Source organism: Suncus etruscus, chromosome 6, assembly GCF_024139225.1.
Source record: "Suncus etruscus isolate mSunEtr1 chromosome 6, mSunEtr1.pri.cur, whole genome shotgun sequence".
Classification (NCBI taxonomy): domain Eukaryota; kingdom Metazoa; phylum Chordata; class Mammalia; order Eulipotyphla; family Soricidae; genus Suncus; species Suncus etruscus.
The window spans coordinates 2,879,280-3,001,243 of NC_064853.1; the positions used below are offsets into that span (position 1 = coordinate 2,879,280).

The 121,964-nt window shown below is 57.7% G+C and overlaps 4 protein-coding genes across 6 annotated transcripts; 2 read left to right on the top strand and 2 right to left on the bottom strand.

The window, feature by feature from the left end:
• Positions 1-2,558: 2,558 nt before the first annotated feature.
• KCNAB2 (potassium voltage-gated channel subfamily A regulatory beta subunit 2) lies at positions 2,559-42,626 on the top strand. Of its 3 annotated transcripts, XM_049775357.1 has the most exons (17): positions 2,559-2,680; positions 19,011-19,118; positions 19,846-19,887; positions 29,886-29,929; positions 30,511-30,548; positions 32,684-32,763; positions 33,871-33,915; positions 34,167-34,211; positions 34,747-34,790; positions 35,743-35,829; positions 36,408-36,452; positions 39,085-39,170; positions 39,310-39,430; positions 39,917-40,011; positions 40,510-40,630; positions 40,816-40,904; positions 41,657-42,626. In XM_049775357.1, exons 2-17 carry the CDS (start codon positions 19,042-19,044, stop codon positions 41,744-41,746), a joined length of 1,149 nt encoding a protein of 382 aa, XP_049631314.1. In that variant the 5' UTR covers positions 2,559-2,680; positions 19,011-19,041; the 3' UTR covers positions 41,747-42,626. The 3 variants fall into 3 exon arrangements, with proteins under 3 accessions (XP_049631314.1, XP_049631315.1, XP_049631316.1); XM_049775358.1 differs by lacking the exon at positions 36,408-36,452; XM_049775359.1 differs by lacking the exons at positions 2,559-2,680; positions 19,011-19,118; positions 19,846-19,887 and adding an exon at positions 25,012-25,288.
• Positions 42,627-45,883: 3,257 nt separating this feature from the next.
• On the bottom strand, positions 45,884-86,464 carry CHD5 (chromodomain helicase DNA binding protein 5). The gene is made up of 42 exons (XM_049775407.1): positions 86,305-86,464; positions 76,157-76,284; positions 71,220-71,399; positions 70,520-70,638; positions 70,054-70,292; positions 69,424-69,545; positions 68,245-68,368; positions 67,577-67,743; positions 67,232-67,453; positions 65,164-65,370; positions 64,748-64,959; positions 63,924-64,055; positions 63,360-63,468; positions 62,261-62,452; positions 61,949-62,149; positions 61,121-61,258; positions 60,904-61,025; positions 60,138-60,311; positions 59,893-60,034; positions 59,659-59,790; positions 57,445-57,562; positions 56,397-56,521; positions 55,499-55,730; positions 55,249-55,359; positions 54,753-54,925; positions 53,716-53,890; positions 53,350-53,442; positions 53,134-53,222; positions 52,806-52,939; positions 52,462-52,606; positions 52,122-52,278; positions 50,777-50,856; positions 50,451-50,580; positions 49,380-49,469; positions 48,938-49,075; positions 48,629-48,737; positions 47,793-47,925; positions 47,306-47,501; positions 46,864-47,027; positions 46,677-46,788; positions 46,548-46,598; positions 45,884-46,024 (listed from the first exon to the last, which is right to left on the bottom strand). The coding sequence occupies exons 1-41, from the start codon at positions 86,372-86,374 to the stop codon at positions 46,591-46,593; spliced, it is 5,844 nt and encodes a 1,947-aa protein (XP_049631364.1). The 5' UTR covers positions 86,375-86,464; the 3' UTR covers positions 45,884-46,024; positions 46,548-46,590.
• A 6,537-nt stretch (positions 86,465-93,001) lies between these two features.
• RPL22 (ribosomal protein L22) lies at positions 93,002-98,759 on the bottom strand. The gene is made up of 4 exons (XM_049775403.1): positions 98,726-98,759; positions 97,279-97,383; positions 95,658-95,782; positions 93,002-93,205 (listed from the first exon to the last, which is right to left on the bottom strand). The coding sequence occupies exons 1-4, from the start codon at positions 98,735-98,737 to the stop codon at positions 93,061-93,063; spliced, it is 387 nt and encodes a 128-aa protein (XP_049631360.1). The 5' UTR covers positions 98,738-98,759; the 3' UTR covers positions 93,002-93,060.
• Positions 98,760-107,068: 8,309 nt separating this feature from the next.
• Positions 107,069-120,199, top strand: RNF207 (ring finger protein 207). The gene is made up of 17 exons (XM_049775329.1): positions 107,069-107,259; positions 107,778-107,910; positions 110,997-111,141; positions 111,225-111,306; positions 111,381-111,456; positions 111,546-111,671; positions 112,008-112,054; positions 112,455-112,527; positions 112,598-112,666; positions 113,488-113,556; positions 113,632-113,729; positions 114,850-115,036; positions 115,142-115,327; positions 115,505-115,556; positions 116,628-116,745; positions 119,159-119,214; positions 120,084-120,199. Exons 1-17 carry the CDS (start codon positions 107,069-107,071, stop codon positions 120,197-120,199), a joined length of 1,824 nt encoding a protein of 607 aa, XP_049631286.1.
• Positions 120,200-121,964: the final 1,765 nt, after the last annotated feature.

A 121,964-nucleotide genomic window follows, 5' to 3' on the forward strand; every position in this document is an offset into this window, starting at 1 on the left:
AGGACCCCCAAGTACCCCTCCAAACACACACACACCACAGATACACAGATACACAGATACACTTGTTCCACTTGTTCAAAATATAGGGAGCAGGAAAGTGAAAGAGACATTATAGATACCAAGGCATTTGCAGCAGCTAACGCCAGCTTGATCCCCAGTACCACTAGCCATGGCCCAAACCCCACATCCAAACTTTTTTTGGGGGGGTCATACCTGGTGGTGCTCAGGGGTTCCTCCTGGCTCTGCGCTCAGGAATCACTACTGACGACGATCAGGGTCCCTATGCAATGCCAGTGATTGAACCCGGGTCAGCTGCATACAAGGCAAATGCCCTTCCCGCTGTGTTATCGCTCCAGTCCTAAAAAGAACACATTTTTACCTGAACACATAACAAGTCTGTTATTCTATCTTCTGGTATTGGGGTCACCCCTAGAAATGCTCCAGGGTAACCCCTACCTCTGCATTTAGAAGTCACTCCTGGTGGTGTTCTGGGGGAACCATATGGAGTTCCAGAGATCGAACTATGTCAGCTATGTGCAAGACAGGCACCCTCCCTACTGTACTGTCTGTCTCTCCAGCCCCTCTATTCTTTTCCAATAATTAATATCATTGAATTTTTAATATCATTGATATTTTTGTTTTCATTTCTCCTTGGATTAAACCATAGAAAGTTGTTCAAGGCCCACATTGTACAGGGATCTGCGCCATAATGATAGTCCTAATGGACTAGGCATTGAGCTTTGTGGGGCCAGAGGGCTAGGGCCCAACCAGCCCTGCTTGACCTGAGAGGCCTAGCACCCCACCCAGCTGCCAGTGGCAGGCAGGTGCCCAGGGAATCAGGCGCAGGCAGAGGCCTCACAATAGGGGCTTTGTGGGAGGGAAGTGATGGGCCTGAGGGAGCAGAGAAAATTAGAAGGTTCTGTGTATCAGTGGAAGCACAAGGAATGTTTCATCAAGCTCACTTGTAAATCAGGAACCCCCTACAAACACCTCTGGCTACTCCTGCAGACCTTTTTGTTTTGTTTTTGGGTCACACCTGTGGAATCCTCTGGGATGCCAGGGATCAAACCCAGGTCGCCCATGTGCAAAGCAAGAGCCCTCCACACTGTGCTATCACTCTGGCCCCTTGGGAGTAGCTTTTAAGGGAGTAGGAGCCCCTTCAGGAGATGGTAGAGATGTACCCGCCAGGTATCAGGCCCTGGAAACCTCCCTGAGCCAATAAATGAGCCCCATGCCCTCCCTCAATGGTCTACAGAGGGTGCGGCTGTTCAGCACCCTGCCTGGGCCTGAGTGGAGTCTGAGAGGCCCTTTGCAAGTCCACCTGGTGGGGATCAGTCTCCAGTCCTTAACTGGTCCTGAAATGTGTCATACGAGGGGTAAGGGAGACTGTAAGCCTGAACCCGGCCAGAGTGGTTTGCGCAGGGGCGCTGGGATAAAAGTACAGCAGGGAGTGGGTAGTGGGTGGGTGGGTGGGCCTCAAGGGTCAGAGGCTCTTGAGGTTGGTGCAGGTTGGAAAGTTGGCACAGCGGGAGGCAGGTAGGCACAGGATGCTCAGCAGGAACCACGGTCATAGGACCAAACAAAGAAAAGGAGAGAAAGACACCGCCTGGGCAGGTACCCGAAAAGGAAGAGCCCCTGGGGTAGGAAGGACAGGCAGAGGGGACAGCCAACTGGATGGGGCGATCAGACAGACAGGCCGCGCGGGCTCGACCCCCCAGCGAACGATGCGCATGGAGCCAGGAGCGGTGCCCAAGAGGGGGACGCCCTGGGCAAGTTGGCAAGGGCCGGCGGGCTGGGTCCCAGCCAACAGGAGTCAGTCGGCTGCGGCCAGCGCCCTTCTGGGTCCCAGCAAAGCCGTGGCTGGCCCCGCACGGGCCTTATTAAGCCGGGCGGGCTGCGCCGGGGCGCGGGATGCAGGCGCAGGGCGGGAAGCCGAGCCCGGGAGCCGGGGCGACGCGGGCCGCACCAAGTGCCCAAGTACCGGGAGGGGAGAGGCGGACACGAAGCAAGCCCCGCACCCTCTGATCCCGCCGGGTCCGGGCCATCTGCGTCTCCCGCAGCAGAACCCGGTTCCCGCACGAGGAGGTCCCGGAGCAGCCTGGCGCGCGGGGCCTCCCCGCGCACCCCAAAACCGAGCCGGGCGCCCCGGTTCCCCCGCAGCGCCGACCCGCGTGGCTGCGCCCGCCGCGGGCCACGTTACCTAGGAGACCGGCCAATCGCGGCCGTGGGCGCCCCACGAAAGTGCCCCCCCGAGACGGAGCCCGGAGCCAGGAGCCCGGAGCGCGGCGGGGCGCTGCAAACTCGGGGTACACGGCCCAGGGGGCCGCCCGGTCCGACACCCGCAGGAGAAACCTGGCAGCGACGCGGGCGTCAGACAGGCCGCAACGTCAGCGCCCAGTGACCAATCAGAGCGCGAGGCGAAGACCGCGCGAGCCAATCGGAGCGGCGCAAAGCCCTCTCTTTTGCATATCCGGCCACGCCCCTTCCCGTAACCAATAGGAAGTGGAGCTGGCTTGAAGGCCAGCCAATGAGGAGCCTCGGGGGGCGTGTCCGAGGGCATCCCACGAGGTGCGACACGGTGCGGGCGGAACCGAGCGGGAGTCGGGGGCGCTGGAGCCGCCGGAGCAGGGCGGGAAGGAAGATACGGAGCGGGGACGGGATCTGGAGCCGGCGCCCCCAGGTGAGTCCGGCTTGAGGGGGTCGCTGGGTTGGGATCTGGACCCCTCCAACCCCGGGGTGGCCGTGCTGTGAGCGGGCGTGCGTCCCGGGCGCCCCGGATCCCGCGGATTCTCTGTCCCCGCACCCGCCTCCGTCCTCAGCGCTGGCTCCTCTGCGTCTCCATCACCCCTGCAAAGCCTGCGCGCTGCCTGCCTGCACCCCGGCCTCTGCAATCTCAGCCCCCAACTGCATCCCCGCATTGCCCCCCAGCCCCTCGCCCTGCTCGCAGCCCAGCCTCCCCATGCCCATCACCTCCCAGCCAGCACCCCCCGCCAGCACCCTGCTACCCGCAGGGTCACCGGGCACCACCGGGTCCTCCAAGGTCTCCTCCCCTGCTGCAGGTTGGTGGTCCCCAACGCCGTCCTCCCTGCCCGAGCATCTCTCTCCCTCCCCGGGCCGTGCCCCCAGGGACCTTGAGGCTCCTTGACTGCACCCGCATCCCCACGCCCTGCCCCATGCAGGCCAGCTTTTTCCCCTCGGGTCCTCACCTCCCTCCCTGCATCCCTGCATCCCTCCCCGCCCTGGACCGTCTTTGTCCCCAGTGGGGTCTAAACCTCATCGTCTAAGGGCTGCTGTGATGAAGGGGGGGCCTCCAGAAGGGAACCGGTCAGACCCCTTCCCTGCCTGCTTCCCTGGCCACCCTCTCCCTCTGCACCCCGCACCCCCACTTCCCTGCTCTGCCTCACTTGGTGATTCAGCATTTTGGGGGGTTGGTAACTGCTTCCTAGCACGACCGGGCCGGAGCAAGGGGGTCTGGGCTCTGTGGTCCCCTGGGTGGCCTGAGGCTGCAGGGACGGAAAGGGCCCAAGGTGGGGAGCAGGGGAACTGCAGATGGGGAGTGGGTGCCTTTCCCTCCTTGTCCTTTGCTGCCCTGTGCTAAAACTACAGCCAGGGGGGTGCAGGAGAGGGTGACAGGAGTGTCTTAGCGCTAGGTGCGGGGGGGGGGGGGTGAAACTGGCTCTTAGCGCTTATGGAAATTAATGCATCACTGAGGGAACACTTAGTTCAGGCCACAGCTGTCCCCCTGCCTGTCATCCCAGCATTTCTCTCCCTGCACCTTCTCCTCCCCCTCAAAAACAACACCAGCCCCCTCCAATGTTAGGAAACTTGCTCGACTGCCAGCCCCATGCTGCAAGGCTGGGGGGGGGGGGGAACTGCTGCAGAGGGCAGAATCAGTCAGTGCGGGCTGGCCCCCCCAAAACACACGCACGCACACACATAGCTTCCACCCAGGCTCTGCCTGTGTCCTGGGGTGCCTTTTGGTCAGTACTGGGGCTGAGCAGGGTGGGGTGGGGGTCTCTGATGCTCATGCCCCTTTGGGGTCTGGGGGGCACTGGAGCAAGGGACCCCTAGGGGGTTGACAGCCCAGGGAGGGGGGTATTGCAGACAGCAGCAGGAGCCAGTCCTGTCTCCTCTGCGGCAGAGGAGGAAGCCAGGACTCTGGAGCAGTGCGTTGTGATTTGGCACTTTGGGGCTGGCAGGATGGGGACCCGTGAGACTTTCCTGTTTGTGGGTGCAGCCATGGAAATGGGGCGGGAACTGCTCGGGGAGCAGGGGACACTCAGGGACTGGCCCAGAGTCCCAGAGCCCTGGGAGCGCCAAGCTGGGGGACCCAGGAGGAGGGAGTAAGGCCCTCAGCAGGCATCCAGGCCAGGGACGCCCGCTACATTCTGGGCTCTCCAGCTGCAGGAAGCAGTCCGCCATATGTGCCTGTGGACCCCGACTCAGCTGTTGGACCAGTGTTGCTTTCAGGGGTGAGAGATACGCCCCACACAGAGAAACTCTGGGTCGTGGCCCCCTTGTAAGGACACGGAGGTCTCGGGGATGTGCCAACAGACAGAGGCAGTTAGAGGCCCAGGGCAGACTTAGAGTTGGGGATGCTGGGAGAGGACACAGACCCCTCCTCCACAGCACCACACAGATTCTCTTTCTGCACGATCCCCAGCTCCTTGGGCATGCTGGCTGGAATCACCCTCGCTCTGAGCATGTAGGACCCCCATTTATCGCAGAGAGGAACCCCTTTTATTCAGAGTGAGGACAGGGGATCTCCCCACACAGACCTTGTAGAGGAGAAAATGAACAAGGATTGGGGCCCAGAGAAGTGTGAGGGGGGCCCCTAGATACCCCTCACCCGCCCTACCCCAGACACGGAGGAGAGCGGCACCCCCCCCTCCCTCCAAGGCCAGCCTTCCTAGGAACCCAGCCTTGAAGGACGACCTCAGCTTGGTCATCCCTGACCATTTCCATGGTGATACCTCCTGACACCCCTGGGACTACCCCCTGCACAAATGCCCAAACAGCTGTGCCCAAGATAGGTAACAAGAGTCCCGGAAAGGCAGTCCATTACTGTCCAGATCCTGGAGCTCCTAGCAGACCTGGAATGGGGAGGGGGTCCCCTTGCCAGAAGTTGGTCTTGATCTCAGCAGAGACCCACCTCCCCCCAGCAGCCAGCGATTCAGAGTCTCTGTCCTGGGCCCTGTGGGGTTCAGGGTGCCCCCTTCTCTGGCAGGCAGTGCCACTGAGTGGCCTCCTGGGCACCATTCCCCCTATGTCTGCCATGTCCGCCATATCCACCTCCCTATGTACACTGATACCATCAGGAGACCAGACAAGACTAAGCCTGAGACATTCCTTCACCCCAGCAAGTTCCAGGCAGGGATAAGGACAAGGTGCGGCCCAATGGGGTATGTTCAAAGGAGCTCCTTGGGAGAGACCAATGACAGCATCCTAGAGGGAGAGCACAGTAGGGGTACCTGACCCTGCCCCAGCCAATAGTACCCAGGCCCTGGGCCTCAGCCGTGCCTACCCTCCACACTGAGGTTTTTGTATTTTGTTTTTATTTGGGGCCACATCTGGTGGTGCTCAAGGGTTACTCCCGGCTCTGTTATCAGAAATCACTCCTGGCAGGCACAGGGAGCCCTATGGGATGCCGGAGATTGAACCTGGTTTAAAGGTGTGCAAGGCAAACGACCTCCCTGCTGTGCTATTGCTCTGACCCCAACACACTGAGTTTAGAGGGTCCAATTTCCAGTGCAGCCCAGCACAGAGGAAGGTTCTAGAATGCTGCTACCCTGAGCTTCATGCTGGGCTGGGGGGTGGAACATGGGGCCTGACCACTGTGGGTGCTGCAGGAACATGTGTTGCTGTAGGAGGGGTACCCAGGACCCCTGACTCCAGCTCTCTGGCTGCTGGGCACACATGGTCCAGGCGCGAGTTGGGCCTGGGCATTGCCAAGGTGGGCAGGGCCCACATCCGGGTACAAGGTCCTCCTGATGAGAACCCTGAGCAAAATTTGAGGGGGCTATGGGAGGAAGTCAAGAGGAGGCAGAAAGGGCAGGACAGGCCAGAGGAGCAGTACAAGGTCCTCCTGATGAGGATCCTGAGCAAATTTTGAGGAGGAAGCCAAGAGGAGCCAGGAAGGGCAGGACAGGCAGAGAAACAGAGGTGGGGAGGAGGGACTGGAAACCCCTGGGGCTGAGCCCATCCCAAGTCAGCCACCTCATGCCCAGCTCAGCACCAGCTGCTGCGCCTGTAAGAACAATGGGGCTTGGGAGGAGCCAAACATCCCCCAAGTGGCTGGATCCAACCCTCCTCCCCTAGCCTATGGCCTGCCCTGCCACCTATGTGGAGGAAACACCCCTTTTCTGTCCTTCAAGTTCCCAGAAAGAGTTTCCCACCTAGGGGACCCTTCCCGGGGCCAGTGACCTCTGGGCTGGGCTCAGCTTTGCAGGCCTGTGTGTGGCGGGCTGGGGAACCCTTCACGGATAGTGGAGATCCCTCTTCAGTTGCCCTGTCCCAGGGTTCCATCTCAGCTGTCTCTGGACACTGCCCTCCACCTCTTTCTGGGTCCCCAATTCTGTTGTCGTGGGCCCACTGTCCACAGTATAAAGTCCTGTCAGGAGCACCCCCGAGATGCAGGGCCCAGCTGGGCTGTCCCTCGAGTAGATGAGGCCAGGAAGCTTAAGCCTCCTCAGGGAAGGGAAGGACATGACACCGGAACCAGAACAAACCCCAATGAACTGCCTCTACCTCTGGGACCTGAACCCACCTCAGGGAGGCCTGGACCCATCTCAGAAGAGTCAGAACCCACCTTAGCAGGGGCCACCACAACAAGAGTGACTGCAGTGGCCACACCTCTGCAGAAAGGAGCAGGTATCTGGACACCATCACCCCAACTGTGACTCCATCCTGAGCAGCCCTTCCCCAGAGCAGGAACAGGGCCCAGGACATTGGGTGGCACGCTCCCAACACTCCCTCTCCTGTGCTAGCTGCAAGGCCTGAGCTCAGGGCTCAAGTCACAGGTGAGGAGAGGCCAGGCATTACTGGGGTACCCATGAGAGACGAGGGGTGGTACTGGAGTGTCCATAGGGGACTAGGTCCAGTTTCGGAGCTCTCACAGTGAGATGTGGTGCCAGGCCTGACCCCGTGGCTAAGCTGGTTTCATAAATGCTTCCAAGTCTCAGTAGGGAATCCCATGGGGTGTAAGGATGGGGTTGGGGTGCAGGAGTCCTGGGCTTGCCCCCTACCTTGGAGAACAGGCTCTATTGCCCCCCTCAGACCTGCTCAGGGGCTCTTGGGCATGTCACACACTGTGGCCGGGGTCTATCCCACACCCCACAAAGGTACCTCCTACCGACCCTCAGAGAAGGGGTTGGGGAACTGCTCTGGGTCCCCATCTCACTCCAGCTATCCTCCGTACCCCCAAACACAGGACCCTTGTGCCCCCACCCCAACTGGGAAGGTTCCTAACAGCAGGAGGCCGGGGTGCAGCTGGGCCCTGTGGGGTGGCGTGTCCCCCTCCCACGACCGTAACCATGGTGATATGGAGCTGGAGCCGCCAACCTACCACCTGCTGGGCCTCGGGTGCCAAAGCCTGTGTGGGGACCCGGACAGCGGGAGGACCGGCACTGGGCCAGGCCCCCGGGAATGACTCCAAGCTTCAGGCCACACCCCAATGCGGGTTCTGAAGCTTTGGCTTAGCAGGGCTGGGTCTCCTCATCCAGTCTCCTCATCTGAGAGTGAAACTAAGGCTGGCAGAACTAGGGTGCAGCAGACCCTCAAGGCCCCATCCTGTGACCTGTCTGACCCTTTCTGTCCCACCTGGGCCTGGCACACAGTGCCATCCTGTGCCCGGCCAGGTAGTGCATGAGCCCTGCTCTAGACGGGAGGCTCTGCCCCTCATGGAGACCATCGGAGAGGGGGTTCTAGCAGTGTTATGCTGCTCCTCCGAGCCAGGGCTCCCCCTTTCCCAAAGCTGGACAGCCTAGCTCATGTTGGCCTTTCGGGGTGGGGGGGGGGGGCGGCACACCCGGCTGTCGGCCCATCTTTGTTGGTGATATTGGTGATGTGAGAAGCAGGGACCCCAGTTCAGGTCAGAGGGCAACACTGACTCTCTTGAGCCCACAGACTGAAGCTGAAATCCAGGAGTGAGGGCCCAAACCTCTACCTGGCCACCTCTGGGTCACTCTTGGGGGCCTGGGTCCCCTGTTCTGGCCTCTTGACAAGCATTTGGGTCCACACTTGAGGCTGGCCCATGCTGTCATCTCCCAAAGGCAGCCACTCCCCCTAGGGCCTTCCCCAGAGCATTTGCCCCAGGGCACAGTCTCACCACGACCCAAGCAACAAGAGGTACCCATGGGAGGGCCGGGCATCCTGCCCAGAGTTGCCCCAGCAGGAGTATGCCCTGCACCCAGACCAGCTGTGCCCGTACCAGAGGAGCTGCGGTGCTGTGGGCACACGTCCAGCTGCCTGGCACAGACAGAGCAGCCCCACACAGACCCCAACTGCCTGGCACCGACCCAGCTGCCTGCCCTGGGTGCAACCTCGCTCCCGTACCACCAGACCATGAGTGGTGTTGGTGCTGAGACACATCATAATGCAGAGATGGTTCCAAGACTGTCCCTTGCTCCACATGGCCTGTTCCTGAGTGCAGATCCCCAGGGGAGCTAAGGGCAGGCGTTAGGGGGTGGAAGCCTGTGCTTCGGTGTGGGGAGGGATTGTCCCTGTGTTTGGTGACAGTAAATGATGTGGAGGACACTGGGGTGGTGACAGATGGTATTGATGATGGTGTCACAATAATGACAGTGGTGACATTAATGATGTTAAAGGTGGCAATAGTGATGCTGGTGGTGGTATTGATAATGATGATGCTGGAGCTGATGGCGCTGCCCGTGGTCATGGTGGCAGTACAGGTGACCATGGTAAGGGAGAAGAGAGCAGCCGCCACCATCATGACCTCAGCAGCTACCATTTGTCCCATCAGCTCTAGCCACCCCTGCTCACGCCTGAGTGCTCCCCTGACCCCAGACCACGCCCGCCTGCCCCACAATGACACGGGATCTGACCCCTGCCCTTGGCACTGAGAAAACGTGTCCTGCACCCTGGACTCCCTCCGCCATGTGGGTGCTTGCTCCTACAGGGGCGCCCAGAAGCCAAGAGCAGAAGCAAAGGAGGCTCTGCCTACCCTCGTGGACCCCTGACTTCTGCTCTGTCTATTCCAGGGGATTCCATCTCCCGCTTTCCCACTAGGCTGTGGGAACAATGTACATGTCTGAGCCCCCCCCCCATTCTGCAGCCTTGAGGATGTGTTTCTGCTGGGGTGCTCGGAGAACCCCCAGAGACTGCATATCCCCCGCAGTAGCCCCACTGGCCACAAATATTTTCACTGGAAAATTTTTTCTGGGTGGCCCATGGGGCTCCCCAACTAACTGTGCTCTGCTCCCCACTTCGCTGGGCAGTGCCTACATGGCTGTGGGGGGCTCCTGTGTCCCACTCCGAGAATCAATTTGATGCTCTGCAGCCATCAGGGTCTTAACTTTATGCCTCCTGGACCTCTTCACTGATGCTCATGCAGGAAGAGCTGTAGAAGGGGGGGACATTGGGGCCCTGCGGGCACCCCTATCCTCTCTACCACGTCCCCCCCACCCCCACCCCCACTTCCTCACATGTGACTAGAGGGGCACAGGGCCAGGCAGGGACTTGCTGGCCCAGAGGCTGGTGCTAAAGCCATCACCCCCTCTGTCTCAGCCCCTAAGGCAGGACCCCAAGGTGGGTTGGGGGCCTCACAGCCACTTGGAGAGCTCTTCCAGACCTGCCTAGTGTGGACCGTCCTCCCTCTCCACCCCCTCCCCACACAGCTCCGTCTGTTGCATCTTGAAGGCCTGTTTCCAGCAGTAAGACCTGCTTCGGGTCTGACCTCAACATCACCCTGACCTCCACTGGGCCGGAGGACGGAGGACATCAGCTTTGCATGTTGTAGCCCCAGGGTTTCCCCTGAGTACCTCTGGGAGTAGCCCTCAAAATTAGGCCTTGGGTCAGAGAGATAATGGTGGGAATAAGGAGGTCCCTTGCACACAGCTGATCCTAGTTTGATCCTCAGCACTACATACAGTAAGAGCAGAGGCAAAAATCAGCCCTGAGGGGCCGGAGAGATAGCATGAAGGTAAAGCATTTGCCTTACATGCGGAAGGATGGTGGTTCGAATCCCGGCATCCCATATGGTCCCCCATGCCTGCCAGGGGCAATTTCTGAGTGTAGAGACATCCAAAAAACAAAAACAAAAATAAATCAGCCCTGAGTACCACTGGGTGTGGTCCCAAAACCAAAAAACCAGGACTAGGGTCCAGAACAATAGCACAGTGGTAGGCCATTTGCCTTGCACGTGGCTGACCCAGGACAGACCTGGGTTCAATCCCCAACACCCCATGTGGTCTCCCAAGCCAGGAGCGATTTCTGAGTGCAGAGTCAGGAGGGGCCCCTGAGCATTACCGGGTGTTGCCCAAAAGCAAAACAGGAATGGTTGATCCTGATCATGGTCACAGGCACTGGGGATTGGCTTTCACTTTTGGAGAGGCAATTTGACCTTCTGAGGTGAGCCAAATAACCTTTTTTTTTTATTTTAGTTTTTGGGCCACACCTGCAGCTCTCAGGGGTTACTCCTGGCTCTGTGCTCAGGAATCACTCTGCCAGTGGTGCTCAGGGGACCCGATGGCATGCTGAGGATCAAACCCGGGTCAGCCACATGCAAAGCAAATGCCCTCCCCATTGTGCTATTGCTCTGGCCCCTCGTCAAATAACTTATGTGTGTGTGTGTGTGTGTGTGTGTGTGTGTGTGTGTGTGTGTGTGTGTGTGTGTGTGTGTGGTTTTTGGGTCACACCCGGCAGTGCTCAGGGGTTATTCCTGGCTCCAGGCTCAGAAATTGCTCCTGGCAGGCACGGGGGACCATATGGGATGCCGGGATTTGAACCAATGACCTCCTGCATGAAAGGCAAATGCCTTACCTCCATGCTATCTCTCCGGCCCCAAATAACTTTTAACCCAAGATTTCCCCCATTTGTGCCCCTTCTGGAAGCTTCCATGTTCTCCCTCAGGTCTGATGACTTTTTTACCTTGTTGCTGACTTGAGCAGGCGCATGTTGAAGGCTGGACACGGGGCAGTAGGAACAGGCTTAGCTGGACGTGGGCCCAGAGCGAGTGGTTCATTCCAATTTGGGGCCACTTGGGAAGGAGGGACACCCCGTTTCTTGTCTGGCCTACAGGGAAGTTTGGGACCTGGAGGATACCAGGTGAGAGTGAATGGTCCTTGGGTCAGGTAGAAATGCCCCATGGTGCACCTGTGTATCTGGGACCAGGGCTATCTTTGGGGATCACTGTGAGTACCTCAGGGGTCCCACAGAAGAAAATGGGGGAGTTGTGGAGCCAAAGGGCTGGTTCCATCATAGCTGCTCCAGGTGGATACAAACCAGAGTCCCCCCAGTTCTCCCCGCCTGCCCACCCAACCCCTACCTCCACCTGGCATCCCAGCCCACATTCCCTCGGCCCCTCCCTGAACCCCTCTGCTGAGTCAGACTTTGCAGCTCTGGCTCCAGCGAGCTGTAAAGGCTCCTGGGCTCATGCCCTCCCCATCACTTGTCTCTGCTCCTCACTCTCCCCCCCCCCAGTGCTCCCCCAAGCTCATCCCTGCTGGCTTAGTTCCACATGGCAGCTACGAGAGGATCTCATGTCACGCCAGCCCCTCTCAGGTCACCCCCAAGATGGGCTCTGACACACCCCACCACACTCCCCCCACCTCAGTGTCACCGTCCTCCTCCTCCCAGTCTGCTCTGCGGCCTGTGTCCGGGACTGGCCACTCTGCCCAAGGCATTAACCCTCCCGCAGGAGGCCAGGCGCAAAGTTGTGCATATCCTTACAGCCGCCAAAAGGAATTGACGGGGTAGCAGGTGCAGTTGAGATGCTGCCTGGGCCCCTTTGAGCTGAAAATGAGTGGGGGGGGCAGGGGCATCGTTGCAGCCTTGGAGGAGGGAGAGCTTCCTCACTGGCATTGCTGGGAGGGGCCCTGGCCTGTGCCAGGTTCCCTACAGACTCGGAGGGTTAAAGGATGGTGCTAACTGTCTGCGCCCCAGAAGGAAGCACCTTGTGCCCAGTGGTGGCCCGGAACAGTCACCATCAGGGACAGAAGCTGGGAGTGAAGAGAGGGTGGAGACTACAGGGGGAGAAGCGGGGTCGGGCCCCACAGTCTCCTGAGAGTCCTCCGACAACCTCTATGACGGTCACCTCATCTCCCAAGGAGCCCCTTCTTCTCCCCTGGCCTAGTTGTGGCACCAGGCCCCCCTCCTTGAACACAGACACAGTCTGTAGGAATGTGCTCAGAGCACTGAGACCATCTCGGCCACCAGGGGGCCTGAGTATGCCCATTCCTCGCCCAGCCTGCACCCCACATGGGATCCCCAGTTCCCTTTCTTTCACATTCCCAGCAGGGCCTGAAACGGGGTCCTCCAGGAACTTGGGGAAACCCCTGGGCTCCCAGAATAGAGCTGGCACCAGGGCCCCACATATAGGGGACTCACGGCCTCTGAACCCCAACGTCTGCTCACTTACTTCCTGCCACTCCCTGAGGTGGGTGAAGAATGCCTGAGGACAGGGCACCCCACATGCTAAGTGGGAGCACACCCTGGAGACACTGGAACAGCTCTGGAGGGTCCCATAGCCTACCCTACCAGGAGCCTGTAGGCGACTGGAGAGGGTCTTAGTTGTCGACCAGGGCTGCCCAAAATCCAGACCCCACATCTTCCACTCAGCTCGGGGCCCCCAAGCCTTCTGCACCTACTAACTCATGCATCTGAGGAACAGGCAGCTCTTGGAAAATTCGGGTTCTCCTTTCCCTAACACCCCAATTCAGCCTTTTTCATGCCCTCCTTCCCTCTTCAAGGAGACACAGGGGAACACCCTGCTCTGAGCATCCTGTAGCCCTAAGGTCCTGCCCACTGGTCAGGGGACACCAGGGGCCGAGGAGGTAGGAGGTGTCAGGAGGGCCGGGACCCCAGGGTTTGGGGTGAGTTTTTGGAGACAGGAGACCTGAGCTCATCTGCACCCCCTCCCCATGCGGCAGCACCACTATGCGCGTTAAAAACACCCAAGACTTCCCCAGGGCCAGGCGCGAAGGGGCAAGAAGGGGCAAGAAGGCCTCTTCACAGTTAAGGCCCAAAATAACCAGGCAGGAAGACTCGCCCAAAATAGTGCAGCCTCCAGGGGGTGGTGGGCCCACCTGCTGTCCTGCACCCCAGAGCTTGGGGACACGGTGTAGGGCCACCACAGAGCCCCCCCCCAAAGCCTTTCGAGCCTATCAGACAGGGCTCTGTTATTGACGCAATGACCAGAAAGTGGGCACAGGAGGGTCTCTGCCCTCTCCCCCGCAGCCCCCTGCTAGACTGCGGGGCCAAGGACTCTGCATCTTTTTTAGGGGCGGGGGTCACAGCCATCAGCACTCAGGGGTTACTCCTAGCTCTATGCTCAGAAATAGCTCCTGGCAGGCTCGGGGGACCATATGGGATGCCGGGATTTGAACCACCGTCCTTCTGCATGCAAGGCAAACGCCCCACCTCTATGCTATCTCTCCAGCCCCGGCTCCACATCTTTAACCCTGGAGGGGCTGCCCTTCCTCCTTGATGTTGGGTGTTTTTCCTAATATTTATTATAGTGCTGTGATTTACCATGTTGTTCCAAATACAGTCGTTTCAGGCATTCATGTTCCAACACTGACCCCCCCCCATCGTGAGACCTTCCCTCCACCGGTGTCCCCAGTTCCCAACACCCACCACCTCAATCTGCTCCCTCACAGGCACAAACAAATTCACTTCATATTGTTGGTTATAACATAAAAGCTAGTAAAATGGTCAAAACTTAGATCAATAAAGGTCTGTTTCATTTATTTATTTATTTATTTTGGTTTTCGGGCCACACTCGGTGACACTCAGGGATTACTCCTGGCTATGTGCTCAGAAATCGCTCCTGGCTTGGGGGGACCATATGGAACACAGGAGGCTAGAACTGCTCTGTCCTAGGTCAGCTGTGTACAAGGCAGATGCCCTACCGCTGCACCATCACTCCAGCCCAAGGTCTGTTTTAGATGATTGTCTGTTTGTCTCTCCCTGGTGTTACCATAGTCAGTGTCTGAGGATTCCCTGGGCTGTGATTGGTGATGGTTGAATTTCTGTGTTACTCTTCAGGCTCCCTGAGCTTGGGAGATTCCCATGGAACTTTCCCATCAGATTTCCTGGGGTCCTGCTGGGCTGACAATACTATAAATATTGAGGTGTACGTTATTGCGTGGTCCAGGATTTATAGATCTGAAACAAATATGTTAACTTGGCAGTTTGATGAGGTTAAGTGGCAGGGCTGGGCCATTTCTGTCTGAGGGTCTAGGAGGTGGTGCTGGGCTGATTTGTTCATGCAGAAAAAGGGTCTGGCCCCGTTTTCTGAGAAGGCCACAGAGGGATCAACCCGAATTGGTCTACTCCGAAAGAGTCCTACACACAGGAGGATGCTGGATGGGCCTAGGGACCCTGAGTGCCACATGTCCCTGGAATTAAGGGTCCCTGTGATAAGAACTGAGGGTTTGTGAGACAGGAATGGAGGGTTCATGTAACAGGAACAGAGGTCACTGGCACAAACTGAGTCTGTGTGATGGAAGCTGAGACTGTCATTAGCTGAGGTCCCTGTAACAGAAACTGACAGTCCCTCTTTCAGGAGCTGAGAGTCCTATGCCAAATACTAAGCATCCCTGAGATTGAACTGAGGGTCCCTGTGACAGGAACTGAGGGTCCTTCTGACTGAGATGAGGGTGATTGTGACAGAAACTAATGATCCCTGTGACTAACCTGAGGTCCCTGTGCTGACTGACCTGAGGGTTCCTGTGATTGAGCTGAGGGTCCCTGTAAGCAGGATCTGAAGGTCTCTGTGACTAAAATAATGGTCCCTGTGACAGGAATTGAGGGTCTTGTGACAGGAACTGAGGAACCCTCTGAGCTGTGGATACTTGTGACTGAGCTGAGGATACCTGTGATTGAACTGAGGGTCCCTGTGATTGAACCAAGGGCCCCTGTGACTGAACTGAGGGTCCCTCTGACAGGAACCAAAGGTCCCTGTGGCTGAGCTGAGGGTCCCTGTAGCAGGATCTGAAGGTCTCTATGACTAAAATATGAGTCTCTGTGACAGAACTGAGGAGCCCTCTGAGCTGAGGGTCCCTGTGACTGAACCGAGGGTTCCTGTGACAAAACCTTAAGGTCCCTATGACAAAAACTGAGACTCTCAGGGACTGAGCTGAGGGTCCTTTTGACTGAACTGTGGTTCCCTGTGACTGAACTGAGCTGAGCATCCTTGTGGCAGGATCTCAAGGTCCCTGTGACGGAGCGGAGGGACCCTGTGACAGGAACTGAGGATTCCTGTTCCGGGTCATTTCCTGGTGGAGGTGGAGATGGAGAGTGCTGGGTCTTCCCACTTTCTTCCTCTGTCCTGCAGTCACCCACATTCTCCCACTGGCCCTCAGGCCCCAGCACCCCACACTGTTCTGTCTCCTCCCCTTGGGCTCTGTCACCCTGTGGGGACTCATCGCAGACACCTCATTCTTTGTATAATGTTTTCTTTGCACAGCTGCCCCCGGCACGGCCATTCCCTGAATCAAATGGGCCCAGAGTCAGAGAGGGCTGGAGACCTTAAGGGTATCCTGGGAATTTGTGGGGCAAAGGCTGGGGCATTCACAGGGTCTACAGGGGTCCAGTCCTGGCCCTGCCCTTAGCCCCCACATGGCTTTTCCAGCTGGTGCCCGTCAGGGCCCGGATGCAAGCAACAGACTCTGTCCCAAACCCCCACATTGCTTAGCAGGACCCATCGCCTTCGGAGTCACCCTAATTTGAATTCTCACACCAGGCTGAGCTTCCAGGGCCCTCTGCGCCTCTGGCACCCATCAAGGCATTTAAACCCTGCACTCTGCATGCGTCCTGGTCCCTGAGAAGGGCCCCACGGTCAAGCAGCTGAGCCGTGCCCCGCCCACACTCCCTGCCACCCCAACAGGAAGTTTGGGGCTGTCTGGGGCGGGGCGCCCTGAGTCCAGAGGCCACACCCTGCCCCTCCTCAATGACTGCTGACTTCAGTCCACCCGGCCTGGCCACCATCACCCCCTGACAAAATGGGCTTGTCCCAGGCACCCCGACTCAGCAAAAGGTACAGCAGCAGGTACGGGGATTTGGGGTGCATCTCCCTGCACATCTTGAGTTTTGAGGGGTGAACCCTGGCTCCCAGTTAATGGGGTTCTGCTCCACACACAGCGCCTCAGCCCTCTGGCATCACCTGCTTTCACCCAGATCTGACTTGGAAGATCAGGGGTTTAAGGGGACTCTCACTCCATCCTGCTGGGCAAGGTCAGCTATGCTCCTGGTCCCTGTGGCACAGGGGATCTTGGGGAGCCCCTCTGTGACCCAATACCTGAGTGCACGAAGGATGTGGGTGCAGAGGGTAACACCTGGGAAGAGACTCTGAGCCTACATCCTGAGCCTGGAAGCTTCTGTCTCTACCGGGTCACTCCAGGCCACACCCGTCTGCAAAGCTGGGGACCCCTCATGCCACATGCAGCCAAGCCGCAGACCCCACGGGAGTTTCCAGCCTTTGTTTCCCCTCAGGGAGGGAGAGCCGCAGCCCCCAGCATGTGGGATTTTGGGGTCAGACTCCAGCACATGCGGGGTCCTTGGAGCATGGAAGGCGTGCTGGTGGGGAGACTTGGGGCACTCTTTTTGTTTGTTTTCTTGTTTGTTTGTTTGGGGACCACACCCAGCAGTGCTCAATGATTACTCCTGGCAGTGCTCAGGGGACCCTATGGGATGCTGGGGATCAAACCCAGGTATATTGCGTGCAAAGCTAACGCCCTCCCCACTTAGCTATGGCTTCATTTGAGGTGTTCTTGATAGACCCATTTCCAGCTGTGGTTTTGGGGTGCTCTGATGGGGCCCAGGAGTCCCTGTGCCATGGTGGACTCCAGAGGTGTCTTGGGCATGTCTCTGCCCCATCCTCCACTTCTGTGCTGCACTCCACTCCAGGCTGGCTGCAGCTTGGAGAGTTCCGCCACCCCCTCAGGCCGCCCTTGTGCCTTCCCCCTGCGGCCTCTGAGCGGGAACCAGGCCCGTGCAGTGCTGAGAGACTGGGCTGCACCCTTGGCACCCAGCAGCACCCGCCCTGGACCCAGGACCATGCCGGCAGGCAGACTGGTGGGCGGGCGGACTGGGGGTTATGCAAGCGGCTTCCTGGCCGTGTGGTCGGGGCAGCTCCACCTCTTCCTGTTGCTTTGTGGGCGTAAGCCCACAGCCCCACAGCCCCACAGGAGGTGGTTTGTGCCATGGACTCTCATGTGTCGCTGGGGCACAAGGTCTGCCCTTGAGCCTGGGGGAATTCTGGGAGGTCCCTGTGCCTGCTGCCCCTTGGAGGGTCCCTGACCCCCAGAAGTGTTGATGGAGACATTTTCCTTTGGGGCTGAGCGGAACACTGCATGTAGAGTCTCCTCACAGCTGGAGGGAGCTATGTTCTTGTTCAAAGTAGACTTTCGGGTGCTCAGTGGTGGCTTCTAAGAAGAGGACCTGTAGGGGCTAGAATGAGGGCACAGTGAGGAGGGCATCTGCATTGCACACAGATGACCCGGGTTTGATCCCCAACATCCCATAGAGTCCCCGAGCCTGCCAGAAGTGATCCCTGAGCACAGAACCAGGAGGAACCCCTGAGTGCCGCCATGTGTGACCCAAAATAGGAGGGGTGCCATAAGTGTAGTGGGGTGCAGAGATGTAGGTGTTTGCACTGGCCTGAGTGCTCTGTCAGCTTCTAGAATTTTCCGGTAACAAACTGTGGTCTCAGGGACAGCCGGCTGACCCCACCCCTGTCATTGCCCTGAGTACCCCCCGCCCAGGAGCAGTCCCCAGAATAAATGGTCCATCCCCCCCCACCCCATCCTTGTCCCTGTGCAGACCCACAGGGGCGGGTCTGGGCCTAAGGCCAGACCATTTGCTCCTCACAGGCTGAATCCCAGTCATTCATTCATTCATTCATTCGTTTGTTCATGTAACCATCTTATTGTGCTCACAGCTGCAAATAAGCACTGTCTCCCTGCTCCCTGCAGCCATGTGGAATGGAGGGGGACAGATGGGTCAGGAGGACAAAGGGACATGGGTCCTGAGGTCACGGAAGATGGGCAGGGTGGGATTGGCAGCCTGAGGTAAGAAGATCCAAGAGAACTGACCCCCCTTTTCTGTTTGGTTTTGAGACCACTCCCTGCAGTGCTCAAGCTGACTCCTAGCTTCTGTGCTGAGGCAGGGGTCAGGGGGAGCGGGTGAAGCCTCATTCCCCTTCCCTTTCTCCTTGGGTAACTTGACCTTACCTGCAAGACCCTGCCCATTACTGGGAGGGGTCTTGGAAAAGGTAGATTAGGCCTTTGGCCTAGGGGATTGGGGCTCTCTCGCTTCTGGTCTTTGGCCAGCATGGAGGTCAAAGGGAAGACGGCTAAAAGGAGTTAAGAGGCAGGGCAAGCTAAGAATAGCAAATGCTTAATAGGTTATGATATAGGCCACACATGTGGTGGATAGGGATGAATAAAGTTGATGCTTCCTGATGCCTGTCTCTGGATGAGTCTGATTCCGCCGTTCACCTAAACCTGGGACCCGCCAGCTGAATGGGGGTTGCGGAGCCACGTGGCCTGGGATGGCAGAGAAAAATCCATCCTTCACCATCCACCACCATCATTAATTATTTAATACTACAAGCAGGCATGCCATATTGGGTTTATTGGGTTCGCCACATGAGAGGCAAGCACCCTCCCCGCTGTGTATTGCTTTGACCTTTGACCCTTGATCCCCCTTTTTTGTGTTGTGACTTCTCATCAGCACCTCATGCAGGCACTAACCTGTTTGCTGGGCTCCTGTCTGTCACTCGGTGGAGTTCCCCAACCCCTGCTAACCGCCCTCCTTCCACTCTGTTCTAGAACCTTCCTTCGCTGAGCGCCTGACGGCTCCATGTATCCCGAGTCCACCACCGGCTCCCCGGCTCGGCTGTCGCTGCGACAGACAGGCTCCCCCGGCATGATCTACAGGTGACCCCACGGGGCAGACAGAAGGCATACATGGGATATGGGGGGTCTGGATTAGCCTCCTGCCTGAACCTTCCAGAACAGAGACAGAGTGGCCCAACCTCTCTTTCTGCCCCCAGCGCCCCAACTCCTGGAACCCCCAGTTCCAGCCTTGGTGGCCTTCCCAGAACCCAGTTCCCAGGTCCCGGCAGGGTGGGGGCTTCCCGGGACCCCCAGGTGGGAGGGAGCCACTTTTAGACCCATTGAGAAACAGCCCTGAATCTGGGGCCTTTCTAGACCATCTGAGGGGCCTCCGGAGAAAGGGATGCTCCCTTCATCGAGGTCCCGGCACGGCAGAGACCTGGTGTGTGGCAGGCAGGGTCCCTCCCTGGGGGGGCTTCTGTGTCCCCCCTTCCTCTCCCTCTCTCTGGCTCTAAGCCCTAGACTCAGCCCTGCATGGGGGGACCCCAGGGAGGGCTCGGATGACTGCGCATTTCCCTCCTCGGCCACTGGGCGGTGCTGCTGCCCGACACCGGGTCTCAGTGGCTCCTGGGTTAAGGGAGGGCGGACTGGAGCCCACCTTGACCTTGACGCCAGTGTGGGTTCTCTCTCTCTCTCGCTCTCTCTCTCGCTCTCTCTCTCGCTCTCTCTCTCTCTCGCTCTCGCTCTCTCTCTCGCTCTTGCTCGCTCGCTCTCGCTCTCTCTCGCTCTCGCTCTCTCCCCCCTCTCTTCCTTCCAATGCTTGCCGCAGCACTCGGTATGGGAGCCCCAAAAGGCAGCTGCAGTTTTACAGGTAACCCCCTTCGATTCACCCCTGCACTCCCCAGCTCCTTGGGCCATGCCGGGAGCCAGTGTGGACACCACAGGGCTCCTGCCCCCACATCCTCCCTATCACCCCTTCAGTCTGCTTCCTTTCCCCTTCCTCTCTCCCAACCCTCACTCCCTTCCTCTCTCTCCCAATCACTCTTTCTGCTGTGTCAGGAATGCCACTTGCTGGTGCTGGACGTTGGCACAGGGGTCAGGGGTGGGGCTGGTCACAGGTGGGTTCTGGTCAGTGGTGGTGCTGCAATGCTGGGTGCTGGGGTCAGTGTTGGGTGCTGGGTCCTGAGTAGGTGCTGGTCAGTGCATCTGTATGAGATGCTGGTCATAGTTGCTGTGTTCATATCCGTGTCGCACTGGTGCTGGTTGGTGCCAGGTGCCACCTTGACACAGCCCTAGCCCCAGCCCTGTTCTCCGTGTCTCCATCATCTCCATGGCCCTGAACTACTCCTCCTGGTGCTTCTGAGGCCTCTTCCTGGCAGCTCTGAAACACCACCACCCCCATCCAGCTGCTCCATCAGGAAGTCTGAGCTCTGGCACCACCGATGGGGGCCCACCTGCACATGCGTGTGCATACGTGTGTGTCACATGGGTGTGTATATGGACACATGTTAGTGCCTACGTGCGTAGTATGGCCAGCACATAGCCGGAGTTGTGTGTGCAGACCTGGGAGCAGCTTTGTGGTGCCCCCCCCAATGTTTTTTTTTCTTTTGTTTTTAACTTTACTGATTGATTGGTTTTTGGGCCACACCCAGTGGCACTTAGGGGTCACTCCTGGCTGGCTCTGCACTCAGAAATCCCCCACTGCAGGCTGGGGGACCCTATGGGATGCCGGGAACCATATCAAACCGGGTTCCTCCTAGGTTGGCAGCGTACAAAGCAAATGTCCTACCGCTGTGCTATATCTCAACCCCTCCACCCCTCCATCCTCCCGGATGTTTCTGATTCGAGAGACAGTCTAGCACAGTGGTCCTCAAACTATGGCCCGCGGGCCACCTATTGGATTTGTATCTGTTTTGTTTCTTCATTGCAAAATAAGATATATGCAGTGTGCATCAGAATTCGTTCATGAGTTTTGTTTTTACTAGAGTCAGACCCTCCAATGGTCTGAGGGACAGTGAACTGGTCCCCTGTTTAAAAGTTTGAGGACCCCTGGTCTAGCATCTTCAGAACCAGGGAGGGGACCGACCCTTGAGGCACCAGGGCTTCCCGAAGGCCTCCTGGAGGAGGTTCACCCTGTGGGCAGCTTGCAGGAGTTGGAGCCTTCCAGGGAGCACCAGCCCACAGCCTGACCCTTGGGAGCTCCATGACAAACAACCTGTTTTCACATGCTGTGGAGGTCCTGAACCCCGTATCTTATACCTTATACCTATCAGCTGGCTCAGGGGTCTCTGCTGATCCTCAGCAGACAGGGGCTGCTCTCTGATGCCACTGACTTGCCCTCAGGAGATGGCCAGTCCCCACCTGAGCCCTTCTCTCCTCCAGGGCAGAGGCCACATCTGTCTATTGGCTGCCCATGTGGCAGACAGGGGCTCTGAGTCTATGGCTGTGCCTGAAGGTCCGGGAGCAGGAGCCCAGATGGGAAGTGAGGGCCAGTGGTGAAACAGGCTTCACAGCCTTGCATGGGGTAGGGGGAGCCTCTGCAGAGACGGGGTGCAGAGGATACCTGGTGGCTGCCCCTCTCCCTGCACCCTGAGCCCCTCCCCGAGCTTTGCCCTGGGGGCCCCATGTGCCCTGCGTGAGCTGCCCTGGCACCTCATAACATCAGGGTCTTGTCATCAGCCTACCACTGGCTCTGCGCAGCCCAAATCCGGAACCTTCCAGAACCTTCCGTTCATTTATAGAAGCGAGCAGAATAATGCAGAGCCGTGGGGGAGGCACTTCCTGTGGAGAGGTCCAGGCGTCCTGTGGCACAGGGAAGAGTGGGGACTCGCATGGTCTGTGGTCCGTGGACTGCTGCCCCTCACCTATGGACTGGGATGGGTGGCCTGAGCACTGGAGGATGAGCCGGGGACTTGGCAAGGGGGACCAGCAGGACCCCAGGGGGCTGGAACCAGAGCTAGCCTGCCGCTTGTAGGACCAAGCTGCCCGCCCCTGCCCTCCCTGGCTGGCTTTTAGGCTCGTGAATAATTCAGCCCCTTGCGTGGAGCCGAGGCGCCTAATAGGGCTAAAGCAGCCTTTGCCAGCAGGCGGGACCCGCGTGTGTGCCTGTGGTGCGGGACCTGCCTCGCTCTCCTCTGGCTCTCTGGCTCTCTCGCTCAAGCCTCTCACGCCTGCTCGCTCAGCTCGCTCGCTGCCTCTCTAATAGAGCGGCGAGCAGCGGTGCAGGAAGGTAGGTGGCCATCTGGGATCAGTCCCAGTCTGGGGGGTGGGTGCTGCTTGAGGGGCAAGCATCCAGGGGATGGGGACACGGAGTTCAGGATGCACTTTGCTGATGGGAAATAAGACCCTCGAGATGGCTTCAAAGCAGGAAAAAACAATATCCTTCCGCTTTCCCCAAATGCTGCCTGCCTGCACCCCGCCAGGCAGAGGGTTCCGTAGGTGGACCCCCAGTCCGGAGTCCACCAGGACAGTGGGAGGATGGGTGTGTGTGTGTGAGAGAGATAGGGGAGGGGGAGAGGGAGAGAGAAAGAGAGAGAGAGAGAGAGAGAGAGAGAGAGAGAGAGAGAGAGAGAGCTGGCATGGGGGTTGGAAGTGCTGCTTGGCGGGGCCTTGGCTGGATGTCGAATGTTCTGGAAGCTGGCTCTGACCTGGCCTCAGCCGTGTGCTCCCCGGAACGGCCCTGACCCTGGCTGCCCATTCCTTGGCTGTTCCCCGAGCCCGCTCGCTTGTCATCTCCGAGAGAGACAGTCCAGGGTGTCCACAGCCATCGCCAAAACGGCCACCCACTCAGAAACTCAGGGACAGCACTATGGCTGCCTACGGCTTAATGAGGTCAGTGTCTTCCTCCGCCTTCTTGGGTCCCTGAGCCGGGTGTCCCCAGGGCCCGTCCACCAGAATAGATTGGCCAAAGGCAGGCCGGGTGCTGAAAGGAAAGATTTGGGAGACGCTGTCTTCTAGCTCGTCCCCTCGCTCCCTTGGGTTAGGGCTGCCCGGGGAAGGGGCCCTGAGGGAGAGCCTGACTCCCCTTATCCCACCCCAAAGCATAGGGCTGAGGACCCAGACACCGAAATCAGAGTGTCTGCTCGGGGCCACCCAGGGGCTGGGCTCCGCATCCTGCAGTTTCTGTCCTGGACAGTCCGGTCCCTTGTCACCGCCATCCAGGAACCCAGAGGTCTCAGTGCTTTTATCCTGGCCAGAGCATGGCAACCTCGAGGACCTGGGCCATGTTTCCCATTACCCCACGTCCCGCACAGGTCCCTCAGGCCACAAATTTCCCAGTGGCCATCCCAGGGGACACCCCAGATCTGGCCTGATTCATATCACCCGGGCCAAGAATGGTATCTCCTATGCCAGGCTCTCAGTCCTGCCCCTGCCCTGCCTGGCACTAGACACACACTGCCTGGTGGGGGAGGTACAAATAGGCCCCCCAGTTTTCCTGTGCCGACCCTATATGGGCCTGGGGGCAGGTGGGGCTACCTGGGCGAGGCGAGGCGGGTCCCGTCCGGCCCAAAACTGGGCCATCTCTGCTCGGCCATCTCTGACCTGGCCCGGGGTCCACTCGCTCATGCTGTCCCTGGGCACCGCCCCACCGTGGCTGCATGTTTCTCGCCAGCAGTGTCTTGAAAGCTAATGGTTATTGATCTGCGCCTGGCTGGGGACCTTCCTGAGCGTCCGAGGGGGGCTGGGCTATTCGGGGAAGAGGTTCCGCAGCCACAGCCTGCTGGCCCAGCCCCAGGGAGGCCCAAGGGATCCGCTCTCACCCAGGCTAGGCTGGCAGCCAGGGTGCTAGGATGGGACCACTGCCCGGCCCATGGGCACAGAGGGGAGGCGGGAGGGTGCAAGGGGAAGATGGCAAGATGCAGAGGAGAAGCAGAGGGTGAAGGTGAAAATCCCCTAGGTGAGGGCTGGAGAGATAGCACAGCAGTGCAAGATATTTGCCTTGCACGCAGTAGACCCAGGACAGACAGTGGTTCAAATCCCTGCATCCCATAGGGTCCCCTGACCCTGCCAGGAGTGATTTCTGAGCAGATCCACGAGTAAGCCCTGAGCATTGCCAGGTGTAACCCAAAAACAACAACAAAAAAAAAGAAAGAAAGAAGTAAGGAAGGAGAGAAGGGAGGCAGGGAGGGAGGGAGGGAGGGAGGGAGGGAGGGAGGGAGAGAGAGAGAGAGAGCGAGAAAGAAAGAAAGAAAGAAAGAAGGAAGGAAGGAAGGAAGGAAGGAAGGAAGGAAGGAAGGAAGGAAGGAAGGAAGGAAGGAAGGAAGGAAGGAAGGAAGGAAGGAAGGAAGGAAGGAAGGAAGGAAGGAAGGAAGGAAAATCCCGAGGTGGGCACAGCAGAGTCCAGCTGCTGGGTTTGTCCCCTCGAACCCTGCACCCTGACCACACTTTCCGTCACAGCGCCTGTGGAGGCCATGGAAGAACCAGACCAAGGGCAAATGGGCAGGGGGTCCCTCTTCTGTCTCTCTCCCACCACTTCTGGGGGACCTTGCGGGCGACTTCTGCCCTGTCCAGCCTGGACCCCGCCTGTCCTTCGTCCCCCTCGCACACCTGGGGCTCTCCCCTCTGCAAATCCCTGCTCTCTCTTCCTGCAGCAACTCCAGGGTCCCAGACATGGAGCTGTGGGTGTCTCAGAGGGTCCCACCCAGCATGGCCCACTCGGGGATGGGGTCCCTGGAGGGGCTGGGACAGGAGGGGGCGTCGCACTGTGGTAATAAGAGTAGCTCAGGCACCTGCTGCCTTGTGGCCTGCAGGGAAGGAAGGTATCATCTGGTTTTATCTGGAACCGAACCTTCCACAGCACCCCAACCGTGCGGCATCCCAGGGGCTACATGCATGTTCATGGCACCCACCACATCCCCAAGGCCGCCTGCCATGTGCCTGGAATGCAGCTTCGCTGGGTGCTCAAGCCAGGGCAGAACAGGGGCCATCCTGAGCCTCTGTCACCGTGGTCCAAGACAGGCGTGCAGCTGGAGCTGAGGTGGGCAGCGGACTCTCCACCTAGGGTCCCTCAGTGCTCCCCAGCTGAACGTGGCAGCCCCCAGGCCAGGCAGGGCCATGCTGTCCATGACATACAGTGAGAGTCTACGGAGCGTGAGCAGCCGCTGCCCCTCGGACTGGGCAGTGCCCGCCGTGCGCCAGGCGGACGCACTGGAGCTGCGGCGGCTGCGGGAGGTGCGGGCGGCTGCCCAGGCCAAGAACATGGAGAGTTTCCTGCGCACGCACGGCCTCTCCCTGGACAGCTGCACCGCCCAGCGCACGGGCATGAAGTACCGGTAAGGGCCAGCGCCTGGGGAGGCCGTGGGGGTCAGGGGCAGGCAGCTGGGCTGTGGGCCGACTGTGGATGAACAGCTCTCCCGGCCCAGGATGAAAACTATCAGAGGCTCAGTCCTTCAGCACAAACCCCAAGATGGAGACTAAGTGCAAAAAAGGCCAAACTGCCTTTTCCTGACACAGGTCCGGACCAGGCAGGTCAGGTAGCTCAGCAGTCGGGGCACCTAGCCCCGAGCCCAAACTTGGTGCCTCACTGCCCGCCCAGCTGTGGCCCGAAGGGTCCAACAGTGTGACACTGGAATGTTTTAGGGCTCAAGCTTGACCATTCCAGTGCTCGTGTGACTTCTGCCCTTTGACCTCTGCCCTGTGGGCTTGGCCTGGCTCTGGAGGGGAAGCTTGGACCTCAGGATTCACCAGACACACCCCCAACTCGGCCTGGCAGTGCTCTTGAAGGCTTTTCATGGGTGTAGGGGTGCCCCAGGTGCTGTGGGGTATCTGGAACCAGGGAAGGCCCCAGGGCTGTGTTCCTCACTACTAACCTGGCACAGACTGGGCAATTGGGGGACCCCTCAGAAGAGCAGCACCCCTGCCATTGTTTCCTGTTTCTTGGGGGGTGGACTCTGGTGACACCCAGCCTTTGAGAGCATAGCCAGCCAGATTGGGGTGTTGAGGTGTTGGGGTGCAGGGACCCAGCTGTTATGTGAACCCACTTCAGGGAGGCCTGACCATGTCCCAGCCTTTCCAGGGAATGTCCTGTCCCTTGGGGTGCCTGGATTTGTCTCCTGACCACGGCACCCGGAGGACTCGGCAGAATCCCAAGGGTCCCTGAGGTGGAAGGAGAGGGACAGGATGGCCCAAGGACACAGCAGCCAGATGGTCAGGCCAGGGAAGGCGCTGAGCTCACAGTGGCCCTAGAACCAACTAGTGGTTCTGTCAGGCCCAGGGGTCCCTCTGAGGGTCTAGGGTGGAGGAGAGGGGGAGCCCCCGGAGCAGGACTCAGGCACCACCTCCCAAAACTGTCTGGATGAGGGGCCCTGCGTGCCCTTGGGAGGTCTGAGAGCTGCTGGGCATGCAGGGCCAAGGTTGGGGGCCTGAGAGTGAGGGCAGGGCTAGGGGGACCTCTTCCTCCCTCTCCCCCTCTATCCTCTCTCTTTCCCTTTCTCCCCCCCCCCCACCCCCCATGGCTCTTACCATTGAGCAGCTCAGCCAATAGTCCTGTGTGGTCCTTTGTGACCAGTTTTGGGGTGTGTTGTGGCTCTGAGATGTGGGGTTATGGGGTGGGGAATTCACTCATGTGGGGCTTCGAGGCTCTCACTGTACTTGGAGGAGGAGGAGGAGGAGGGACTGGCTGGGACTCACCTGATGCATGTGTGTGTGTTCATGTGTGCTCCTGATTACATGCCTGCACACGTGTGTGGGGAGGCATGATGATGAAGAGCCCCAGTGGGGTCCAATGGTGCGACACTAGAATGTGGGAGGCTCAAGCTAGACCAATCCAGTGCTGGCATGACCTCTGCTCTTTGACCTCTGCTCTGTGGGCTTAGCCTGGCTCTGGAGGGAAGGTTGGACCTCAGGATTCACCAGACACAGCCCTGAGCACCCCCAATTTGCCCTTTGGTCAGCAGATGCCTGAAACGGCAGGACAGACGATCCCCACACCCGGGAGCACCTGACGAGGCAGCCACAGAGCCAGGCTGGACACTGCTGCCCATGGGCAAGCGGCATCTCTCAAAATAGCTGGCACGGGGAACATGCCGACTCTATCGGGGGTCCCTGTGCTCTCTCCTTCCTCTGATCCATCCGTGATGTGCCCTGGGTCAGGTCTGGAGGCTCCTCCATGGGCTGAGCTAGCTGCCATCTGAGTGCTGCATCCGGGGTTCTGCCTGCCACGTGCCCACCCAGTGCCCTCTGCTCCATGAATATTTGCCGCCACCACTTCTGCACGGCTGTGTGGAGCCCGAGTCAGACTTCTGGTCTCCCCTCCAGATCCTCAGGGAGCTGCAGTTGAACCCCAGAACCCAGGGAGTTTCTGCCCTATTGGTGCCCAAGAGAGACACAGGCAGTGCGGCCCTCAAGACCAGGATAGGAGACCCAGCAAAGCTGGGGGTGGGGGGAGCTGTCAGCAGCCCTCCCCATCAACTGGTCCCAGGACATCTAATCTCCCCCAGGCAGCATTGGCTCCTCCTGGGTTGTTAGAAGCCCCAGCCCCAAGTGGCCAGCATGAAGGTGTCCCTCCTGTGCTCTGAGCACAGCCTCTAGGTCCAGGCACCTGGCACCAGCAGCCCCAGCCTGTCTCGAGTGTTCGTGGCCACTTGCTCACATTGGCCCTAGCAGCCTGGAGCCTGGGGCAGCAGTGGGCATGGGCCCCCAGTACTGGCCAGCAAGAAGCTGGCCAGGATGAGGCTTAGGTAGAAGACAGAGTGGAGTGGCAGGCACTGTGGATCTGGGGGACAGAGGGGGTGGACGCTGAACTCCCTCAGGATAGTTAGAGGGTACAGGATGGGAATGAAATTCAGGCTTCAGGGTCTGCCTCAAAGTGTCTTCAAGTGTGGAGGGGATTGACTAAGGGGTGAAAGCTTCTTATTTCCTAGAGGGGGCTGGGATTCAGACAAGCCCCCAGGGAACCCCCAGAGCCCAGCCTCAGCCCCAGCAGCTCCCGTGGCTCAATCTTAGCCATTGCACTGGGAAATGGGGGTCTCAGCTTTTGTTCCCCCTAGTGACTCGCTGTGTATACCCATCTCTAGGGGGCCACTCCTGCCCTGACCAGAGGAGTCCTAAGGTCACAGCTGCCCCCAGGGACAGTCCTGCCACCACAGCCTGACACTGGGGCCAGCTCTGATCTGGTGGCACTCAGCTGAGAATGGGGGTTCTGTCTTTATAGAAGACTTTATGGAACCATTTTGGGAATCTGATTTTATGGGGGGTCTGGAGCCGTACTAGGGGTTTGCCTGCTGCTGGGACGGGGGCCATCTTGGGAGTCTGACTCATTAGTTGTGCTACGGATGCTCAGGGGACCACACTGGGCTGCGGGGACCCCAAACCAAAGCATCGGAGGTGGGATGCACCAGGACTCAGATCACGACCCAGGTCTCAGCCTCTGAGCTTCATCCCAAGGACACCCTGAGTTCTGCTCTTTTGAAGTTGGGGGCTCTAAAACAGCGCTCAGTGATCTACTCTTGGATCAGTGCTCAGGGGGGCCTTGTGTTACAGGCAACTATGCCCAGTGTGTGCTCCCGCTCGCTGAGCCTTTCTTGAGTCCTGAATTCTGAATTTCACGAGGGTCTGTGACTGCCAGATTCGGAGGTGCACTGTTCCATGCCGCTGACCAAGGCTTTGTCCAAAGTCCTCCTTAGCTACTCGGTTGACCTCAGGCAAGACGGGCCAGTGAGGGAAACCAAGGTTGGAGCCTGAGATCTCACCAACTGCTTTATTGTTCGACTCAGAGGAGAAAATGGGGACCAGACCAGTTTCCTTTTTTTTTTTTTTTTTTTTGGGGGGGGTTTTTTGGGCCACACCCGGTAACGCTCAGGGGTTACTTCTGGCTATGTACTCAGAAGTTGCTCCTGGCTTGGGGGACCATATGGGACACCGGGGGATCGAACCGCGGTCTGTCCAAGGCTAGCGCAGGCAAGGCAGGCACCTTACCTTCAGCGCCACCGCCCGGCCCCCGAGACCAGTTTCCTAAGGGGGTGTCCCCATGAGCTGTGGACCCTCCCCACCTCCAAGCCTTCTTGCTTCCATCTGGAGGCTCTAAAGAACATTTCAGGGTCTCTGAGAGAGAGTATAGCAGGAAGGGTGTGCACATGGCCAACCTGGTTTGATCCCCAGGATCCATAGGATCCCCTGAGCTGCCAGGAATGATCCCTGAGCACAGAGCCAGGGATTACCGGAGCACTGCCAGATGTGCCCCCCTCAAAAAAAAAAAGCATTCTAGTCTGCCTCACGGAGCCTCTTAAGAGGGGTGTGCCCAGGTTTGGGGACCCCCAAGCACATCAGTAGCCTCTGACTCATCTCCAGACGAGCTAGGCCAGTGGTGCCACATAACGCAGATGCGGGAGGAATTGAGGGATCAGGTGTGACGTCACGGGTGCCCTGAAGGCAGGGGTGTTGGTGCAGAGCTGGCCTCAGGGGCTGGGGCTAAGGGACTGGACAGAGGCTGGGCTCAAGGGCTGGACTGAGGCTGGGCTCAGGGACTTGGACAGTGAGTTGCAGGGTCCCTGCGGTGGCCCCAGTGGTTCATGTCAGCAACAGGACGTCCTGGAACAGGAGGCGTCTCCTCGGGGCCCTTGTCTGTCCCAGCCTCTGCTTTGAGGCTTAGGTATTGGGGAGCAGAGACAGTCTGGGAAGGACGAGGCAGCACCAAGCACCTAGCACTGAGCACCGAGCACCTGGCCAGCGGGCCAAGTGTCTCAGAGTGGCTGAGCACTGAGGCCCCGAAAGCAAGTGGCAGACAAATAGGAGGGTAGCTGGGCTAAACACGGGCCATGGCACAGCCAGGGTGTTCTACAGGGCCCAGCCCAGGGCAGGGGCACCCCAAGGGGTGAGCTCAGCCCCCAGGGCCCCGCCTGGCACTGGAAATTCACTCAGTCTTTTTTCCAGGAACCTGGGAAAGTCTGGCCTGCGGGTCTCCTGTCTGGGACTCGGTGAGTGCTACCAGGGATGGGCGGTGTGGGGTGCTCCCCGGGGGTGGGGTGGGTGTTCCCCTGCAGAAGTGGGGGCCCAATGACCATAGCAGCCAGGAAGGCTTGGAGCAGCAGAGCTTTACAGCCTTGGGAGGACGAGAAAACTACCAGGATCCCTGGTACGCACACACATAACAGCACTTTATATCCATACGTAGCACACACACAACACACAAACCCACACACATACATGCATATATGGGATCCCCACATGTACACAGCGCATGTACACACAAAAACGGCACACATTTATCTGCACACACATGTACTGTGCTCACATGACCACACATAAGGCCTGAGTGATAGCGCAGTGAGAAGGGCACAGCGCTTACCTTGCACGCCAGCCAACCTGGGTTCCATCTCTGGCCCCAAAGGTAGCCTCCAAGTCCCACCAGGTGTGGCCCCAAAACAACAACAACAACAACAACAAATATATATACCACAATAATCACTACACACACACATATGTGTGTGCGCTTGGGCCCTGGGGTGAGGGCGGGTATCCTTGCTATGGCCCTGACAAGCCTGCATGTCCCTTGCAGGAACATGGGTCACCTTCGGCGGCCAGGTCACGGACGAGGTAAGAGGAGCCACTTCCTACCCCATTCTCAACAGAGAAGGTCCAGAGCAGGCCCCAATGGGCACCAGAACTGAGCTGGCCCTGGGGTCTCCAGGAGCTCCAAGAGACCCAGGGACTCCTGTCCCTTCACTGCCCGGTCCTCGCGGGTCAGGAACAGGCAGGGTCAGGCAACCTATGTGCCCAGACACTCACTGGGTGCCAGTCCAGAGAGATGCCCCAGCCGTGCCCTGCTGGCCCTGAGCCAGGCTGCCCCTGCCCTCTGGCCATCCTGAGGGCTGCATCCACGCAGTGGGGTGCGAGAGCCTTTGCTGAAGGGACTGTGACCCGGAAGTGTGGGGTCTGCCTGAAAAATCCCCATAAAAATTTCTGAGCACATCTGCCTAAGATCACGCCACTCACCTGCAGGAGACCCTACAGCCTCTGAGTCTAGATGACACCCTTCATTGGTTTTTTCTCTATTTGGGGGGGCAGGAAAAGGAACCACACTTACACTATCCGAACATTACTCCCAGTGACACTGGGGGGCGCTGCGGTGCCGGGTACCAGCCTGGGCCTTCATCAAGCACACTTGCAGTGATCCTCAAACTATGGCCCGCGGGCCACATATTGTATTTGTATCTGTTTTGTTTCTTCATTGCAAAATAAGATACGTGCAGTGTGCATAAGAATTCGTTCATAAGTTTTGTTTTTACTAGAGTCAGACCCTCCAATGGTCTGAGGGACAGTGAACTGGCCCCCTGTTTAAAAAGTTTGAGGACCCCTGAAGCACAGCCTGGCTAGGTATTTGCTGGCCTGTCCCCAGCTGCTGACACCGGAGGGGGGGGGCGGGGAGCAAGCTCTCTGCCTGGCCATCTGCGGGGCGAGGTCGGGAGTTTTCAAGTCTATAGACATTTTCTTTCCTTTGGTTTTTGGGCCACACCCAGCGGCATTCAAGGGTTACTCCTGACTCTAAGGTTAGGAATCTTTCCTGGCTCTCCTTAAGGGCCCTCTAGGATGCAGGGGATCAAACCCCAGTCGACTGCAAGATAAGTGTCCTCCACAGTGTGCTATCGCTTCTGCCCTGGGGACTTGTTTTTTGTTTTTGTTTTTTTTTTTGTTTTTTTTGTTTTTGTGCACACCCGGCGGTGCTCAGGGGTTACTCCTGACTGTCTGCTCAGAAATAGCTCCTGGCAGGCACGGAGGATGGACCATATGGGACACCGGGATTCAAACCATTCACCTTAGGTCCTGGATCGGCTGCTTGCAAGGCAAACGCCGCTGTGCTATTTGTTTTTTTTTTTTTTTTTTTTTTTTTTTTTGTGGTTTTTGGGTCACACCCAGCAGTGCTCAGGAGTTATTCCTGGCTCCATGCTCAGAAATTGCTCCTGGCAGGCACGGGGGACCATATGGGACGCTGGGATTCGAACCGATGACCTTCTGCATGAAAGGCAAATGCCTTACCTCCATGCTATCTCTCCAGCCCCTGTGCTATTTGTTTTGAGGGCAGCAATCTGCAGGTACTGGGGCTCAGAATCACCCCCAGTGGTGTGAGAAAGATCTGTGCTCCCAACTGCACACAAGCCCCTTAAATCCATTTCCCTGGTTCCCAAACAGGCCCCTTGAACCATTTTTATTGTGCCTCAAATAAGAACTTGAATAGCATTGGTTGTGTGACCCATTTTTGAGGGGTCCCCAAACAGTGCTTAGGGACCCCCAAGGCCTCCCAGCAACACTCGGGTCCCTAGGCAAACAGTTCAGTGCTCAGACCTAAGTGCTCTGGTGTCAGTATAGCTAGCCCTGAAGTTTGGAGATGGGACTCGAACTTTTCCCCATGCTGGCATTGCTCCAGCCCTCTCCTTCGCATCCCCACCGAAGCCACCATCTTGAGCAACCCTATGGCCAAGTGTCTACTCGCCACACCCACAATTCACTTGCCAGCCGCTGGACCCCTCACCCACCTCACCCCGGTGTCTCACCCAGTGCACACCTTGCATACATGGAGGCTCCCTGTGTGAATTGGGGACCCCACCCAGTGTCTGCTAAGCCTCTTTCTTGGGATCCAACTCCAATGCTCCTCCCTCTTTCCCACCGCTCCATCTCTGAGTTCCCCAGGAGTTGGGGGTCCCACATGGTGCACCCCACTTGCCTCCCTCCAGATGGCAGAGCAGCTGATGACCTTGGCCTATGACAATGGCATCAACCTCTTTGACACGGCGGAGGTGTATGCGGCCGGCAAGTGAGTGTCTTTCGGTGGGGGGTGGCAGTGTCTGCCCCCTCACCCCCCTCGCTCTTGTGGGTGCCCAGAAGCACCGCCCAGTGGGTGGGAGAAGCTGTGAAATCTGCCTGTTCCCAGCCCCTGAGCAGCCAGAGCAGAAGGAGCCTGTGGTTTGGGGGGAGGCTCGCCACTCCATCCACAGTGCTCCTCAGCTCATGTGGGGGCAAGAGGAACATTTTTGCTCCCAAAGGAGTTTTGGGTGAATCCAGAGCTGCAGAGCCAGGCGAGGTCCGGGGACAGGGAGGGAGACAATGGCCCACTTGGCACATACCCCGCTGTTTTAGAAGCAAGAAGCAGGGTGCATATACATTTATGTCGAGACATAAACGCATGTGCTGTGTGGGCACATGCATGTGCCATGTATGTAAACATGACATCACGTATGTGTGTGGACTGAGTGTGTGGACACATGCCTAACATACATGTGAACATGTCTGCCACACAAGTACACTGATACTTGAATACATGCCTGTAGCATGTGTGAACATGACATCACATGGGTGTGTTGCTATGTGACCGCATGCTTGTAATATATGCGAGCCTGTCATTGCAAGGGTGTGCTGATACATGAAGGTGCATGTGAGCGTGTCTGTCACATGTGAGTGTGTTGGTACTTGAGCATACCTACCTTAACATACATGTGAAAATGCATGTGCTATCATACACATACACACACTGATATGAGAACACACCTTCACACAGTTTCCCAGGCGAAGAGTCATGTACGTCACGCATGTCTGTAGGTACACGCGTGATGCCGTGTGCCTGTGGAGCTCGCACATGTTCCCCTAGACATGGGAAAGTCTGTAAACGGGCCACCCTTGACCCTGCACCATCCCTGCGGTGACCCTGTCTGGAAAGCACCACACGGCTGCATTTCTAGTGTTTGCCGTGTGCCCAGCTGAGGCCGCTGCCCACAGTGCCCAGGCGAACACGGGCTCCTCCCAGCTCCCCTGGGTCCCCAGGCCACGCCGGCGGCTGCTTCTCTGCCCGGTGCCTCTGCTTAAAATTTGGGGCAAGCCATGGGTGCTCTGGTCTCAGGCCCACCCTCCTGTCTCTCCCCTGCAGGGCGGAAATGGTGTTGGGGAACATCATCAAGAAGAAGGGCTGGAGGTAACTTCGTGGGGCGCAGAGTCACTGTCCCTGGAAGCCCCTGACTGTCCCTCCTGGTTCCCATCCCGTCCGGGCACCCCAACACTGGTTTTCTGGGTCCTCCTCTGTGCCTCCTCGGGGTGCCTCCCAGCCCCTGAAAGCTGTTAGCAAGGAAGCAACCCCCAACTTCCTGCGCCAGGCTATCGACCCCTGTGGGAGACAGAAAACAGGAGCACCCCAAACCCTGTAACCACCTCCTTCTCTGCCCACAGACGCTCCAGCCTGGTGATCACCACCAAGATCTTCTGGGGAGGAAAGTAGGTGCACCGTCTGCAGAGTTGGGGGGCAGATGGCCCAGGGCTAGGGGCTGACACAGGAGTGGGGGAAGGAGACAAGACAGTAGGGAATGGGGAGGGGTGCAACCTCCCATGAGGATGAACCCAGGAGTCTACCATGGGCGGGAGCTGGCAGGGAAGCTGGCACCCTGTCGGCTCCCTGTGCTGGCACCGTGTCTGTGGTGACGTGTCCACAATGCCATGTTTGTGCCCCTGTGTCATAGGCATCTGGTAAACTTTTGGTTTGTTTTTGGGCCGTGCCCAGCAGTGCCCAGGGCTTACTTACTACTGGCTCCACACTCAGGGATCCCTCCTGGTGGGGACCGGGGTGACCCTATGGAATGCTGGGGATCCAACCCAGGTCAGCCACTTGCAAGGCAAACACCGTCCCCACTGTACTATGGCTTCGGCCCCACCTCTTGGGCATCTCATCCCGGAAGTGGAAGTGGGTGTCTCAGGCTTCCCCTCCCACCCCACCCCATCTCTACCTGACCTCATGTCACACCCTGTGTTTCAGAGCCGAAACGGAGCGGGGACTCTCCAGGAAACACGTCATTGAAGGTGAGGAGCTCAGGCCCCCCCAAACCTAGACATGAGGTCAACCCCATACCCCCTGCCTCCCGTCCAGCCCCAACAGGAAGTACCCACGGCAGAAAGAGGTACTAGGGCAGCCGGATTGTCTTCAATCTGGCAGGGTCGTCTCCATGCCAGCCAAGACCCTGCTGAGCTGAACCGGGGCACTGTGGACATGTGATCCGAGCACTCCCGGGGTGTCTGGGAGAGCTCGGACAAGGGGACCTGGGCTCTGCCCAAGGAAAGGCCCAAAGGGCAGCTGGAGGCCCCTGTCCGAGTCCATCTCGGGCTGATAAGCCCAGGACCAGGTGAAACACAAATATTGAGTGTTGAGCTTGTGTCCTGCGACTCCCCTATTCGTGGGTCAATGTGGGGGATTCTCTGGTCAGGAGTTTCTGGACAGAATCCCACCATTCACTTTGTCCTTCCTATGGGTGCCTCTATTTCTTTTCTTTTTGGGAGGGGTTTGGTTTATGGTTCACACCCGGTGGTGCTCAGGGATTTGGTTTTGGTGCTCAGGGATTACTCCTGGCTCTGCTCTCAGAAATCGCTCCTGGCAGGCTTGGGGGACCATATGGGATGCCCGAATTCGAACCACCATCCAGCCTGGGTGGGCTGTGTGCAAGGCAAATGCCCTACCACTGTGCTATCCCTCTAGCCCTACTATTTCTTTTCTTGTCTGATTGCTTGGGCCTTGCTGAGGGAATGGGCTTGAGCAATGGAGGCAAAATGCCTGTCCTGGTCTTCCTAAATGCAGGAAAAGCTTCCAGCTCCTCCCCTGGAGTTACTGCAACATTCCCCTTCTAGGAGAGGCCAGGCCCCCCAGATACGCTACACACATATCTTCCTCTGTACCCTGAGTCTGGGGCTGAAGTGGGCCAGAAGTAGGAACCTTGGGGGAGCAATGGTGACATCCCTCTCGACCCACACACACACACAGGTCTGAAAGCCTCCCTGGAGCGGCTGCAGCTGGAATATGTTGACGTGGTGTTTGCCAACCGCCCGGACCCCAACACACCCATGGAAGGTAAGTTAGGCCCCTGCTGGCTCTGCTCTGGAAATGGAAGGTTCTGGGCCCGACCGAAGCCTTGCTGGTGGTCCCAGGCGGCCAGGCTGAGGTCGGCAGGGCAGGCCCAAGCTCTGCTCCAAAGGGCGCCCACACCCCACATGCCGTGCACATCCCGGCTGAGTCCCCTCCAAGCTCGGGGTCCACGCCTGGTCCCCTTGCCTCTTCCTCCCTGTCCAGACTTCTTCTCAGTCACCTGAGACGCCCAGTCAGAGCACAGCCGCTATTTTCTTTTCCAGAACATTTTACCAGCAGGTTGGGCCCAATCCTGACCTATCTCGGTAGCTACTTAGGGCAGAAAGAACCCCACAGCATCTTGAGAAACAGCGTCACTTTCTTCCACATTGGGTCATTTCCCTCCATTTCTGCTGGTGCTCCCCAAAGTCTCGAATTTCCCACTCCAGGCAGCTAGCTCCTCGTATGCTCCGGGGCCTCAGAGGTTCCATTGTGTGGACTCGGGGCTCAGCCTCATCCCAGCCGCCACCCGGTACCCCTCAGCTGTCAACTCTGGTCTCTTTCCATCTTTCTTTTGTCACTAGGGGACACATTTAGTTCTTCCAAGTCCAGGACATTCGCCATAGAAGGTACTCAGGACCCTTGCCTGATCCTGCCTTCAGGGCTGGCTGCATTTTATGGCCAGTTGTCATTTCTCAGATTCTTTCCCTGGGACAAACATCTCCATAAAATGCTCTAAGGAAACCTAAGCACCCCAGAAGTTGGGAGGGGGATTGCCTCCCTCCCCCGCCCCCAAGCGCCGCTGTCCCCTCCTCCCTCCTGGCCTTCTCTGCATGTCCCCAACCCCAAGCCTGGCATCGCTGAACCCCTCAGCTCCCCCCAAACTTGGGGGTGCTGTGATCGGTACCTCAAATCCTGACCCTGGATGGTCTGGGAGGGGCAAGGAGGAGACCCGGTTCTCATTTGGATCCCCGAAATCACATGTGGTCTGGCATGTCCTTCTCCAGGGCGGGTCACACCCTCCAGTAATAAATGTCCCTATGTCCCTGCTGGCACCAAGCCCCCCACTCCCAGTTCGGGTGCGCCCCATTTCCCCTCAGCCTGTGCCATGCAGCCAGATTATCTCCTGGAACATTGTCCTGCCTGCCTGGGCCATGGACCCAGATGCCAGGCAGCAGCAGGCCAGGCGGGCCCTTGGAATTCATGCCAAGGAAGGCCTGGTCTCCCTGGGGACTGGGCAGCGTCTCACAGGGCAGGGCCCTGGGCTGCCATCTGGCACTGCCACTTGACCCCTCCTGGGACCTCTTTGTCCTCCTGGCAACATGACAGAAGGGATGTGGCCCTCGGCACATCGGCAGCATTGAATATTGAGGCAAAGGGCAATGTGTCCCCAACTGCCCCTGTTTTAAGGGCCCCTGGCATCACACAGACAGAGGCACACAGTCCTGGCACCTCCCACATAGGAGATGGGGGTGGGGCTCCACCTGCCCTCCCAGGCCAGCCCCAACCCCCTGCAGGGCCTTGGGCAAGCTTCCTAGTAGGATGGCAGAGAACTGGGGATGCCGGGGCCCCTGTGGGGTGTCCCTGGCTTCGCTCCCCAGCATGTGATCTAAGCCTGGCATGGAGCCGGTGATGCTGCATGTCACAGGCTGTGGTGCAGCTGAGACCCCTGGCGGGGAAGGTGGGAAGCGGGCTGGGGCCGGGAGTTAAGGGCCAGGTAGTCAGCCGTTCCCCTCCCGTCTGTGTCTATGATGTGCCAGCGAGGGGCACGGGCCATCCCAGAGAGAAGCCTGGAGTCCCGTCTCAGAAGGAAGGAGAGGCATGCTTTCATGGAGAGTACCCAAGAGGCAATTTGGGGGTGAATTTGCTGAGACTATTGGCCTGTTTGGTTTCTGCTGAAGGAGGGACTCAGTGGAGAGGCCTGGGAGGGAGGGAGGGACGGACAGTCAGTGAGAGACAGAGAAAGACAGAGAGGGACCCCTTCTGCCCAGAGGTGGCTGTTCCTAGCCAGATCTTCCAAGACAGGCTCAGCATTCTCTTTCCTTCCTCCCAACTCTGGTCCCACCTCTGGGTGTCTGCACAGTCCCCAGTGCCCCCATATCAAAGGCAGCACTATGGGAGGCCTGTGAGAAGGCCTGAGAAGGCCCAGACTCTTCCCAACTCACTGCCACCTTAGGCAACCGGACTTGCACCGTACGGGGCCTGGGAATGGTCCTGGGATGTGGGGAGCAGCCTTCCCCCCTCCTCCCCAGAAAAGCTAAGAGATATTGGCCAGTTCATGAGTTGGGTTTGGGTTCTATTTGTTGCTATTATTTGGTTTTGGGTCCACACCCGCTGGTGTTCAGGGGTTATTACCTCCTGGCTCTGCGCTGGGAAATTAGTCCTGACAGTGCTCGGAGGACCATATGGGGTAACAGGGATCAAAACCTGGGTCGAAAGGCAAACTCCCTACCCACAGTGCTTTTGCTCCAGCCCACATAGCCGCCCTGAAGGGCTGAACAGACCTGGGTCCACAGAGCCTGAAGATCAGAGATTCTCAGTTCTCAAAGCCAGGCTGCTCAGGGCACCTCTGTGCACCGCCCCCCCAGATCCCCCACTCTCGAAGTGGTCCTCAAACTATGGCCCTCGGGCCACATATTGTATTTGTATCTGTTTTGTTTCTTCCTTCCAAAATAAGATCTATGCAGTATGCATAAGAATTCGTTCATAAGTTTGGTTTTTACTATAGTCAGACCCTCCAATGGTCTGAGGGACAGTGAACTGGCCCCCTGTTTAAAAAGTTTGAGGACCCCTGCTAGAGTCTGGCTTGGGCTGGTCTGAGAGCAGTGTATAGCCTACAGGCCCAGGACTCTGCTAGCTCTTGGGGTGGGGATACCGGGGGCTCCCCTTGTCTTCACGAGTGCTGCCATACTCCCACCCAGGCCAACAGAGACTCAGGAATAGCCTGAGCCATTCGAGCAGCCCCAATTCTTTCCAGCAGCAGTTCCAGTCCTCGGACCCACAAGCCCTTCCACCCTCCTCCCCATCAGCCCCTCCAGGCTCCACAACCCGCTAGTCTGGCACTGCTGGGGAGCACCGCTGAAAAGCACTGCTTTCCAGATCAGCCTTCAGGGTGGTCTCCGAGAACTCCTGCCCCCTGATTCCAGCCCCCGGGCACCGCTGCTTGCAAAGCCTCGCTGCAGCACCGCCACCTGCGGCTTGCCTCTTGACACCAAGTGCCCAGGTTGAGCGGTCCCTGCCTGTCGCCTTTTCCCACCACAGAGACGGTGCGAGCCATGACCCACGTCATCAACCAGGGGATGGCCATGTACTGGGGCACTTCACGCTGGAGCTCCATGGAGATCATGGTAGGAGCCGTGTGTGTGTGTGTGTGTGTGTGTGTGTGTGTGTGTGTGTGTGTGTTTGTGAGCCAGCTGATCTCTATACTGAATCCCCTGCCCTGGCACACCTCACACCCCCACGCTGACCCCTTCTCTGCCTCCCCAGGAAGCCTACTCGGTGGCCCGGCAGTTCAATCTGATCCCGCCCATCTGCGAGCAGGCCGAGTACCACATGTTCCAGCGGGAGAAGGTGGAGGTGCAGCTGCCAGAGCTCTTCCACAAGATAGGTGGGCTGGGGTGCCCAGAAGAAGGCTGCCCCACTCTTCTGTTACCCTCCCCTGCCTTGTCCCTCTGCCACGCCCCTCACCAGCCACACCTTTTCTACTGGCCATGCCCCCACTAGCCACGCCCCCTAATCACCACACCTCTTCTTTTGGCCACACCCTTGTCAGCCACGCCTCTCCTATCAGCCACGCCACTCACCAGCACCGGCCCCGCCTCTCCTGTCATGCCCTTGCCATCCACCTCCTCATACCTCCTTAGTCTGCCACCCATGTATATATGCCACACCCCCATCACCTGCCCCGCTTCTTCTGTCAGGCCCACATGTGCCACATTCCTCATTTCCCACACCCCTCATCTGCCCACGCCTTACTGACCACACACCCTTTCTCATTCGCCCCCTCCCCTGGCCTGTTGCTCCCTCCTCCACCCCATCGTCCCCCTTAGCCCTCATGGGTGTCCAGGGCTTGACCTGGCTCTCCTCCCCCCAGGGGTAGGCGCCATGACCTGGTCCCCTCTGGCCTGTGGCATCATTTCCGGAAAATACGACAGTGGCATCCCACCCTACTCAAGAGCTTCTCTGAAGGTGACACTGGGGCAGCCCTGGGTGTCAGGGGGTGAGGGACCTGGAACCCTGGAGCCCCTGAGTCCTGGCCTACGCATCCAGAAGGGCCCCCCTGCAGCCCTTGTCCAGGCTGGGCCCAACACCATGGAGCCTCCTTACTCTCCAGCCCCTACACCCCCACCGGTATTGAGCCGCACAGACTTTTGGGGTTTTGCAGAGCTAGGACCCCCGACTAGGCCCTCTCCATGCTCAGAGGTGGGGACCAGATCAGCCCCATGACCCTGCCTGGGGCTCAGAGGAAGGGTGGACTTGCCCTTGCCTCCTCTGTCCACACAAGCCAAAAGTCCCACACCTGGGTAAAAGGCTGGTCCCAAGCCAGTCTGGGGGCTGCAGGCTGGTTGGTCCTCCGGGCTGCCAGGCCTCATGGAAGATGGGGGCCTGGGCTACGCAGCAAGGGTGGCCCAGAAGGTCCCTGTACTCAGCCAGTCTGTCCCCCCACCTCCCGTCCTTCCTCTCCAGGGCTACCAGTGGCTGAAGGACAAGATCCTGAGTGAAGATGGCCGGCGCCAGCAGGCCAAGCTGAAGGAACTGCAGGCCATCTCGGAGCGGCTGGGCTGCACCCTGCCCCAGCTGGCCATAGGTACCCACACAGGGACATTCCTGGGCTCATATCAGGGCTCCCAACACCCAGGCGGGGAGGTGCTCCCCAGAGTGCTCAGACCCAAACCCTGCCCAGCTCTGTGGGCCACTGTGTTGACCCAGAGGGCCCCTTTAGCACCCCTTGGCCGGCCCGCTAGGTCCTCACGGTCACCCCCTGTCCCCCAGCCTGGTGCCTGCGGAATGAAGGCGTGAGCTCGGTGCTCCTGGGGGCCTCCAGCGCTGACCAGCTGATGGAGAACATTGGCGCCATTCAGGTGAGAGGCCTGTGGTCAGCCATCCCGCTCTGGTCACACCTGTCCTAGAAGGTGGCTCAGTCTGGGCCCTGGCATACCGCGTCAACGCCTAAGGCACCATAGGCCAAGGTGGCATTGCCACAAAGTCTTGGCAGAGGGCACAAGAACAGCAAAGGCGGGGTGAGGGGCAGAGGATGAGGTGCAGGTCTAGGCATACACCCCAAGGATCGGACTCTGTTGTGGGGCAACAGAAGCAGCTCTGAGGTGCCCCAGTGCAAGGTGACTGGGAAGGAGAGGCCTGTGACCAGACAACTTGGGTAAGGTGACACCCGCCTGCATCGTGGGTATCAGAGAAGGAACCCACAAACTAGACTGGGCGAGAGAGAGTTGGGGCACACGCACCGGGTTTTGCCACCTGAGAGGTCTTTGGCAGCCAGTTTAGATGAAGGAAGCTGTTTGCTAGGGTTGGGGACTATGTGGGAATGAGATGTTCTGGCCCCAGGCTCAGCATTCCATGCCTCGGCCATCCTACCAGAAGGTTCTAGAACTGTCTGGAGCTGGGAGGGGAATGTGGATTCTGGGCACACGCGCACGCGCGCACGCGCGCGCACACACACACACACACACACACACACACACACACACACACACACACCTTGATGCCCTTTCACGCCGTCCTGATGCTGCCGCTTGGGGGCTGGCTGGAAACTGGGGGAGAGGGGCAGCCTCCTCGCCCAGACTCTGACGTGCTCCCGCCGCTGTGGCCCACCCAGGTCCTCCCCAAGCTGTCCTCATCCATCATCCACGAGATCGACAGCATCCTGGGCAACAAGCCCTACAGCAAGAAGGACTACAGGTCGTGAGGCGCCCGCCCACGCCCCCCCAGTCTCCTCCGCTCGCTTCCAGCTGTCTGGGGCCAAGTCCGGCACGAGGTTGGCACCCACGAGAAAACTAGCGCTGAGGCCGCGAGAAAGCTGCCCCCACCGCGGCTGCCACCCTGTCACTGCTGCTTCTCTGGACCCAGGTTGGGGGGTGTCCCGCCCACGTCTCTGTCTTGCCTCCTCCCATCAGCCCTTCAAAGCCGCCAGGCAGCCTGCCGGCCCCCAACTTGAGGGAGAAGGACGGACAGGCACTTCCCCGGGTCTCCCCCAAAGTTCCTTCCTGCTCACAATGCTTCCAGAGTCTTCCTCCAGGCCCCTCTCCACCGCCCTTGAGGGGTGCTCCTAGCTTGCAGAGGGGAAGGATCTGGGTAACAGGGGCCACAGCTTGGGACCCACAAACACGGGACTTGGGAGGGATCCGGAGGAGCTGGCTCCTGCCCAGGCCCCCCCATGCCCGACTGTCTGCACCCCCATGAGGTCAGAGACCCCCAGCCCCTGCTTGCCCCAGCAGATCCTCCCCTCACCCCCACCTGTGAGTACAAGCATGGGGCCTGCAGGGATGGTCTCAGCACCGGACAGGGAGAGACCCCCGGCAGAATCTTCCAGAACTCAGGGCAGGTGCAAGGAGACACACAGCCTAGGAACACCACCTGCCTAGAACCAAGGGTTGACCATGCAGGGGGATCAGGGAAAGGGAGGAGCCGCCCCTCTTCAGCCTCAGCCTGGTGCTGGGGTGCTAGGACAGGGGCAGGGTCTGAGCTGAACCCCAAGACTTCAAAAAGGGGTCAGGAGCCAGTTTTGCTGATGTCCATCCCCCTCTCCCCACTTCTCCCTGTCCCCAGAAAAGGGCTCCTTCCCCCCCACCCCCCATCCCCCAGGCTGCAGAGCCTGCCCCAAGTTTCCACCCTCTGGGGGGGGGGGGCAGACCCTGGAGTTGACCCCAGGCCTCCTACCTGGTCTGCTCACACCTGCCAGGAGGGAGGCCAGCGAGCACTATCATGGGGCACAGGGCTCCCCACTCTCCCAGCCCTGGGGCCCACTGGCTAGGTAGGTGGAGCAGGGACTGTGGACCCACCGTGACTGCAACCTGCCCGTCCAGAACCCCCACCGCTGGGCACTGAGCTTACCTGGGGGGGAGGGGGTCCCATGCAGTAGGGAACGGGGACAGCAGGGGAGCTGGGACGCAACAGGGTCTTTTGGAGGTTCGTCCTCCAAGTTTTCCCTCCCGGCCCCAAGTCCCCGAGTTCCAGGCCCAGGAGTGACCACAGGCCCGGCCCCCTTCCCCCTGTAAATAAGAGCTTCTCCCCCATCCCCCAAGGCTCCTCAGCTCGAGGCGCCCTCTCCCCTGCAGAGGCCAGGCCAAGCCCCGTGACACCAGACCAGCCTCTATTTATGGATGACAATAAAGCCCCAGGCCCTGGGCTGCCACTGCCTCCCTTATTGCTGGGGTGTGGAGAGGGGTTGGGGCCTGAGCCCCAAGGCGGGATGGGATGGAGGGGCCAATGGTTCAGAAGTGGGGGCCCCCACACTCTCCTGTCATACACAACACACGCATCCTCCATGCCACATACACATTGTACAGCATACATGTATTCTACATACCATATATATCCCTCATCACCTACAACATACATGTGCTCTACTGTCATGTGCACTCCATAGCACATGCTATCCATATGTCACATAGCATCATACATGTCAACGAAACGTGTGCGACGCATCACATATTCAACCATACACATTCCCTTAACATGTACTACACATCACATGGTTTCCCTTCACAGACAACACACATCACTAACACGCTCCCTTCAGACACCACACATGCATTCCCTTCACACCGCACAAGACACATTCATCACACTAATATAGCCTCATCTCACACACGCACCCCACACAAGACATACTCTACTGCTGCTGGTTGCTGGGGTCGGTGTCTCCCCTGGGGGCAGAGAGTGGTGTCATGGTGGGCTCCTAGCTTCCTGTGGCAAGTGAGGGACAGGCCACACCCAAACCCTTTGAGGGGCACCCCATGGCCTGTCCACGCAGAAGAATCCCCCCACCCCTTGCTGCCATGAGAACCGCAGGAATGAGTCTCTCCTGGTCTTTCCCAAAGGGTTTATTAAAACACAGAAAACCAGGACAGACGATCTGATCGGAGCACAAAGTCAGGGACCCCCGGCTGCGGCCGAGCCTCCCGCCTGCCTCTGCAGCACTGGCCCCCAACCTGGCCCCTCCCGTGGGGTCCCCCCCAACTCTCCCAGAGGGGCCGGCCCCTTCACCAGGCAGAGGGGCCCGGGGCAGGGGCCCCTCTTCTCCAGGTTCGAGCTCGAAGGAGCCCTGGGGAACACAGGGGTTCGGGACACACACACACACCCCAAAGCGCCCTTTCTGGGTCTTCACACCTAAAAAAATACTTTGTTAAAAAAAAACCTGAAAACTAAGAAAAAATCCCCAAACACAACAATGCCAATGACTGTGGGCCAGCACCCCCTGAAGCCTGCCAAGATCAGGACTGACAAAGACAGGGCCTTGCAGGGAGGGGGGCTGGGGGGTGACGGAGCCCGGGGGTCAGGTTCTGCCTTTCCTGTACCCCCAGGGCCCTCTCCCTGCCTCCATTCACAGACCCTGCTCCCAAGACCCAGAACCCCGGCTGAAGCAGGTGCCAGCAGGCAGCAGGACCCCGGGCAGGAGCAGAGGCCCTCTGGGGGTCACACCCAGGCCCTTCGGAACACCCACAGGGTGCTCTCCCCACAGCCTGACTGAGGCACCCAGAGGCCCGGATGGGCTCTACGGAGCCCTCCTCACACTGGCTGAAAAAAGGTGGCTGGAAAGAAAACGCGGCTGGCACTGGGGGGTCTCAAACTCGCAGACCCACTTCCACCAGCCACGGAAAACAAGGCAGCCCAGAAAATGCCAAACCCAGCCCGCCCAGCCCCTGCCCATGGGCAGGAGGCAACCAAAGAGAACAAGAAGAAAACATTGGAAAATCCCTTTTCTTCTCCAAACCAGTCAACCAGAAGCCCGTGCCCCTCCACCCCTGTGCCCTGCCCTGTCCCCTCCTGGTGTTGGGGACCAGACCAGAACCCACACATACACACCCCTGGCCCACTGGAGGGGGGGGCAAGCCTGGGGAAGGGCAGAGATAGCGGGAAGGGCGTGGTCTGGAGTGGCAGAACCAATCACGAGAGGGATACAGCCCGGGAGGCGTGGCCATGAGGCTCTGCCCTGCCCACCACACAACTTCTATGGGCGGAGCTTAAGCCGGACACGTCCCTGTGGCACTAACTGGGCACCCCCCACCCCAAAAGTCTGTAGCTGCCTCGCAGGCCCCACTGCACCTATCGGCTGGGACAGACAGAGCCCGTGGGTGGGCTTTGACGGATCCACTCAAGTTTGGAGCCCAAGTGGGGGCGCCAAGATGGAAAGTGCCTTTTCGGGGAAAGGGGGTCCAGCCCACCAGGGGTTCTGAGACCAACTACAGGTGAGGATTACAGGGATCCATGAGGGCAGCCAATACCCAGCCTCCCCGAGACTCGGGGGACCCTCTCTGTGGTCTTGCTGGGAGATGGAGTTTGAGCACCTGCAGGCACCAGCCTGACTTGCTCACACATTTCTGGGGTCTGGGGAGCCCCCCAACAGCCCAGGGCATCCAGAGATGGGACACAAAGACACCGTGGGGGCCTCGCCAGGGTCAGGGACTGGGAGGGTCACTAACAACCACAGACAGTGTGGGCCCAGGTGAACAAAACAGCCCCCCAGGTGTCTGGGGTGGGGTGTCATCTGCCCCTCTCCTCAGCACACATCGCAGTGACCTGGACAGGCGCACACCACTGTCCTGCCCCCACCCATATTCCCAGAGCCCAGGCAGGGCCCATCCTCCACGGGGGAGGCTGAGACCAGGGCCCGGGGGCATGTGGGCCCTGGGACACAGTGCTGGCCCCCGGGCACTGGGGTCCAAGGTGCAGGGACTGGCGGGGCCCATACGGGCTGGGGAGAGGGTCCTGGTGTCCTCCCTGCTGAGCAAAGTCCACAGGGCCACCCCCCTAAGCAGCATGGAAAGGAAGGAGTGCAAGCTTCAATAGAGGTGCTGGGGCGCACAGAAGGGAAGTCGCTCCGGAGACCGCGGCAAGGACACCGCACCACCGGGGAGACCCGCCGGCCATCCGGGGAGGACACAGTGGCCCCTCCAAACTGCAGCACATCCTTCTCTGCCCCCACGCACTGTCCTCCTGTCCAGCAGCAGCTGCTCTCCTGAGGCTGTGAGAGGCAGACAAGAGGGGTTCAGGTGGGAAGGTGGGGGACTCCAAAAACCTGAGAACCCCTCCATTGCCATAGTTTCTACTTGGAGCCCTCCCTCCCTTCCACAGGCCAAGGTGCCCAGCAGAAGGGCTTAGAAGGAAACAGCATAAGACGGGACACTCCCCTCAAGTGCCAGGTTTGGTTAGTGTGAGGCAGGAGGTGGCCCTGGGCATAGGGTTTGTGGGGAAGGGTGTCCCTTAAGCAAGCCCCACTGGGTAGTATGCCCCTCTAATCACTCAGCCACCCTTTGGGGGCTGAAGGTAAGACAGGGGTGGCATTTGGGGCTGTACTCCCAGTGGGTCAGTGCCACAGATACAGGGCACACCAAGGTGCCTTCCAGCCCTGCTCACCCCCAGGGAAGGGTCTAGAAGACAGTCATGCCAGCTCAGACAGAATCTGGGGCAGTGGGCTGCCAGCCCCAGGATGAGCCTCTCGGAGCTGAACCCGAGTCCTGCCCTGATCCTGGTGGGGTGACGCTTACCTTGGCTGAACACGAGCACTGGGCCGAGGACAGTCTTGGGCCACTAGATATCTGTGGAGAGATATCTCTGTTCACGTGGGGCCCTGTGGGCACCACTGTGGTAATGCCCAGGAGCCGATGGGCACCTACCAGTCACGTAAGGGCCCAGGGGCATCTGGTTGTAGTTGACAATTCCTCCCGGCCCAGGGCCCCGGAAATTGGGCCCGAAGTTGTTGTACATCTGGGAGGAGCCGAAAGCGCCCTGGAGGCACAGAGATGGGGTTCAAGGTTGCGCTCACAGCACCCACTGCCTCCCCCAGGTCAGGGCACCCCTGACCTGCTGGATGGTGGGGTCCCCTGCGCGGTTGGTCAGGCGGCTGAGGATGCTCCTCTCTGACATCTGCAGGCGGGCAGCCACTGGGGGGATCCGGGACAGCATGGACGGCAGGCGGGTGACGTCTGCCTTCATGTCACTCAGCAGCTCCTCCAGCTGGTTCAGGACTGCAGGGCAGGGGCGTGGGGGGTAGAGAAGCCACCAGGGCCCGGCCTCACGAACTAGAGGACTGACCCAAGAGGTGACTCCACTGTCCAGTATTCAGAGAGTCACAGGGACGGGAACCCCAGAAGCAGCCTGTGGCCTCTCCTTGTCCCCAAACAAGTGAGTGAGGGGGGAAGTCTCAGATATGGCCAACTGCATTAGATACCAGAGTCTGGGGGTTCCCTCACACTTCCTGAGGATGGCTTCCAGTCCTTGCCTCAGTTTCCCCACTGTCACTCACCCTTATGCAGGACAGCATTGGCCGGCTTGTTCCCCGCCAGCGACTCCTTGGAGAGGTGCTGGTGGCTCTCGGCAAGGCACTCAACCTCAGCCAGGCGGGCGTTGAGGGCCATGGCGGGGTGGTTGGGGTCCTGCGTCATGTTGAGGTACGCAGCCCTGCGCAGCTGTTCCTCAATCACTAACGCTTGTTCCAGCAGCTGTGAGGGGCAGGGGGGCGGCGTGGTTGGGGGCAGGCACTGAGCCTGGATTCAACCCGGCCGGGGCCCGTCTCTGCCAGGCATGTGCCCACCCCAGGTTAGGCTACGAGCAGGAAGGAGGGAAGATACCCATCATGGAACCAGGGACGCCCCTGGGATCCTCAGCTAGCCAGTTCCTGAGACTCCCCAACCCCTGCACAACAGGCAGAGGCCCCGGACAGGCCCAGGTGGGCAGCTGGGCTCCTGGCAAAGTCGGGGGTTCACTTGACCTTCCAGCCCTCAGCCACTGACCTTGAAGCGTCTTGCTAAGAACTTGTTCTTCATCTCCAAGTAGTTGCCTTTGTGGATCTCAGACTTGAAGGGTTCATTGAGGATCATATACCGGGGGTCGTTCTGGATGTCCTGCCAGCGGGCGTATCCGTGCCTGGGGCTGGGTTAAGGTAAACTGGGCATAGAGCATGGGGCCGCCATGGGTGAGGGTGGGTCCAGAGGCGCCATGGGCATGGGGTTGAGGAGACCAAACATGGGTAGATCCCAGCTCTACCTGCTGGCTCGAGCCTGGCTGCCAGCTGTACAAGGCCACCATGGCGAGGCCCTGATCCATGGGGTGACCCAGCCCCCCACAGCTTGTGTGGAGGTTTGGGATGTACATTGAAGTCCCCCCAAGCCTCCCGTGCCTCTGCCATGATTTAGAAATGGATCTTAGCCATGGCAATCAAGTGAAAGTTTTCACTGGTTTCTGGTGACTTTATGGGGAATCTGGGTGGCCCTCCAGGGACTGAATAGTTAGTCCTGGGAACACCAATACAGCTACACAGCCTTATGCCCAGAGCGATGGGGCTAAACCTTTTCAGCAGTGCTGGGGACCCTCTGGGACACACTCAGAACTATCTCACCAGGGGGCTGGAGCATTTGTCTTGCATGTAGCCAACCCAGGTTTGATCCCCCGCATCCCATATGGTCTCCCATGTCTGCCAGGAGTCATTTCTGAGCACAGAGCCAGGAGTAACTGCTGAGCACTGCCAGGTGTGATCCCCCCAAAAATAAAAGAAAGAACAATCCCGCCATCCTCAGGAGAGGCTCCTGGTCCCCACGCCCTACCCCCTCTAGGAAAGGAGCCAGGATACGTCACTATGCCGGCCAGAAGCCAGTAGTCATGGCGACGGTGCCAGATGTCATAGATCTTCCCCGAAGTCACAGCGGCCCGTTCCTCGTTCTGCCACAGCGTGTGCAACTCTGGGGAACCATGGGGGGGGGGCAGAGTGTGTGGCGCCCCCCCATCTCTCTCATAGGGCAGAACTTGCCAGCACCCAACCCCACATCCGGATCCAGTGTTCCCACCCAATGTTAAGTAGGGACCACTCTGGTTGAAGAGGCCTCAACCTGAGCACTTACACCTGAGCTACCCTCCGGGTGTGTCCAGTCCCAGCCCACACCTGTGAAGCCGCCATCAGCTATGTTGAACATAAACTTGAACTTCCCCGTCTTCTCCTCCTTCCTTCGCTCATCATCTTCCTCCTTGTTGCCGTTCTGCTGGGCCTCCACAGGCTCCCTCTCCTCCACTTTGGGGTCCTCTGCGGGACAGAAGACCCCTACCACTCACCAACCCCAACGCCACCAATAGAGGCAGCCATGCCACATGCAGGAGACCAAGGCAGATGAGGAGCTGTAAGGGGCACACTGCCAGGAGCAAATGGAACCAGGAGGGCACCAGGCTGCCACTCACGATCCTGAGAAAGGGGAGGCAGAGTCCGGGCAGGGGCTGGCAGGCTGGGACCCTTCACCCATGACCTCCCTGGAGATGGAGAAGCAGTGCCTTGGGGGGCTGCAGCATCCCTGGGACCCCGGGAACCCAGACAGTGTAGGAGGAAGACAGACCTGGCCTGAAGTCGCTGCCATCCGCCCTGCTGTGTGTAAGGCTGAACTCCAGCTTGTCCAGAACCTTCTCCTTTTCAGGAAGCATTTCTTCTGCAAGACAGCGGGGGGGGGGGGGGGGGGGTTCAGAAGGGGTGCAGGGGGCTCTGGGCTAACACATCATTCGAGCAGCTCTCTGATGGGCACCCCCCCCCAAGGATCACTCCCCACAGATGCTGGGAGAAGAAAGTGGGGGTGGGGGACAGATCTCCCACCATCCCATCATTTGGTCTCCACCCCATTCCCAGCCCTCTCCCCAATGCGCCTCAGGAATAGTCAGAAGTTTCTTGCTGCAGGACCAGAGCCGTAGCACAGAGGGGAAGGCATTTGCCTTGCACACAGCTGACCTAGGTTCCATCCCCAGCATCCCATAAGGCAGTGATGGTTGACCTTTTTGAGCCCGAGTGCCCAAACTGCCACACAAAACCAAAGAATGCCCGGTCCTCCCAATGGCCAGTCCGGCCCTGTTGCCAGGTGAGCTGCAAAGCAGACACCGGCACACTCGCCTCCCGCCACACCGCATATCTTCATTGTGGACCTTCCCGCGTGCAAGGCCTTTGAGTGCCATCACTGGCACGCGTGCCACAGGTTCGCCATCGCTGCCATAGGGTCCCCCAAGCCTGCCAGGAGTGATTCCTGAGCACAAAGCCAGGAAGAGCACTGCTGGTGTGGCCCCAAATCAAAGAAAAAGAAACATAATTTTCTCCTGTTGGCCAAAGCAAAGGAGCTGGAAATCAGGGTGGGCTCAAGGAGGGCTGGGCAGCCTGCAGGGCTGGTTTACAGATGGCGGGAGACTTCTAGATGCTGAAAAGGGACCCCAAGAGCAACCAACAGAGACCCACAGTCTCAGTCCCTCCACAGAAAGGGCCCGAGTCAGCTGCTAAGAAAGGACTAGAAGCAGATGATTCCCCAGACCCCAGACAGAATCAGTCAGCCCATAGCTCAGTTCAGGTCCCGTGAGCCCCCCAGTGGGAAGGTCGTCACCCCACCACCACAGGTTCTGTGAGCTCTTGGCCCAGGAGGGCGCTCAGGCACCTTTGGGCAGAGGCTCGGGGGAGGACGGGCCCTTCTCTTGCTCCTCCCCGCAGTCCTCTGGGGCCGGCTCTCTCCCCTCGGTGCTCTCCTGCCGGTCCTCAGCCTCCGCTCTGTCCAGCATCATCAGGGCCTGGGGGTGACAGTGGGAGGGGTTTGTGGGAGAGCAATGGGCACTGAGCAGGAGTCCTCCCTCAACAACAGTTCCCCTCTCAATAGTTCCCCCCCGCACCCTACCCCTCGCCTATCCTGATTTTCTTCCAGGACTCAGCCAGACCCAGAGCCTGAGCCCAACCCTTAGGGAGTCGCCCAGCCCACCCAGTCCAGACCTGGGTGTCTGGGCCCCTCTTCAGTTTCTGCACCCCCAGATCCTTCTCATCCAGGTAGCCAAGCGGCGCTTCCATTTTGTCTGAAGGGAGGAGACGAGAAGATGAGGGGAGGTGGAAGGCCAGGACAGCACCCCAGGGGGCAGGTGGGACCACCAGCCAAAAAGTCCAGGCCAGGCCAGAACAGGGGCATGATGGGGCTGCACGCAGGATCCCCCGAGAAGCAAGAAGTGAGGTCACCAGATGGTGACCACAGCACACACATACCAGGGTCCCTCAGGGTCTGGACAGCCCCAGGGCACACCCTGGGCAGAGCAGTGACCCCGCTGGAGATTTGCTCCCCAGGCCACAGGGAAGGGAAGCTTGGCCACTGCACACTTGGATCCCCCAGAAGACCGGGAGGCCCCGAGAAACCCAAGGAGCTGGAGAGACACCCTGTTGGGAGGAGTCAGAGACTCCTTCGAGTATTGTTACCCCTTGAGGGGTCCCTCAGAACCAGAAATGGAGGCCCTGAGGAATGCTGGGAGGGGCCAGGTTCAGCCTCAGAAACACACACACAAGCACAGAGACACCAAACACAGACATACAAGCAGACACTAGCACAAATGCATGTATGCGCAGATGCATAGACACACAAATAAAGCACACAGACTCACATGTACGAACACATGTATATATTCTCACAACCACACTCACACATGCTTTCACTTTGTCATCCTCACACTTACTCATGGCCACACTGCAGCATTCAAGACACCCCCCCCCCCCCCCGGCAGAGACAGTGAGCAACACATTTCCAAACCGGGTGACCCAGCAGACACACCCACAGCAAACAAGGGAACCTTAAAAGCTGGGGGGAGGGGGTGATGTAGGAGACGGGTAAGGAGCATCTCCAGAGGCTACAGCGTTTCCCGGCAATCGTGAGTCTGAACCCCAAGACTGACCCCAGCAAGTCGCGAATGGCCCCAGCAAACCCCACTGGTCACACAACCCCAGGGCTGTCCCCACCATAAAGCCTGCAGTGAGTGTCAAAGCCAGACTTGGGCTGCCCACGGTCTCACAGACCGTGAGGGTCCTAAAATGCAAATCCAGGAGAGATGCTGGAACATCCAGGGGACTTTTGGGGATGGGAAAGTCCCTGGAGTCAGAGAAGACGGGGGCCACCCGCTGAGTGAAGCCAGAGCTCATGACCCAAGCCACAGATCAGAGCTAAGTTAATTGGGGACCATCGAAGAAGCTCAGCAGAGCAGGTGGAAGCTTCCAGAAACAACCAGTGGGCTCTGGGGGCCACAATGTGTGCAGACCCCCTCCCTGGACCCGGTGCCCTCCCTGTTCCAGGAGCCCATACCTGGCATGCCCAGTGGGGCAGGCGGAAGGTGGGCAGGGCTGGCAGGCACTGGGGTGTTAGGGTCGGACGACACAGCCTCGGCGGGCTTCTTCGGGGGCCCCTCGGGGATCAGGTCTGGGGTGCTGTACTTCCCGTTGACATGCTCGAACTCCTGCACCTGAGCAGCGGGGATGTGGGGTCACGGCCACGTGGATGCCAGCCCCTCCACCCACCCATGTGTCCTCAAGCCCCATGTCCAACAACCAGCAGGGCAGAGCTCAGGGCAGCGCCCAGCACAGGGCTTGCTAGGCCTGGCCGGATGGGCTGCGGGCACGGGCCCTGCTGGGCGTCATTCACCCACCTTCTTCCTCACCAGCGACATGACACCGATGCGCGTGAGCACGTGCTGCCGGGACAGGCCCTCGCGGGGGACCCCGTCCGCGAAGGTGTCCGCGCCGTCGGCCCCTGGCTCACACAGGTGCCGCATAAAGAGGGACACGTAGGCTCTGGGCGGAGCAGGACAGAGCTCAGGGAGCAGTGGGGGGACAGCTCTGACCCCCCGCCAGGGAAGGAGCAGCTCATCCCAGCACCACTTGGGGAAACACCCACCCGGCCCTTACTCTGTCTGGACACTGGCTGCTCTGGGTAAGAAGCCCCAGCAGTGGGAGGACCCCATCTCAATCGTCCCCACGGAACCCCTAGTACCTAAACTCCTTCTCGCTTTTGCCCCGCAGGTCCCGGACCAGCCAGTGGGAGTTGAAGGCGTCCTGAGGGGGCATGCCCCAGCGCATGATGGCATTAAGAAAGGCCTTCCGTTGGCGGGCATTGAAACCCAGCACCTAGGGACAGGGACAGGGGTCAGAATGAGGGGGGGGGGTGTCAGCAGGGACAGGGAGGTCAGAAAGGGAGTCAGGGAAGTCGGCAGGAGCAGACGGGAGGGCAGGACAGGGGGAACAGCAGGGATAAGAAAGGGGTCAACAGGGCAGAAAGCCCCCATGACAGCCCAGAGAACGAGTTGGGGGTCCCCACACACCTCGATGTTCCCGCCCACTCGAGCAAGAAGGGGCGGCAGGGGCTTGTCCCGGTCACTCTTCAGCTGCCGCCGGGACTGGCGCCGTCCACCTGCAGAGAGTCCAGCAGGGTATCCCAAACAGAGCCCCCCGAACAGCCTCCAGCTCACCCCCAAATGGTGGGACCCCCAGGAAGGGCTCCCTGAAATCACCCATCCTGGGCCCTAGTGCTGACTCACTCTGTCCTTCCGGTCTCTCCTCAAAGTCCTCGTCCTCATCCTCGGACCCGATGGAGTATTCAGACTGGTTGTCCGAAAGCTCGTCCTGCCACTCTGGGGACGGCAGAGGGCATGGAGCATGAGCAGGGGGTCCGGCACCCACATCTACCCACATTGGGTGCACACGGGCAGCAAGAGGGACCTGGACACCACAGGCAGCCTCAGGCCCTGCTACACCCAAGGTCTGTCCAGGCGGTGTCCCCCACCCGCAGGACTCACCCACCTCGAGCCACCACCACCCCCCACCCCACCCCACCCGGCCGCCCTCTCTGGCCGCCAGGGTCCTGCCTGGCCCAGGTCGCAGCCGCCGCCTCCGGGCGCGCGCACCCTGGTCCTCCTGCGACGCGTCGTTGTAGTTGACTTGCTTGCGGATGCGCTTGCCCTTGCCCAGGTGGCGGGCCAGGTCCTCCTGCTGCTGCTCGTAGTGGTGTCGCAGCAGCTTCTCCCAGTAGTCGGGGTCCACGTTCTCCTCCTGCTTGATGATCTCCCGCTCCACCTCCTCCTGGGGCCACATGGGTGGTCCGTGCTGCCACCAGCCTCTGCTGGCATCTCTCCCCCTCCACTCTTTCACTCACTTGCTAGCTCAGGCACGTCTGGGCAGCACTCATTCCCTCTCCTGTTCACTCACTCACTCATTCATTCATTCATTCAAGCACTTTGAGTCCTTCTGCCCCAGCCTGGCCCAGAGACTTAGCAGAGGAGAGTGATGAGCACCCAGGGTCTGGGTCTGCATCACAGCTTCTGGGACCTGGGACGAGCCGGGGTGTGGAGTGGAAGGGGCAGCCAGGAATTGGAGCTCAGAAGAAGGGAATTAAGTCTGCAGCACAGGGCCCAGAAGGACAGCACAGTGGTAGGGCATTTGCCTTGCACACTGCCAACCTGCGACAGACCTTGGTTTGATCCCTGGTATCCTGTGTGGCCTCCCGAGCCTGCCAGGGCCAGGAGTAACCTCTGAGTGCCACAAGGTGTGGCCCATAAACAAACCAAAAGTCTGCAGCACAGAGGAAGACAGGTGTGGTGGAAGGGGCCTGGATAAGGAGCCATGACTTGAGGGGCGGGGCCAAACATAAGGGGCGGGGCCGAACATAGAGGGGCGGGGCATTTTGGTGGGCATGGTGTCATTTGGGGCGGGGCGTGTTTGTGGGCGTGGTTTTGATGAGAGGAGCGTGCATGGGGTGGTTTGGTGAATGGAGCATTTCTGGGGCATGGCTCTTTGGTGGGCGTGGCTTTCGGTGGGTGGAGTTTGCTTTGGTGGGCGGGGCTGGTGGAGAGGTGGCTTGCTGAGTGGAGCTGTTTGTGGGCGGGGCTTCCTGTGGGTGGGGTCTGTTGGTGGGCGTGGTTTGCTGGTGCGCAAGGCCACTCACCACTCCATCCTCTTCCCGCACCACATACTGCGCCACCTTGAAGGAACTCAGATACTCATTCATGTTTTGCAGCTCAGTGTCATCCGTGGCGTCCTGGTTCCTGTCCAGCAGCTTGGAGATGGCCGCGTCGTCATAGTGGATCACACTGCTGTCCTCCACGTCCTTGTTGTCACCTGGTTCCAACAGTGCAGAGAAAGGGAACAGACTAGGGTGTCCAGGCCCCATAGGAGCCTTACCCTGGCCATCCCCCCATCCCAGCAGGGCTGTAGGGTTCTGCAGCTGAGGAGCCCCATGAACAGCTGGGCTGAATCCCACCTCTGACCCCCAGGGAAGTGTCCAGGCCCCTTAGTGAGGAGTAACCCTGATGTCTGTCTACTGGAAGGGTGACCATGGCTACAGGGACCCCTTCCCCAAAGAGGAGCAGCCCAAGGGGGCAAAAGCAGCTGGGCAGGGCAAGACTGGACACAGCTGGGCAGGGCTGACCTGAGCTGCCTACCTGGCGGGGTGCTGCCATGCTTTTTCTTGGCGCTGGCAGCCAAAGCTCCACCTTTGGAGGACTGGACATCAGGGATAGGCGTGACTGGCCTCTGGCCTTGAGACATCATGCCTGTGGGCACAGAAGGGTTGCAGTGCTGATGGCTGCGCCAGGGGAATATGCAGCAAGACCATGGCCCTAGGAACACACACACACACACACACACACACACACACACACACACACACACACACACACGCCCCGGGCATACCCTCCACGTCGTCCTTAAAGAGCTCCTCGGTGCCAAACTTGAGGATGTCGTCCAGCTCCTGCTTGGTCATGGAGCCAGACTTGGAGCCCAGGCCGGGCCGCACCACCAGGTGCGTGAGCATCATCTTACGTTTGGCCACCTGCGTGATCCGCTCCTCCACGGAAGCTCGAGTCACGAAGCGGTAGATCATCACCTTCTTGTTCTGCCCAATGCGGTGGGCGCGGCTGAAGGCCTGGGGGTGAGAGGTGGCGGCTCAGCGCCCAACATGCCCAACATGGTGGGGGTCCAGAGTGGGGTCCGCACAGGTGTTCTGGGTGCGGAGTGTTGTGATGGTGTTCGGGAGCAGTGGTGCCCCCAGCAGAGGGAGAATGGAGGGTGCAGGGGGGACCAGAAAAGGGTGGTGAGGGGACATCCCATATCATGGCCACCAGTTTCTCATCCTTCCCCGCCAACCCCATCTGCTCATTCTCTGCCTCTGCGTCTCTCCAGCTACCGACAGGCCTTATAACCCCCCACCCCACTGCTCTCCGTCCCTCCAAACTAGCCCAACTGGATCCCCAGGTTAGAGGTGAGCAGTGGACCCCACAAGTGCTGTGTGGCCTTGGGCAGTCCCCGGGATCTCTCAGGCCTGTTTTCACTTTTCTTGTTTTGTTTTTGGGCCACATCCAGCAATGCTCAGGGGTTTCTCCTGGCTCTACGATCAGAAATCGCTCCTGGCAGGCCCGGGGGAACATATGGGATGCCGGGAATTGAACCTGGGTTCGTCTGGGTCAGCCAAGTGCAAGGCAAGTGTCCTACCACTGTGCTTGTTTTCAAGAGGGATCTGATGGGTGGGGCCCTGAGCCAAAGCGTTGGGGGCAGGGGCTGGGGAGAGAGAGGCCCAGCAAGGGGTGCAGACCTGAATGTCATTGTGGGGGTTCCAGTCCGAGTCGTAGATGATGACAGTGTCCGCCGTGGCCAGGTTGATGCCCAGGCCGCCAGCCCGGGTGGACAGGAGGAAGCAGAACTGCTGGGCCCCAGGTGCTGGGAAAGATGGGGATGGGGGTCCCAGGGTGAGCGGGGAGCTCGGAAGAGTGCAGGGGTGAGACCAGAGGGAAGGGGCTCAGAAATGAAGAACCAATCACACTCAGGGGAACCCGCCCTCAGGGGGATCCTCACACTAAGGGGGACCCCGATACGCAAACCCCACATTCAGAGGACTCCATACTTAGGAAACCTCACAAAGTCCCCAGCTGTGTTCCAGTCCTGAGCCAGTAGACGGAACAGATCAGATAAGAGGGTGTCATTGTACTGCCCCCCAAGACTGGACAGAGTCCTAAGGGCCACCTAGGCCTCCTCAGTTCCACAGTGCAGCCAGAGCTCCACAGTGGGGGCTGGGGGCTTGCCTAAATAACCTGGCACTGACCACTGGGCTGCCAGCGGGTCTCCCCATAACCAAGTGACCTAGTAATGAACCACCCTGGCCTACAGGTCAGAGTCGGGCTGACCCTGGACATGCTCTACACTTCTCAGCCTCAGGGGATTCCTGGGGGACGCCCTCCCGGCAGGAGGCACAGACTGACAGTGGGGGTCCTGGCGCACCCATCCTCCCTGCTCTGAGCTGAGGTCCCAAAGAGTGAGGCCTAGGTACAGGCCATACAGGATGCAACTTTGTCTATACTAGCCGACATTGTCTGCAACGGATAACAGGATATGTCTAGAAAGAGTGGGGACCAACACTCTGAGTACTAGGCTCCATCTACACTCACCCCATTAGCCGTGGAGACCACAGTCCCCTCCTCGCCTGTCCCTCCAGCTGAGCCGTCAGCCAAGGGGACCAACACCCCCAGACCCTGGGATGAACCGAGGCAAAGCGCTAAGGGCTCCCCTGGTATTGGGGGGCTGGGGATGCTGCTGGGTAAGGAGGTAATTTGGGGATCAGCGCCCAAGCCCCAGCAGACAGGTACCATTGAATCTATCGATCGCCTCCTGCCGGAGGCCCCCCGTGATGCCGCCATCGATCCGCTCATACTTGTAGCCCTCGTACTCCAGGAAGTCTTCCAGGAGGTCCAGCATCTTGGTCATCTGCAAGGGACACGTACATGTGTGGCCCCCAGGACAGCCAGGGCAGACACACCTCCGAGGGGGGCACAGAGGACACAGGAAAATAAATCAGGCTTCAGCCGTGCCGCACCCCAAAGCCCCTACATCAATCCTTCCCCAGGCTTCCCCTCTCCAGCTGGGCAGATGCAGACAGCACCCCCTCTGTGCTCTCTCCTATGATTTCTCCCTTCCCTGCTCACACATAGCCCCCTCTGAGCTCCAGGGAAAGGCCCTGGCTCTGAACAGTAGCTGTTCGGGACCAGCTGAGAGTTGTTGAAAGTCTTCTGCCCCTCTGAGGGTCCCCGTCACCTCCGACCAAGTGTCAGGGTTTGCTGGAATTATTTTTGTTTATTTGTTTTTGGGTCACACCCAGCAGCACTCAGGGGTTACTCCTGGCTCCACACTCAGAAACCGCTCCAGGCAGGCTCAGGGGACCCTATGGGATTCCAGGATTCGAACCACCCTCCTGCATGCAAGGCAAATGCCTTACCTCCATGCTATCTCTCCAGCCTGGTTTGCTGGAATTTATTTATTTTTTTTTTTTGGCCACACCCGGTAATGCTCAGGGGTTATTCCTGGCTATGTGCTCAGAAGTTGCTCCTGGCTTGGGGGACCATATGGGACACCGGGGGATCAAACCGTGGTCCGTCCAAGCGCAGGCAAGGCAGGCACCTTACCTCCAGCGCCACCACCCGGCCCTGGAATTTATTTCTCTCTGCACCTGGTGCTCGGGAGTCCAGAAAGCACATCCCATCTGAGCCCTGAATTGTCCATTTCCTCAATTTCTCCTTCACTTGCCCCCTCTGCTGGTCTGCTGGCCCTTAAGTGAAGCTCCAGGTCCTCCCACAGTTCCACCAGTGCTGGTTTTGGGGATCTGCTCAGGTCACCCACAAGGTCCCTCATCCCAGAAATGTTCTGTCTCAGCCCCACACCCCCCTCTTCCTCTTCATTCCTTCTGTGCTCTTGCTGATGTTTAACCGAATCAGTTTTTGATTCACGGGTGGGTTTTTATTTTGTTTTGTTTTTATTTCTGACCCACACCTGGTGGTGCTCAGGGTTTCCTCCTGGCTCTGCGCTCAGAAATCATTCCTGGCAGGCTCAGGGGATTCTACGAGGTGCTGGGGATCAAACCCAGGTCTGCTGCGTGCAAGGCAAATGCCCTTCCTGTTGTGCTATCCCTTGCTAAGGCCCCTCACAGGTAAAAAATCTTTTTCTACAGGGGAGCACCCAGAAGCAGAGGATGCGGGGCCTGAGGTCACTTGGTCAGTGGTCAGGCCTGAAGGTGCATTCACTTAGGCTGCACCCAGGGGTATGTGCGTATTGGAGTCAAACCCCAGAGTCCTGCTTATGCCAGGCCCTTGCCCCGCCGTCTGAGCTCTGCCCCTGGCCTTAGCGATGATGTGCTAGAGAATCCCCAGCATGTCTGTTTGCTCTTCTTTTCTAGACTGTTCTCTGTCATCTCAGATAACTCTGAGGACTCCTTGCCCTTTAGGGCAGAACCATCGGGGCTGGAGAAATAGCACAGTGGTAGGGCATTTGCCTTGCATGCGGCCAATCCAGGAGGGACCCGGTTCAATTCCCAGCATCCCATATGGGTCCCAGCTTGCCAGGGATAATTTCTTAGTGCAGAGCCAGGAGTGGCCCCTGAGCGCTGTGCTGGGTATGGCCCAAAAACCAATCAATCAATAAAGTTTATTAAAAAAAAAAAAAAAAGAACCAGTAGGGGGCTCCATCTCATCGCTACCCTTTCCACAAGCTCTCCCTTTGATCCCACAAGGCCAGAAAAAGCCTTAGTTGCCAAAAGCTGGAACGTAAGTGGAGCCTGAGCACCTCCCCACGGCCGACTAGCAAAGGGCAGGGCAGAGCCACTGACAGAAGCAGCGACTTCAGTGTCCAGAGGAGCAGTGCTCCAGCCTAACTCCCTTTTAATGCCCAGCACCATGTCCCCCATCCTGGTCCCTAGAAAAGCCTTGGGCCCTGAGGAGTCCCAGCAGGGGACACTGAGTGAAGCAAGGCTTCGTCAGGAGCACCCTGGCGGCTCACCCACGATGGCCACCCCTGATGCTACGGGGCCCCACCTGGGAGAAGATAAGCACCCGGTGACCCTCGTCCCGCAGCTTCTTAAGCATCTTCTGCAGCAACATGAGCTTCCCCGACGACCTGACCAGGGAGCTGCCATCGTAGGAGCCATTGGGCAGGACTGGAGCCTCCTGCGGACACAGGGGGCGGGTGGGGGCTCAGGGTGCCTGTTCTGGGGCTGGTGGGCTGATGGCTGGGCCCCACCCTGCACGTGGAGACCCCGGGGAACCTACCACGGCGGCCACGGGGAAGAGGTAGGGGTGGTTACAGCACTTCTTCAGGTCCATCATGATGTTGAGCAGCGAGACCTGATTCCCGCCCCCCTTGGAGTTGAGCGCCTCGAAGTTGCGTGTGAGGATGAACTTGTAGTACTTCCTGCAGGCGGGAGAGTGCAACTGAGACCCAGGCCTAGCAGGCAGCACCCAGAGCCCTCGCTCACAGCCGCCCATGCCCACATGGAGAGCCCAGGCGCCCTCACTTCTGCATCTGGCTCAGCTCCACGCGGACGATGAGCTCCGTCTTGGCCGGCATGTTCTTGAACACGTCTGCCTTGAGTCGCCGTAGCATGTGCGGCCCCAGCAGATCGTGTAGCTTCTTGATCTGGTCTTCCTTGGAGATGTCGGCAAACTCCTCCAAGAAGCCCTCCAGGTTGCTGCAAGGGATAACTGGGCTGGGGCGAGGAGTGGGGTGGGGTGGGGTGGGGCAGGGAAAGGGGTGCGTCCAGGCCCCCCCCACATTGCAGGAAGATGTGAGGGCCAGCCTGCCCCCTGCCAGACCATCACCCTGAAGCTGGCAGCTCACTCAATACACCATGACACCCCCATCCTGTTGTTCCCTCAAGCACATGAACCCTGAGATAAGAACCATCTGAAGAGCCCAAGTCTGAGACTATCTGAGCCCCAATGATATAGCGAAGGCACATCTCCTAATCCTAAAGTCAACCCCCTGAACCCCATTCAGAATGGGGGAGAAGGAACAGAGAAGGGCAAGGAGATGAGAAGATCCTGGGATCCCCCATAAGCCAGGGGGCTCCTTTCACCCCATCTGCCCATGCAGAAACAGGTCTCACAGAGGAAAAACAGGGAACATAGGAGGAGAGAGGGGGACTGCGTAAAAATCACATGTCAGCTGCGAAATGCCCCGAGTTCCGCACCAGTCCTCCCTCCCCTCTGCCAATGGAAAAACTGAGGCCCAGAGCCACAGCTTCCGGGCAATCCACTGTCCTGCCCCGATGCCAGGCTCACTTGAACCTCTCGGGGGTCAGAAAGTTGAGTAGGTGGAACAGTTCTTCTAGGTTGTTCTGCAGCGGGGTTCCCGTCAGCAGCAACTTGTAGTCGATCTTGTAGCTGTTCAAGACTCTGAAGAACTTGAGAGCCGAGAAGGACCCGTCAGGGGCCGAGGACGAAGGGCAGCCAGATCCCGGGATGCCCAGGTCACACACACATGCCCCAGCCCTGCTACCTTGGACTGGTTGTTCTTGAGCCGGTGAGCCTCGTCCACCACCAAGCAGGCCCACTCGATGGAGCCCAGGATGGCCTGGTCGATGGTGATGAGCTCGTATGAGGTGAGCAGGACGTGGAATTTGATCTGTACCTCTTTCTACAGCCAGAAACAGGGGTGCTGTGGACAGGGGGTGCACAGGAGCCCCACAGCGCCCAGAGGCAGCCAGAGGGCAGAGGCCCAGGGCTCAGAACCCCTCGACTCACTGCTGGCAATAAAGCCACCCCAGGGACCCCCACTCAGGACACAAGGGGTCACTCATATACTGAGCCACAGTCACTGTCTGCCACTTACAGCTCGGGGGTCCCCTCTCATCCCTAAAATGATGAAACCAGGATTCTGTATTATGTTTATTTTAGGGTCACATTCCTGGTTCTGCACTTAGGGCTCTCTCCTAACAGGCTCAGGGGACCCTCTGGGAGGCCAGGGATCGAACCCAGATCAGCCACATGCAAAGCATGTGCCCTCCCCGTTGTGCTATTATCTCTCCAACCCCATGACTTGGGATTCCAAGAAGAGTTTCATGGTCTGAGTAACTGACATGTCATGGGGCATTACTAACCTCCGGGGCCCAGTGATGATGATTCAGGGGCCAAAGCACTGGCCGGTCACGCAAGCAAGAGGCTTTGGATTCAACTCCCGGGATCCCCACAACACACAATACTGACCTACCACCCCACCCACGACTTCCAACACTGCACCCAGGTAAGACGTGCACCCTCTCACCAAACAGAAGGGCAAAGCCTGTGTTGGGGGCAAGCTCGGGTCTTTTGGGGGGTGGTGGCACACCTTCATGCGGAAGACCTTCTTCCCACTGCGGATGGCATTGTCCTCGAAGGAGAACTCATTCTCGCGGATCACCGCACGGCTCTCCTTGTCTCCGGTGTAGGTGACCACGTAAAAGTCGGGCGCCCACATCTCAAACTCGCGTTCCCAGTTAATGATGGTGGACAGGGGTGCGCTGACCAAATAGGGACCCTTGGAGTGACCCTGGAGAGAGGGGTGGCGGCACCAGGACGGGGCGGTGAGACGGCTGAACATAGGCCTGCCTGCTGCTATGAACCCCGTTCCCAGTCTCAGTCACTCCCCACAGCCCCCTACCTCCTTGTACAGCGAGTAGAGGAAGACGATGGTTTGGACCGTCTTGCCCAGGCCCATCTCGTCCGCTAAGATGGTGTCGGTGCCCTGGGCCCAGGAGAAGCGCAGCCAGTTGAGGCCTTCCAGCTGGTAGGGGTGCAGCGTGCCCCCCGTGGCGTCTATGTACCAAGGCTGCTTGTCAAACTTGACCGTGGGCTGCGAGCATAAAAAGACAGGCAGGCCCTGAATGCCAGGCCTGTGGCACATGAAATTCTGCCCGGGAGACGCTTCCTGCTACCCAGATCATCCTGCAGGTCTCCATGGGGTGCCCCTTCCTCCGGAAGTCCTCCCTGAGCCCTAGGACCAAAGCGCTCCCCCATGTCCTCCGACCAGCCACGCTCCCCATTGCCTGAGCCCAGACAGTGAGTATGCCTGGGCGCCATTTGCCAGACTTTACCCACAATAAAGTGGGTAAAGTGCCCGGGGTTATGGGGAGCACTGGCACTAATTTTTGCTGATGCCTGGGGGTGGGTGCCTTCTCCTCTACTTGATCTAGATCCACCCCTTCCAGCCTCCTTTGACCCACAACCCAGGCCACATCCCACATGAAGTCCTCCGGATCTGCCTTCCTGCATCCCACAGACAGGCAGAAACCCCATGGGGAGGAAAAGGGGGACTTGCTGAAATTAGGGACCAGGGCTATCAACCCTTGATCCTCCAAGGCCATCCCAGGGCCAGGGGCCGGCAGGCACTGCAGAGGCTAAATGAACACAAGTCCACCTTCCACGCCTCCACGGGAGTGGGTCAGAATGGCTGAGATCTGCATACCAGCTCCTGGAAGAAAGGGGGGGGGGGCGTCACTCCCATAGCTCGCTGCCAGGACCTCTCCACATCTGGATGCCCGGCCTGAGCAGGCTCCCGGCACCACACACACCCCGTCTCATCACACACACCCCATCGTCACCCACATCTTTCCAGTGGCCCTCCAAGCCTCCCCCACAGGGAAGGACCGTGGTCTGGAGCACACAGGGTCCCAGGCCTCCCAGACCACTTCATAACAGACCACCAGGCAAGGCCAGGATGTGGTCCCCCCCCAGTTCCCCACCCAAACCTCCCAGCTCACATCCACTATGGGGGTGTCCGGTGGCTTCTCTTGTTTCTCGTCCTTGAGTTTCTTGCCCTTCTTGGCCAGCTTCTTGGGGATCCTGCTGTCTTCACCCAGCATTAGCTCTCTGGAGCGAACAGGGGCAGGTGAGCCCAGCTTTGGGGTCGGGGAAGCGCTAGATGGGTGGGCTAGGAGCTGGGGGCAGGGTCAGGGCTAGGGCTGGGTCAAATTGAGGGGCGGGGTCAGAGTTGAGGGGCGGGCCCAGACCTGGGACAGTCAGGGGAAATGGGGCAGGCTCAGTTGATGGACAGTCAGAGGGGTGTGCTCAGAGTTGAGGGGCGGAGTCATAGGAGGGGTGGGCTGGGCTGATGGGCAGAATCAGAGGGGCGGGGTCAGAGTTGATGGGTGGTCATAGGAGAGGGGAGGGCGCAGGGTTGATGGGCAGAATCAGAGGGGAGGGGTCAGAGTTGATGGGTGAGTCATAGGAGGGGGCTCACAGTTGGTGGGCGGAGTCAGAGGAGAGGGAGCGGGAGGGCACAGGGCTGGGGGCAGCAGCCCAGAGCGGGGCAGGGGGCTGCGCACCGGTGGCCCCAGTAGGCCTGCTTCAGGCTGTCGTAGTAGGGGATGTCGATGTCGTCGATCTCCCAGGTGCACTGGTCGTAGGGCAGGTCCTTCCACTTGATCAGGTAGTGCACGTCCCCCTTTTTGTCAAAGCTGCCGCATGGAAAACAGTCTCGGGGAGCCGGTCGCTGGGGGAGCCCGTGACTTGGGCAGCGACACAGTCGTGCACCAAGGGGGCTCCTCGCAAGGACACAGACCCCATGCCCAGGAGACTGGACAGAAGAACACGGGGCCTGGATCTGAGAAGTCGCCTCTCACACAGCTTTCCTGATGTGACACTCCGGGGACATCCCAGGGAGATGCAGGTTTGGCACCAGCCCAGCCCCTCGTGGTACCCCAAAACCACCAGATCCAGACTGAACCTCCCAAATAACTCAAGGACGGGGTTTCAGTGCTAGAGGAGGGAGTGTCGTGGAAAATATCTCCAGGGTCAGAGAGAGAGCACAGCCGGAACAGCATTTGCCTTGCACACAGCTGGACCAGGTTCAATCCCCAACATCCCATAGGGTCCCCCAAGCCTGGCAGAAGTGATTCCTGAGTACAGAGCCAGGAATAACCCCTGAGCCCTGCCAGGTGTGGCCAAAAACAAACCAACAAGCAAGCAAACAAAACCTCCAAGAAAAAAGATGAGAGCCGGGGACTAGCAGGGGGACCCAAGTTCCATCCCTTACATGGGCTGTTCCCAACAGCACCCGCAGATAGGGCACCTGGCTGTCTCTACAGCACCCCACAGCCCTGCAACCCACACACACCCACACAACCCTGCACCCCCAGGCCCTGCCCACCTGTGGTTCAGGATGCGATGCACCACCATCCACTCGGGCTTGATGCCATAGCGGTAGAAGCGCTCCTCCATCTTGGCGTGAACCGGGTCCTTGTTCTTCCTCTTCTCGCTCTTCCCATCCTCATCCCCAGAGCCATAGTCGAAGGGCGGCGGCTCATCCATGTCGTTCTTTCTTTGGTAGTTCCGGTACATCACCGTGTGGTACAGCTCCAGCTGCTCACCGTAGGGCCAGAGGTCAACACCCTGGTCTGACCAGGTAAATCCTCCCCCAACACCCCGCAGCATCCTGCAAAGGCCTCCTCCAGGGGGTCAGCAGCCTCCTCACTAGCACAGATCCACCTGCCTGAGGTCCCCCCTGCCCAGAGACACACCTACCCCGAGTCCCTCCTGTCCTGGTCTCACCTGCCCAGGCCTCACCTGCAGCTCCTTCACCCAGGAGCAGTGCCAGTAGGACAGTCCGGCCCACTTGACAAAGAACTCTCTCTCTGGGATGCCTTCCAGGACCTTGGGTGGGGGACCACTGGGCTCCACGTCCGGCCCTGGCAGCCCCACCATGAAGGGCGCGGGCGGCTCTGTCCACCTCCAGTGCAGGATCCGCTGGACTTTGCCCTTCAGCGGGGGGCACTGTGGACAGAGGAGGGTCTTCAGCTCAGGGCTCCAAGCAGGGCCTCTGCTCTAGCAGCCCGGGGACTGCAGGCCTGGTCGAAGCTGCCCACGCACTAGTGCTCACCCGCACAGCGGACACACGGGCATAGGGACATGGGAAGGAGGGTCAAGGACTAGGGATGAGCCATATGGGCACCCCACTTTCAGCGAGGCCCAGCCCAACCTCAAGCCTCCTACTTCCCCAGCCCTAGCACAGGAGCAGGGCCCAGTGGACTGAGCCATGTGGCCTCAGGCCAGTCACGGTCTGTCTCTCTCTGCCTCTCCCCTGAAAAAAGGGGCAAGACTGAGAAGGTGAAGAGCCATGACGGGTGGGGTGGGGTGGGATGGCTTCCCGTTTTCCCCAAGGGGCTCCCTGTCTGCTCCCTCTCAGAATGGTGTAGACAGTTTAAAGTCAGAAAACTTCCCAAAGGGTACCTGGGAGAGACTAAGAGGGCCAGGAGGGGACAGGGTCTGCTTGGGGGGGGGGGGGGGCTGTAGGGCGGAACCTTCGGAAAAGTAACCTGGACAGTGTGGCTTGGGTGGTGTTTACTGGGCAGGGCAGGAGGTGGGATAGGCTCACAAGGATGTAGCCATCACCCCTTGGGGCACAGGAGGGACATCAGGCTTTGTTGGGTTTTGTCGGGGGGGTGGGGGTTGTTTGTTTTTTTGGATCACACCCAGCCGTATTCAGGGGTTATTCGTGGCTTTGTGCTCAGAAATTACTCCTGGCATGCTCGGGGACCCTATGGGATGCCAGGCATGGAACCCAGGATCCCTGAGTGCAAGACAAATGCCCTACCCACTGGGCTGGGCTTTGTGTATCCAGATGGAGGGACATGGACGGGGCTTTGGCTCTGTGTGTCTGTGATCTCAGGGACAGAGGCAAAGCTCTTGCAGACTTTTTTTGGGGGGGTGTGGCCAGCCACCAAGAGTGGGCGTGATTGAGGGGGTCATGGGCCTGATGATGATGGGACTTTCAGATGGTTGGCAAGGTTTCCATCATTAGTGGGGTTTTGCTGGAAGGGGCTTCATCTGGAGGAAGGAGGTCTGGGGAAAGTACCAATGAGAGGCAGGCCATGGTGGGTGTGCAGCGCCTAGGACTAGGCTTGAGGGGCAAAGGCAAGGCCTTCTAGGGCAGAGCCCGGTCAGGGCAGGGCCTAAACAAGACCAGATAAGAGTGGGGCCTGGTCAGAGTGGGACATTATGGGTTGGGGCCTTGGGACTGGGCTAGGTGGAGCGGGGTCTTGAGAGCAGTGCTTTGGCTATGCAGGGCCAATCAAGGGGCCCTATGGGTCAGGGGCCTGTTGGAGTAAGTTCTGTGTTGTGTATGGGCAGAGCCTGGTTATGGTGGGGCAAGACCTGTAGGGACAAGGATATGGTTGTTCTAGGTGGGACAGGACCTCATGTATGGCCTGGATAGGCGGATCCTGTGGGTGGAGCCTGGAGGGTAGGGCCTTATGGGAAGGTCTGGGTGGGTAGGGCTTACACGAAAGGGCCTATTGGGGCAGGATTAGTGGGCATGGCCTGGGGCAGGGCGGGACTTGGGCTACCGGGACTGGACAGACGGAACCTACACTCACAGTACAGCTGACTAGAGCCTGGTGGGTGGTGCTTTATGGAATGATCTGGTTGGGCATGGGCTTGTGTGAGGGGCCTAATGGATGGCCTGTTGGGCAGAACCTAATGGATGGCCTGGTTGGGCAGAGCCTATGTCGAATGGGCCTATCTGGGCAGGGCCTGTGGGCGTGGCCACGGGCAGGTCGGGCCTATCAGGACAGGGCGTGGGGGCGTGGCCGGAGAGGTGGGCGTGGCCGGGGCGGGGCGCGGGACGTCAACTCACAGTACAGCGCGGGCAGAGCCATTCACCGTTTGGGATCTCGGGCAGCGGCGGGTTGAGGCAGTGCAGGTGGTAGGACGAGGGGCAGGCGTCGCAGCAGAGCAGCTCGCCGCCGTCCTTGCACACGCGGCAGAACTCCATGTGGTCGTCCTCCTCCTCCTCGCCGCCGCCCTCCTCCTCCTCGTCGTCCTCGTCCTTGGGCTCCCACTGCACGCCCTCCTTCTCCTGCAGCGGGCCCGGAGGAGGGACGGGAGAGGGGCCGGCTGGGGTCCCTCGGCTCTGACCGCCTCCGGACCCCGATCCCCCGACCCCCAGGCCCCAGGCCCCGCAGCAGCCAGCCTTCCTTACGCAGTGCGGGCAGCTCCACTTGCCCTCCGGGGCCTTCTCCAGCTCGGGGTCCAGGCACACCAGGTGGTAGGCCCGCGGGCACGTGTCGCACAGGATGATCTCGCCGCCCTGCTGGCACACCTCGCAGTAGTCCTGGTGGTCCGTCTCGTAGCCGTCCCCGTCTTCCGCTGCGGGGGGGCACACGGGCTGTCAGGCCACCCCAAAGCCCCAGGGGAGAGGTGGGTGGAAGGTGCCAGAAGGAAAAAATCAGGATGGTGGAGGGCAGGTGGAGGACAGACAGACACACAGACAGGAGGATGAACGGCTGGGCGGGCAGTGATGGGGCGCAAGAAGGGAGGGAAAAGAGGACAGATGACTGCAAAGGGGTGACTCTAGTCTAAGGGGTCCCCTGTGGGCCCCTGTGAACCCCCAGCCACGGGCTCCTTTTCCTGCAGCCAGGGGAAGCCAAGGCAGGAGGGGACCTCCCCAATGGCCACCGGGGAGGAAAGCAGAGGAGGTCAGAGGCATATAGGAGTGGAGAGCACACAGGACCAAGGAGCACATGGAAGCAGGGAGGACTCGGGGTCAGGGAACGCTCAGGTTCCGGGAGCACATGGGTTGTGGGGAGTCGAGGGGTGGGGAGGATTTGTGGCCAGGAAGCATTCAAGGTGGGGGGCGCCACTTCCTACTCCTCTTCTTCTTGCGCCTCCTCTTGCTCTTCTTGCCCAGGGCGGCCGAGCTCTCGGAGCGCACCGAGGCACTGTGGATGCTGGCGCTATCCAGGTCCGACTCATCCCGCTCGTCCTCCTCGCTCTGCAGGGAGGGGGGCCAGGTGCTGCCCATGCTCCATCTCATCTCCCCATGGGGCTGGAGTCCAGGGTGCTGGCCAATATCCTGCCCATCTATCAGCCCCACTCTCCTGCCCTCCCTCTTCCACATTCTCCACTCTGCCCAAGTGCCTCAGGAGATACCTCCCCCCAGGAGCCTTCCCAGGGCTGAAGGTATGAATGGTCCAGATCAGCCTGTCTGTCTCCCCACTACTCTCAACAGTAGGATCCTCCCCTTCCTTTAAGCAGAGAACCAGGCACCAGAGAACCTTGAACTGAGCCAGAGTAGCAGCCCAGAGATGGAGTCTCACTGGGTGCCCTCTACTGCAGCTAAATCACCATCGAGGGACCAAAGTTGGGCTTTTGTCTATGTCTCCACGGGGTGCAGCGGGATTAGGGGAGCAGGTGCTGGGGAGCAAGAGTGACTCCCCCATGCAGAAAGAGAAGCCAAAGATTCAACTTGGGGGTCTGAAGGATTCCAAGCCCAGACCTGGTTCTGGAAAACTGCAGAGATGCAGGGCTCAAGCCAACCATGTTCCACTGTCCCTCCCCGCCAGTCAGGACCCCAGAGTCAACTGAGGTCACATATCTATAGTGTGTGCAGGAGAGACTCGGGGTTCAGGCTGGGACCCACAAGTTGGCTGGGGAAGTAGAGGCGGGCAGTCGGCATGCAGAAGAGGGAGGCTATCCATTTTCCAGAGCCCCACAGTAGCACAAATGAGCCTTGAAGTTCTCGAGGCTGCTCATCCCCCCCCCACATGCACAATCCATCCTGGTACCTACTGTTTCCGGTTCCAACACACACACACACACACTGCCTGCTCCTGTGCAAGTACATTCCAGAACACTTTTCACATGTTCTCACTCATGCCCACACTCATGTTTGCTCCCTCACACTCCCATTGACCCTCCCATTCACTCATGCTCAAACTCACTCATTCTCCTGTTCACACTCACAGCCATTCACTCAAGTTCACACTCACCCCTCTTACTTTCACTCTTACCCCTGCCCCTCTCCCTCTCGCACCCTTGCACACTCACCGAGGACCCCTTCTTCCTCTTGCCACTGGCACTCCCGAAGCGGAACCTGAACCCCGACGCCTTCTTCTTGCCCTTCTTCTTGGCATCTTTGGAGCATTTGATCTTCTTCCTCACCCCGGGCCCTGGAGATGATGCACAAGAGTGGGATCCCTGGCATCCCATATGGTCCCCGAGCCAGGAGCGATTTCTGAGTGCATAGCCAGCTGTACATCATCGGGTGTGATCCTCCCCCCCAAAAAAAAAGAAAGGAGAAAAGGGGCAGGCAGGGCCAGAAGATTTACCTTCTGGACCCCCAGGACCCTATGAATGTGTGGTAAAGAGGCGAAGAGGCACAGCACCCTGAAAGCAGAGCTCCCCTGAGCTGAAACAGGGGCCCCCTGGACACTGGGCTTAATACTGGCCTCCGTGACTCCCTCTGCCCCCTTCAAATCCTTGCAGAAACCTACCCTTCCCCTAGGCATATTGAGAGGCATGTCCTAGGGGCCCAACCCTGGAACCCCTGGAAAGAGCATCACTTCACCCTCAGCCTCTCCTTGCTTCACCATCCCCTCCGCCCCTTCCCGACTCCTTAAACAGACATTTCCACAGCCCACGCCACCCCGACTTCAGGGCTTGGGTCCAGGAACTCACCCTTGCCCTCCTTGGTCTTGGCCTTGCGAATGGGCATGGGTGGGGGCGGCTGCTGGGGGCTGATGGCCAGGGGGTGCGCGATGGTGACCGTTTCCACTGCGGCCGCCACTGCCGCTGCCGCCGCAGCTGCTGAACTGCCCTTGAAGGGGTTGTTAGCGCTGAATTCACGCCACTTGGCACCCAGCACTGTCATCATCTTCGACATGGGGATCTTGGGGTTCTTTTTGGCGATGAGGGGCCTGCAATGGGCAGGGGGCATAAGACCCCAGCAGGTCCCCATCCCAGAAACAGGAGTGACACTCTTGGTCCCCTCTGGTTGGGACCTCTCCCCAACTTCCCAGGGTGCAATAGCCACCTCCTCACAGGACCTGTAAGATTCGGGGTTCTGCAGGTCCTCTGCTTGTCCCCCAGCACTGAGTATGCTCTGAGCCTTGAGACCCCCCAGATGGATGGGGGTGCCGCCCACCTGAGGAACTGGCTGAAGGCCTTGTAGTTGGTGAGCGTGTGGTAGTCCTCCTCAGAGAACAGGCACTCCACATCGTCCAGGCCCCACTCAGCCATCAGCTGGCCCGATGACTTGGGTTCCTGCAGGGGATAGGACAGGAGACTCAGGAGGGATTGTGTCCCAGGACTGCCTGAAAGGGCAGGCTACTTCTGGGTGGAAGTTGTGTCTTGTCCAGGGCAGGGCTGGCCACAGGGTGGCCTCGTTCACTGTTTCCCCGAAGCTATGCTAAGCCTAGGGGTTGGTTCTGGGCACTGGGGAGGACAGGCTCTGGGTGGGATGAACACTGGGGATGGGCATTGGGAGAATGGGCATTCGGGTGGGCATTGGGGTGGCAGGCCCTGGGGAATTACAGTTCCTGAGCTGGGACCCAGTAGCCATTAGCACTCCTGCCCCCCCAAGCCCTCTCTGCAGGTCCTGGCTCATGCCCACCCCCACATTCACCAAAAAGGTGCCCAGATAGGGAGGAGCTGAGTGAGGCCTTAGAGCACCAAATCTTCACTTTCTCAAAGTGTTCCGTGCACTGAGACACATGTGGGAGCACATGGCATGTGTTTGGCTATTAAGTCACACATGACACATGTATATTAATACAGGCACATTCGCACTGTATGGACACATATGATCATGCGCTCATGTCATCCATGGCCCCAAAAGCCAGTACCTTGAGGCCCCCGTCATCGGCCTCCTCCTCTTCCTCCTCCTTCCTCCTGCGCTTGGCCTTCTTCTCCTTCTTCTCCTTCAGCTTCTTCTTCTTCTTCTTGGTTGGGGAGTAGTCGCTGCCCTCGCTCTCCGACTTCCCCTCCAGCACCTCCTCTGCCTCAGACAGCTCATCGTTGCTCCCCTGGAGGGCGGGAACCCTGAGTGACCATGATGGAGCCCACTGGTCTCTTCCTTCTGGATCTTTCCTGCTCATTCTCACAGCTCAGCACCCACACTGGGCTAGAGGGGTTAAGGGTCTTCACACTTAGGGAAGTGTAAGGGGACCCTGCAGTATTGTGAACCCACTCAAAGCTGAACCTTTTCAGGGGTGAGGCCCTGGCTCAAAACCTAGTCCCGGAGCTGGAGAGATAGCATGGAGATTAAGGTGTTTGCCTTGCATGCAGAAGGACGGTGGTTCGAATCCCAGCTTCCCATATGGTCCCCCGTGCCTGCGAGGGGCAATTTCTGAGCGTGGAGCCAGGAGTGATCCCTGAGCACTGCTGGAAGTGACCCAAAAAAATAAAACAAAACAAACAAAAAAAAACCTAGTCCAGGGCCTCAGGGCCTCCAAGTTATGCTCAGAGTGTCTGGGGGCAGCCACGGCAATTTGGGGAGAGCCAAGGATGCTCAGCGCTACCCAGGCACCTCCAGCCATGTGACAGACTCACGTGTCTCTCAATGCACACCTTGCACCCCAACACTGCGCTAACTCCCAGGCCTGGACCTGTGGCTTTGAAGGAACAAAGCATTCAGGTGCATGGACCAACTGGGGCAAGCCCCACAGTGTGGTCTGCATCCTAGCACGGTGTCCATCACTCACCATTCTGTGAGCTCACTGCTAGGGTGCATAGCTTCCTGCCATCAACACACATGTGCATATACATGTGTCTGTCTGTGCATGCAAACACATATGTGTGTACTTACGCATGCACTTGCACACACACACACACACTGACAGTTCATCTGGATGTGAGACCAGCTAAGCTGGGCAGCCCTTGAACGTGGCATCTGTGGTTTCACACACACACGTCTGTATAGACGAAAAATGGCTCATCTGTATGGAGATGAGGCTTCGTGGCCCGAGCAGCTTCCCCAGAAAAGCACAGCCCCTCCGAGAAAGCTGTTTCCTCGCAGCCTTCGGAGATGATGACGGTGGGCTGGAAAACCCTCCCCAGGTCCCTCCCAGCCAATCACGAGGCTGCCACAACCAGATGGTTCTCCTCATCTTCTAGTGGGGGGGGGGCTGCTTAGTGCCTTCGAGGTGAGCAGAGAGTGGGGGGGGTGGCTGCAGTGCAAGCACAGGAAAAAGCAAGGAGAGAAAAGTGGAGGAGGAAAAAGCAGAGATGCACAGTGGACTGTGGAGAATCTTGGATGGAGCCCCCCCCCCCCCACTACTGCACAGACAGGGCACAAGGCACCCCCAGATACAGGCGGGAGAAACCCGTCCCCCACTCTCTGCTCTCTCCTGGCTCCCTGCTCCCAGACCCTCTTCACCCATTAAGCTCGAGTCAGGGGCCGGCTGTCGGCTGGCAGGCAGGAGGGTATTTCCCAGAATACAGGCTTGGCCGTGCCAGACCCAGCAGAGGCTGCCAGATCCCGGTTCCTGTCCTGGCACCTCAGCCAAACATGACCTCAAGGAGGAGGAGGAAGAGGAGGACAGATGGGAGCAGCCACAGCCCCCAAGGATGCAGAGTTCAGCCAGTTTCAAGCACCCCTTCATAAAACCTACCCCCTTCATCCCCACATCCCATACTTGGGCAGCACAGAGGCCGCCTCGAGTTTCAGCACCACGGACAGAGGCACAGCCTGCGCTGCAAACCGCTCTGGGTGTCTCACTCAAAGCTTTGATCAGAGACACCCACCGGGGCTGGCTGCAGGGGTGGGGGGGTGGGGCTCGGGGGTTCCTGGAGAGGCTGGAGAAATGAGCGCCTGGGAACTCTGTCCTGTGTGGGGCCCGGGTACGTCTCAGAGGCCGCCAGACCTCTGAAATGAGTTGCTGAGCAGAGGCAGACAACAGAGCAGGAAAGAATCTGCTGGAGAACATTCTGAAACAAAGGGCCAGAGCGGAAGTGGGGGCCAGATTCACTGTCCAGAGGCACCAGAATCCTGCTCAGACATGGTGCTTCCTGCCCAGTGGCTAATCAGCTTGGGACCGGGCTGGAGCTGAGCACAACTCAGCACAGCTGGGTCCTGTGATGCCCACAGCCACGCTGTCAGGGTCTCACGCTGTGAGACCTTCTAGGGTGGGCTGAGCTTCTAGTGGGCAGCAGTGGCCCCTGCCAAGAGTAGGAAGTGGGGTGTGGCTCACACAGCTCCAGGCACACAGAAATAAGGATAAGGAGGGTGCTCCCCTGTCTGTCTATGCAGGATTAGCTCAAGGAGAGGGCAAAAGTGCTAGAAGGACAAGCCAGAGCTACAGCAGGTCTCAGCAGGAAAGGAGCCCCTTATTCTAGGAAATGTCAGCTGTGCCCACCACCATGAACCTACTCTTCTCCCTCCATCAAGTAAGACTCACACCACCAGGTTGCTCCACCTGCAGCCCAGGAGGTCAAAGCCCTGCTGTACAAGTCAGGATGGGGTGCAACAGGCCCCCAGAGATGGGTTCAGGGATAAATAGGGGTGTCTAAATGCATATTCCATATCCCAGGCAGCAGTCTGGCCATATTTAGGCCAAACCTTCCCAGACCACCCCAAACCTTCCCATACCATCCCTAAACTTTTTTCAGACTACCCAAATTCCTCTAGAACATTCCCAAATGTTTCTTGTCCATAAATAAAGCAGTAAATGCTTTTGGACACCCCTCAGAGGATCCCCATTAGCTGGCTGGAAGGAATGACACCATGTTTGAGACCTTGAAACTTCTAGGCCAAGCACAGACAGGGCTACAGCAGTGGACAAAGTGCCCAGACCAGCTCACCAGGGCAGAACCTCAGAGAACTTGGAGGCCCCAACCTAGTCCATCTGCAAAACACGAGCATTGGGGCGACAGCATAGCGGGGAGGGCATTTACTTTGCACATGGCTAACCCAGGTTTGATTCCCCCGACATCTCATATGGTCCCCCTGAGCACTGTTTGGTGTGGTCCCCGAAAAAAATCACAGCAGCACTCTAAGGGGGATAGGAGGCTGTCCTGAGCCCCACCCAGAGGGTACAGGGCTGCCATCAAAGCAGGTGCGGGCAGTGCTGCCCGCCCTCACCACTCCCGCCCAGGGTCTCCTCCTCCTTATGCTGCATGCATGCATGCACGCACGTGCAAATACACACGTACACACACACACACACACACACACACACACACCACGTGCCATCAGCCTAGCTGGGCGCAGGAGGAATTTAAACTCCAAGGGGTGGAGTCTGGGACTTGGTCACTCTGGATTTGGGGTCGTCAGGATCGGGAGCAGAGCGGAAGGAATGAAATAGGAGCCTTCCCATTCACCAGCGTTAGAGACAGTCGGGATTTTAGCACTGAATAATTGGTTGCTATGGGAACGGCTGCAGCACAGGTCGGAATCATTCTCCCTCCTGTGCGGAGTCTGACAAGCTTCATCTACATATGCTCAGGTTCCTGGGCATCTTATGAAAATCACCACCTCGGCTCCAGCTGGGCCCCTCAGATCCTGCTGCCTGGGCTGCCTGGGTCTCCATCACAGGGGTCAGCTGTGGCCCCCTTCCCATTCTGGTCCAGGGGCTGGGCAGAGAAAAGGAGTGAAACTTCCCTCCCCATGCCCCCAGACCCACACCTACAGGGGGGCCCATGGGGTTGATCCTGAAGCAGACCTTCTAGGGTGGACGCCTGGCTTGAGTCAGGAATGTGGGGCAAGGGGCACGGTGTGGCTCTGGGCTGACCTTGGGGTCCACGGGTACCACCACAGCTCATCTGTAGCCTCCAGTCCATCCCCCCAATCTCCCCCCTTTAAGATGCACTGCACCTGGACAAGGGGAGGAGAGAAGGAAGGGGAAGAGAGGGAAAGGGAAAGGAGGGAAGGGAAGGAGGGAAGGGAAAGATGGGATGGGAGGAGAGAGGTAAGATGGGAGGGTAGAGGAGGGAGGGAGGGGAGGGAGAGGAGAATAGAGGGAGGAGGGAGTGGGGAAGGAGGGGAGGAGGGAGATGAGGGAGTGGACAGAGACAAATAGGAGGAAACCTGAGGCCAGACAAGACTCAACCCAGGCCACACCACACCAAGACAGAGATTCCAAATCCTGTGTCCAGAGGAGGGAGGTGAGAACAGACTTGAGTGGGGGCTGAGAGGGGTGTGATGGGCCAGGTTCGAAGGAGGCAGACCAGAAGTCAGTTCTCCCTGAACTGGCAACAGCAAGTCAGCCCTCCCTGGACAGTGGCAGAGAGTCAGGCCCCCTTGAAGTCACAGGAAGTCAGTCCCCCCTCGATAGTGGCAGGAGTTAGTCCTCCCTGGACAGTAGACATTGGGGGCTTGGCCTATGCAGGCCCCACCCAGGATGCCTCACCTACACAACACTGACCTGATGTGAGCCCGCACAGTCCTGGGGGCCAGGCCCAGAGCCCTCCACACTGGTCCCACCCCAACCCTTGCCTTCCTCCAGGCTCCCTCACAGCCAGACAGACAGTCTATCAAGGCCACACAGGGCCCTTTTACTCTAAGGTTCTCCCCTCTCGAGATGCCAAGGGGGAGGGGATACCACCCTGGAGCAGGTGGGGAATCAGGACAGGCTGGGATCCCCTGCACCCCTGCACCCCAGTCTAGCTCCAGTGCCGAACAGCCCACAGCCCTTCTCGGGGGAGGCTGCGAGTGTAAGTTCCTGGAAGTTGTGTCCCACCCGTGAACCTGTCCACCCGCCTGCCTTCTTCCTGCCTATGCCAGGATGCCAGGACTTGGAACTCGCACCTCACCCACTCACAGGTCTGCCCCCACGCCCCTCACCTCCTTCTTCTTCCTCTTCCCCTTGGACCTGCTTTCCTTGGGTTTCCGGGGTTTCTTCTTCTTGGGGAGGGTCACGGGCTCCTCAGCAAAGAAGTCCTCAAAGCTGCCCAGGCCCCCGTCTTCCTCCTCTGTGGGGACAGAAGAGGTCACCACAGGCATGACAGAGCCCAGCCCACATCCCTGAACCCCACAGTCCCACCCCACACCCCATAAACTCCACACATTCCAACACACACACCCCATAACCCCAACCAGTAGTCTGGCAGGAGGGGCCAGGAAGGCAGAGACCATACAACCCCTAGCTGGGTTCCAGGACAGGAACCGTGGGCCCCACTTAAGGAACTGAGCGATAGCACAGCAAGTAGGGCAGTTACCTTGCATGCAGGAACCAAAAAAGCATCACTGACTGGACACCCCAGACCCCTGCCACAATCAGGAGGCACCAGCAGAGGGACCTGAGCTTCTCCCCACTCATGATGAACCTGGGGTCAGACAGGCACCATGGAGGGGGCTGCTTAATGGGGGACAACATCCCAGAAACCATCATTCAGGACAAGATGCTCGCAAACCCTCCCTGTGCCCACAAAAACGGCTCGTTCTGGCATCCCATAGGGTGCCCCAAACCTACCAGGAGTGATCCCTGAGCATAGAGCTGGAAGTAACCCGAGATCCACCAAGTATGGCCAAAAACAACAAAAGGAGGCAGGTCCATAATCAGGATGCCTTTGTTTATTTGTTGTTGTTTGTTTTGGGGCCATACCTGGCTCTGCTCTCAGAAATCGCTCCTGGCAGGCTTGAGGGACCATATGGGATGCTGGGGATGGAACCCGGGTCCATCCAGGATTCAGGGTCGACAGCATGCAAGGCAAACTCCCTATCACTGTGCTATCACTCCAGCCCCAAATGACTTGTTTGCTTGTGTCCCACTTGGGCGGGAAGACCCTCTGGATTGGATTGGCCCCCTATGTCTACCTGTTCTCCACCCATGGGGGTGGTCTTACTCTTCCCAATGAAGATTTCTAGCCTGTCTGCCTGCAGGGATGAAAATTCCTGAACCTGCTTCATCTCCCCAGCTTGGTGTGGATTATTTCCTATGTCGGCTTTGCTTCCCTACCCACATCCCCCCAATCCCTCCATGTGTGAATTCTCTTCAGTACAGCTGAGAGCAGCACCCTAGAGGGCCAGGCTCCCCCGAATGGGAGAAGACATGGAGAACAGGGGCCCAGGCAGCAGGGACACTCCAGACCCCTGGGCCAAACTTACCCCAAGAACACAGAAACTCCTAGTCCGGGAGCAAGGTAGGGACCCGCATGCTGAGACATACATGCACCCCCAAATACACCCACCCCCAATCCTGTGATACTGCCCTCCAATCCAGGGACCCTCTAATCCTGCCCTCCAGTCACCGTCAATACCTGTCCCAGGCGTACATAGGACAGCCAGGAAGCTAAGTCAGCCCCTGCCCCATGGACCAGCTGAGCAATGGGAGAAGGTGCTGGAGTTCCCTTATCTCTAAGGGGGACACACGGTGAGCAGTGATGAGGGTCACAAGGTAAGTGCTGAGGGACACAGGATCAGTGTTGAAAGGGACAGGACAGGACAGGACAGGACTGTGTGATTCAATGTCTCTGAGGGGTCCCCACCCCCACTCCAGCTCATTCAGACACTGTATTTTGGTTTTTGTTTTGTTTTGTTTTGTTTTGTTTTGATATTTGAGTCACACCCTGCAGCACTCAGGGGTTCCTCCTGGCTCTGTGATCAGAAATTGCCCCTGGGGCTGGAGAGATAGCATGAAAGTGGGGCATTTGCCTTGCATCAGAAGGAGCCAGTGGTTCGAATCCGGTGTCCCATGTGGTCCCCTGAGTCTGCCAGGAGCGATTTCTAAGCTTAGAGCCAGGAATAACCCCTGAGGGCTGCCAGGTGTGACCCAAAATCCAAAAAAAGAAAAAGAAGGCTCAGGGGACCAAATGGATGCTGGGATCTAACCAAACCGGAGTCTGTCCTTGCCACATGCAAGGCAAAAGCCCTCCTGCTGTGCTATCACTCCAGGCCCTCATTCCAGCTAAGCGGGGGAGGGGCGGGAACTCAGCTCAGGAACCCCAAGGCCCTGGGCCACTGGGCAGAGAACTCTGGCAGCCTGGCGGGGAGCAGCTAACCCTAACCCCAAAAGCCCCAGCCAGAAGGAAATCCCCAACATACCCTCACCAAGCAGGGCCAAGAGCTGCTTATGTAACCGGCTCAGGCTGATGCAATGGGCGGGGGGGGGGGGGCCCTTCCTCTGCCTCCCCATCTCCCTGCACCCAGTCCCCTCTGAAGGGCCAGCCCCAGCCTAGGGCGGAGGTTCGTCCCAGCCCTGCCCAGCAAACAAGGACTAGACAGGGGGTGGCAGAACCTTCTAGAAAAACAGCTGGGATCTGCCTGGAGCATTGCTGCCGCATCCATGCCCAGGGCTAGCCTGGGAGGGAGGAACCGCCTCAGATGCTGCCAAGACAGACACAGAGCCCCACACCCCATCCCGTCCCAGATGCCTTGGACCCAGGGCCACAGCCAGTGACAATCCCCAGGGAAGGTTCTGGTACAAGACTAGGGGTCCCCCTTGCCCATCTCCTCCCCCACATCTCCAGGTGGAACAACACAGGGTGGGTGACCTTCGTGACAACTGTCGCCCTCTATCCCATGCCTAGACCCCCACCTTTTGCCCAGCCCCTGCCTGAGTTCCAAGCTTTCTGAAACCAAACTGAGGGCTGGTTTCCCAGAACCTTCTGGAAGCCCCAGGCTGGGCACCCTACTCTGAGCGCAAAATTCCCGTTGGGGCAAAATCTGGGGATGAGGTTCCTTAGAGGAAGATAGAGCACCCCCCCCAGCCCTGAGCAGCAGCTCCCACGTCCCTCCCGAACCCCCCCTCCCCGCGTCCGCATTCAGGCGCCATCCATCCACGTCGGCTATAATTAGGGCGCATTAGCCTGGCCCGCTCCTACCTCCAGACTACCAGGTCGGAGCAGCTGGGGAAGGGGGTGGGGAGGTGCTTGCAAAACTGGGGGAGCAGGGGAGCAGCAGGTCCACTGGGCCAGAGGGGCATTTCTGTGGCATTTCCTGCACAGACTCTGGGGGACAAGGGGAGCGGCCACAGGAGACTCAGCAGGCGAGGTGGGCGTGCCCATCTCCCTCAGGGCTCAGAGCAGCAGATGCCCAGACAGACACCGACCCTGGCGCCGAAAGAGGGGAGACACAGTTCTGGCTAGCTCGTTTGCACACGGCACAATTCTGCTCTATTCGTTTGCACGTGTCAGGCAGATGTGGGCATTCAGGTTGGGGGTACTATCCACAGCTCAGACATAGTGGGGGGTGGGGGGGCTCTAGACAGAGATGAGAAAGGAGGGACAAGAGAACCCCACCATCCAGATGTTTCCCAGCTCTGCCCTCTAGGATCAGACCCACCCAGCAAGTTCATTACAAGCACTGAAAAAAAGCAAAAGCAGGGACCTGGGTCCCCTCAGAACCCCAAGAGGGTCCAGACTTGGCCATCAGCCAGCACCCCCCAACACCCGGCCTCCTCATCTGGGCAGGAAGAACTGCCCCTCTGACTGGCCCCCAGCCCAGAAAATTCGGCTTTCAGGGGGTGGAAGTTTAGGGAGCACAGGGACAGAAACAGGGTCCAGCTCAGTTTCTGCCACAGCCTCTGGAGAAAGGGGCCCCTGTGCACCCCCATCCCAGCCCCTTGGGGACCAACTTTCTCTCCCACCTGAGCACCCCCTGCTAAACTTGGTCCTCCAAAACAGCCCTAACCCAGGGCTGGAGCAACAGCACATTGGGAAGGGTGCTCAGCCAACTCAGGTTGGAGCCCCGGCATCCCATAGGATCCCCCAAGCCTGCCAAGAGTGATTACTGAATGTAGAGTCAGGAGAGACCTCTGAGTACTGCCGGGTGTGGCCCAAAAAAAGAAAAAAGAAAAAGCCCTAACCTATCTCCCCCTTCATTGGGGCAAAAGAGGAAGACAGGGGTACTGGGGTCTAGCCCTGGCAATGGCTAGGGGCAGAGGGCAGCTCTGGCATGGGCACTGCTCAGTCAGGGGTTCTCAGGAGCACCCTAGTGCTGGCAAGGAGAGGCACCCTTGGTCTCGAGAGCACCCCACCTTCTGCTGATAACTGGGACAGGGCGCCTGCCCGGGAGAAGGGTAATGAATTATTTCAAACATTTAACAGAACCCAGACATCACCTCATTGGTGTCTCTCATCAAAGACGCCTCAGTCCTGGGCATGACAGAGAGTGGGAGAGCTGAGGTGTTCACCCCACAGTGGGTTAAGGGGAATGGGCCCAGAGTGGCCAGCCAGGAGTGCTGTAAGGGGAAAGGAGGGAGAGGAAAGAGTGGTGATGGTGGGCTGCCCAGGCTATAGGAAGAGACAGGAGAAAGGAGAGAGACAGAGACAAAAAGAAAAAACAGAGACAGAAACCCTGACAAAAGGGAGACAGGCAGGAGATAGATGTGAAAAAGAGAGAAATGAGGATGGAGCCTCATTTCTAAGATAAGTCTCCAAAGTCAAAACTGTCCCACAAAGGACATGGCTTTGCTGATGAGAGAGCAGTGGGGAGGACGCTTAGTCAACTTGGGTTTGATCCCCAACCCCACATATGCCCCCCCTGATTATTGCCAGGACTCACTCCTGAGCACGAACCAGGAATAGTCTCTGACCACCACTGGGTATGGCGCAAACAAGAATCCAAGAGGTGGACAGTATAGCAGGTAGGGAGCTTGTCTGGCATAAAGCCAACCCCAGTTCAGTCCCCCATACCCCATTGCCAGGAGTGATCTCTGGGTGCAGATCCAGGAATAAACTCTGAGCACTGCTGGGTGTATCCCAAAAGAAAAAAAAAAAAGTGGGGCCGGACGGTGGCACTAAAGGTAAGGTGCCTGCCTTGCCTGCGCTAGCCTTGGATGGACCGCGGTTCAATCCCCCGGTGTCCCATATGGTCCCCCAAGCCAGGAGCAACTTCTGAGCACATAGCCAGGAGTAACCCCTGAGCATTACCGGGTGTGGCCCAAAAACCAAAAAAAAAAAAAAAAAAAGAAAAAGAAAAAAAAAAGTATGTTGGGTGGTTGTGTGGGTGGTTGAATGATACATAAAGGAAGGACAGACAGGTGAATGCATGTCAGATGAATGAGCAGGCAAATAGTGAATGGACAGACAGAAAATAGACACGAGGACAGAAGGCTGCTGGATGGATGGACAAACTGATACACAAGTGGAAAGTGGATAGAAGTACTTGGTATAGCCCCCCCAAAAGTAAGATAGAGAAAGAGAGGGAAAAACAGAGAAAGAAAAGAAAAGGAAGGGAGGAAGAAGAGATGAAAGGAAGGAAGGAAGGAAGGAAGGAAGGAAGGAAGGAAGGAAGGAAGGAAGGAAGGAAGGAAGGAAGGAAGGAAGGAAGGAAGGAAGGGAGGGAGGGAGGGAGGGAGGGAGAGAGGGAGGGAGGGAGAGAGGGAAGGAAAGAGGGAAGGAAAGAGGGAAGGAAGGAGGGAGGGAGGAAGGGAGGAAGGGAGGAAGGAAGGAAGGAAGGAAGGAAGGAAGGAAGGAAGGAAGGAAGGAAGGAAGGAAGGAAGGAAGGAAGGAAGGAAGGAGGGAAGGAAGGAAGGAAGGAAGGAAGGGAGGGAGGGAGAGAGGGAAGGAAAGAGGGAAGGAAGGAGGAAGGGAGGAAGGAAGGAAGGAAGGAAGGGAGGGAAGGAGGAAGGAAGGAAGGGAGGGAGGGAGGAAGGAAGGAAGGAAGGAAGGAAGGAAGGAAGGAAGGAAGGAAGGAAGGAAGGAAGGAAGGAAGGAAGGAAGGAAGGAAGGAAGGAAGGAAGGAAGGAAGGAAGGAAGGAAGGAAGGAAGGAAGGAAGGATGGAAGGACCAACCAGTGGGTGAGGAGCTGGAGAAATGCTTGAAAAGGGTCATTGTTGTTGGTTGAGGCTTAGGCCACATCCCACTGCTCATGGATCACTCCTAGTGCTCCGGAGACTTATATGGCACCAGGAATCCAGCCAGGGCTGCCTGTGTGCGAGACAAGCATCTCAGCCTCTGTTCTAGCCCCAGTCTAGTAGTAGTCCAGGGTTTATGGTGCTTGATTCACCTCCTCCTGACCCTGGTTCAAATTCTGGGCACCCACCACACATGATCCCTGGGCACTACCAGAGATGCTCAAACCTAAAGCCAGGAATAGGCCCTGAGCTGGGTGTGGCCCAATATCCCTTTAAAAAGGAAGAAAACACAGATGGATGGGTGAATAGTTAGGATACTGAATGGCTAGATGGAAAATAGACTGGTTTAGGTTGTTTGGGGGCAGGGGATACACTCGGCAATGCTCAGGAGTTACTCCTGGCTCTGCATTCAGGAAACACTTCTGTCAGTGCGTAGAAGACCATATGGGATGCCGGAGATCAAGCTTAGGTTAGGTGTATGAAAGGAAAGAATTTTTACTACTGTATTGTCTTTCAGACCCAGGGTTAGTAAAATGGATGGATGGATGGATGGATGGATGGATGGATGGATGGATGGATGGATGGATGGATGATGGATGGATGAGGTGGATTGGGTAGATGAATGATGAGCAGATGGATGGGTGAATGGGTGAATAGTAAAGAACAGATGGTTGGGCATGGACTGGAGGATGAGTGTGGATGGATGGATGGATAGGTGGATGGGTGAGTGGATGGGTGGATGGGTGGGTGGGTGGGTGGCAGATGGATGGGTGGGTGGAAGGATGGATAAGTGATGGGAGAGTAGATGGAATGTTTGTGGATGGGTGGGTGAATGGATGAAGGATGGATGAGTTGATGCATAGATGGATGGATAGATAGATGGAATGTTTGTGAGCAGATGGATGGGAGGGTGAAAGGATGAAGAATTAATGAATAATTGGATAGATCTATGAGGGTGGATAGGTAGGTGGATTGTGTGTAGTTAGATGAATGAATGAATGAATGAATAGGCGAGTGAGTGGATGGATGGGGTAGGTAAGTGAGTGGATAGATAGATAGATGGGTAGGTTAATGTTAGCATGGATGGGTGGGTGAGCAGGTAGATGGGTAGAGAGGAGCAGGTCAGAGGGAAGGTATTGGGGTGCAGCTGTAGATGTGCAGTCAGAGGTGAATGGGTGACTGAGTTGAGACATCACTGAATCTCAGCCTTGGTCAGTCCATGGCCCTGGACACAGGGTGAGGTCAGTGAGTCCCTGCTCTTGATCAGCGACCCAAACCCCGCAAATAAACTCCCCAAGCAGACACTGGCCCTGGGCTCAAAGGCCCCACAACCATTTCTGCCTCCTGGACCTTGGCCCAGAAAGGAGAAACCACAGATGCCACCATGTCCACGGCCAGTCCTGGGGGTTGCATTATTTAACTCTACACTGGGGGCTTGGAGACAGGGATTGTCAGTGTCCAGGAAGCCACTTGCTGACAGGGGGAGCTGGAGGCGGAAATGGGGGGCCTACCTACTCCCCATTTTATCCAGCGCCCCCAGTTTCTACACTCAGAACCCTGCAAGGACCCCAGATTCCACATGCTCCCCACTTACTGGGCAAAGGTGCAAATCTTGGAAGCATTTCCTCAGGGAAGGCAAGCTGGCCCCCTGTGACGGGCACTGCATGTGCCATCCCCGGGCATTGGCAGCTCTTTTGGGCCTGGCACTGTGACCTAATCATTCCATGTGCTCCATCTCCCTGATCCTCACAATAACCCTCTGTGAGGTAGTGGGGCTACACACCCAGGTCAAAAGGGGACACTGGGGCCCGGAGAGATAGCACAGTGGTGTTTGCCTTGCAAGCAGCCGATCCAGGACCAAAGGTGGTTGGTTTGAATCCCAGTGTCCCATATGGTCCCCCGTGCCTGCCAGGAGCTATTTCTGAGCAGGCAGCCAGGAGTAACCCCTGAGCAACACTGGGTGTGGCCCAAAAACCAAAAAAAAAAAAAAAAAGGGGGGGGGACACTGAGGCAAAGAGTGCTGCTGGCTGCTGGGACCTTCCTGACTGTGGAACCCCTAACTCTGCCTCATCCTCCCATCCCCTAGGGGTTCACCACGGTACCTTCCTCCTCCAGGCAGTTCCAGTGGCTTGCCTCATCCCCAGAGGGCAAGCAAGCAGCAAGGAGTGGGAACCTGGACACCAGTGCTTAAAGCAATGTGAGTTGAAGTGGGGAGATAGGGAAGTGACTTTGAGAAGGACCCAATCCAGCTGCTGCAAATGAGAAGTCCTGTCACCCCTTACCCAGATGCTGCAGGCTAAACCTCAGAGACCTGGGGGGAAGGAGGAATATGCCATCAGGGGTGACCTACGACCCAAGTCACCATAATAGTTCTATTTTCTGGTTTTAGGGTACATCCAGCGGAGTTCAGGGATGCTCCGAGGACCTGCAACGCTGAGGATGAAGCCGGGGCACAAGTATCTCTCACACCTCTGCAGGGGTCAGACTAGGGGGGTACCCCAAGAAGGAAGCTGATGCTGAGGGCTCAGGTAGGGTCATGGGCACGGAGATTCAAGGTAGTGGAGCCAGATTCAAGGAGTTGTGCCCAGAGTCTGGAGAGGCCCTACTGTGCAAAGCCCCCCTGGACGAGCAGGGCTGTGTGGGGTGGGGATATTTGGGTTACTTAGGGTGGATTGGGGTCCTGTTTAGAAGACTGTTAGATTAGGAGTTGGGATTGGTGGATTAGGGGTCCCATTAGGGGTCCGTAGATTGGGGTCCTGCTTAGAGGACTTAAGTGTCCTACTTTGGGGAACTGCTAGATCAAAGGTCCTGTTTAGGGAGACGATTAGGGAGACTGGTCAAGAGGAGTGGTTGGTGGAACTAGTCAGGATTAGTTAAGAGACTAGTTAGGGACTGGTTAGGGACTAGTCAGGGACTGGTGGCAGGATGGTTGGACACTGGCGCTCTATCCCTAATACCCAGGAGGCCACGGGAACCCTAGCAACTCCTCTGTGAGGAGGTACACACAGGATGGAGAGGACAGAGCAGGATTTGGGGAGGCGGCTGCACCTCTGGCACAACAGACAGGAGCAGGGAAGACAAGAGGGCATGGACAGGCCCCCCTGGCAGTGAACTGCGTGCCCAGGGCCTCTTTCCACCCCACCCCCAGTACAGTACAGCGGGTGCAATGGGAGAGGGGAGCAGAGGACCCCATCAGAGGGCGGTGCCTGGTTGACGTAAGCCCCGCCCTGCCCTGTCCCTCCCAGGATGATGTGTTACCTGCCACTCTGTGCCCTTCCCTGCTATGGACACAGGGGCACCAGAGGGGACTCAACCTCTCTCCGGAGCTCCACTGTGAGGCTGGGGCAGGGAGCGGTGCTAACACACACGGACCGGAGTCCCTTTGGCCACCCAAGCGGTCGGGACCTCTGGAAGGCCCTGTGGTGGTGGTGGGGGGGGGGTCTAGGAATTCCAGTGTGCCAGAGTTACCCTCTCTGGGGAAAGCGCCCCTGGCGCGGGAACGAACGAACGGCGCGTCCAGGAAGGGCCAGGAGTGACCTGTTTGTTCCCAAGAAGTCGCAAAGTCTCCCAGAAAGCAGGGGGAGAGATGGGGGGCCCGTCCATTCCATTTGGGGGACCCTCCCAAACAAACGGGGGGTCGCTGCTGGAGGCCTGCCCTGCCTTGGGGAAGGAATTTTAGGCGCCGGGGCCAGGTAGGTAGGTAGGTAGGGTCGGGGCGGCGGCCCAAAAGGGGGTCCGGCCTGGAGCGGAGAAGGGCGCGCCCGCCAAGTGCTGGGAACGCACGGACAGCGCGCCCCGCAGCAGCGCGCCCCGACTTGGCCGCTCCGGGCCGCGCCCAACGAGATCGGGGGGCCCAGGGGGTCGTGGTGGGGGGTCGGGAAGAGGGTGCCTCGACCCGGGGGAGGCCAGAGGCGCGCGGCGTGGAAGCGGGAGGCGCGTGATTCCCGCCCCTTTCAAGGGCAGCGGGCTGACCCCCGCGCCGCGCGCCCTGCGCCCCGCGCCACGGTGCCCGCGCTCCCCGCGCCCAGGGTGGGGATCGGGGGTGCGGGTGGAGGGTGGGTGGGGTGGGACCCCCCGGGGTGGGGCCTCCCCTGCCGGCACACCCCGCCCGGGGCTCGCCCGCCCCCTCCCCACCCTTCCCTTCCCCGGGGTCCCCTGGCACCGCACCCCGAGTGCCGCCCGCCCGCGCGCGCACCTGACATCTCGTCCTCGTTCTCCATCTCGGCCGCCAGCAGCTCGTCCTCGGTGCCCGGCGGGCCCCGCATGCCCGGCGCGGGGGGGAGGGGAGGTGGGCGCCCCCCTCCCTCCCGCCGGGCGCGGTGCCAGCCTTAACCCGCGCGCTGCCGGACGGCCGGGCGCGCGCGGCGGCGGCGGGCGAGGCGGGCGAGGCGGCCTCGGTGGCGAGAAGATGGCGGATGCGGGGTCCCCCCCCCCGGGCCCCCCGAGCCTCCAGGCCCCGTCCCGACCCTCCCGCCCACCGTCCTGTCCTCTCCCCGGAAACCCTGCCCCGCAGATGCCAGCCCGGGCCGCGCCGCGCCCCGCAGCCCCGAGTGCCCGCAGCCGGCGAGGATGCCGGTGGCTGGCGCGCAGCGTGGGGGAGCGGGGGGCGCACACAGGCCCGGATTGTGACGTCCAGTCTGGTTGCTGTGGCAACCCCTTCCATCCCATCGTGCCGGCAGGCGACTAGTTAACAGGCGGGAACAAGTTGCGGGGACTAGTTATCTCGGGGTGCGGGGTGGGGGGACCCACCCGACGGACGGCTGAGCCAAGCGGGCACTGGGCCTCCACGGGTCGCCCCATCATCATCATCACGGGTGGACCTTGAGCCCCCAGGGCTTGGCCCCGACCCTGCACCGCACCCTGGGGGTCCCCGAGGTCTTGCACACCCGCGACCGCGCGCCTGGACACCCCCACGCGCGCACACATCCACCCTGCGCCTGGCCCCTTTTGGAGCAATGTTGGGGAGGACAAGGTGTCACGCAAGGCCTGCAGGTCCTCCACTCCTACGAGGCCTCCCTCTAGCTGGACCCGGGTCCCACGCTGACCCCCAGAGGCCGAGGACCATCAGTCCTGCCTTCTCCATGCCCAAAACTTTCGCCGGAGCGACGCTTGTCACCGGGGAAAGGTCAGGCGGAGGCCAGTGTCCTCACGAGCTGGGATTGCCCGTGAATGGTTCTCCTGGGGATGCCAGCAAGGCACATTTTTGACGTTGGGGGTTGGGGGAAGAAAGCCGGCCACCCCCTCCTCTGAAGCTGGCCAAGCCACTGCAGGATCTTCATTGCCAGTATGGGTCAGTCACTGGGATCCAGTGTCACGGTAGGCAGCCTCGGGAGCTCAGGTCTCCTCTCTGGCATCCACCTGGGGGACTCATCTGACTGTGCCCCATTCCAGTTGGGCATTCAACCCCATTCACCCTTCCATGGAGTCGGAGGTAGGGTTGAGGGGAGGGACAGGCAGAAGGGTCTCACCCTCGGAGCTGGGGACCTGGTGGTGAGGTGACCACTCCATAGTGGCCAGAGAGACCACACCTACCCCATCCAAGGGAACAGACAACAGCCCCCCAATTGGAAACGGACCCTTTCCCAAACAAGGCTTTGCACTTTTTTGTTTATTTTGAGGCTTCACACAGCGACACTCAAGCTACTCCTGGCCCTGCACTGAGGAATCACTCCTGGCAGGCTCACGGGACCATATAGTATACCAGGGGTCCAACCTAGGAAGGCAAATATCCAACCTGCTGTGCTATCACTCCAGCCTCAGGCTTCCCACTTTTATTCCAGGACGGTCCAGCCTCAGAAGTAAAGAGCAGGACAGTGACTGGCCTTGCATACCGCTGACCCCAGTTCCATCCCTGGCACCAGATATGCTTCCCAAAGTCTGCCAGGAGAGATCCCTCCCTGAGCAGAGCCAAGAGCTAGCCCTGAGCACCGCTGAGTGTGACTCCAAAACCAAAAAGAACAGTTCCAAGGGCTACAGGAGACCAAATTCAGCAGGTAAGGCATTGACCTTGCATACAGCCAGCCCCAGTTCAATCCCCAGCACCCATATGGTTCTCTGAGCTTGCCAGGAGTAAGCCCTGTGCACAGCAGGGTGTGCCCCAAACACATAAATGATAAAAATAGAACTGGTTAACTTAGCAGCAGAATAGAGATGGCCCTGGCACATCTCCTCTGAGCTTGGGTGTGGGTGACCAGAGCCAGACATAGAGGGGGTGGCAGACAAGCGGGGGTCCCGACACCAGGGCCCCAATTCTACTAAAAGGAGCATGATTGTTGTACACTGTGAAATGTGCTCTTGAAGATGGGTTCCACCGTGTCAAAGCCCAACTTGGAAAGCAATTTCCAGAAAGGAATGTCACCAAAACACTCAAAGATTTTTGTTATTGTTTGGGGGGAGTGAGGAATCACACCTAGCAGTACTCAGGGGTTCCTCCTGGCTCTGTACTCAGGAATCACTCCTGGCAATATTTGGGAGACCCTACGGGATGCCGGGGATGGAACCCTGGTCGGCCGCATGCAAGGCAAATGCCCTCTCCACTGTGCTATGGCCCTGACTCCACATTCAGGATTCCGAGGTCACGTTTGTGGTCACCTTCAAACTGCAGGAGGCACATTCTCAGCTGTACAGATCTCAGAGCTCATCATTGTCCCTTAAAGGCCTGTAGTTTTCTAGAGTGAAGGAGGAGTGGGTGGGGGCATTGTGTTGTATGTGGTTGACAGGAGAGCCCCTAAAACCATGTAAGGCTCCCTGAGGCCTGCCAGGAGTAATCACTGAGGGCAGAATCAGGAAACAATACAAAATAAAACTAGGGGACAGTTCTGCCCAATTGCCTGTGACTGAATTCTGGATTCTGAAGGACTATTTTGTTTTTTTTGTTTTGTTTTTGGGCCACACCCAGCGGCACTCATGGTTTACTCCTGGCTCTGTGCCTAGAAATTGCTCCTGAGGCTCGGGAGACCATATAGGATCTGGTGATCAAACCTGGGTCTATCCCAGGACACTACGTGCAAGGCAAATGCCCGCTCACTAAGCTCACTCCGACCCAGATTTTTTGTTTTGTTTTGTTTTTGTTTTTTGGGCCACACCTGTTTGATGCTCAGGGGTTATTCCTGGCAATGCGATCAGAAATTGCCCCTGGCTTGGGGGGGACCATATGGGACACCAGGGGATCGAACAGTGGTCCTTTCCTTGGCTATCACTTGCAAGGCAGACACCTTACCTCTAGCACCACCTCGCTGCCCCCCCCCCCCCCCAGATTCTGAAGAACTGTTATTAGCTCAGCCAGCCAGTCCCAGGGTTCACCTAACAGGAGCCTCCAGAAGTGGGTGCAGGGTTGGGGTTCAGTGGAAGAGTACACATCTTATGTGGGTGAAGTTCTGGGTTCCATCTCGGCACCACCTGCTGCTCCTGCACTGCCAGGCCCCACAACCAACAGGAATAAGCAAACCTGCAGTGGGGGTGCCTTTGGGATGAGGATCCCAGTGACAGAGCAAGTGACCCAGCTCCACTCCAAGCCCAAGGCCTGTGAGGATGGAATGAATCAGGCCCCAGGGGCTCCAGCTGGACTCTGTGGTGGGCACAGCCTTCATCACTGCTAGTCACATGACTTGTAAATGTCTGAAACACCAATCAAAGCTTCTCAGATGCTCTGGAAACTGGGGGTGTCCAGCCGTGGCTCCCCATTTGCAGGATATGCACAAGTTCTTGTCATCTCAAGATGCTCCCGGGGCCTGAAGATAATGCAGAGGGGAGATTACTGGCCTTGCACGTGGCCGAATCTGGTTCGATTCCCCGGTATCTCATAAGGTTCCCCAAACACCGTCTGGAGTGAGCCCTGATAAGTCTGGAGTAAGTCCTGGGAGCACCACTGAGTATAGCCCCAAAATAAAAAAAGCACCTCAGTCAGGCTCTGCAGGGGTCCCTGAAATTGGTCAGTCTTAAACTCCCTCTCTCCAGAGTGCTGCCACTGCCACCACCACAGCCAATCACCAGGCACAACTGCTCAATGTCCTAATTTCCAGCCCAGCTAAGCTGAACACCCCTACAGGGAAACTTGAATGCCAGGGCTTGCACCAAGGCCCCATAGATGTACGTATGCCCCTCTGAGAAGCAGCCAGCTCGCACTCCTCCCTACAAATTTGGGGAGATCCCAGGGCAGGAAGGGAAGGAAGTGCCAAATCCATTTCCGGTAGAGTCATGCCCACTTCTGGTGGGCAGGAAGCACCATGGTCACTCCCAGTGGACAGGAAAAAAGGCATAGTGCTAGGTTCACTTCCAGTGGGCACTCCTGATGCTCCAGGTAGACCATCAGTCTTGGGCCTCATGAGACTCCTGCCCCTTCCTTTTTTTAAAGGCTTTTGGATCACATCAAGCTGGGCTCAGGGCTCACTTGGAGGCATCAGCTAACAGGGGACTCAACGGTGCCAGGGATTAGTTGGGTGACTAGCATGCAGGCAGGGTGCCTCACCTGCTTGACTCAGTCCCTTCTGCCCCCTCCACAGAAATCAAACACCACCACCCCCATCCCAGCAGGCTGAAACCCCTGCCTCCCATGTAGCATTGGGAAAGAACTAGGGCTAGCAGCATGCAAGAAAAGTACCCAGTTCAAGTACCTTAATCTGTGCTACCCCTCCCCAGGCCAAATACTAATTTTACCTGATGGTCAGGCCCACCCATTCCTGGGAGGGGTCTGTGGTTGTTAATTAGAAGGACCTAGGGAAGGGGTGAAAGGAGATTCAGCAAGAGAAGCCTCAGAAAGGACACTGGACGGAGAAGAGACAGTATAGACACAGGGCAGCTGAAGGAAGGTTGCTTAAAAAGTTGGCTAAAAAAAAAAAACATAAACAAACAAACAAAAAAGTTGGCTAAGAAACCAAGTAAAATGGGCCCGGAGAGATAGCACAGCGGCGTTTGCCTTGCAAGCAGCCGATCCAGGACCAAAGGTGGCTGGTTCGAATCCCGGTGTCCCATATGGTCCCCCGTGCCTGCCAGGAGCTATTTCTGAGCAGACAGCCAGGAGTAACCCCTGAGCGCCGCCGGGTGTGGCCCAAAAACCAAAAAAAAAAAAAAAAAAACCCAAGTAAAATAAGCACATGGTGGTTAGGGCCTTATAATAAAGCTTCATGTCTCCTGACTTCAACTGTCTGCTTGTGGATCATTTCCTCTCCATTATCCTGATACCTACAAACCAGCTGGCTGAAAGGGGGTGCAGGCACCTGGCCTAGCCGAGAAAGGATTCACCATCCATCCACCATCATCCACCACCCTCACCCTCAGGACTCATATTTAATAATACAACCTCAACAGGTGTGGTCCGACTTTCGTGGACCTCAGCACTAGGTCCACCCCTCTCCGTATACGTCTGGGTATTCAGACTGGATCTGTAAGACCTGATCAGCAAATCCCAGGTTAAGAATCTGCTTGGGGGGGCTGGGCGGTGGCGCTAAAGGTAAGGTGCCTGCCTTGCCTGCGCTAGCCTTGGACGGACCGTGGTTTGATCCCCCGGCGTCCCATATGGTCCCCCAAGCCAGGAGCAACTTCTGAGCGCATAGCCAGGAGTAACCCCTGAGCATTACGGGGTGTGGCCCAAAAAAAAAAAAAAAAAAAAGAATCTGCTTGGGGGCCCCACTGGCTTGTGGGCTGAGAACCCAGGCTCACCCTCCAAACACCCAGCAGAAAACAACACTTGCGGTCCCTCCCAGCTCTGGATCTGAGGAAGCCAAGGTCCCATTTCCTTCTCACTTAACCAAGACCAGTCATTGGCAGCCACCACAGGAGCCACCGAATTCTCAAAGGTCAACTTCTAGAACCAGTTACAAACTCCCTCCCCTCCCCACAAAAAACCAGCCTGTCAGAGCCCAAGTAGCCACAGGTCAGCCTTTTTAATAGGGTATGTGCTCACAGCCAGTCCCACACAAGAGTTCGGAGGATGGAAGAGACAAGGAGTTGCAGCTTTATTCCAAGTGTGAATATAGGCGTTTACTGATTTCAGCCAGGTTATTCTATTTTTTTTACAACCAGAGTAAGAATTATGCCCTGAGAATATCAAACCTTCCCACCAGAGGGGACTTGGTACAGGAGTAGACAAGGTGACAGAAATCACCTCAGACGGCAGGGAGACGCGGCCCAGACTGAGGACGGTGTCCAGGGGATTAGAAAGTGCTGGACTTTTCCCCAAGTGGTACCAATGTCCACAGTAATGAGGGCACTCATGATGCCATTTCCAACTCTGTAACCAGCAGGGACACACAGGTTTCAGGGATGGCATCAGCCGGGGGCAAGGAGAAGCTCTTGAAAAACGTGAATCTCGCACCTGGTCATTGTGAGCTGCGAATCAATTCAGCAGCACTTGGGTTTTGGAAGGGACCAGGAGTCGGCCTGCAAAGTTCATTTAACAATCCTGTCACCGAGACCCTGGCACCCAATCTGGAGCTCCTGCTTATAAGCCAAAACCCCCTGAGCAGCCTGGGTAGGCAGCAGAAGGCAGCAGGCAGTGGAAACCTGGGGGTCTGGTCTCTGGGCAGACACCAGCCACACCCGGACTCCGCCTTCCCAGGTCCTTGCCTACAGCTCCCCCTGCTGGGGCGAAGTGTAGTGCAAACCCAGAAGATGCCACTTACAGGACTGTTTTGCTAGGAGCAAAAAATTGGGGGGCATCCAGAGCAAGGTACAGGGCCAAGGGCCAGGAAACCCGAATCCAAGAACAAACAAGAGTCCCGTTTTTAACTGTGAAACAGCGAGTGGCTCAAGCTTCCAGCTTCCGTTTGAGCCCTTGACCCAGACTGGGATGCAGCCACACAACCAAACAGGTCCAGAGTATGAAGCGAGCTGCCTACGGGCCACCCCTGGCTCCGGCATGCCTGACTCTGCAGGCAGACAAGAAAAACCACCGCTTTGGTTCCCAAGTTTTATTCAAGAACTTATACAAAATAACCCAGCAGAGCTGCGAGCCTCAGTCCTCGTCCTCCTCCTCCTCCTCGTCCTGGTTGATCTGGAAGTAGCGCAGCTCGTAGCTCTCCTTGCTGTTGGCCACCACGCGCAGCCAATCACGCAGGTTATTCTTCTTCAGGTACTTTTTGGTGAGATATTTCAAATACCTGAGGAGACAGACAGAGAGAGGGCATGGGAGATACCATGTGGCTTTGGGATGACCTGGGAACCACCCATTCAAACACATCCACAGGGGGCCAGAGAAACGGCGCAGCAGGTAGGGCATTTGCCTTGCACAGGGCCAACCTGAGTTCGATCCCCAGCATCCCGTATGGTCTGCCAGAGCACTGCCAGTAATGACCCCTGAGAATCAAACATACCCACAACTTGAGGTGGTGCTCACTCTGCCCCAACGGGAGAGAAAAGGCACAGGCACCGACTCTTGGACACAAGTGCTCCAGAGGGAGGCAAACCGGGCCACTGTGGCACGCCTGGGAGGGGCCTTCTGTACTGCTAGGCACTAGCAGCAAACAGGCCGGGACGAAGACTGTCATCCCTCTGAACAGCCACCTTGGGCCAGAGACAGGGTGCAAGGGTTCATGTCTGGAATCACGGGGAGCCGAGCACTGAAGTGGGAGCAGTGTAGTTCACCACCCAAAAAAAAAAAAAATCACAGCAGGGCTCGGGACTGACCCCTAGCTCTACACTCTGGGGTCTTTCCTTGTGTAGACTCTAGGGACCACTATGGGGAGGGGGCCTGGAGTCAAACCCAGTTTGCTACATGCAAGGCAACATTTCCTACCTGGTGAACTACTGCTCCAGCCCCCACAAAAATAAATTCAGGGCTAGAATGCAAGTACAGAGGGAGGACGCTTGCCTTGCATGTGGGAGACTTGAGTTCCACCCCTGGCATCCCTGTGGGTCCCCGTGATTCCTGAGTGCAGAATCAGGACTAACCTGAGCACTGCTGGGTGTGGCCCCAAAACCAACAGAAAAGAAAATTCCACATCCCAAAGTTGCTCCTGCCCCATTGCAGCACGTTCTCAAGCCGCACAGTGACACCGACCACGCAAACCCCTCTCCAGCCTCCCTTTCCCCAAGGCACGTGGCGGCCTCTCCAGACTGTTCTGGATAGGATAAGAGACACAGCAGCACATGGGCCAAGGACCCACAAGCCCAGTGCCAGAAACTGCGATCTCACCACACACACACATATAGTGCCAACACAAGAACTGTACCCACGAGTCTCAGCGTGTGACCTCGGGGTGCAAAAAGTCCAAATTCTGGGACCAGAGAGTCAGCATAGTTTCAATTCCTGAGAACAGCCAGGTGTTCTCCCAAACAAACAAACCAACCAAAAAAACTACCTCCTTATCTAAGGACTGGAGCAATAATAGCAGAGTAGGGTTTGTGCCTTGACATGGCAAATCAGGATTCAATCCCCAGGAGTGACTCCTGAGCACTGCCGAGTGTGACTCCAAAACCCCAAGCCAAGAAAATAAAAAATAAAAAGCTTGGGGCTGGAGAGATAGCATGGAGGTAAGGCATTTGCTTCTCATGCAGAAGATTGGTGATTCGAATCCCAGCATCCCATATGGTCCCCTGTGCCTGCCAGGGGCGATTTCTGAGCATGGAGCCAGGAGTAACCCCTGAGCGCTGCCAGGTGTGACCCAAAAAAACAAACAAAAAAAAAAGGAAAGAAAAAGCTTTAGGGCTGGAGAGATAGCACAGTGGAAGGGCATTTGCCTTGCATGTGGCTGACCCGGGAGGGACCCAGTTCGATTCCCAGCACCCCATATTGTCCCCCAGCATGCCAGGGGTGATTTCTGAGCGCAGAGCCAGGGGTAACTCGAGTACTGCTGGGTGTGGCTCAAAATAAATAAATAAATAAAGTTAAAAAAAAATAAATAAAATGCATGCAGCCGACTCAGGACCTACCCATGTTCAGTCCCTGGCAACCCTTATGGTCCCCTGAAAATGCCAGGAATGAATTTTGAGAGCAGACAGGAGTAACACTTGTGAGCCGCCTACCGGGTTTGGCTCAAAAAACAAAGAAAAATTGGGGGGTGGGGGGAGGGTTTGGGAGATGTGGTTTGAGCCACAGCAGGCAGTGCTCAGGGAAGAGATGTGATGCCGAGACCAAACCAGTAATGGATGTAAAACACACAGCACACAGCCCCAGGCCTGAGCCCAGCACCCTGTGGCAGCCCCCCAAGGAAATGGAAAAAAAAAAAAAAAACACACACACACACACACACACACACAAAAAATGAACCCCACCACAGGTGCCCAGGGGAGCTGGGCCAAGAATCACTCAGCCAGTGGGAATGCCGAGTCCCTGCACTTTAAGGGGCTTAGTGGGGCTGGCACTTAAGGAAAAGCTGCAAGAAGGGGGCAGCTCTTCTCTGCAAGGCATCTGGGCGGGAGGCAAGGAGCTTTCTAGGAATCTTAGAACACCGGCGAGGCCAAACCAGCCACTTCAGACACCAGCCTGCCAGCTTCCTGCAACCACTGACCTTCCCGCACTCCTTCCTTCCTTCCAGGCCTCCCACATGAAAAAGATGCAACATGTCAGCCAATCCTCCCCCTACAAGGGCAGACACCCCCCTTCTCTGTTACCTTTTGGAAAAAGGCACCTCGGACGTGACGGTGATTTTGCTCTTGCTCCGTTCGATGGTCACAGCGCCACCACCCAGGTTGCCAGCTTTGCCGTTCACCTTGATTCGCTCCTGAAGAAACTGCTCCTGAGGGAAATGGGGAGGAGGGGTGTCAACGGTGGGCACAGACACCCCGGTGGATCTTCCACTGCTGGGCAGCGCCTCAGAGGGCTCAGGGCTCACTCCAGACTGGACTACCTAACCGGTCCCCACCCCTGGCTTTCTTTCCCCAACATCTTGGCCAGTCTGTCAATCAGGTCTGAGCTCTGGGCTGAGTCACCGCCAGGTGGCAGTGCCAGAGTTTACTGATGTAGACAGAATACCAGCCGGATGGATGTCCATGCAGGTCACAGGCACCTCTGTGGAGGGCAGGCCCAGGGACTGAAAGGTGAAGAGGGGACAGAGAACCAGGGTGAGACTGCCATGGTCCAGGCACCAACCCCATCCTCACTGCAACCAGAGGGTCTCTCCACACCCCTAGAGGAGAGACTGGAGGTGTGATTCATCCGGTCTAGCCCTCTGCACATCTGACCCGGACGTGGTTTGTGTTTCTAAGCCGAGATGTGGGTTTGTCTTGTCGGAGAAGTCACACACTGGCTGAGAGCCAGGAGGCAGCAGGCCCGGGGCCCAGAAGGGTGAACACACAGGCCCGAGTTCAAGCCCCAGCACAGGAAGGAGCAGAGCACAGACCCCCAAACAGCACTGGAGGACCAAGGATGGTGTCCAGCGGGAAGGAAGGGGGCCAAGAAGAGGGCCGAGAAGGGGATCAAGCCGGCACTCAGTCACTAGTGCGTCTTCAAGGCTACTTCAGGAGCAAGTGCCCAACTTGCCTCCAACAGGCAAGAGAACACCACACAGGGGCCTAACTTGCATGGGCTGCGGGTGTTTGCTGAACCCCCACAGGCCAAGGGAGACTTCCAGGCAAATGGGGCATCGAGGGGCCATCTGCCCTGCCTGGAACTCAGCATCTGGAAGGCGGAAGCAGTCCTGACCTCAAAGCCTGGAACCCTGAAGGGTTCATCTACCAGGCAAGCCACAAGCCCAGAGCCCAAAGACTAAAGGGAGAGAGGATTGAGTGAGAGCTCAGGACGGAGGGTGCTGACTTCGGGCCCCAGCACCCCAGGGGCTCCGCTGAGCCCCCACCAGGAATGATTCCCTGAGAGCAGAGCAGGAAGTCCTGAGCACACCAGATGTGGCCCCAAAACAAACAACCCCCTAAAAAATGACCTTAGAGCTGTAACAGACACTTGACCCCAGAGGGTCACTCCCCACAGTTCGCGCGCGCGCGCACACACACACACACACACACACACACACACACACACACACACACACACACAATCTGCATTTAAGGAAGACCCACAGGGCACACCCAGGACCCCAAGACCATGTCCCACACCTAGCTAGCTATGGCCCAAGCCTCGGGCAAGGCTGGCCAAGTACTACAGGGAAAGGTACCCCAAAGGTACCAGGATCTCCAAAGCATTGCTTTGAGATGCTCCCTACCGCCCCCTCCACAACCAGGGGACCAAAGGGGCAACACCCCCACCCCACCCCAGCAGTCCGACCCAGGTGTGACTTACGAAATTCGCAGCATCCATGATCCCATCTTCCACAGGGTGAGTACAATCAAGGGTGAACTTAAGAACTTGCTTCTTTTTTTTGCCCCCCTTCGCCACAAGTTTTTTCTAGGAAGGCAGAAACGGAGCAGATGTGGGCGGCTGGGCACAGGGAGTGAACCCCAGAGCCGCAAGTATCAAAGCAGCAGATCTGCTGTCCCAGCCAGAGAAACCCAGCAAAGAGGCTGACATCCAGGGGCCACCTCTCCAAGCCTGAGGGGTTCCCGAGTCAGAAAATACTTGCTCCCAGGTCCTAATACAGACACCCACCCCAAGGCTCGGGGTTAGGGCTAGGGTCCTGATCCAGTTCAACTTTTCTTCCTAAGTCCTCCCTTCCAGAACCCCACCTTCCAACCCTCACCAAGCAAAATGGAGAGGTTAAGATCCCCCCCCACCAAAACACTGAACTCTAATCGACTATTTCCTGCCTTTGGCCTAACATAACCATTGACCCCAATACACCCCACACTGAATTCTAATCAATTATTTCCTGCCTTTGGCCTAACACAACCATCGACCCCAATACACCCCTTGAGGTCCACCACCTAGGCTGCCACTTTAAGACTCAGTGGCCCTCCCTCACCTTCCCAAGCACTGTAGGGTGAGCACCCCCAAAACAGACTTACATCTAAAGCAACTTTCACCCAAGACTGGGAAACTGGCCGGACGTCCCAGAGCTACAGGTATCGACCAGGTTTCCAACCTAAAGGGAAGCTAGACTGGCCCAGCTACTGGGACAACTGGCCTGACGTCCCAGAGTTAAGTTAGGTGTGTCGACCACTTAAGTCTCCCCGTTTCCAACCTGAAGGAAGGCTAGGCTGGACCAGCTGGCTACAGGGCCTGGAAACCTAGAACGAACAGGGGCAAAGGCCTCGAGCCGCCCAGTCTGGTTCCCACCCCAAAGCATTGGTTCCAAGGCCCCCAGCCTGAGGAAGAAGGCTAAGCCAAAAACAGGGCGAGTGGGGAGCAGCGATTCCCTAACAGGACACCCCGACATGACAGCTGGGAGATCCTTGGGCTGCGAGCCAGACTTCTGTCCCACCCCACGACCCCCTAAAAAACCCAAATGCCCTGCAGGGCGGCACAGGGACCCTCGAACCCGACCCAGCCCCCTTCCTGGGTCCGTCCCACCGGCTCCTGGGACCCCCAGGACCCCCGATCTCCACCCCGGTCTCCCCAAAACACACAGGCCAGGCCCAGGTCCCGGCTCCCAGGGCTGCACAGCCCTTGCACCTGCCCCGCCGTGCGCTAGGCAGCAGAGCCCGATCGGGGGCGGCGAAAGGCCCCGCAGGCCGGCCCCGACACCCCGACACGTCTGGGCCCCGCGAGCCGGGGCTGGGAGGCGGCGGGAACCGAACCCGCGGCCCACGTGCCCGCCGCGGCCTCGGCCCCGCGCGGAGCCCGCACTCACCACGGGCGCCATGGCGGCAGCGGAGGCAGAAAGGGAGGCGCGCGCACCGCGCAGGCGCAAAGAGCCGCGGCGCGCCGGGCACGCAGGGCCCAGACCCGCTCAATCGCTCGGCCACGCCCCCTAGGCCGCCCCTTTCGCGCCGTGGCTAGGGCGCTCGGGGATCGATTGTTTCTGCCTGCGGACGCACGCACGCTCTCTCGCGGGAGACGGGGCCGGGGCGGGGCCACGGGGTGGTGGCGGAAGTGAGGCACGTTCCCCGACCAGCGGGCGGAAGTGGGGGGTGGAAGAGCTGACCTGGGCTAACCCGGAAGTGAATCCAGGGCTCTGCCTCCCTTCCTTGTATTTTGTCCACTTGTCTTAGTGCAAGTTTGGGAGTGTGGGAGGGAAGGGGGTGCATTCGCTTGCAGGCCCCGGGTCCTGGTGCTCCAGCACAACTGTGGGGCTGCTTTTCAGTTCCCACCTGGAAGCTAGGTGTCAGGCCACCACGTGTCTTGTTAGCCTGCAGGTTCTCCTGGCCCTGGTCCAGGTTGACCCCTGTGGGTATCCCCAGCCACAACTTCTTATTTCTCTCACCTGAATGATCAGATTTGCCCACACCTGGAATGGGAGAGTAGAGGAGTGTGCATGGGGGAGAGAGAGGGGATAAGAAGGAGACTTGGAGAGAGAAGTGGAGGAGAGGCATCACCAGGGGAGAGAGCCATCATCATCAGAGATTCAGCACCAGATTCAGCATTAGCAATTGAGCATCATCAAAGAAGCAGCAGCAGGAGCATCTCCAAAGGGAGTTAGTCAGCCTGGAGGCCAGCTAGGAAGCCTGGAAAAAGCAGCTGAAAGGGAGACAGAGGCCGAGAGAGCCCAGTAGGAAAAGGCTGAGTATAAGAGGCCATGTGAGGAGGTGTACATGGCGGTAGGGACAATGAAATAAAGCTGGCTGACTCCTGAAACTTCATCTGACTGCTCTGTGAATCTCCTGCCCTCACCCTGCAACATTCAGACCCGCCAAAGCATAGGGGCTGCTGGAGCCAAGTTGAGCCCCAAAAGGCCTCACCATCCTCCTACCAACGATAGGATTAATTCATTTATATTAAGAAAACAGACCCCATTCACAGTTTCAAATTCAGGCCTCCCCCCCCCCCCCCATGAGCATCACCTCTGAGCTTTTCTTTTTTTGTTTGGTTTGGTTTGGGGTTTCACCCGGTGACACTCAGGAGTTCCTCCTGGCTATGTGCTCAGAAATGGCTCCTGGCTTGGGGAATCCTATGGGATGCCGAGGATCGAACCCAAGACTGCCCTGGGTCAGCTGTGTGCAAGGCAAATGCTCCCTATCACTGCACTATAGCTCTGGCCCCTTAGGTGGATATTTTAAGAATGCCATATCATTTTTGTGGGTGGGGGGGAGCCATACCCGGTGACGCTCAGGAGCTACTCCTACCTCTGCACTCAGAGCGATTGCTCCTGACTTGGGGACCATATGGGATGCCGGGGATCAAACTCAAATCCGACCCGGGTCAGCCGCGTGCAAGACAAAAGCCCCACTGCTGTGCTATTGCTCTCACCCCACCAATGAGCTTTTATTTCTTTCTTTTAATTTTTTTCCATTTGGTTTTTGGTTTTGGGGCCACACCCAATGATGCTCATGGGTTACTCCTGGCTATGAGCTCAGAAATCGCTCCTGGCTTGGGGGACCATATGGGATGCCGGGGATACCTCTGAACTTTTCTATTTCTAGCTCTTGAATTCCAAGTTCCCAGATTCAAGGCTCTAATTTGAATTTTTATGTACTCGAGTTCTTCCGCAGGCACGTGTACAAAAATTAGCCTGGCCACCTACGGTGGGTCTCTTGAGGTTCTGCATTTCTTCCAACAGGTCCATGGGTCACCTGCGCTGAGCTGTAGAGCTCCACATGGATGGGCTGCAGGTCACCGATGCTCCTCTGGACTGATTCTCTTCCTGCTCATCACTTATTTGCGTGAACTCTTCAGTTCCTTTTATTCTAGCTTGCAAGTATTTCCTTAGCAAAGTGCCCCTCATTCACAACAGTGGAAGGGCACACAATTTATTCTGACTGGCCCAACTTTCTGCTCACATCTATGCCAAATGACCAAGCTCCAGGCACCCCTCCACCATGTAGCTTTTTGTTTGGTTTTTGGTTCACACCCAGCAATGCTCAGGGGTTACTTCTGACTGCACTCAGAACCCACTCCTGGCTGGTTCAGGGGAACATATAGGATGCTGGGGATAGGACCTGTGTAGGTGGCAAATGCCACTACTCTCTATGCTATCGTTCTAGCCCACCATGTTTTTTTCGTGGTTTTATTTTGGGTTTTCTTTTTTTTTTTTTATTGAGGGGCCACACCCCAAAGTACCCAGAATCCTGGCTTTGTACTCAAGGACGGTTGGCAGTTGGCGGTGCTGAGGAACCATATATGGTAGGGGTGATTGAACCATGGTTGATCAACTGCAGTGCTCAGGGGATCATGTCGCTCTGTGGCTGAACCATGGGCATCGTTTTTTCCCTTCTCCTGAAGCCTGGTCCTGGAGTAGTAGCCCCTCCAAGAACCCTATTTCGGATTTCTACACCCTGAAGATCACCTCACTGCATCCTGGGGCAGCTTCCTGCCTCCCCCCCCCTTCACGTTTGTTTTATTTGGGGCCCGAAGCACACACTGTTTGTCTAAGACCCAGCTTATACCCAGCATCATATGTGGGGCTCAGGTACTTCTAGGGACAACTCCTGAGCAAGAAGCCTGGAACAACCCCTGCTGGTGTGTCCCAGAGAAAGAGGGATTCAGAGCAAGCAATCACAAGCAGGTGGAGCCTTTTCCTTGCATACAGCTGACTCAGGTTCTATCCTTGGCATCCCACAGTGTAGGGAAAATGGGGCTCACTGGTTGGCTGGTTTTCTAGAGGTTAATGGCTGCTGCCTGCAGCTTGCTTTCAGCCACTTGCTGTTTGTGGTATTTGCCATGTTCATGCAAAGGAATGGAGGTGTTGGCATTACAAGAAATTAGATGGAGTCACAGGAGAAAATGCATTTCAGCCAGGAAGTATTGAGCAGCCTATTGGATTTTACTGAGCCAGTCAAGCTTCTAGTTCTCAGCTGCTTTCCCTGTCACTTATTATTTTATTTTATTTTATTTTATTTTTGGTTTTTGGATCACACCCGGCAGCACTCAGGGGTTCCTCCTGGCTCTATGCTCAGAAATCGCTCCTGGCAGGCTCGGGGAACCATATGGGATGCCGGGATTCGAACCACTGACCTTCTTTCTGCATGCAAAGCAAACTACCTCCAAGCTATCTCTCCAGCCCCTTCCTGCCACTTTCCAGGGGTGGCGAACAGGATTTTTACCCTCACTCAAAATGGCAAAATGCAATATGTGTTTCATAGATTATTGTTAAAATTATATGTTTTTGTGTGAGTGTTTATCTGTTTTTGGCAGGTCACTGCGTGGTGTGGCTCTCTGACTCTCACAGTTTAAAATTTTGGCTCTTTGTGTCGAACTTATTCGCCACCCCTATACTAGCCAGAGTTTAACATAAATCACTTGAGAGTCAGGATTGACATGCTCAAGGGTACTTGTGCTCATTGAATCAGAAAAGGTGAAAAGAAAAAGAAAAAAAAAGTAATTTTACAGGTATATCACAGCACCTTAATGTCCCTTAACACTACCAGGAGTGATTCCTGAGTGCAAAGCCAGGAGTAAGCCTTGAGCACCACCAGGTGGAGCCCTAAAATAAAAACAAGAAAAGACGGAGTGTCCCACTGTCTCCAGCCCACCAGCCCACAAGAAGCCGGACAGTCTGCACCTCAATCTCTGCCTTTCCCTCGAGGACAGGGGGAAGCAGTTTTCGTGGACGAGATTCCCCACTACAGCATGTTTCGGCCAGAGACAGGATCTCCAGGCCCCATCCTCTGTTCAACCAGCTCTGACCCCCCCCCCCCCTCCAGCCACCAGAACAGCTTTCACCAAGGCCAGGGTGATGCCCCTCACATTGAACGGTCTGAGAGGTGCCTCCCTCCCCTTCCATGCTTTCCACAGCCAGTTGTCTCTTCTGCTCTACAGATAGACTATGCCCACCTTGCCCTGGACCCCAATCTTCACCCCTGTTCTCCATTCTCAGCCCCACCCGAGTCCCTTCATCTTCACCCAAGTCAGCTGTCAGGTCCTGGGGCCTCAGACCAGCTGCTCCCTCCAGTTGGTTCCTGGAACAACCATGGCTGCTGTGCCCTGCTCTGTTCCCCGGCCCCTGGTATGTGTGGACTAAATGCTACTCAGGGACCCGGGTTACGATGGACTATGTGAAACTGAGTGGCAGGAACCAGCAGAGGGAGCTAAAACACGAATCTTGCTGCGGGGCTCTGCAGGTCATTCTGTCCCCTCCTCAGTGAGACCAAGTAGTAGAAGTCAAAGAGCTTTGATTAGCACCTTGGCCAGGAAACACTGGCTAGGAACATCATAAAATAAACAGAGTGGGGCCCGGAGAGATAGCACAGTGGCGTTTGCCTTGCAAGCAGCCGATCCAGGACCAAAGGTGGTTGGTTCGAATCCCGGTGTCCCATATGGTCCCCCTTGCCTGCCAGGAGCAATTTCTGAGCAGACAGCTAGGAGCAACCCCTAAGCACTGCTGGGTGTGGCCCAAAAACCAAAAATAAATAAATAAACAAACAAACAGAGGGGGCTGGGGCTGGAGAGATAGCATGGAGGTAAGGCATTTGCCTTGCATACAGAAGAACCAGCATCTCATATGGTTCCCCGAGCCTCCCAGGAGCGATTTCTGAGTGTAGAGCCAGGAGTAGCCCCTGAGCACTGCTGGGTGTGAAAAAAAATAAACAGAGGATGGCTGGAGCAGTGGCGCAAGCGATAAGACGTCTGCCTTGCCTGCTCTAGCCTAGGATGGACAGCGTTGGATCCCCCGGCATCCCATGTAGGTCCCTCAAGCCAGGAGTGATTTCTGAGCGCATAGCCAAGAGTAACCCCTGAGCGTCACTGGGTATGGTCCAAAAACAAAAACAAAAACAGACAGAGGGGACCAGAGCTGTGGCGCTGGCAGTAGGGCGTTTGCTTTGCACGCCCTAACCTAGGACAGACCGTGTTCGATCCCCCGACATCCCATATAGTCCCCCAAGCCAGGAGCAATTTCTGAACACAGAGCCAGGAGTAACCCCTGAGCGTCGCCGGGTGTGCCCCCCCCCACCAAAAAATAAAACAGACGGAAGGACCAGAGTGACAGCTCAGTGGTAGGGTATTTGCCTTGCACACAGCTGACCCAGGACAGACCTGGGTTTGATTCCTGGCATCCCATATGGTCCCCCAAGTCAGGAGCGATTTCTGAGTGCATAGCCAGGAGTAACCCCTGAGTGTCACTGGGGGTGGCCAAAAAAAAACAAAAACAAACAAACAGAAAAAATAGAGGGGGCTGGAACAATAGCACAGCGGTAGGGTTTTTGCATTGCATGCGGCCAATCCAGAAGAGGCCTGGGTTTTATTCCCAGCATCCCATCTGGTCCCCCTAGTCTGCCAGGAATGATTTCTGAATGCAGATCCAGGAGTGACCTCTGAGCGATACTGGGTGTGCTCTCCCCCCCCCCCCAGAGACAGTACCATGAGGAGGGCTCTTGCCATACATGCATCTGATCTGGGTTCTATTCTGGCACCCATATACTCCCTCAAGCCCTTCAGAAGTGATCCCTGATGAAGAGCCAGGGAGTTTCACTAGGTGTGACTTGAAAACCAAAAAAAATTTTTTTCTGGGCCCGGAGAGATAGCACAATGGCGTTTGCCTTGCAAGCAGCCGATCCAGGACCAAAGGTGGTTGGTTCGAATCCCGGTGTCCCATATGGTCCCCCGTGCCTGCCAGGAGCTATTTCTGAGCAGACAGCCAGGAGTAAACCCTGAGCACGGCCAGGTGTGGCCCAAAAACCAAAAAAAAAAGAAAAAAAAATTTTTTTTCTTTTTGGGCCACATCCGGTGATGCTCAGGGAGTTTCACTAGGTGTGACTTGAAAACCAAAATTTCTTTTTTTTTTTTTTCTTTTTGGGCCACATCCGGTGACGCTCAGGGGTTATTCTTGGCTCTGTGCTCAGAAATCACTCCTGGCTTGGGGACCATATGGGACACCAGGGGATCAAAACGTGGTCCATCCTGGCATGCAAGGTAATGAATGCCCTACTGTTTGTGCCACCACTCTGGCTCCCAAAACAAAATTTCTTAACAATTAATTTTAATTATTTGTAATTATTAATTATTTAAAAATATGGGACTGGAGAGATAGCATGGAGGTAAGGCATTTGCCTTTCATGCAGAAGGTCAGCAGTTCAAATCTCGGCATCCCATATGATTCCCCGAGCCTGCCAGGAGCGATTTCTGAGCGTAGAGCCAGGAGGAACCCCTGAGCACTGCCAGGTGTGACCCTAAAAAAAAAAAAAAAAAAAAAAGAATGATGTCTGAAGCCAAAGAGATAGTACGGTGGAGAGGGCCCTTGCCTTACACAGAAGCAAACTGAGTTAATCCCTAGTACCACATATTATACCCCAAGCACCACCTGGAGTGAAAACAGAGCACAGAGCTAGGAGTAAACCCTGAGCACTGCCCAAATTATTATTATTTTGTTTGTCTTGGTCTGGGGGCTGCACCTGGCTCTGTACTCAGGAGTCAGTCCTGGCGAGATGCGGGGACCATATTGGATACTGAGGATCGAGCCTGGGTCAGCCACATGCAAGGCAAATACTCTACTTGCTATACTATCTGTCCCTCGATATTTTTGTTGGTTTTGGGGCCACACCCAGCAGCTCTCAGGGGTTACTTCTGGCTCTGAGCTCAAAAATCACTCCTAGCAGGCTTGGGGGACCGTATGGGATGCTGGGGATTGAACCAGGGTCCATCTCAGGTTGGCTGCATGCAAGGCAAATGCCCTACAGCTGTGCTATCACTCTGCCTCCCCCCACAATTTTTTTTTTCTGCATAGAATGCATGCTTTTCCAGAAAAACTCTTGTATATCTTTCAAAATCCAGTGCAGGGGCTAGAGCAAGGCTAGATATAGCCAAGAAAAACATTTTTTTTTGTTTTTGCATTTTGGGCCACACCCAGCTGTGCTTGGGTTCCTCCAGACTCTTCGCTCAGGTATCCCTCCTGGCAGACTTAGAGGACCATATGGGATGCCGAGGATCAAACCTGTGTTGACCACGTACAAGGCAAAAGACCTACCTCCTGTGCTATTGCTCTAGTCTCCATAAACCCAATTTTAAAAATAATGTCTAGGAGCCGGAGAGCTAGCACAGCGGTAGGGCATTTGCCTTACTTGCAGCTGACCCAGGAAGGACCCGGTTCAATTCCTGGCATCCGATATGGTCCCCCAGCCTACCAGGGGTGATTTCTGAGAGCCAAGCCAGGAGTAACCCCTGAGCACCACTGAGTGTGACCCAAAGCCAACCAATCAATCAATGAATCAATCAATAAATAAATAAGTAAAGTTTTAATAAAAATAAAAATAAAATAATTCCTAGTGGGCTCAAGTATCCGGGAATCAAACCCAGGTTGACTGTATGCAAGGAAAAGGCCCTCTCCGCTGTGCTGTCCCAAATCAATAAGAAAAAAAACATTTGGGGCCGGGCGGTGGCGCTAAAGGTAAGGTGCCTGCCTTGCCTGCGCTAACCTTGGACGGACCGCGGTTCGATCCCCCGGTGTCCCATATGGTCCCCCAAGCCAGGAGCAACTTCTGAGCACATAGCCAGGAGTAACCCCTGAGCGTTACTGGGTGTGGCCCAAAAACCAAAAAAAAAAAAAAAAAAAAAAGACTCAAAAAAAAAGAAAAAAAACATTTAATAGAGAGAGCAGACCCTGACACCATAGACCTGCCCAACCCTGGGGTTCCTGTCTTGGAAACCGCCCCTGCTCTCTGACGCCCCTGGCTGGGTGGTGGAGGAAGTGGCACCGTGGGGAATCTGCTCTCTAGGGCAGCTGGGCTGGGGGGGGGGGACCCTGCGCCCCAGTCCTGAATCTATTGCACTCCCGCTGGCTCAGCACTTTGACACCCAGCGCCGAAGGGGTGTCACCTGCGGGTCACCCAAAGGACAGAGGCAGGGAATTCCTGGGGTGGGGGTGAGGCCAGGTGGGAGAAGTGGAGTGGGCCCCCACTCCCTGGAGCTGGCTGTGCTGCGCTTCTGTCCTTGGCTGCGCCCGCCCTGGGCAGCCTGACCTTCCCGCCCCAAATGGTGCCAGGAGGCGGTGGGCGGGCACAGAGTCGTCCCTCCTTGCCAGCTCGTCTTGTGCCCCAACCCCGGAGTCTCCTCACTCTGTGCCAGGGTCAGAAGCCGGAGGCGCAGCCCCCACCCCATCTCTGAGATGTCTGGAGCGATCTTCACACCCCTGGAGGGCCCCGTAGCACTGGACTCGGCTGGCGGGCACCCTCTCGTGTGTTCCCTGTGCCACTCGCAGTACCAGCGCCCCTGCCTACTGGATTGTTTCCACGGCTTCTGCAGTGGCTGCCTGCGAGGCCGGGCCGTCGACGGGCGTCTGTTCTGCCCCCTGTGCCAGTGAGTGCCAACCCCGGCCCACCCTCCCATAAGTCCAAGGCAGGGGTGCTGGGAGGGACTACAAGGCCCTGACCCCTTATTGAGCAGTGCCATTGAGGCTTGGGGCTGGCTGGTCCCATTCAGCTTTCCGACCCACTCAAGCAGCCGGAAAGACAGTACAGTGGAGGGCGCTTGGGTTGCATGTGACCAAAACATGGGTTTGATCCCCGGCTCCATCTAGAATCCCTGCAGCTGGATGTGGCCCCCAAACAAGGATCCATCCACCCCTGTGAGGGTCTCTGAATTCTTGCAGAGTGTGCATGTCAGGCCCTAGATTTACACCCCAAGACAGTCCCTCTGGGCTCCCAGATGTGTCCAGGACCAGTCAGGAGAAGGCCGGGGTGTGCAAGCGCCCCAGCTGGGATATTTATAACAGCTGCCACACAACTTCCTGCGATATATTTAGTTCCAGCCTGGAAGGGGGTGTGGGCATGGGGCAGGACAGGGGCGTCTGGGTCCTGGCTGCTGCTTCTCCACAGGCTCCCCACGGTGGTGAAGGGCTCCAGCGGGCTCCCTCCGGTGGATCGGCTGCTCCAGTTCCTGGTGGACAGTTCGGGCGATGGCACAGAGCTGGTGCGATGTGCCAACTGTGACCTGGAGTGCACCAAGCAGGCAGGGAGGGGCAGGCGTGGGGGGCACCAAGGGCCAGTGGGCATGAGCTGTGCTCAGGCACTGACCTTTTATTTAAATTTTTGGGAGGTCAGCACCCGGCAGCACTCAGGGTTTCTCCTGGCTCTGCACTCAGGAATAATTCCTGGTAGGCTGGGAACTCTATGGGATGCCGGGGATCAAACCCAGGTTGGCTGCATGCAAGGTAAATGTCTTTCCAGCTGTTCTCTTACTCCACCCACCCACCCCCAGCTATTTGGTACCTCTCAAAGGAACCATGGATGTCAGGAGTGTTGGACCTATTTTACAGGTGGGAACCCTGAGATCCAGAGCAAGTGTGGGGAGCCAGATTGGCACAGAGTTTGGGTCATTCTGTGGGGGGACAGCTCAGAGTGAAACCCAATGCCTTGGCCAGCCCCACCACACCCCGTGACTATGTGCAGATGCCCAAGAGGATATTGGGGTGGGTGTCCTAACCTGGAAAGCCTCGGATGGGAGGGCCAGGCTTTAGGTAGGCCGATGGGCATAGGGGGGCTTTGGCCTATGGGGTTTCCATAAAATATTCTTTTTCTTTTTCTTTTTTTTTTTTTTGTGGTTTTTGGGTCACATCCGGTAGTGCTCAGGGGTTATTCCTGGCTCCAGGCTCAGAAATTGCTCCTGGCAGGCATGGGGGACCATATGGAACGCCAGGATTCGAACCGATGACCTCCTGCATGAAAGGCAAACGCCTTACCTCCATGCTATCTCTCCGGCCCCTCAATAAAATATTCTAAGTCTCAAAAACCACTGGAGGTTCTGAGTAGAGTCCTCAGGTATCTTGACCTGGACCTTGAAATAGTCAGCAATGGGGCCGGGCGGTGGCGCTAAAGGTAAGGTGCCTGCCTTGCCTGCGCTAGCCTTGGACGGACCGTGGTTCGATCCCCCGGTGTCCCATATGGTCCCCCAAGCCAGGAGCAACTTCTGAGCACATAGCCAGGAGTAACCCCTGAGCATTACCGGGTGTGGCCCAAAAACCAAAAAACAAAAAAAAAAAAACAAAAAAAAAAAACAAAAAAAAAAAAAAAGAAATAGTCAGCAAGACTAGGGGGAGAGCAGGGAGAAAGGGCCCAGAACTGAAAGTCAGGACTGAGGATGTCATCCAGGGAGGGGGGCAGACACATACTTTGTCTGGGTGAGATCCTGCGTTCCACCCCAGCCCCTTATGACTCTTCCAGAGAGACCTCTAACATCCTGGGGAGTGACCCTGCTCCCCCAGCATCGCAGAAACTGGACCCCACAACTAACAACAATAGTGCTCTATCAGAGCCGGAAAGAGGTTAAGGCACTGGCTTTTACAGTTAAAGCCCACCTTGCTGCCCTCCTGGCACCACAGAAAGTCTGAGCACTGTCAAACATGAACCCTAGGACCCATGGGGGTGGCACAGCCTCTGTCTACATCACAGACAAGTAGTGAGGAATGTGGTGCCCTGGGCACTGCTGGTGCCAACACAGAGCCTAGCCAGGAGTGACTCCGGATGGGCCTTGAGGGAACCAGTAGTGCCAAGGGGTGCTTGAGAGATTAAACACTGCACATCCAGGGGTCAGAGAACTAGCACGAGGTTAAGGCTCTTGCCTTGCATGTGGCTGACCCCGGGTCGATCCCTGGCTCTATAACGGTCCTCTGAGCACTGCCAGGAGCAACCCCCAAATACTCCCCAAGCAGGGTGAATCCCCCCAAAAAACCCTACACAGGGCTGGAAGGATAGCACAGTGTTGCAAGTCGCCCCTGAAAAGGTTAACTGATGGAGGGATGGAGGATGAGGTCTTTTCCCTCCAGCTCGGAGCACGCATCTGCCACCCTGTTCAGCCGGCGGTCCTGAGGTGAAGCAGCGGGTAAAAGGCTAGCAGACTGTCAGGCTTGTGAAAATTCAGCTTTATTCAGAGGACAAGACTGAAGTTCAAAGCCTCAGCATCAGTTCCAGCCCAAAGCCCCCCACCTTCCACAGACCCTTGCTTTTATCTCCCAGAATCAGGTACCACCCAATGGTGGGATCAGATACCACCCAATGGTGGGAGCAGAATCAGGGTCAGTAACATAATAATCCCATTGAAATGTTTACCTACACAACAGCACAGCAGGGAGGAGGTTTGCCTTGCACGCAGATGACCTGGGTTCGATCCCCAGCATCCCATAGGTTTCCCTGAGCACCATCAAGAGTGATTGCTGGGGCCGGAGAGATAGCATGGAGGGTAAGGCGTTTACCTTTCATGCAGAAGGTCATCGATTCGAATCCCGGCGTCCCATATGGTCCCCCGAGCCTGCCAGGAGCGATTTCTGAGCATGAAGCCAGGAGTAACCCCTGGGCGCTGCCGGGTGTGACCCAAAAACCAAAAAAAAAAAAAAAAAAAGAGTGATTGCTGAGCACAGAGCCAGGAGGAATCCCTGAATGCTGCCAAGTGTGGCCCAAAAAAAAACAAACAAAAACCATTGGGGTAGCAGCCCTTCACGGGGCATAGTTTTGTTTTGGGTGTTTTTTGGTTGGTTTGTTTGTTTTTTTGTTTTGGGGCCACATCTGGTGACACTTAGGGGTTACTCCTGGCTATGCACTCAGAAATCAATCGCTCCTGGCTCTGGGGACATATGGGACACCAGGGATCAAACCCAGGTCTGTCCTTAGTCAGCTGCGTGCAAGGCAAACGCCCTTCCAGTGCTCCATCCCTGACCATAACTTTAAACCTGTGTAATGGACACCTCGGGGGTCCAGAATGATCTCAGTGCGTCGCTCAAAGATGAAGCTGCAACGCACTGTGTGAGTCCTGGCATGTCCAGGCTGTGCAGAGGTGAGGGGTGCAGGGTCCCATCAGGCTGTGCAGAGGTGAGGAGGGGTGGGATCCTTATCCAGGCCCTGTATAGGAGCACTTAGGCAACTCCCATCCAGGCCCTGCAGAGGTGAGGGGGAGGATTCCCATCCAGATCCTGCAGAGGTAAGTGGGGAAGGTTCCATGTAGGTCCTACAGAGGTGAGGGGGTGAGAGTCCCATCCTGGCCTTGCAGAGATGAGGAGTGTGCACACAGACAGGAGTGTTTCTGAGCCCCAGTTCTGCCCGCAGGACGCCGAGACCACGTACTTCTGCAACACGTGTGGGCAGCCTCTGTGTGCGCGCTGCAGGGAGGAGACGCACCGGGCACGCATGTTCGCACGCCACGACATTGTGGTCCTGGGTCAGCGCAGCCGTGACGTGCTTCCCAAGTGTGGTGAGGGGGGAGCTGGCAGGGTGTAGGGGTGGGACAGGGCTGCCCGGAGCCCTGGAGCCCACCCGGCCCTGTCCTGTCCACAGCGCTGCACGCTGAGCCTTACATCATGTTCTCCACCGACAAGAAGTCGCTGCTGTGTATCCGCTGCTTCCGGGACATGCAGGGGTGGGTGAAGCGAGAGGTGGGGTGAGAGGAGGGCAGGTATGCCAGGGGGGCGGTCTCACCATGAGCCCCCACAGGGAAAGTCGGGCGCACTGCGTGGACTTGGAGTCGGCCTATGTGCAGGGCTGCGAGAGACTGGAGCAGGCGGTGCTGGTGAGTGTGGGTGGGTGGCCAGGACCTGGCAAGTGGGGGGCACGGGGCACGGGACAGCACCCACCCTGCTGAGACTGCCCTGTCGGCAGGCAGTGAAGGCCCTGCAGACGGCCACTCGCGAGGCCATTGCGCTGCTGCAGGCCATGGTAGAGGAGGTAAGGTGCAGCGCAGCCGAGGAGGAGGCGGCCATCCATGCCCTGTTTGGCAGCATGCAGGTGAGGGGTGCGGCAGGGCAGGGAAGAGGGGGCACCAACACAGCAAGGGAGAGGGCAGCAGGGCCGAGCAAGGCCAGGGAGAGGATGTCAGGAATCAGCACAGCAAGGGAGAGGGCCATGGGGTGGTCGCTCCTCAGCAAAGCCAGGACTAGGATTGGGGGGCCATTGTGACCTGCATCCAGGAGGCTGCAGATATGCGGCAGGACCTAGGAACCTCCCTAGGCTGGGGAGAGCGTCAAGGAATGGCTGGGATGGCTTTTAGGAGAGGGCCTGGGGCTCTGGGCAGGGCATGCTGACAGGGGCATCACTCACAGTCCATGCCTCCTCCTCCCACAGGACAAGCTGGCAGAGAGGAAGGCACTGCTGCTCCAGGCTGTGCAGAGGTGAGGGGTGCAGGGTCCCATCAGGCTGTGCAGAGGTGAGGAGGGGTGGGATCCTTATCCAGGCCCTGTATAGGAGCACTTAGGCAACTCCCATCCAGGCCCTGCAGAGGTGAGGGGGAGGATTCCCATCCAGATCCTGCAGAGGTAAGTGGGGAAGGTTCCATGTAGGTCCTACAGAGGTGAGGGGGTGAGAGTCCCATCCCGGCCTTGCAGAGATGAGGAGAGGCATGCCTGGCTCTCTGTTGGGCAGGCTCTGCCCTCCCCACATCCTTGTATCCACTCAGTGAGGAGACAGGGCCACAGGGCCACAGAGCCAGTGGGGAGAGATCCCTCACATTCTGAGGCTGGCTGAAGGGGCGTGGGCCTACTTGCGTGGGAGACAAGTTTGTTCACCCCCCAGTCAGTATGAAGAGAAGGACAAGGCCTTCAAGGAGCAGCTGTCCCACCTGGCCACTCTGCTGCCCACCCTGCAGGTATGGGGGTCTGAGGGGGCACCCCCTGCCTGGCCGCTTCCTGAGCTTCCCTGAGCTTCCCCCTCCACAGGTCCACCTGGTCATCTGCTCCTCCTTCCTCAGCTTGGCCAACAAGGCGGAGTTCCTGGACCTGGGTTATGTGAGTCCCTGCCCCACGGGGTCCCCACCTGGTGCCTGTCTGGATGCTGGGTGGGGTTTCCGGTCTCCCTTCTCCAATTCCTCATGTCTGCTCAATTTGGGGGCCAGCTGAGTCCCCTTTTAGTGATTTCTCACACACACACACACACACATACACACACAAACATACACACACACACACACACATGCACACGCACACGCACACACACTATACTAGGCTTCCCAGGGCCTCACAGATGCCAAGCATCCCAGGATAAAAAGGATTTGGGGGAGATAATGCAAAGGCAGGAGTTTGTGAGACCACTTTCCAGTCCCTATGGCAGTCCTCAGCTCCTCTTGGCTTCCCGCACCTTCGGGTATGGCCCCCCAGACTATAGAACCGCACCAAACTCTGAAGGTCCAGCTTGCTGAGTAGGGTTCGGCATCAATGGAGTGGCATCCCCCAAAATGGAAATGGACACACCTAAAAAGAGGCTGCAAAGTGCAGTGGGAAGGGCGCTTGCTTTGCATGCAGCCAACCTGGGTTCAATCACAGACACCCCCATAGGATCCCCCAAACCTGAGGGTAGAGTCAGGAGTGAGCCCTGAGCACAGTCGGGTGTGGCCCCAACACAAAACAAAATTCTGCATTAAGGTTCTGCTTGCTTAGAGGGTAGTGATCACTCGAGGCCACCAGTTCAGCTGTCCTATAGATTGGGGGCCCCGGTGGGGTGGGGGGCCCCGACCATTCCAGGAAAAGGGTTGAAGCCTCCAGCAGATGCGGGTCAAATGCCCAAAACAGACTGGCCTGGGGTCCTGCTGTCTCCTCCCCTGACCACACAGGAGCTGATAGAACGGCTGCAGGGCATTGCGACGGGCCCGCACCGCCTCCGACCTGCACAGAGCAGCAAGGTGGGCGCCCAGGGGTGCGGAGATGGGAGGCAGCCGGGGCGGGGCTGGTCCCACTCACTCGGTCTCGTTACCCAGATCTCCAGCGACCACCGCGCCGAGTTTGCCCGCTGCTTGGAGCCACTGCTGCTACTGGGCCCACGGCGGGCAGCGGGGACCGGGGTCGCCCCCAATACGTGAGTGGTGAGGGGGACTCCTCGACAGACAGGCACGCAGTAGCCTAGAGCTGGGCTGCAGGCTAGGTGGGCTCAAGGGCCTGGGATGCTCCTGGACCTGGGGTGCAGATGGACCCTGAGCAGGTGAAGCCCTGGGTGGGTGGTGGGTGGAAAAGCCTGATAGGGATAAAGCCTCGGTAGTTGGGGTCCGAGTCGGGGTTGGTGGAGCCTTAGAGGGTGTGTGGAGTCTGGAGTGTTGAACCTGGATGAGGATGACACCTGGGCGGGATGGACCCTGGTTTGGGGGACCTTGGGCTGCTTAGCCTGGGGTGAGCTGGATGCCCTGAAGATCTGGGGAAAATCCCTATGTTGTCTCTGTGCTCTATGGCCAATCCTGGGGTACATACAAAGCTTTTTATGGAAAACAAAGTTTTTTTTAGTTTGTTTGGTTTGGGGGCCATACCTGGGTTCAGGGGTTACTCCTGGTGCGCTCAGGGAATCAGATGCTGGGGATAAATTGGATGGGGCCGGAGAGATAGCACAGCGGTGGGTGTTTGTCTTGCATGCAGCCAACCCAAGAAGGACAGTGGTTCGAATCCCGGCAACCCATATGGTCCCCAGAGCCAGCCAGGAGCAATTTCTGAGCACAGAGCCAGGAGTAACCCCTGAATGCTTCGGTGTGACCACCACCACCAACCCCCCAAAAAAAACAAACCAGGTTGGATTCTTGCAAGGCAGGCAAATGCCCTCCCCTCTCTCCAGCCTCAGTAGAACAAATCCTTTCCTAGGGTGTCTTTTTGTTTTGGTTTTTGAGCCACACCCAGTGATGCTCAGGGGTTACTCCTGTATGCCCTCAGAAATTGCTCATGGCTTGTGGGACCATATGGGACGCTGGGGCATCGAACCACGGTCTGTCCTGGGTCAGCCATGTGCAAGGCAAACGCCCTACCGCTGTGCCACTGGTTCTGTTCCTCCCAAGCCCCCAAGACTGGGAAAACCCCATGCTAATGTCCTCACATTGCCTCAGGGTTCCCTGGTGCTTCTGGGTCCAGTTCAGGATCAAAGCCCAGTGAGCTAGGCTGGACAGAGGAAAAAATCCCCAAACCCCACAACAACTATGCCCGGCGGCCTCTCTCCCCAGGCTGGCAGGGGTCCCAGGCCCTACGGTGCTGATGGGGCCCAGCTGCCCGTCTCCGGGGGTAAAGCCATTGGGCTCACCAGTGCAGAAGCCAGCTCTGCACCGCTCCATCAGCACCAAGGTGCTGCTGTCTGATGGCGAGGACACGCCCTTCACTGAGCACTGTCGCCACTACGAGGCCTCCTACCGGGTGAGCAGGGGAACCAGGGTCCTGGCCAGGGCAGAGGAGGCCTGGGGTGATGCACCCTCTGGGAGGGGATCCGGCCACTCAGCCCAAACGTGCCTGTCCCTGCAGCGCCTGCAGGCGGATGTGCAGAACCTGAAGGACCAGGTGCAGGAGCTGCATCGGGACCTCACCAAGCACCACTCGCTCATCAAGGCGGAGATCATGGGGGACATCTTGCACAGGGCCCTGCAGGTGGACGCGCAGATCGCCGCGGAATACGCGTGTGTGCAGGGCCTGCGCTCCATCTTCCAGGAGGTAGCACCTAGCCTAAGGCCGCCAGCTGGGTCCTGCTGCCCGGAGACTGGAAGTGGGAGGGAGAAGTACCCAGAGGCCAGTCCTGGGCCCGATGCTGGCTGGGCTGGGAGCTGGCTGCAGTGCCACGGTTGGGGAGCCTGGTTTGGCACCGAGTGCCACGACCCCTTTCTCTTCCAGATCTGGGAGGAATCCTACCAGCGCGTGGCTAACGAGCAGGAGATTTACCAAGGTCCCAGGCACTGGCTGTGTAGCCTGAACCCCCTGATCTGAATTTAATCCGCACTCAGGAACTCAGCTCCCCACTAACCAGGCACCACCCTTGGCACCTCCCCTCAGCACCTGGTTTGTGTTGATTTTTATTATAATATTTTTGGGTTTTTTGGGCCACATCCGGCGGCGCTCAGGGGTTACTCCTGGCTCTGTGTTCAGAAATCGCTCCCGGCAGGCAGGCTTGGGGGACCATATGGGATGCTGGGGATCGAACTGGGACAGCCACGTGCAAGGAAAACATCCGACCACTTGTATTATTGCTCTGGCCTCCGGCACCTTTAATTACAATTTTGGTGTTTTTTTTTTTTTTTTTTCTGTTTTTTGGGCCACACCTGGCGGTGCTCAGGGGTTACTCCTGGCTGTCTGCTCAGAAATAGCTCCTGGCAGGCACAGGGGACCATATGGGACACCGGGATTCGAACCAACCACCTTAGGTCCTGGATCGGCTGCTTGCAAGGCAAACGCCGCTGTGCTATCTCTCCGGGCCCTACAATATTTTGTTGTTTTGGGGTCACACCCAGCCGTGCTCATTACTTCTGCACTCAGAAATGGCATCCCTTTGGGATGGTGAGGATCGAATCTGGGTCAGCGGCATGCAAGACAAACACTCTTCCTGCTGTGCTATGGATCAGGCCCCAGTGCCTGTCTCCTTCCTTCCTCTCTTCCTTTCTCCCTTCCTCCCTCTCTCCCTTCCTTTTTTCCTTCCTTCTTTCCTTCTTGCTTTTTCATTCTCTTGCTTGCTTTCACTTTCTTTCTCTCTTTTTCTGTCTGTCTCTCTCTTTTTCTTTTCTCTTTTTCGCTGTTGTTTTGAGGCCACACCTGGAGATACTCAGGGATTACTCCTTGCTCTGCGCTCAGGGATCATTCCTGGCAGTGCTCGGGGACCCTATGGGATATCCGCCAGGGATAGAACTTGAGGCAGTGTGAGCCTCACCTGGCCTGAGTTTTGGGAGGTGCCCGCTAGGTGATTTAGATGCAGCAAGGACCAGGGAGGCACACAGCACCCACGTCCTGGCCTTGGTCCTCACAGCCCAGCTCCACGACCTGGCGCGGCTGAAACAGGAGAACGGGTACCTGACCACCATCACCAAGCAGATCACGCCCTACGTGCGTTCCATCGCCAAGGTGAAGGAGCGGCTGGAGCCCAGGTGAGCAGATCCCGAGTGGCCACACCTCAACCAGGCCACTTCCAACCAGCCCAGAAGAGTGCTGGAAGCCAGCTGGGAGCAGAATCTGGACCTTGCATGCAGAGGCTCAAACCCTAACCCTGCATACTCTTTTGAGCACTGTTAGAAGCAAGCTCTAAGCACAAAGGCACAAGTACCCAAATTATTATTGGGTATGACCCCCGAAACAAAACCCAAAGAGGCTTGTTGTGGGTATGCCAGAAAAATCCAGGTTTGGGGGGGGGGGTTTTTTTGGGGGGGCCACACCCAGCAGCCCTCAGGGGTTACTCCTGGCTTTGCACTCAGAAATGGCTCCTGGCAGGTTCGGGAGATCAGATGCCGGAGATCAAACCCAGGTCAGCCTCGTGCAAAGCAAACACTACCTACTGTGCTACCACTCCAGCTCCCCCCCAGTTTATTTGTTGTTGCTGTTTAGGCCACACTTGGTGGTGCTCAGAGCTTACTGTTTGTTCCTGGCTCTGTGCTCAGATTCCTTCCCAGTGGGACCATGTGGGGTACTAAGGATTAAACACGTATTGGGTGCATAAAAGGGAAGTCTTATTCACTGTACTATTTCTTTGGCCCCAGAGGAGCCCTGTTCAGGGGGTTAGCAAGACGAAGAGGGGTGATGGGGGGGGGGGTCTTTGGGCCAGAGCAGGACCTGGTCACTGCATAGCAGAGTGTGAGCTACTGTGAAATTGAGGCACACCAGACCCCCAGGCTTGAGGAGTGAGTCAAGACAGTGGACACTTCTGGGGGGCGAGGGTCATGAGGGTCCTCAGTTGTTCTAGGACTTGGGACTCAAGAGAGAGAATTTGGGGTGGCATAGTGTTTTGGATCTCCTCCTGGAGGGGCTTTTCAAGGGAACATATGGGATGCTGGGGATCAAACCGGGGTCAGCAGTCACCTTCCCCACTGTACTATGGATCCAGCTCCCAAGAGAGAATTTCCTCAGCCTTATTTCCAGAGGCAGGTCCGGGATCTCAGAAGTGCTCTGGAGGTGTTTCGAGTGGCAAAGCCATGTCCAAGCCAAGGGTAGTCGTGACCCAGAAACCAACCCACTGACCAACTGGGCAGCTGACTGAGCTGCCCGGGAGGCCTCACCAAGCTGGTACGGTCACGTACATTTGCAGTCATGGCCTCGAGTGCTTTGGGCAGGACTGGGGGCTGGTTCTGTTCCTGGATAGTCTAGCGTGGCCACTTCTGCTCACACCCCTCCCACCGCTGGCAACCTTTGATCCCGCCCTGCAGCCCCGACCCACTGTGCCGTCTGCTAGTTCAGTGCCCTTCAAGCCTTGGCAGCTTGTGCAGGTGTGGCCTTCACACCCCCAGAATTTCTGTTGTCAGGCCACAGAAAGACCCAGACTCCTGTTCAGACTCTACTGAACATCCTTGCTGGTCAGCTCAGAGTACCCCAATCCACAGACACATATATGTGGCTCACCCCAAAATTACTGTTTATTTTTTATTTTATTTTGGCGGGGAGTTCTGGGTCACACCGGCGGCACTCAGGGGTTACTCCTGGCTCTGTGCTCAGAAACCACTCCTGGCAGGCTGGGGGGAACAAATGCTGGGAATTGAACCTGGGTCCATCCTGGGTTGGCCATGTGCGAGGCAAACTCCCTACTGCTGTGCTATCTCTCCGGCCCCTAAACTACTGTTAATTTAGTTTTGGGGACACATCTCATGGCGCTCAGGGCTTACCTCTGGCTATACGCTCAGGGATCACTCCTGGCAGGACTTGAGAACCCAATGAGATGCTGGAGATTAAACCCGGGTGGGCAGAAGGCAAGGCAAATGCCCTTCCTGCTGGAATCGAACACTTCCCAAGTGTTCAATCCTCAGCACAGAATACACTGGTCTGAGGTCGATCCTCCTCTGCATTGCACCAGAGCACGGAGCCAGGAGAAAATATTCAGCCCCACCAAGTGTGCCCCCAAAAGAAAAACAAAAATCAAAAACTGGCTCCCAGGCCACCCTGAGCTCCAAGACTACCTGACTCTCTCCTGCCCTGCTCCCAGATCCCCCAGCCCTCCTGCTTCATCTCCCTCATCTCCCCCAACTCCTTTCTACCACCTAGTTGGGGCCAAGCCCACGGCTTCTCTCCCTGTCCCATCCTGGTGACCTCTCTGTCCTTGTGAAGCTGCCCTGGTTCCCACTTGGCAATCCTTCTAGAACCTTCCTTCCTCTCATGACCTCTCAGCTTGACTGGCCGCAGGAGCCACTGCTTCAGCTTACCCCAACTCCAGGCCAACCTGCCACCCTCAGCCTGTCCTTAATCCTGGGCCTCTTTGTCCCTCCCAGCCTCACGCGGGCCCTGCAGCACCTGGGGGCCCTGAGCTTGTATAGCAGCTGCTGCGGGCCGGCCAGGCCCCCTCACTGCCGCCTCTTGCAGGTTCCAGGCTCCTGGGGAGGAGCAGGCTGAGAGTCTCCAGAGCATGGATGAGGACAGTGCAGATGGCGAGGCCCAGACCAGGTGAGCAGGTACCAGAGCACCGGAGGAGGAACCTGGCTCTCCAGCCCTCAGCCTGTGCAGCCCATGTCCCCAGGTGCTGTTTGTAAAATAAGGGTCTGGGCTGGAGATACCGTATAGCGGGTCCAGTGCATGCAGCCGACTCAGGTCCCAACCCCTGGCACTGAATAGGGTCCCCGGAAACCCACCATGCGTGACCCCTGTGCACAGATCCAGGAGTCAGCCCTGAGCACGACTTTATGTCCCCCCTAAACAACAAACTACAGGGGCTAGATAGCACAGCAGTAGGATGTTTCTCTTGCATGTGGCCGACCCAGGACAGACCTGGGTTCGATCCCTGGCATCCCATATGGTCCCCTGAGCATGGCCGGGTGTCGCCCAAAACCCAAAAACAAACAAACAACTACAGAGTCGGAGATTCTGGGCATCGAGGGAGGGACATGACCATAGCTGGTCATATAGGTGGGTGCAGCAGTTACCTCTTGGTGGGGAGCCCAGCACTTGTGGGGGGTTCCTATCTGCCTGAGCCCCACCTGGGAAGACTCAGCAGCGCTATGGGTGAGGTTTGACTGGGTGAACTGAGTTAGTCCTGGCGTAGGGTGCGGGCAGCACTGTCCAGGCTCCCCATGAACTCAGGGCAAGGACAGATGAGCCCTTCTTCTGTGGCCCCGAGAGGGACACCCTCGGGAGCTTTGGGGTGTGTATGAGCCCAGGGTGGCCTTATCCCCCAACTGCGGGCACTGCTGTTTTTCTGGGGATCACAGGCAACGTGCCGAGTAGGCCCCAGACGGCACTCTGGTTTTGTCCACGTGGTTGTGACTGGCACCTTCCCACCGACAGTCATGAGGACCGGGGAACCGACAGGGGCCTGTCTCCCTTAGGAGTGAGCTGGGCTGTCTCCCTGAGAAGAGGGAGAGGATCTCCGAACCCCGAGGAAGCAGCTACCCCGAGCAGCCTCGCTGAAGGACCGCTGGGCAACCAAGAGCACTGGAAAGCTGAGGGGAAAGCGGGGCCCCGTGTCCCCAGACAGGGCTGCCTGCGTCACAGCAGGGCAGGCCTAGAGAGGGCACACAGTCTCACAGACACAGTTGGCACTCACATACACACGCACATACTTAGGCTCACAAATGGACACACAGGCACACTTAAGTCTCACAGAGGGGCCAGGAATTAGCAGAGCAGGTAAGGGGTCTCGCCCCTTTCCCAAGCTCGACTCCTGGCACCAGATTGTCCATGAACATTGCCCTGAGGTGGCCCAGAGATCCCTATCACTGCCACTATGGGGTACAAGCAGCGACACTGAACTCCTCACCTCCAGAGTCAAGTGGGGGACCCTGGGAGAACCAAAAATCAAGAACCAAATCTATAATGGGCTGAAATGTCAAGTTTTGGAGGCAGCTGGATCTGTTGCTGGTATTTTGGATTCCATGGTTGTTGAAAGAGCCAGTGAGAACAGTGGGCGGACTGGCTGCATGTCTCTAGCATCCCTGAATGGTGGACTCGGAGCTATCCCTGATCATGGCTGGAAATGGCCCCCAAACCAAATAACCAGGAGTAGAGGTTCAGAGAGATGGACCGGGGTGAGGCACTGGTCTTGGAGAGTTCAGTCCCTGTACCCCTAAACACAGAACTGGGAGCAACCCTGGGTATGAGCCCAGAAACCAAATGAACTTTGGAACTTTGGAAAAAAAGCGAAAGTACAGCAAGGAGGGCATTTGCCTTGCACACGGCTGATCCCAGTTTGGTCCCCAGCATCCCACAAGTTCCCCCAGATCCACCAGGAGCGGACCCTGAGTGCTCAGCCAGGAGTAACCCCTGAGCACCGCCGGGTGTGGCCCCAAAACAAACTCAAATGAGCTTTAGAAAGAGTAAATGGCCAGAGGGGGGTGCTGGAGTAGGCAGTTGAGCAGGTTCAATCCCAGCACTCTATAGGGTTCCCCCAAGCACTGAAGGATCAATTACTGAGCACAGAGCCAGGAGGAAGCCTTGAGCACCATCAGGTGTAGCCCAAAAACCTTAAAAAAAAGGGGGGAGGGCCAGAGAGATAGCACAGCGGCGTTTGCCTTGCAAGCAGCCGATCCAGGACCAAAGGTGGTTGGTTCGAATCCCGGTGTCCCATATGGTCCCCCGTGCCTGCCAGGAGCTATTTCTGAGCAGACAGCCAGGAGTAACCCCTGAGCACTGCCGGGTGTGGCCCAAAAACCAAAAAAAAAAAAAAAAAAAAAAGAGAGACTCTTATGGTTTTTATACACTTCACTAAAATAGTGGCTCATTTAGGGGGGCCCCCAATGCTGTTTGCTTTCCAGCCACTGGGGTCCTCACTCCAAGGCTCCCCCCAAATTAAGCGAGGACTGTGAGCACAGGGTGGGTGGGTGATACTCACTGGTAGTTTCTTAGCCACTGACGGATGCGGCCCTGACCCTCCCATCTCACCCACCAGACAGCCGACAGCCAAATGAAATCAAGTCCATTTATTTAAGAATTGGAAAGAATAGTCAGTATCTGTGAAAGAAAATTTCATTTAAAATATTTTAAATAAACATTTCTGCATGTAAAAAGAAGAGTAGAAGAATTACTCCATTAACTGTTCCTCTCCTAGCTACAGGGCAGCTTCCTCAAAAGCAAGCGGTGGGGACCCCCCCTTCACATGGGGGCGGCCTGGCTGGCGGGTCAGGCGTGGGGGGATTTGGGACCCTCGGGTAGCTTGGGAAAGAGGGCCTGGGGCAGT

Bases quoted from the DNA above. Each gene is read 5' to 3' on its own strand.
- KCNAB2 (XM_049775359.1), top strand. From the start codon at position 25,071: ATGCTGTCCATGACATACAGTGAGAGTCTACGGAGCGTGAGCAGCCGC. The intron at 36,453-39,084 runs GTACTCAGGACC...TTCCCACCACAG, and splicing joins CAGGACATTCGCCATAGAAG to AGACGGTGCGAGCCATGACC. The intron at 40,012-40,509 runs GTGACACTGGGG...CTTCCTCTCCAG, and splicing joins ACTCAAGAGCTTCTCTGAAG to GGCTACCAGTGGCTGAAGGA.
- CHD5 (XM_049775407.1), bottom strand. From the start codon at position 86,374: ATGCGGGGCCCGCCGGGCACCGAGGACGAGCTGCTGGCGGCCGAGATG. The intron at 70,639-71,219 runs GTACTGGCTTTT...TATCCCCTGCAG, and splicing joins CCGATGACGGGGGCCTCAAG to GAACCCAAGTCATCGGGCCA. The intron at 63,469-63,923 runs GTGCGCAGCCCC...TGTTCGCTCCAG, and splicing joins CAGGCCTACTGGGGCCACCG to AGAGCTAATGCTGGGTGAAG.
- RPL22 (XM_049775403.1), bottom strand. The intron at 95,783-97,278 runs GTAAGTCACACC...CATTTCCCTCAG, and splicing joins TCATGGATGCTGCGAATTTC to GAGCAGTTTCTTCAGGAGCG. The intron at 93,206-95,657 runs GTAACAGAGAAG...CTGTCTCCTCAG, and splicing joins GAGGTGCCTTTTTCCAAAAG to GTATTTGAAATATCTCACCA.
- RNF207 (XM_049775329.1), top strand. From the start codon at position 107,069: ATGTCTGGAGCGATCTTCACACCCCTGGAGGGCCCCGTAGCACTGGAC. The intron at 116,746-119,158 runs GTGAGCAGATCC...CGCCTCTTGCAG, and splicing joins AAGGAGCGGCTGGAGCCCAG to GTTCCAGGCTCCTGGGGAGG. The intron at 119,215-120,083 runs GTGCAGATGGCG...GACAGTCATGAG, and splicing joins CCAGAGCATGGATGAGGACA to GACCGGGGAACCGACAGGGG.